General features: G+C 46.9%; 2 pseudogenes; one reads left to right on the forward strand and one right to left on the reverse strand.

The window, feature by feature from the left end:
* The first annotated feature begins 3,075 nt into the window (after positions 1–3,075).
* On the forward strand, positions 3,076–81,193 carry LOC141257320 (uncharacterized; annotated as a pseudogene).
* Positions 81,194–99,491: 18,298 nt separating this feature from the next.
* The window catches only part of LOC141258600 (uncharacterized), a 66,485-nt pseudogene continuing 21,797 nt past the window's right edge, over positions 99,492–144,179 (reverse strand).

The following is a 144,179-nucleotide window of genomic DNA, read 5'->3' on the forward strand; positions in this document are numbered from 1 at the left end:
AAAAAGTAGATCCAACACCATCGGTCCCAAAAAATTATTGGTAGATTAAAAACAACATTTATTGAAAAATCATTTTAAAATCATTCCATATTAAAAAGCGCTACATATCAAGTGTGCACACTGACGCGTTTCGAACACAAGGTTCTTAATCCTAGTATTGCATGGGACTAGCGCCATATGTGTTGTTTAAATATTATCAAGTGAAAGGAGGTATGTGACGTGGGCGCATTATTCAAGTAAATGACAGAATATAATAAAATAATGATTCACCTAGTAGATATATAATAAATCTGTCCTTATAGCCATGCCGTATGGAATGCAGCTATTTAACTTTTAAATCCATGCTGCCTCTCTATATTTCAAATGCTCGCGTCTATCTCCTCCCCTTTTGGGTGAAAAAACCCCACTCTATCCAATTCACTTTGAGAGAGCTGAAATCGCCCTCATGGCAATTAGCAAAGTGGTTTGAAGGATTAAGAACCTTGTGTTCGAAACGCGTCAGTGTGCCCACTTGATACGTAACGCTTTTTAATATGGAATGATTTTAAAATGATTTTTCAATAAATGTTGTTTTTTAATCTACCAATAATTTGTTGGGGCCGATGGTGCTGGATCTACTTTTTTGTTCTCCCACTCCCGTCTCCAGGACTTCTCGTGTGCTGAAACAATTCTCTGGAGTGCACTACCCAAGACAATTTCATTCATTCCCAATACTCACACTTTTAAGTGTGGCCTCAAAAAATGCATTTCTATAGACTGGCCTATTGCCTCACAGCACTATTCCAGTTCTGCCCTTCCAACATTTTCCTCAGAATCCGTCCCTTCTCTCATCTGATCACACCCTCCATGCTTCCTCTGTGTCTGTACTGTACACGCTGGCTGGTGACCGGTCCATGCAGCGTTATGTGAATCCCCTATTTATTATATTATGGCTGGACCGTACAATCCAAGCACTTGTTACCATCCACCTTTCTCCCCTATTTCCTCATAGATTGTAAGCTCTTGTGATCGTGGCCCGCGCTCCTCCTGTATCTGGTGAATTATGTGTTTACTCTGTTATGTCTTTATTGTCTGTACAAGTTCCCCCTGTAAAGTGCTGACGAATATGTTGGTGCTATAGAAATAAAAATTATTATTATTATTATTAATATTATTAAATTTTTCAACAATGAAATTGCAACACCAAGAAGGAAAAGTTGTGAAGTCTGGAAATCCCAGGATGGAGACGTTACTGATCTGCAAATAATGGAAAATGGATTTCTCCAGTCCGGAGTCTGAGCCTTGTGCAGAAATCCCGGCACTTCCGGCCTCGGCTGCTGTCACTGAGGTTATTAATGGTCGTCTGAGGAAGGTTCTGCCACTGAATGCACTTGGACAAATCATCAGGGTCCACTGCTGGCATGTTCTTGTACAATTTCCCCTTCACAAGGGAACTGGTCCTACCCCCATGATTATGGTGTGGGAGGAGAGGGGTGTAATATATACGGTAGCCAGACCCCTCTAATCTTCATTCCTTGTGCACTAACAGCTCAGCGTTACATTGATTTGGTCGTGGAACCAGTGGTGCAGACATTTTTCCAAAGTGTCCCTGGAGATGTTTTTCAACCCAGCAATATCATGCCGCGTGTTACTGGAGCTACTGTGAGCCGCCTGTGTGGCCTGAACCTGCTCCCGTAGCTGCAGCGTTTCCAGACTTGTCTCCATTGAGCACATCGGGACGTTACTGCTCGGTGATTACACAGGAGCTGCCAGCAGTGGATCTTGATAATTTGCCCAAGTGCATTCAGTGGCAGAACCTTTCTCAGACGACCATTATTAACAATCATTATCAGTGATAGCAGCCGAGGCCGGAGGTGCGGGGTTTTCTGCACGGGGCTCAGACTCCAGACTGGAGAAATCCAGAGGTATTAAAATGTTGTTTCCATTTTTTGTCTTTTGGAGATCAGTAACGACTCCATCCTGTGATTTCCAGAATTCCACACGTTTTCCTTCTCGGTGTTATAAATACAGTAGGTAGATTATTTGTTGAGCCTGGAATTCTGTTCAGGGCCCTATTGATGAGAAGTTAGGAGCGAGGAAAATACCTTAATTGTCTGATTTTTTTTTTTCTTTGATCTGGGTTCTGATTTATGGGCTCAATTTTAAAGTTTATTATAGGGACCTGCAGTATCTTGTTACTACTTTTTTAGGTTAAAGGGATTGTGCCACAAACAAAAGTCTATTTTAATCAACAGATCTTGGAATAAAAATAAACTCCACAATTGAATATGTTTTAAAAAAAATGTTCCTGTGCTGAGATAATCTTATAAATGTGCCCCTGCTGTGTACTGTGTAATGGCTGTGTCTGACCGTGCAGGAACATGGTCTGATCATACCACATCTCCTGGACAGGGGAGGAAGTAAAAGAGTATACAGACATTACAGCACGGGATCACAGAGGATTCTTTCTGTGAGGTAAAACATTTCCCTGCCTGTTTTTAAACAATGTTTCACCTCCAATAAAGAATCCTCTGTGATCCCCTGCTGTCCTGTCTGTATAGTCTTTTGCTTCCTCCCCTGCCCAGGAGCTGTGGTATGATCAGACCATGTTCCTGCACGGTCAGACACAGCCATTACACAGCACACAGCAGGGGCACATTTATAAGATTATCTCAGCACAGGAACATTTTTTTTAAACGCATCTAATTGTGGAAATTATTTTTATTCCAAGATCTATTGATTAAAACAGACTTTGGTTCATGGCAAAACTCTTTAAATGTTATTTCAAATGTTATTTTATGCCTATTCCTCTTTGTTTCCTCAGGTTCCTGATGTTCAGGACTCTTTTTTCCTTTATTATACGATGGTCCTTTCCATCAGCGACCCCCCGAGGATGGAGCAGGACAGAGACCACATGGCGGCTCGGATATTAGACCTCACCCTGGAGATAATCTACTGGATCACTGGAGAGGTGAGAGCTTCACATCACATCACTCTGATCTCTAGTAATAAAGCCGGAAATGGCGGGAAAGGTGAAGGATTCTCAGCCTCTGTGTAGTGATCGGCGTCTCCCCATACACAGGATCACACAGTAGTGAAGACGTCGTCTGGGGAGTGTGTGACCCCCCGTGTGTCAGGAGGGCGGAGCAGGACCCCCAGTGACATCACCGAGCCTCCACCTCATTCACTGATACATGAGCAGAAGATCCTTGAACTGACCACCAGGATCACTGAGCTGCTGAGCGGAGAGGTGAGCGCTGCCGGGAATGCTGGGACATTATACAATAACGCCGGGGGAGGGGTCTGCTAATGACGGGTCATTGTGTGTGTCAGGTTCCTATAAGGTGTCAGGACGTCACCGTCTATTTCTCCATGGAGGAGTGGGAGTATCTAGAAGGACACAAGGATCTGTACAAGGACATCATGGTGGAGAATCACCCGTCCATCACATCTCCGGGTAAGAGGAGACCTTCCTGGGTTGTGGAGGAGAGAACAGGTCTGAGAGTCGTCTAGATTCCCCATCATCTGCTCATCACATATAGACAATGTATTCAGACACTGCGGTTATTTCCTATAGATGGATCCAGTCCGAGAAATCCCCCGGAGAGATGTCCCAGTCCTGTATATTCCCAGGATCGGCCACAAAAGGAGGAAAATGTCCCCCGGGATCATCAGGTAGATGAGATGAGATTTCTATAAATCTTCTATAGATTGTTGTGGTGAAGCTTCTACTAATCTCCTCCGGCCGCCATGGAGTATACACCAGGCAGTCCTAACAATATATACACTGATCAGACATAACAATAAAACCACCTGCCTGATATTCTATAGTTTCCCCTCCATGTTACCAAAGCAGCTCTGTCCCATCACTCCCATGGAGTCTACAAAGCATCTGAAGGTTCCTGTGATATCTGACACTAGGATGTTTGCAGTAGATCCTATAAGCAAAGCTCCCAACCGTCCCGTATTCGGCGAGACTGTCCTGATTTGAGGGCTCAGTCCCGCGTCCCATCACGACACAGCTGTTCTCCCGGCAAGTGCCAGTGACCTGAGGAAGTGGAGGGCCCACTCACCATCAGGGACCCCGGCATGCTATGGGCCCGGTGAGTCGGGAGAGCTTGGTACCAGGGCTCGCGATTGTGCCCCCCCCCCTACTTATAAGTAGCCACCTTTTGCTTTGATGACTGCTTTGCACACTCTTGGCATTCTCTTGATGAGCTTCAAGAGGTAGTCACCGGTGGCTACTTTGAAGAACCTAGAATATAAGACATATTTTCAGTTGTTTCACACTTTTTTGTTAAGTATATAATTCCACATGTGTTAATTCATAGTTTTGATCCCTTCACTGTGAATGTACAATTTTCATAGTCATGAAAATACAGAAAAATCTTTAAATGAGAAGGTGTGTCCAAACTTTTGGTCTGTGCTGTATGGTGCCCATATTGTATGGAGCAATATATGAGGCCCATACTGAATGGAGCTATATATGGGGCCCATACTGTATGGAGCAATATATGGGGCCCATACTGAATGGATCTATATATGGGGCCCATACTGAATGGATCTATATATGGGGCCCATACTGTATGGAGCAATATATAGGGTCCATTATACTGTATGGAGAATTATATGGAGTCCATTATACTGTATGGCACATTATATGGGGCTCATTATTCTGTATGGAGCATTATATGGGACCCATTATTCTGTATGCAGCATTATATTGGGCCCATTATTCTGTATGCAGCATTATATGGGACCCATTATTCTGTATGCAGCATTATATGGGCTCATTATTCCGTATGGAGCATTATATGGGGCTCATTATTCTGTATGGGGCTCATTATATGCTCTCCCCATCCTGGAATATGCTTCCCCCACCTGTTCCATGCCCCCTCCCCCATTCTGGTCCATGCTCCCCCTCCCCCATGCTGGTCCATGCTCCCCCTCCCCCATCCTGGTCCATGCTCCCTCTCCCCCATCCTGGTCCATGCTCCCTCTCCCCCATCCTGGTCCATGCTCCCTCTCCCCCATCCTGGTCCATGCTCCCTCTCCCCCATCCTGGTCCATGCTCCCCCTCCATCCTGGTATATGCTCCCCCCATCATGGTATATGCTCCCCAATCCTGGTCCCCCATCCTGGTATATGCTCCCCCCATCCTAGTCCATGCTCCCCCAATCCTGGTATATGCCCCCCCCCCCCATCCTGGTATATGCTCTCCCCTATCCTGGTATATGCGCTCCCCCCCATCCTGGAATATGCCCCCCCATCCTGGAATATGCTCCCCCCATCCTGGTATATGCTCCACAATCCTGGTCCCCCATCCTGGTATATGCTCCCCCCCATCCTGGTATATACCCCCACATCCTGCTATATGCTTCCACCCCCATTCTGGTATATGCTCCCACCTCCATCCTGGTATATGCTCCCCGCCCCGCCTCCATCCTGGTATATGCTCTCCCCTATCCTGGTATATGCTCCCCCCCATCCTGGTATATGCTCCCCCCCATCCTGGAATATGTCCCCCCCCATCCTGGAATATGCTCCCCCCATCCTGGTATATGCTCCACAATCCTGGTCCCCCATCCTGGTATATGCTCCCCCCCATCCTGGTATATGCTCCCCGCCCCGCCTCCATCCTGGTATATGCTCCCCGCCCCGCCTCCATCCTGGTATATGCTCCCCCCCCCATCCTGGTACACGATCTCCCCTATCCTGGTATATGCTCTCCCCCATCCTGGTATATGCTCCCCCCATCCTGGAATATGCCCCCCCATCCTGGAATATGCCCCCCCCCCATTCTGGAATATGCTCCCCCCATCCTGGTATATGCTCCACAATCCTGGTCCCCCATCCTGGTATATGCTCCCCCCCATCCTGGTATATGCTCCCCGCCCCGCCTCCATCCTGGTATATGCCCCCCCCATCCTGGTATACGCTCACTCCCCCATCCTGGTATACGCTCCCTCATCCTAGTATTTGTGGCTCCCCATCCTAATATATGCTCCCCCATGCTGGTATATGCTCCCTCATCCTGGTATATGATCCCCCATCCTGTTATTTGTGGCCCCCATCCATTCATAAATTAAATTAAAAAAAACACTCCTACTCACCTTTCCATCGCTTCCCTGCAGCACGTCACCTGGGTTATTTTACTAAAATGGCGCCAGAATCAGCGCCTGTCCGGCGCCATTTTCTTGAAGACACACTGCAAATGTGTCTTCAGTAGAATGGCACTGGATATCGTGCTATGCGCATGCGCAGAATATGACGCTACGCTCCTCCCCCGGCCTCCAGACCGAACAGAGGCGCCGCAGCCACACTCCTCCCAGGCAGGTATGTGCTTATGGTGCCGGAGATGCATACCGTGATCTCAGGCGCCACACTCCTGATCCCTGTCTGGGATGTGGACTGGATGTGTTGCTTCTGTCTGGGGCCAGACTGCGCAGGCGCGGTCTATAGAGGCTACGGACAGACGGACACACCCCTGGTTATATTATAGATGAAGCATTATATGGAGTCTATTATTCTGTATGGAGCAATATATGGAACTCATTATACTGTATGGAGGACTATACTGTCCGGTCTGCACTGTGCGCTGTGAGGAGTCGCCGGATTCTGAGCTATCGCAGAATTTACTATAGCTATCACTCATGTAATGTAAGAAGTCACTTTGGCATTGTACAATATCTATATTTCTCCTTCCCCATGACAGCACCATGGAGAGAGGGGATCCACCCTTCAAGGACAGGAAACCTACAGATAAAAAGGGTGGTACCTCTCTCCCGCATCAGTTAGCTTCCTGTCCTTGACGGGGAGCCTGCAGTTGGCATTCCTAAAAGAAGAAAAAGGCATACCCGAGGTGCCGGAAGAAAGAAAATGTCGTGGGATTTCAGGCCTAGCCGGACCGATCCAGGCAGCGGGGAAGTCCCTGCTTCGGCTAGCGCAGTGTCCTGAAGTGCCACCGCTGGGGTCAGTGGGCTTCTAGGGTGTGCGGGGAGACGCAGCGACGGAAGAAGATCTAGCGGAGCTGCATCAGGAAACGTTGTAGCGGGGGCGCTGCCTCTCTCTGGAGATTGCAAACGCCTGCTCTGAACTGCTGGGAGGAGTCACACCCGGAACTTCCGGGTTCCATTGCACAGGCGCTGGAACACGCCAGTGGCACACCCTTATGATAGCGCCGCAGTGCATGATTGGGTATCCAGTCGGCTTGTGCGCGCCCCATACACGGCACTGTGCAATATAATAAAGAGCCCGGAAGTAAAAAAGACCGGATGTGATCCTGCAGAAAGAACGGGGGAGGGGGCCGCCGGGGGTTTAAAAAACCATCAAGGAGCACTAGAGAAAGGCTTCAGTTGGTGCTCTGGTGGCCCCCTACAGCTATGAGCGAGTAGGAGTATGTGGAGGTGCAGATTCTGCATCCCCAGCAGCAGCAACAGCAGGGGCAACAACATCAACAACAGAAGAAGCGGCAGACGGGACGACAGGAGGACCCTTCCCATTATCACAGTCGTGGCAGCAATGGGAATGGGCGTTCTGGCAAGTCTTCCCAGCGCAGCAAGGACTCCAGTATGGCGTCGACCTCTAGAGGGAATCCATCTACAGAAATGGTTCCTCCTCCTACCCCGGTACCCGTTTTTCCGTCAGAATGGTAAGTGATCTTCGTGAAAGTTCATGTTGTAATTAGGGTCCCCCTTTTTTCTTCTCTTGTGCAGGGAAGGAAAAGTGCGTGCAAAACCAAGCATAGGACCTTTGCACTTTGCACGAAAGGGTTACCCACTACATGGGAGCAAAGGCTCTGCAGCTCTTGCGTAGAGCAGACAATTTGTTAGGAAACTCCAAAATTTGCCTCAGAGCTTAGGTCCATAATAAAGACAGAGATAGAAAATACCTCTCGATCCCTTTGGAGTAAAAAGAAAAAACACTTAAAAAAAAAAAAAACGTATCCCCTGAATCCGGGTCTAGCAGTCCAGAAGAGGAAGAGGGAGATTCAGATACATCCAATTTATCAGCATCTTCATCGTCATCTGTGGGATAGAGGCAGACGTAGCTGTTTTCCATTAAGGGAGACAGACAGTCTCATTAAAGCCTTAAGGTCCACTATGGGGCTGGTAGACCCTCGCCCAAAAAGATCGGTCCAGGACATAATGTTTGGTGGACTGGAACAGAAAAAAAAGGAGATCTTTTCCTCTTAATGAAAAAATCCAATCTTTAATTTGGAGAGAGTGGAAAAGGCCTGAGAGAAAGGGCCTCTTATCCCCAAAGACGAAGTATCCCTTTGACGACCCCATATGTTTCTTTTGGGAAAAGGTGCCAAAACTAGATGTAGCCATCGCCAAGGCTTCCAAAATATTTTCCCTTCCATTTGAGGACATGGGGGTATTGAAAGATCCCATGGATAAAAAAGCTGATACATTCCTAAAGGGTTCATGGTAGGCCGCCGGGGGGGGACAATTAAAACCTGCGGTAGTGGCCATGTGTACAGCCAGGTCCCTAATGGTTTGGTTAGACCAGTTGGAGACACAGCTTAAAGAGAAAATATCTAGAGATAGGGTGTTAGACTCCATCCCGGTAATGAAGGGAGTGGCTGCCTTTTTGGTTGACGCATCTGCCTACTCTGTCTGGCTGGCAGCCAGATCGGCAGCTTTTTCTAATGCAGCCCGCCGAGTTCTCTGGCTCAAATGTTGGCATGGGGACCTCCAGACAAAGTCCAGGTTGTGCTTCATTCCCTGCGAGGGCGAATTCTTATTTGGGCCTACGTTAGATGACATACTAGACAAAGCCGGTGATAATAAAAAGCGCTTCCCTGTCCTCTCCACTTCCTCATATAGAAAGTCCTTTTGGAGCAGGAAATTCATTCGCAGGAAACCCCCTAGGGACCAAGATAAGTGGGAGGATAGAAGAAGGAAAAACAAGGGGTTTAGGTTCAACAGACCCCCCCAATGATAACAGGAAGCATTCCCAATGTGGGTTTTACCCAGGTAGGGGGAAGGTTATCTTTTTTCTTTTCGCCTGGGAAAAAATATCCAACAGCTCTTGGATACTAGACCTAATAAAGCTAGGTCTGAAATTTCAGTTCCACTCAATACCCAAGACGAATTTCTTAGTGACTCCCCGGCGATCCTCAAGCAAAGAACAACTATCCTTTGAACAGGGAAAAAGGCGAAGAATTCTACTCCCCACTGTTTCTGAGAAGAAAACCGGATGAATGGTTCAGGACAATCATAAACCTAAGACAGCTAAACAAATTGTTGAAGATCCAGACCTTCAAAATGTAAACAATAAAGACATCTGTAAAAATGTTGTTTCATGACTGTTCTGGACCTAAAGGACGCGTATTATCATGTCGCCATCCACAAATACTATCAGAAATTCCTCAGGATAGCAATCTCGATAGAAGGTATAGTCAAACACTATCAGTACACTGCTCTCCCATTCGGTCTGGCCATAGCTCCACGGGTGTCCACCAAGATAACCACAGAAGTAATGGCACTCTTGAGGGAACAAGATATTCTGATTGCCCTGTAACAGGACAATTTCCTGATAATAGGCAGCTCTTTCCAACATTGCAAAAATCATCTAGGGAAGGTCATGAATACCATTGATTGGCTTAGGCTGGCTTTTAGATCTGAAGAAATAAAAAACCAAGCCAAATCAAATACAGGAATATCTGGGTATCATATTAAATTCGAAGAATCAGGAGTGTCGCTTCCCGACGGAGAAAATTCATAAAATTGTAGCTCAAATATACAATTAACAAACAAAGCAGCACACTGCAACGCTAAGTATGCGAACATGAGCACTCCGCCTCTATGCCACAGGCGATTTTAATTACAGCAGAATCCTATTATCCCACACACAAACAGACATAGTCACTTAGAGAGAAGTTCAGATTGATAGGGTCCTGGTATTTTTGAGAAACGCCTTACCGTGGCTACCAGGTACACATGAATTGGCCAATTTATGCGCTAAGATTTCTCATTTATTTCTATTTTTCTACAGCAGTAATTCTATTCAAATTTCATATATTTCTTATTCGCATACTTAGCGTTACAGTGTGCTGCTTTGTTTGTTAATTGTATATGGAGGTAGCTGCTCCTAGTAAGCACCTGTTCACACCTATTTCTTGTTTTGGAAGTGCCAGACAGTTTTTTCTGTAGCTCAAATATCTGGAACAATGGACCAACTCTCTATGACCCTGCGAAAAGCCATGTCCCTCCTGGGTTCCATGACCGCTTGTATTTCGGCGGTTTAATGGGCCCGGATGCACACCAGGGATCTGTAATGGGAAATTTTAAGAGCCGAAATTTCTCTAGAAGGGCATTTAGAAGGTCAGCTAACCTTGTCGCCAAAAACTGTACTTTCTCTAGGCTGGTGGACGAAAGTAGACAATTTGAACTGAGGTATTCCGTGGGTAATTACAATCTCTCAGATACTGACCACGGACGCGAGCCCCAGGGTTTGGGGGGCTCACTTGAACGACAAAATTGCACAGGGGGTATGGTCAGAGGACCTAATATTAGTATCCTCAAATATGAAGTAGCTTATAGCGGTAAAGTTCGTCCTTATAGAATTCCTAGACTCTCTTCAGGGTCACCACGTAAGAGTTTTATCAGACAACCGGGTGGTAGTGCATACTTGAATCACCAGGGAGGTACCAGGTCCCGTCCTCTGATGGAGGTAACCGATCTCATCTTCCAGATAGGCGACGACAATCTGGGGTCTCTATCAGTACTACACATAAAAGGGAAAGAAAACCGCAGAGACAACTTTTTGAGCCGGACCCAGCTGAGACAGGGTGAGTGGGAACTGAAACAGTCCATATTTAGTCAGATTGCAGAGATGTGGGGACATCCTACCATAGATATATTTGCCAATAGTTAGAACAAGAAAGTAGACGCATTCTGTTCAATAGATCCCAAGGGGAACCCGGTAGCGTTAGATGCCTTCATGATTCCATTAAACCACACTCTAGCCTATGCTTTTCCTCCGATTGCCTTGATTCTGGCAGTGCTGAGAAAAATCAGGGAGAACAAGGCAAGAGTAATCCAAATTGCCCCTAATTGCCCCCTTCTGGCCAAAGAGGACGTGGTTTTCTTGGCTGAGGGTGATGTCCATTTCCGTCCCCTGGGTTCTCCCGGAAATTCCGGATCTTCTTTCCCAGGGGCCCTTTTTTCATCCTCAGGTAACAAACCTACACATGACAGCCTGGAATTTGAAAGGGCTCTACTAAGGAATAAAGGGTTTTCCCCGAGTTTGATTTCCACATTGCTACAAAGTAGGAAACCCGTTACCACTAAACTTTATGGTAAAATCTGGAGAAAGTTCCTTTCCTCTTCAGGTTCCGGGTTGGAAGGAGAGGGTCCATTAATGGCTATACTAGAGTTCCTGCAGTGGGGGTTGGAGCAGGGTCTAGCTACGAGCACCTTGAATGTCCAGGTCGCAGCATTAGGGGCTCTATACAATTGCGATTTGGCCAGGAATTGGTGAATATCTAGATTCATCAAAGCTTCAGCTAGATCTAGGCCCAACCCTTTTCAGAATTCGACCCCTTGAGATTTAAACTTGATCCTCGCGGCTTTGACTAAACCTCCTTACGAACCATTAGACGCTATATATTGCTAAAAGTCCTATCCCTCAAGACATCTCTTTTGGTGGCACTCATGTAAGCGTGTATAGTAAGTGACATCCAGGCCTTATCTGAAGGCCTCCCCTTTACTCAGATCTTGGAGGATATAGTCTGTTACAGATACGGGTGGTGGAACCTCTGTGCTGCAGAGGAAGGAGGGACCAGAGGGGCGTAACTAAGTATCTACTTGGCCTAACCAGGGTCACACGGCAACTCAGTCGACTCCGTGAACCAGGGAGGGACCGAGCAGAGGGACCAGGTGCCACTCTGGGACCGACCTTGTATGAGAGCAGGTGACTCCCATGGGTCTGAAGGCAGGAACTGACTGGTACAGCGGAAGAGCACGGCAGACAGGCTGACGGGTGGTCCAGGTAGTCAGGCAGGCTGATTCGGTTGATAGTCAGACAGTTTCCCGGCTTCACCAGACAGGAACGGATCAGATGCTCCTTACTGCCACAGTAGAAGCAGCTCCCCTCGGCTCGGCGTTTCTCTTGGCGAGACTTGACCATCTTGGTCTGGTCAACTTGCATAGGTTCATGCAAGCGTGACCGGGGAATTGCTGGTTGGGTGGCAGGTTTCTGGAATACAGGAGCGAGATGAGGAAATCTTCTCTCCCAGGTGGTCTCCTTAACTCGTTCCAGGAAACGGATGTCAATCCGGGTTGTTAGTGACACCAGGTCGTCCAGGGTGGAAAGGATGTCACGACCGGCTAGTTCATTCTTGATCCGTCCGGAAAGACCCTCCCAGAAGGTGGACACCAGGGCCTCGTTGTTCCAGGCAAGCTCAGATGCGAGGGTACGGAACTGTTTGGCATACTGGCCCACGGTGAGACTCCCTTGGCGGAGACTGAGAAGAGAGGAGGCAGTAGAAGTCTTTCGTCCGGGCTCATCAAAGACCTTCCGGAAGGCAGTGAGGAAAGCCGGAAGATCGGACACCAGGGGATCCCCTCTCTCCCATAGAGGGTTTAGCCATACCAATGCTTCCCCGGTGAGGTGAGACATGATGAACGCCACCTTGGCCCGGTTGGAGGGAAACTGATGTGCCAGGAGTTCAAGGTGCAGCGTGCACTGGTGTAGAAAACCCCGACATAAGACGGGGTCACCACCAAAACGTGGAGGTGCAGAGAGCCGGGGTCCAGTGCTGGATGCCATGGCACTAGTAGGCTGAGGCGCCGCCGGAGCGGGTGCCGCTCGGCTCGAGACGCAGGTAGGTCAGGACAGTTTCCTGTTGGGATCTTTGACGAGAAACCTCCTGGTACAGGTCGGAAAGCGAAGGAGCCTGGGAGGCATCGGGTTCCATGGCCCGTGCAAAACTGTTACGGATCTGGGTGGTGGAACCTCTGTGCTGCAGAGCAAGGAGGGACCAGAGGGGCGTGACTAAGTATCTACTCAGCCTGACCAGGGTCGCACGGCGGCTCAGTCGACTCCGTGAACCAGGGAGGGACCGAGCAGAGGGACCAGGTGCCACTCTGGGACTGACCTTTGTATGAGAGTAGATGACTCCCACGGGTCTGAAGGCAGGAACTGACCGGTACAGCGGAAGAGCACGGCAGACAGGCTGACTGGTGGTCCAGGTAGTCAGGCTGGCTGATTCAGCTGATAGCCAGACGGGTGCTCCGGGTAGGCAAGCTGGCGGGCACAACAGATAACAGGCAGGTGCTTCCAGGTAAGCAGGCAGGTGGGCACGGCAGGTAACAGGCAGGTGCTTCCAGGTAAGCCGGCTGGCAGGCACGACAGGTAACAGGCAGGTGCTTCCAGGTAAGCAGGCTGGCAGGCACGGCAGGTAACAGACAGGTGCTTCCAGGTAAGCAGGCGGGCAGAGCCCATAGACAGACTGGCGGACTGGACTGAAGATCAGATTGGCGGACAAGACTGACTTGCAGAGGACTTGAGGGCTGAAGCAAAGTAAGAATCACAAAGCAACAACCTTGCATGGGCACCTCCATATTGGAGGAGGTGCTTTAAATAGGGAGAGTCCTCCGGCCAGGGACTTTTTAGGACGGCGCGCGCGGCCCCTTTGAGAGGGAGGGAGCGCTTGCGCGCGCGCCCTAAGCACAGTGCCCGGGAAGCTGCGTGCAGCAGCAGGGAGGCCGAAAGACGCCGGAGCAGGAGCGCAGCGGTAAAGGGTACGGCGTCTCTGCCTGGCAGGGGGCAGAGATGGCGATGCTACAGTACCCCCCCCCCCCTTTACGCCCCCACTTTTTTAGGCCTGCAAGAAATTGTTTAAGAAGAAGAGGGGCATGGATGTTCTCCCTGGATTCCCAAGACCTCTCCTCCGGGCCAAACCCCTTCCAATCCACCAGAAAAAAGTTTTTTCCTCTTACCCTTTTGGTGGCCAAAATGTTCTCTACCTCATAGACGTCCTCAGCGGAGACCGGAGCTGGGGTGGTACCTGGATCGTCAGAAATAGAATTAAGAACAACTGGTTTGAGGAGAGATATACGTGGAAGGAGTTGGGAATCCGTAAGGTGGCCGGGAGTTTTAGCTTGTAAGCCACGGGATTGATTTGCTTGAGAACCTCAAACGGGCCGATGAACCGCGGACCCAACTTATACGATGGTATTTTGAGCCGAACATGTTTGGAGGAGAGCCAGACCCTGTCTCCCGAACAGAATTGAGGCGGATCCAGACGTCTCTTATCGGCTTGTTTCTTCATCCGCTCAGAGGACAGAAGAAGTGTGGATCTAGTGTTCTCCCAAATGGTAGAGAATTCGCTGACCAGAGACTCCGCGGCAGGATTGTCCACAGAAGCGGAGACGGGAAATGGAATCCCGGGGTGTCGACCACAAAGAACGGGGATTTGGGAGAAGACTCATTCTCATGGTTGTTATAGGTGAACTCGGCCCAGGGCAGGATCTCAACCCAATCGTTATTGTGAGCATTGACAAAATGCCGGAGAAAGCTGGTGAGGACCTGGTTGATACGTTCCACTTGACCATTGGACTGCAGATGGTAAGCAGAGGAGAAGTCCAGAGTGACATCCAGCAGCTTACACGTAGCTCTCCAGAAGCGCGAAATGAACTGAACCCCGCGATTAGACACAATGTGGAGGGGAAGGCCGTGGAGACGAAAGATATGATGGATGAAGTCCTTAGCCAGCACAGATGCGGATGGGAGAACAGGCTGAGGGATGAAGTGGGCCATTTTAGAAAAGCGGTCAGCGACCACCCAAATGACAATACACCCGGCAGAAACAGAGAGATCCGTAATAAAGTCCATAGCTATGTGTTGCCACGGGGCGGAAGGTACAGGTAGGGGCGGAACGTACAGGTAAGGGCAGGAGACGGCCGGCGGGAAGATGCCTGGGAACTTTGTTACGGGCACAGGAGGAACAAGCCGTGACGAAATCCACAACATCCTTGCATAGAGAGGGCCACCAGTAATGCCGGGCGATGAGCAGGAAGGTCTTCCTCTGGCCAGCATGGCCGGCTAGTTTGGATGAATGACCCCAGAGAAGAACCTTCTTACGATCTGGAACAGCTACAAAAGTCTTACCAGGTGGAAGACGAGACAGGTCAAACGGGGCCACAGTCATTATTCTGGAGGGGTCGATGATATGCAGAGGCTCCTCCTCTTGGTCGGAGGACAGGAATGAGCGGGACAGAGCGTCGGCTTTAACGTTCTTCTCCGTAGGGCGGTAATGAAGAGTAAAGCAGAATCGGGCAAAGAACAGAGACCACCGAGCCTGACGTGGATTGAGTCTCTGGGCGTTTTGTAAATAGGCCAGGTTTTTGTGGTCTGTGTAGATGACTACCGGGTGCAGAGCCCCTTCCAGCAGGTAGCGCCACTCCTCCAGCGCCAATTTGATGGCCAGCAGCTCACGATCTCTTATGGAGTAGTTGCGCTCGGATGAGGAGAAGAGATTGGAGAAGAAGCCGCAGGTTACCATTCTTCCGGACGGGGATTTCTGGGTGAGCACCGCTCCGGCTCTGGAGGAGGAAGCATCAGCCTCCAGGAAGAACTGCTTGTTGCAATCCAGACGGTGCAGCACAAGGGCGGAGGAGAAGGCTTGTTTTAGGGAGACGAAGGCCTCCTCCGCTTCGGAAGTCCACTCCTAGGGATTTGCTCCCTTACGGGTGAGCGCGGAGATGGGAGCGGTCTGGGAAGAGAAATGAGGGATGAAAAGGCGGTAATAATTTGCGAAGCCCAGGAATCGCTGAGTCGCCTTCAACCCCTCTGGTTGGGGCCATTTTAAGACGCCAGAAACCTTCTCGGGATCCATCCGAAGACCAGTCTCGGAGATAATATATCCCAGGAACGGAAGGGAAGTCTGCTCGAAGAGATATTTCTCAAATTTTGCATAGAGACGATTCTGCCGGAGCCTAAGCAGAACCTGACGAACATTCTGGCGGTGTGTGGGCAGATCCGGGGAGAAGACCAGGATATCTTCCAGGTACACCACTACGCATGAATACAAGAGATCTCGGAAGATGTCGTTAACCAGCTCCTGGAAGATGGCTGGAGCATTGCAGAGACCAAAGGGCATCACGCGGTATTCATACTGACCGTCTCGGGTGTTGAATGCTTTCTTCCATTCGTCTCCTTGGCGGATCCGAACCAAATTATACGCCCCACGAATACCGAGCTTGTTGAAGATCTTCGCGCCTTTAAGGCAGTCGAACAGCTCCGAGATGAGAGACAGGGGGTACTTATTCTTGATGGTAATATGGTTTAGGCCCCTGTAGTCGATACACGGCCGTAGTTAGCCGTCTTTCTTTTTAACGAAGAAGAATCCTGCTCCAGCCGGGGAAGTAGATTTCTGAATGAATCCTCTAGCAAGATTCTCCTCAATGTACTCAGACATGGCCCGGGTCTCAGCCAGCGACAAGGGGTAGATTCACCCGCGGGGAGGAGAAGCACCGGGTACCAGGTTGATTGAGCAATCATAGGGCCTATGGGGTGGTAGAGTCTCAGCCTCCTTCTTGTCAAAGACATCCGCATAGGACCAGTAGGGTGCCGGCAGACCAGGTAGATTAGCCGGAGAAGACGGAGGTCGAGCCGGACGAACCGGAACCAGGCTGGTCTCATGGCAATCCTGCCCCCAACGGAGCACCTCACCAGATTGCCAATTCAGGACGAGTTCATGACTCTGTAGCCAGGGTAGACCTATCAATAGGGAGTGAGAGAGTCCGGATAGCACATAAAAGGAGATCTTCTCCGAGTGCAGCATTCCCACCTGCAGGGTCACTGACTCTGTAACGAGCAAGATGGTCTCCGGAAGGAGTCTCCCATCCACGGAAGCAACTGCCAATGGTTCGGCCAGACATTTGGTAGGAATCTGATACCGCTCCACAAGGGCCTGAGAAATGAGATTCCCAGCGACTCCGGAATCCAGGTGGGCGGTCTCAAAGAAGTGGGTCTCACCACTGGAAATAGAAATGGATAGAGTCAAGGACGGAGAGGATTTACGCTTGCCTAGGACGACCTCTTTGAGCGGTCCTAGACACTGGAGTTTCCCGGCTTCACCGGACAGGAACGGATCAGATGCTCCTTACTGCCACAGTAGAAGCAGCTCCCCTCGGCTCGGCGTATCTCTTGGCGAGACTTGACCATCTTGGTCTGGTCAACTTGCATGGTTTCAGCCGAGCGTGACCGGGGAATTTCTGGTTGGCAGGCAGGTTTCTGGAATACAGGAGCGAGACAAGGAAATCTTCTCTCCCGGGTGGTCTCCTTAACTCGTTCCAGGAAAAGGATGTCAATCTGGGTTGCTAGTGACACCAGGTCGTTCAGGGTGGAAGGGATGTCGCGACCGGCTAGCTCATCCTTGATCCGTCCGGAAAGACCCTCCCAGAAGGTGGACACCAGGGCCTCGTTGTTCCAGGCAAGCTCAGATGCTAGGGTACGGAACTGTATGGCAACTGTTCCACGGTGAGACTCCCTTGGCGGAGACTGAGAAGAGAGGAGGCAGTAGAAGTCTTTCGTCCGGGCTCATCAAAGACCTTCCGGAAGGCAGTGAGGAAAGCCGGAAGATCGGACACCAGGGGATCCCCTCTCTCCCATAGAGGGTTTAGCCATACCAAGGCTTCCCCGGTGAGGTGAGACATGATGAACGCCACCTTGGCCCGGTCGGAGGGAAACTGATGTGCCAGGAGTTCAAAGTGCAGCGTGCACTGGTGTAGAAAATCCCGACATAAGACGGGGTCACCACCAAAACGTGGAGGCGCAGAGAGCCGGGGTCCAGAGCTGGATGCCATGGCACTAGTAGGCTGAGGCGCTGCCGGAACGGGTGCCGCTCGGCTCGAGACGGACACAGGTGGGATGGACAGCATGTCCAGGCGGGAGTTGACAGACCGCAGGTAGGTCAGGATAGTTTCCTGTTGGGATCTTTTACGAGAAACCTCCTGGTACAGGTCGGAAAGCGAAGGAGCCTGGGAGGCATCGGTTTCCATGACCCGTGCAAAACTGTTCCGGGTGGTGGAACCTCTGTGCTGCGGAGCAAGGAGGGACCAGAAGGGTGTGACTAAGTATCTACTCGGCCTGACCAGGGTCGCACGGCGGCTCAGTCGACTCCGTGAACCAGGGAGGGACCGAGCAGAGGGACCAGGTGCCACTCTGGGACCGACCTTGTATGAGCGCAGGTGACTCCCACGGGTCTGAAGGCAGGAACTGACTGGTACAGTGGAAGAGCACGGCAGACAAGCTGACGGGTGGTCCAGGTAGTCAGGCAGGCTGATTGAGCTGATAGCCAGACGGGTGCTCCGGGTAGGCAAGCTGGCGGGCACAACAGATAACAGGCAGGTGCTTCCAGGTAAGCAGGCATGTGGGCACGGCAGGCAAGCGGGCACGGCAGGTAACAGGCAGGTGCTTCCAGGTAAGCAGGCTGGCAGGCACTTCAGGTAACAGGCAGGTGCTTCCAGGTAAGCATGCTGGCAGGCACGGCAGGTAACAGACAGGTGCTTCCAGGTAAGCAGGCGGCAGAGCCCATAGACAGACTGGCGGACTGGACTGAAGATCAGACTGGCGGACAAGACTGACTTGCAGAGGACCTGAGGGCTGAAGCAAAGTAAGAATCACAAAGCAACAACCTTGCATGGGCACCTCCATATTGGAGGAGGTGCTTTAAATAGGGAGAGTCCTCTGGCCATTGGCCGGGGGCTTTTTAGGATGGGAGGGAGGGAGCGCGCGTGCCCTAAGCACAGTGCCCGGGAAGCTGCGTGCACCAGCAGCAGCAGGGAGGCCGGAAGACGCCAGAGCAGGAGCGCGGCGGTAAGGGGGACGGCGTCTCTGCTTGGCAAAAGTAGCATCATGATTCCACACCCTTCCGTCCTTTTGCCGTAACCACAAGAATAGGGGGGAAGAGACCTACACACATTAGACGTCAGGAGATGTCTAATCGAATACTTAGCTGCCACACAAGAGTGTAGGAAGGATAGGTCTTTCTTTGTGTGCTTCCAAGGGCCAAGGAAAGAGTTAAAAGCTTCCAAAGGCACGTTGGCAAGATGGATAAGAGACGCCATCTCTCTAGCATACTCGTCAAGTGGGGACACCGCTCCGGAGAGATTGAAAGCTCACTCGACAAGAGCAGTGGCAGCCTCCTGGGCGAAAAAGGCTAGTGTCTCTATAGAACAGATATGTAGAGCTGCGACATGGTCATCCCCCTCTACCTTCTTTAAGCATTATCGGCTAGACCTAGGCTCTTCCTCAGACCTCACTTTTGGTAGAAGGGTTCTGGAAGCCGTGGTCCCCCCCTTAATGATTCATTTTTCTGCAATTCTCTCCGTGGTGCTGTCATGGAGGAAGGAGAAAGACATAGTTACTTACCAGTAACAGGATTTCTCAGAGCCCATGACAGCACCCGTATATTTCCTCCCTTCATGTGTGGGTGTTCACACTTATTTTTGATATTTTGCAAAACATGCAGCCGCAGAAACTCGAACATATTATCCAAGCTCACCTGAAATACTCGGATAACACCCGAGCATGCTGGGATAACACCTTATCTGAGCACGTTCACTCATCACTATTATTAATAGCAAGAATTATGAAAACGAGCCATCCTTCTCTATCTTGGCAGACTGGTTCATGACTACGGATGAGCGGACCCGTGGATGTTCCGGTTCGTCGAGTTTGACTGAACTGTAGTCCAAAGTTCTGTTCGGGTACCAGAACTGTACCCGAACGCTCTCACTCTCTCTGTCACTCTCTCACACTCACTCGCTCTCAAAACTGTAAAACAAACTTCCAGGAGAAGTCTATGTTCGGAGTTCAGCACTGGAGACTTGGTGTCTGGTACGAATGCCAAACGTAACAGTTCTGGTTCGCTCATCTCTATTCATGTGTGACATGCTGAAGTAGTGTTGTTGCTTCAAAAGCATCCAGCAACTATTACAAATAACACAGTCACAGGAGACAGGGAGTGTTTTAGCAGAGCCCCAGGGGGAACTTGTTATTGTAGCCTGGCTGAAGCCGAAGAGAAAGGTAGTGTGTTATCTGTATCTGACAGAAGGCAACTGAACAGGATTCAGATCAGGAGAGAAACTAAACACAGGTCAGATAAACTCCCTGAACTAACAGTGCAGAGTATTATCGGGCAGGAAGATAATGACTGGAAGGAATTGTGTCACAGGGATCATCTTCCTCATCAAACCCTTCCCCCCTCCATCTCCATGCAGGATAAAGAATGCTGTGTACTATTGTGTCCTTGTGAAGGAAAAGCCTGTGGTTGTGTATGCATAGAAGTGTGCTGCTAAGAGATCTAATCTATGCTGAATTATGCTACTGAAGAGACTGTAATACTGTGCCTTGTGAAGAAACTACTGTATTGTTACTGGAGCCGGTTGCTCAAGAAACTCAGACTGTACTGTAATAAATGTTGCTGTAATATCCCTGAATTGCACTGGCCGTGCTTCAGATTAAATTCCACTGTTAAACTGTTGAAAAAGACTCTTTGTCAGATGTGTCTGGTCAGCAATTGAATCTATTGTGTGCCTGAGAGAAGCCGCAGCCTATGGTCTCCCTGAGTAACGGTTCCCCCAGGATTCTAAAGAATTCATGAAACCCGTCTCGCCCTATCTGAACCTAGCGGCGTGCGTGTAACACATGACTTGTAGCGATTTTTCACCTTCGTCTGGATATAAGATAAACTAGGATTTCTTTCTTTTCTTTTTACTCATGCCTATAATGTTGGTTTCTTCAGGAAAGTTCTGGTGGAACAACGATTGGACTCAAAGCGCCCACATCAGCATCAGTGAGCGGTAAGAGCCGCTTCTATATCTTGTTTCACTATAAATGACTTTATTATTGGGATCAGTGATGGGAAGATCAGAAAAAATGTCACCACAAACAAAAATTCATTATCTGTCCATTATGTGTCCACTTCCCATTTCCCGGGGTATTTCTCCCCCTAGGTCTTGAGTATAAGTATACTTGGCCGACTCACAGAGATTTGGTCTTTCCTCTTCCTTTTAGGGCCTGGTCATAATGGCTGCACATTGGCTATTTTCCCTCATTAATGCCAGCCTGCCCTCTATTGGCCACTCCTGAGCTATGATAGCATTAGGGTTCTTTTTGACTCTCAGTAAGGACTTGGTAGGTTTTACTACATAGCAGTTTGAGGGTTTGTTCTTTTCAGAACGAGTTGCAGTTTTAAAGACACTATTCACTTTACCATATAATGTGCTGAAATATTGGGGAAAAAAATTCCAAGTTGGGTGAAATAGTGAAAAGTAACACAATTCCGCCATTGTGTTTTGGAGTTTCGTTTTTACGGCATTCATTGTGAGGATCAAGGAAAAAACGCTAGGAGAACTTCTTTGACAAAAAATATATAAATCCTGTTAACTAAAATAGGAAATATTTGTTCTTTTTCCAGGTGAAGACAAGACGAGAGCTTCCAATGGACATCAGCATTTATCTCCCTATGAAGTAGAAGATAACAATACCACACAAGCTAATTTAGTGATTCCAAATGTATCCGCAGTCCATCACAGTAGAGATCTGTCCCAAAATGATGGTGGTCACAAAAAACCTTCATCTCATCAAAAATCATTGATGGGTGTAACAGGAAGCAAGCAGGGGGAGATATTTCCACATGGAAAACATTTTAAGAAGAAATCTAAACTTTCTTCACCTGAGACAGTTCACAAAGATATAGGGCAGTATTCGTGTTACGAATGTTGGAAATTTTTTTATCACAAATCTAGTTTTGTTAAACATCAGAAAAATCACTCAGGGGAGAAGCCGTATTCATGTCCTGATTGTGCAAAATGCTTTAGTGATAAATCAAATCTTGAGAGACATCTAAGAATTCACACAGGAGAGAAGCCGTTTCCATGTTCAGAATGTGGGAAACATTTTAGACAGAAATCGGTTCTGTTTATGCATCAGAAAATTCACACAGGGGAGAAGCCATTTTCATGTTCTGAATGTGGAAAATATTTTAGTCACAAATCAAACCTTATTGCACATCTAAGAACTCACACAGGGGAGAAGCCATTTTCATGTTCAGAATGTGGGAAATATTTTAGTCAGAAATCATACCTTATTGCACATCTAAGAACTCACACAGGGGAGAAACCATTTTCATGTTCAGAATGTGGGAAATGTTTTGGCCACAGATCACGTCTCTCTGCACATCAGAAGGCCCACAAAGGGGAGGAGGCATTTCCATGTTCTCAATGTGGGAAATATTTCAGAGACAAATATGGTCTTGTTAGACATAACCGTATAACTCACAGAGGGGAGAAGTCCTTTTCATGTCCTGAATGTGGAAAGTGTTTTAATTACAAATCAAATCTTGTGGAACATCTAAGAATTCACACAGGGGAGAAGCCACACTCCTGTCAAGAATGTGGGAAATGTTTTGTCCACAGATCTGGTCTAGCTCAACATCAACAAAGATGTTCTCCTCACACAGGGGAGAAGCCATTTTCATGTCCTCAGTGTGGGAAATTCTTTAGTTCTAAATCACATCTTTTGTCACATCTAAAAATTCACACAATGGAGAAGCCATTTTCATGTTTAGAATGTGGAAAATGTTTTGCTTACACATCAAGTCTTGTTAAACATCAGAGAATTCACACAGGGGAGAAGCCATTTTCATGTTCAGAATGTGGGAAAAGTTTTTCCCACAAATCAAATCTTGTTAGACATCAGAGAACTCACAAACAGGAGAAGCCAATATAGTGTTCAGGTTCTATGAAATATTTCATGTGTGAAGCTTCACTGTGGGATCGGCTGCTTAACTACACCTTCTACCTAGCTACCGTACCTTCCAAAATTCCTTTCTAAAAGGAATGGCACAGGCAAGAGTCTCAAGAGGACCTGTGCTCTTATGACATTTTGATCATGTAGACAATTAGGAGCAGAGCATCATTGATTTGCTCTAACAAAGGAGATGGATGACACCAAATTAAGCAAAATGCCGCATGCAATTCATGAATTTGGTGCAAAGTAAAAAATGGGACTCTTTCAAAAGTCACAAAAATTGGGACAAAAGTTTGGCATGGACGAAAATACATCAAGGGTGGGTAGGGAGTCCCAATTGATGAATTTGCCCACAAAGCAGAAAAAAAAACCATAGGAGCACATCTAAAATAAACTTCAGAAAAAACATAAATAGAATAATGAATTTGGGTGCAAACAAAAAGACACAAAACTAAACAAAAAACAAACGCAAAAGCGATAATAAATGGAGGCCATGGTCTATTCCACCTGATTAAATCAAAGCTACTCTTTGGACAAAAAAGACCCATTAGGCGTGGACAAAAAAAATGCATCCAATAGAGACGCTGTGTATATTCAGTGACTGTCGCGTCAGCCGGGGTCACAACTGCTGGGCTGGAATAAAGTTATTAGCTGGTATTTGATATTTAAACTAAACGATAAAAGAAATAGAACAGCTGCAAATTTTCAGATTTGGGTAGAATAATCTTAATAATATTGTATTTGTTTTCGAAACTGAAATAAGGAACCCTAGTGGAGATGAGCGAGTATATTTGAGTGGAATTGAATTCTACTTGAATTTTTTAAAAAATCTGCATTTGCCAAAATGCTGGCTGCCATTTTTCTCAACCATAAAGGGGCATCAGAATGTTAAAAAAAAATTCTTATCGTCACCTTACCACCCGCCTCTCCGGCTGCTCCACTTCTCTCCAGCACCCGTGCGGACCTAGTCGTATCTTCTCATTGCCACCACGAGCGCTGAAATACCCGGGCCTCTCGCCTCTGATCATGATGTTGTGACCTTACACGCACTTGTGCAGAACCCTCCTGGGCCTCATCAGAACCAGAAGTCCCAGCCCATCGTGAGAGGGGGATTTCAGCACTTAGGGTGGTGAAGATGTAACGAGGACTAGATAAGTGATAGTGAAGAGCCGGAGCGGTGAGTGGTAAGGTGAGTTTAAGGAATTTTTTTTAACATCTTATGTTTATTTTGCTTTGGAGCCTGGCTAAGTTTATGTGACAAATAGAAGCTATACTGATTATTTAAAGTTATCCAGCAACTAGAGGGGTTCAAATGGTTACAGGAGAAAGGGAGTGGTCAGCACAGCCCCAGGGGATAATGGGAAAGTTGTTGTTGGGTCCCGGGATCTGCAAGAAGAAGCAGCGTCAGAGAGGGGGTGCTGAACTATGACAAGCTGCAGAGACCAGCTAGTTCAGAGAAGTTACTGCTGGAAGCAGAGAAGCAGTCAGGACAGCCCCGGAGCAATCTTTGTTGCCACAAGGTATGAGTGAGAGAACCAACATCTCAGGATTCATCTCCCCACTCATGTGTGCGAAGAGAAATTGTCTGTGAGAAGACTTTCATGTATGTTTGTCTAGAAGCATTGTATGAAGAGAAGGAGCTTGATTTAAACCTTATGATCAACCTTTGCCCGGAACAGTGTGTTATGGTAAACATTTATACTTTGCTTTATTATTTAGACAATTCATATATCTTTTATAATTCTGTATTTTAATATTAGCTTTATAAGTGTTATTCAAAAATAACAGGGCATTGTATCTTATATAGAGAGATGTCTTCGTATTAAAGCTTTCCTTTGTTTTTTGAAAGTATAGTAAACTCGATATAGCCAGTCTCCTAAGGAGTTCAGCAGAATACATAATTTACGACCTTGTTATTGCCAACTTAGATATCTTCCTTTTTAGGTAATGAAATGTATTAAGCCTTTCCCACTTTCCTTTTCTTTGTGGTTTGTAATAAAAACGTGTGACTGAGAGCAGACAAGCCTGAGACACAGACAGAATTGGTTGTGTTCTCTTGTCTCCGATCGATTGTCTCCCTCATTTGATTAAAACTGGCAAACGTGTGAAACCTTTTGAATTTCCCCTAAAACTTTCCATATAGGTTTCTCCATCAAGTGTTATATAGCCAAATGTCGCCCTGACATAAATCCCTTCAAGATTCCAAAGAACTTATGTTACTTTGCCTTGCCTCCCTATACTGAGTGGCAGACATACAACATTTACAAATTGTAAATTTTGTGCCAATAGTTCAACAACTCATCTGCAGCAAAATTCATGCTTGTTGCATGCAAATGATGCTGTGGATTTTGTGGCAGAGAATTGACAGGCTGTAGATTTTAACCCCTTCCTGAACTGATGTTTTTCTGTTTTTTTGCACTTTAGTTTTTAACTTTCAAGAGCCAAAATGTTTTCATTTTTCCATTGACCGAGCCGTTTTTTGGTCTGTTTTGTTTGTAGGATGAGTTGTATTTTGAATGTCACCATTTATTTTACCATGTGATGTACTGGAAAAGAGGAATAAAATTCCAAGTGCTGTGAAGTTGTACAAAAAACGCAATAATTGTTTTTCTGGGGGGTTTAATTTTAAGGTGTTCTTTGAGCAGCCAAAATGACCCAACATCATGGTTATCCATTATAAATTCAGTTATGTCGATAGCAAACTTTTTTTTTTTATCATTTAAGTGGGAATTTTCTTTTTTTATAAAAAAAAAAAAAAAAAAAGCGAAAAACATGTGTTTTTCACCCTAGTCATACATCAAACCCAGAAATACAAGCTTGTGAAAATCTTGGACTTCACATAGATGTCATCCTTTGTCTGCGACTGACTGTGTTTACAGTAAAACGTGATGAAACCCTAAAGTTGAAAAATGACACAAGAACTAAACACTAACTGAATCTGCATGTAAAAAAAAATCTTGATTTTGCTGCAGGAAAGTGTCTGAAAAGTGTGCACCAAAAATTGAAAAACTTACAGGTGCTTCTCACAAAATTAGAATATCCTCAAAAATTTAATTTATTTCAGTTCTTCAATACAAAAAGTGAAGCTCCTATATTATATAGAGTCATTACACACAGAGGGATCTATTATATAGAGTCATTACACACAGAGGGATCTATTATATAGAGTCATTACACACAGAGTGATCTATTATATAGAGTCATTACACACAGAGGGATCTATTCTATAGAGTCATTACACACAGGGATCTATTATATAAAGTCATTACACGCAGAGGGATCTATTATATAAAGTCATTACACGCAGAGGGATCTATTATATAAAGTCATTACACACAGAGGGATCTATTATATAGAGTCATTACACACAGAGGGATCTATTATATAGAGTCATTACACACAGAGGGATCTATTATATAGAGTCGTTACACGCAGAGGGATCTATTATATAAAGTCATTACACACAGAGGGATCTATTATATAGAGTCATTACAAACACAGGGATCTATTATATAGAGTCATTACACACAGAGGGATCTATTATATAGAGTCATTACACACAGAGTGATCTATTATATAGAGTCATTACACACAGAGGGATCTATTCTATAGAGTCATTACACACAGAGGGATCTATTATATAAAGTCATTACACACAGAGGGATCTATTATATAGAGTCATTACACACAGAGGGATCTATTATATAGAGTCATTACACACAGAGGGATCTATTATATAGAGTCATTACACACAGAGGGATCTATTATATAGAGTCATTACACACAGAAGGATCTATTTCACCTGTTTATTTCTGTTAATGTTGATGATTATGGCTTACAGTCAATGAAAACACAAAAGTCATTATCTCAGTAAATTAGAAAACTTTATAACAGCTTGAAAAATGTTTTTAAAATCCGAAATGTTGTCCTAGTGAAATGTATGTTCAGTAAATGCCCTCAATACTTGGTTAGGCATCAATTACTGTATCAATGCGGCAATGTGGCATGGAGGTGACCAGCCTGTGGCACTGCTGAGGGGTTATGGAAGCCCAGGTGGCTTTGATAGCAGCCTTCAGCTCGTCTGCATTGTTGGGTCTGGGGTCTCATCTTCCTCTGGACAATAGCCCATAGATTCTCTATAATAGATTCTCTATGGGGTTAAGGTCAGGTGAGTTTGCTGGCCAATCAAGCACAGTGATCCTGTTGTGTGTAAACCAGGTATTGGTACTTTTGGCAGTGTGGACAGGGGCCAAGTCCTGCTGGAGAATGACATTTCCATCTCCAAAAAGCTTGTCGGCAGAGGGAAGCATGAAGTGCTGTAAAATGTCCTGGTAGACGGCGGCGCTGACTTTGGTCTTGATAAAACACAGTGGACCTCCACCAGCAGATGACATGGCCCCCAAACCATCACTGATTGTGGAGACTTCACACTAGACCTCCAGCAGCTTGGATTGTGGCCTCTCCGCTCTTCCTCCAGACTCTGGGACCTTGATTTCCAAATGAAATGCAAAATTTACTTTCATCTGAAAACAACACCTTGGACCACTGAGAACAGTCCAGGTCTTTTTCTCCTTGGCCCAGGTAAGACGTTTCTGGCGTTGTCTATTGGTCATGAGTGGCTTGACACCAGGAATGTGACACTTGTAGCCCATGTCCTGGATACGTCTGTGTGTGGTGGCTCTTGAAGCAATGACTCCAGCAGCAGTCCACTCCTTGTGAATCTCCCCCAAAATTTTTGAATGGCCTTTTCTTAACAATCCTTTCAATGCTGCGGTTATCCCGGTTGCTTGTGCACCTTTTTCTACCACACTTTTTCCTTTCACTCAACTTTCCATTAATATGCTCGGATACAGCACTCTGTGAACAGCCAGCTTCTTTACCAATGACCTTTTGTGGCTTACCCTCCTTGTGGAGTGTGTCAATGACTGCCTTCTGGACATCCGTCAAGTCAGCAGTCTTCCTCATGATTGTGGAGCCTACTGAAACAGACTAAGGGACCTTTTTAAACGCTTATGAAGCCTTTGTAGGTGTTTTTTGTTAATTATTTTAAATTACTGAGATAATGACTGTTGTATTTTCATTGGCTGTACGCCATAATCATTAACAGAAATAAAAACTTGAAATAGATCACTCTGTAATGACTCTATATGAGTTTCACTTTTTGTATTGAAGAACAGAAATAAATTAAATTTTTTATGATATTCTAATTTTGTGAGAAGCACCTGTATCTTTAGGGTTCGTTCACACAAACATATTTACGTAAGAATGCTATTTGTGTTAAACACGGTCATACTAAATACTGATGGGATTTACATTTTTCTTTTGTTCATTCACTTAGTAGTCTATTTTTATTAATTAGCAAAATGCAAACACTTCTATTTTGAAAGAATTCTAACTTTGAACCTACAACACCAAGAAGAAAAGTAATGGAATTCGGGAAATCACAGGATGGAGACGTTACGGAAAACTAGCCGGGTTGATAACAAGAATCAGAATACAGGATAGCATGCACGGGAACAAACGGGTTAGGAACTAAAGTTTGTGCAAGGAATAGTGGGAGGATCTGCCTTAAATCGAAACTGCTTGCATTGGATAGGCTGGCTAACCAGATTTCTGCAGGACACAGCAGGGTAAAATTCCTGCATAGACTGGCCATGCCTCCCTAAGGCCAGATGGAAACACCATGCAGTAGCAGCCATGCAGGAAGAAACCAACTTTAGCCGAATGGCCTTCCACAAGGAGAAACCACACGTTGAGTGGGGGGATGCTGAGGAGCCATGCAAGTTGCCGCCGTGACAACGTCACTTGGGCAAATCGCCAAGTTCCACTGCTGGCAGCTCCTGTGTAATCACCGATCAATGGCATCCCAGATGTGTTTGATGGGAGTCAAGTCAGGAGATGCTGCAGTCATTGGAGTAGGTTTAGGTAATCAAGATTGCTCACAGTAGCACCAGCAGCATGCTGACAGGCATTGTTGAGTTGAAAAACAGCCCCTGTGACACTTTGGAGAAATGGTCGTACCACTAGCTATATTACCAGTATATTAGATATTATGGATCTTTTTCAGGATATAAAATACATTTGACTGAGTATCAATTACTGTAAAATAGAACTTCTTCAAAACTTAAGGCCCTCACTCACATTAGAGTAAATGTTGACCAAACATGCCAATTTGGCCACCAGTCTAATATGTATGAGGCTCCCCAACAGATGATTGTCATGTAGGATAAGGATCTGGCATGTGCGATTTCCAACTGCCGATCCTTTTTTTCTCTAAGAGATACGCCACTTCCAGAGCTGTTTGGCAGCGGCTCTCTCAGAGAACACAGGAACAAAGTGAGCACAACACTGTATGTGAGAGATAGTTGAGACAGGTGAACTGTTGTTCAGCTGACAGATATTTAAAGTGTATGCGGGACTTCTGGCATCAATATTGGTAGTACAGCAATCTCCCTTTTATACTCCACTATATTCTGTTAGAAACAAAAATGGTAAGGGAATTTGAGAGAGAGGCAAATTGAAATTTATCACTTTTGAGAAGAGTCCATATTATCAAAATGATGAGATTTGTAAAAATGCTGTAACACTAATGCCAGCACCCCTGCATAGTTCCTCTGCCTCTTCCATGCAGGGACGCCTATGTGGCACCCCAGGGGTCTGGTTGCCACAGTAATAGAAATATTATGGCTGAGAGCAAGTGGGAGGTTTCTCTGGTCAGGAGCCCTAAGCATGCAACACTGCCCGCCCAGACCTGGGAGGGGAGGAATCTGCCCTTATAAACTGGGTCTGGGGCGGGATTAGGTCAGACAGAGTCTGAGAGTCAGAGCTTGGAGAGGGAAAGATACAGCAGGAGCTCTGTAGGAACAGTAGCTGAAGACCAGGGGCTGGAGCTGAGCAGAGCTCGCCCTGGCTGAGGACATTACAACCGGAGTCCGAGGCTGTGGGGACTGATATACACCCAGCAGCAGAAACCAGCCGGCAGGGGATTCCAGGTCCTCTGGCCATAGAAGCCCGGAGGCTCAGTCACAAGAAAGGGACCAGCGCCGCCATCCAGGAGCGGAGGCTAACAGAAGGCCCCAAGTCACCAGCCATACGGGTGAGCACCACACGGTATACTCAGGGACGTGGGCTACTTGTAACCGCTTACAGCAAGGTAGCCAGGAAAGAGTGCAGATAGACGGGGAGGCCTACAACTCCGCCTGGCCAGGGGAGATCCTGCTTGCTCACAGACTGACCAGGCCTCTACTGCTAACCAGTACTCCCGGGAGGGTCTGCTTTATACCATCAGTAAAGACCCTGAACTGCACCACACGTCTCTGTGTTTCATCGCCGCACCAGCACCATTAGTACTGGGACGCTCACACCATCACTCCCATCATCCACACTAGCTGCCCTGAGGCAATACTTCTCCCGTGGGGAGTTATCCCATACTTGGCTGCGCTTACAACATCAGCCTCAGCGGTCTGCAGCGCAGCGGCGGTCCCCACTGACTGCAATCCACGGGTGGCGTAGTCGGACATTTGTTATTACACTAAGACTGCCACTGGTTTGACCACCCTGAGCCACGGACCGGGTCGCCGCCACACTGAGACTACCACCCCCAGCATCCCACCAGAGGCCCGGTTCCGGGTTCCCCACGCGGCCCAGGGGGCGAGTCAACTTTGGCGTTGTCGGCAGGATTTCGTGCCCGCAACCACTGGGTACTGCGTGCCTGAAAAAGACTTTTGTACTTACCTGGGGCGAGGTTTCCCGCCGTCCGGAGCCGTTTCCCGCCATCGGACGCCATCTTGGGTCGTTTCCCGCCGTCTTCTGCCGTCTTCCCGCCATCCACAGCTGCTTCCCGCCATCGGACGCCATCTTCAGGACGCCGCGCGGGAAGAAGAGGGGCGTGGACGCCGAAAGCGCGCGAGATCCAAAGCTCCGCCCCACGCACCGACGCTGCGCAAGGTCCTGGAAGGGAGGAAGAGCGACGCTGACGACATCGGAGCACGACGCCAGGTCCTCTACCCCGACGATTGACTGCGGAGCCGCGGCCTACGGAAGAAGAGCATCGCAAGGTAGGCCATGGTCCACTAGGGGGGTAGAAGGATGTCGGATACAGAGGGGAGCTCCACCGCCACACCGGCCGCCAGCTCAACCGCTGCAGCGGTCATGCCATTCACCATGCCCTATATCCCGGGGGCAACCTGGCTGCCCCAGTACTCAGGGGAGTCACATACCCTAAGTGACTTTAGGGAAAGATTGGATAGCCTCTTCCAGGTATACCCCCTCACGGAAGAGCAAAAAGTAAGCATCCTGGTGGCCCAGTTAATCGGGGCAGCCCAAAAGGAGGTAAAGTCCTGGTCACCTGGGAAGAAGAGGACTGTCAGAGAAATACTAGCCCGGCTGAAAGACACATTTGATACCCGAACCTCAGCCGAAATAAAGCTCAGATTTTACGGGTGCAAACAGCGGGCACATGAAAGTATAAGAGACTATGCTCTAAACCTAGAAGAGGCCCTGAGAGCCATTAAGCAGGCAGACCCTGACAGCGTGGGGAATGAAGACAAGCTGTTGACCAAACAATTTATTGAGGGTCTACTGTGCAATGCCCACCGAACCCAGTTGCGGGCAATGGCCTTACAGGACCCTGACCTGGACTTTGCACAGTTCAAGGACAGAGCCATCCGGGTGCTCCGAGAACCGGCACCAGGTGGCGCTGTGACCCACAGTCACCCTGCTATCACTTATCAAAAATCAAAGAAACTTCGGCACTCCAATGTAGATGCACAAAAAATTATATTTTATTTTATAGGTAGAAACCCCACAGAGAGTAGATCGGCCAACGTTTCGACCTAAAAGGTCTTTATCAGGGCCTTTTCTAAGCATAAATGAAAAAAATGCATGTTTTAATAAATCAGCAATGAAACCAACATTGTCTGTACACAGATCAGGGGTATATTGTATGTAATATGACACAAGGTCTAATTAATTTACATAATAAAGAAAAAATAAAACAGCAGATAAGAAATAAGATCACCATGCATGATATATAAGGGGTTATCTTCAATAACAATGAAGAAATGGCATAAAACAAGAGACATACTTTAATAAGGGCTGTGCTTCATGGTATACATGGAATAATGTGTAGTCACAAAAGCCCAGTATTATCAAAATCTATTAGTAGGCAAAGGATGTTCCATAGGGGAAAAAGGAGAGAAAGGGAATCTGGAGAGGCAGGCATTCTATAGTGCCTATAGGTAGAAGGCACATTAGTCAAATAGAACAAAATAGGTACATTCTTAATAACAGGAAGGGCGACATAAACACATTCTGTGTGTGACATACCTGGTAGATGGGGGAATGTATGAGACAGGTAAAGCGGTGACATGCCGTGCAGTGTAAGAGAGATGAAGCCCCATCCTTATTATAGCCGGCGAGGCAATTAATGCCATATGGTAGTGCCGGTAATGTGTGCTATCACTTATCACCAGGACGCGGCGCCCTTGTCTGCAGGGCCTGTGGGAGCTGATGCGCAGGCTTTGAACAATAACCCGGCTACAGACCTGCACCATCAGGTCCAAGAGCTGACTAAGAGCGTCGCCGCGCTAACCAGAACTGTGCAGTCTTTGCAGGTCTCTTCTCCAGGAAAGATCCAGCTGGCATCTGGACCGGAGGACATCCCGTGGCGCCGACTGAGGAGGACCCCACCGGCCAGAGGAAGACCCAGCGACCGGTACAACGAGGACGGACGACCCATCTGCCGCCGCTGCAATCAACCCGGACATATGGCAAGGTACTGTCATTTAAACGGGCACAACCTGGGGTAGAGGGCCAACCCCCAGGCCTAAGATCATCAGGCCCATCGAACTGGCGTGACAAGTACGTAGGGGGACGTCCGGTCTTGCCTGTGGTACTGGACGGCATTCCTATGAGTGCCCTACTGGACACCGGGTCACAGGTCACCACCATCCCGTACGTGCTCTTCAAGCGGTACTGGAATGACTCGGACATAACCCGCTACCCAGATGATGACCTGAGCATTATCGCCAGCAATGGTCAGCCCGTGCCACAGATAGGATTTAAAGAGGTGACCATCAAGGTCGGTAAGGTTGAACTGCCAGCACAAGGACTGATCATTGTGGACATTGACCGTCGCGAGAGTCACCCAAAAATAACCCTAGGTACTAACGTAATTGAAAACTGTCTTGCAGAGGTGATTCTTATTTTGCAGCAGGTTGCCAAGAACGCCAGTTCCAGCCAGCAGCGTGTGCTCCAAAAAGAGATCCGGGCACTGATGAAGCGGCAACAAGTGGAACTATCTGGTGGTGAGATAGGTAGCGTGAGAATGTGTGACCCGTTCCCTATTGCCATGCCCCCAAAAAGTGAGATGATGATTTGGTGCCGGGCAGCTATTGGTCTAAGAGGTAGAGACTACCAAGCAATGGTAGAACCCGTCTACTCAGACAGTAGGCCCACCATTTTGACAGCAAGGGGGGTGGTCGATGTACGTCATGGGAGAGTGCCGTCCGCATCATAAATATCGGAGAGAGAGAAGTATACCTGCCCCGGTATGCCACGCTAGCCAAATTGTTCACCATAAACCAGAACTCTGTACAGGCCGTGGAACCCTTGCCTCCATCTCAACCAGAGGAAGGTAACGGCTCTAAGAAACCAATGGAGGACTGGTGTCAGCAACTGCATTTGGGTACTGACTCCACTCCCTCACTCCAAAAACAGGGAGTCTACCGGGTGGTTCAGGAGTACAAGAGAGTGTTTAGCAAACACCCGCTAGACTTTGGGCGAGTAAAGGGGGTAGAACATCACATCCCAACGGGAGACCATCCTCCCATAAAGGAGAGATACCGACCCGTACCCCCTGCACACTATCAGCACGCCAAGGGGATGTTAAAAGACATGAAGGAGGCTGGGGTAATTAGGGACAGCTGTAGCCCCTGGGCAGCTCCACTAGTCCTAGTGAAAAAGAAAGACAACACCATGAGAATGTGTGTAGACTACAGGAAGGTCAACCGTATCAGACACAAAGATGCGTACCCGTTACCAAGGATAGAAGAGTCCTTAGCTGCATTAAAATCTGCTAACTTCTTCTCTACTTTGGATCTCACTAGCGGGTACTGGCAGATTCCTGTAGCAGAGGCGGACCGGGAGAAGACCGCATTCACCACCCCGATGGGTCTCAGCGAATTTAACTGTATGCTGTTCGGGCTCTGCAATGCACCAGGAACCTTCCAACGGTTGATGGAATGCTGTCTGGGACACCGGAATTTCGAGACGGTCCTGTTATACCTGGACGATGTCATCGTTTATTCCAAGACTTACGAGGACCACCTGAAACACCTGGCAGAAGTGTTTGACGCCCTGGCAAGCTACGGCCTAAAGGTGAAACCCTCCAAGTGTCACCTCCTGAAACCAAAGGTGCAATACCTGGGACACGTGGTGAGTGCTGACGGAGTGGCTCCCGACCCCGATAAGATCACCGTGATTAAAGACTGGCCAAGACCCTCCAGCATAAAGGAAGTGCGGCAGTTCCTCGGGTTGGTAGGCTACTACCGAAGATTCATTCCCGGTTTCACCAAAATGGCAGCCCCTATGCAGGACCTCCTGATAGGTCAATCTCGGAAAGCCAAAAACCAGAAGCCGCCCTTCAGGTGGGAAAAGCTGGAAGAGGAGTCCTTCTGCCAGCTGAAGATGGCCCTCACGGGGGATGAAATCCTGGCATATCCTGACTACAGCCAGCCCTTTATCCTCCACACGGACGCAAGCAACATCGGGCTAGGAGCCGTACTGTCCCAGATCCAGCAGGGGAAAGAACGGGTAATCGCTTAAGCCAGCCGAAAACTACGGCCCACGGAGAGGAACCCTGAGAATTATAGCTCATTCAAGCTGGAGTTCCTGGCAGTGGTGTGGGCAGTGACCGAACGTTTCAAGCATTACCTTGCCTCTTCCAAGTTCACCGTGTACACGGATAACAACCCGTTGACACACTTGGACACTGCAAGGCTCGGTGCCCTGGAGCAGAGATGGATGGCCCGCCTGTCCAACTATGAATTCACCATCAAATACCGGGCGGGACGCTCAAATGCCAACGCGGATGCCCTGTCTAGAATGCCAAACTTACCGGACGTAGGGGAAGATCCAGAAGATCTGGAAGAAGTCGATCTCCCTGCGTTCCACCGTCATGGGATTACCCTGTATTCCCACCGTGTGAAGGACAGGCGCTCTGTGACGTTCAATCCCTTGCCCCACTACAGCTGGGCGGAAAAGCAAGACAGTGATCCCGCAGTCCGTCTGGTGAAGGAAATGCTGACACAGGCCGATGCCCGTCTTGACCCAGACGCTCCGGAGGAGACCAAGCAACTGTGGAAGGAGAAAAGTAAGCTGTTCCTCTACAGGGAGAAGCTGTGCCGAAGAATGGTTAACTCTCGAACACATGAGTTGACCTGGCAGGTAGTGGTCCCAAGACGAGACGCGGCTATGGTTCTGGAGGCATACCACAATGGAGCAGGACATTTTGGATGGAAGAAGCTGGAGTACTTGTTGCGTGAACGGTTCTAATGGGTAGGCATGAGAGGAGCCATCGAGAGGTGGTGCAGAGACTGTGGCCCGTGCAGCCTAAGAAGAAAGGACCGTGCCAGCCAGAAGACTCCCCTGCAGCCCATCATCACCAGACAGCCACTGGAACTGGTAGCCCTGGACCATGTGAAACTGGCTCCAAGCAGATCTGGGTATGTCTACGCCCTCACAATCGTAGATCACTACTCCCGGTTCCTGGTGGTGGTTCCCGTCAAGGACTTAACGGCTCAAACAGCAGCTAGAGCCTTCCAGCAGCACTTCTGCCATCCACAAGGGTACCCAGAGCAAGTGTTGACAGACCAAGGACCAGCCTTCGAAGCAGAGGTCTTCCAGGAGTTCTGTAACCTGTATGGCTGCAAGAAGATAAGAACAACGCCCTATCACCCCCAAACCAATGGACTCTGCGAGAAGATGAACCAGGTGGTGATAGATCTGCTAAAAACATTGCCCCTGGAAGAACGCAGCCTGTGGCCTGAGAAACTGCCCGATCTGGTGGACCTGTACAACCACATCCCGGTAGGTTCCACCAACTGTACCCCGGCTTACCTAATGAGAGCAAGACCTGGTAAGCTGCCTATTGACCTGGATATGGGAGTCCTGACACCTGAGGACACCTCGCCAGAGGCAGACTGGGATACAGAACGGCAGCAGCAGTACCGGAAAGTACAGGAGAGCGTCGAGCGAAGTCTCTGTCAATCAAGAGAAAGGCAGGAGAGGACTTATAACCAACATGCTCCCGCTGTTCCCCTGGTACCTGGAGAGCAGGTCTTGAAAAGAAAAAGTCGGCTCCGTAAGTTGGACGTCCAGTGGGAAAAGGACCCGTACACCATACTGCCCTCAAGCCACAATAATCCAAAGGTGTACGTCATCAGCAAGGATGGAGGAGAGACCACAGCCACAGTCTCCAGAGACCACCTGAAAAAGTGCCCCGAGAAGTTGCAAAGCACTGATGAAGATCAGGAAGACCCTCAACCCGTAGAGGAAAAGGAGGAAATGATCAGCACCGTACTCGGAGACTTTCCCCGGTCCTGGACACAAGTGAACAACGCTATCGTGGTGCCCGTCCTCACCTTTCTCCAGCCAGCCCCTCAAGTGCCTACAGAAGATCAGGTAGAGCTGGAAGAGCAGCCGGCCCAGGAGGCAGAAGAGTCCACACCAGCAGCGCAGGAGGATCAACGCTCTGCTAGTAGTGAGCCTGCCGTGCCCCTAGTGAGCCAAAGAGTGCGCAGACAGCTGCCCAGCCTACCCGCAACATGCCCTACACCCTGTAGTGCAGAACCAGTTAGTGAGTTCCGTAGGTCCACTAGAGTCACTAGAGGTCAGATGCCCGCTCGCTGGAAAATATAAAGTAATGCACTGTAAATTTACCTGTTTGTTGAGAAATGTTTATGGTTTATGTTTGTTGCCTGTTATTAATTATGTTTCTCAGTTACCCTGCAGATTTCTATGGACTAACAGGTTATGGACACTGGATAACCGGAACAATTCTTGTAGATAGTTGCACATTGTGCCTCTTGCGAAGATGGCCGCGGAAGAGAAAACCTGTCTGGCGTGGCCTCCTTGCGGCCCAAAGTAGCTAGCTTCAGCCTTGCAGCCACGCCCAAGGCCAACGCAAGGGGTTTGCTTTGGACAGATCCCCTACTTCGCTTAAAACTTCACCTTGGGTGATATGGACACCCGGTTACGGACACGCCGTGACCTTTAAAGAACTAAAGCTTCTTGTAAATATGTTATTGTATTATCGTTTAAACCCTTGTATTTATGTTTCTTTAAAAATGTGTTTAGTCCCGGAGTACTAAAATTTACTAGGGGGGAATGTGGCACCCCAGGGGTCTGGTTGCCACAGTAATAGAAATATTATGCCTGAGAGCAAGTGGGAGGTTTCTCTGGTCAGGAGCCCTAAGCATGCAACACTGCCCGCCCAGATCTGGGAGGGGAGGAATCTGCCCTTATAAACTGGGTCTGGGGTGGGATTAGGTCAGACAGAGTCTGAGAGTCAGAGCTTGGAGAGGGAAAGATACAGCAGGAGCTCTGTAGGAACAGTAGCTGAAGACCAGGGGCTGGAGCTGAGCAGAGCTCGCCCTGGCTGAGGACACTACAACCGGACACCGGAGTCCGAGGCTGTGGGGACTGATATACACCCAGCAGCAGAAACCAGCCGGCAGGGGATTCCAGGTCCTCTGGCCATAGAAGCCCGGAGGCTCAGTCACAAGAAAGGGACCAGCGCCGCCATCCAGGAGCGGAGGCTAACAGAAGGCCCCAAGTCACCAGCCATACGGGTGAGCACCACACGGTATACTCAGGGACGTGGGCTACTTGTAACCGCTTACAGCAAGGTAGCCAGGAAAGAGTGCAGATAGACGGGGAGGCCTACAACTCCGCCTGGCCAGGGGAGATCCTGCTTGCTCACAGACTGACCAGGCCTCTACTGTTAACCAGTACTCCCGGGAGGGTCTGCTTTATACCATCAGTAAAGACCCTGAACTGCACCACACGTCTCTGTGTTTCATCGCCGCACCAGCACCATTAGTACTGGGACGCTCACACCATCACTCCCATCATCCACACTAGCTGCCTTGAGGCAATACTTCTCCCGTGGGGAGTTATCCCATACTTGGCTGCGCTTACAACATCAGCCTCAGCGGTCTGCAGCGCAGCAGCGGTCCCCACTGACCGCAATCCACGGGTGGCGTAGTCGGACATTTGTTATTACACTTAGACTGCCACTGGTTTGACCACCCTGAGCCATGGACCGGGTCGCCGCCACACTGAGACTACCACCCCCAGCATCCCACCAGAGGCCCGGTTCCGGGTTCCCCACGCGGCCCAGGGGGCGAGTCACCTACATACTCACTGCCCCGGCCATGCAGTGAGCTGTCTGTCTCTTGCTTCCTCCCTGCTGCCAGTGCAGGCCGCAAAGGTTTCCTGGCAGCAAAAACCATGCTCATCTGTTCTGAATGGGGCAGCGCGCTCCCTGTGAAAATGCCTTCAGCCGATAGCTGGGAGGTCTCTTGTATAAAAGGAGTAAGTAATATTTAGAAAAAAACGCAGCACTACTGGACCTGGGTGCATGAGTTGGGTCCAAAGCCTTGAAATGTCGCGATAACCTCAGCACACCAAATGGTATAAAAAGATACTTTTATTTGCAGTCCACAGTAAAGACGTTTCGGTCAACAAGACCTTCATCAGTGTACAAGTTACTGGGATGGGAGCAGGAGAAGAGAAGGAGATGGGACCCAATACAGGGATTTCGTTTGTGCCATAAAGTATAGGAGAGGTGCTGCATCGATCGCGGTATCCACCGCTGGATGTGAGCAGCGGTGGACTGCAAATAAAAGTATCTTTTTATACCATTTGGTGTGCTGAGGTTATCGCGACATTTCAAGGTCTTGTATAAAAGGCACCTTCCCCAGTTGGGAGGTGCCTGAGCAACCCCTACAGTTCCTTGAGTTAGTTTGTGTGCAGCTGTATGTTGCCAGGTCACCAGCCAGGTCACCAGTCGAAGTATCTCATGTAGTCTGCCCTGGACCTTGTTTGGCCAGGGCCTGAACCTAAATCTTTTGTCTTTATGTCGCCAAGGCTGCCTGAACCCAAACCTCTGGTCCCTGTGTGAACCTGAGCCACTGGTCCTTATGTTACCAGAGCTTGATCACTGAAGCTGCACCAGTAGTACCTGAATCCTGAAGCCACTCTGGCGGTAACTGAACCCTGAAGCCGCACCGGCAGTACCTGAATCCTAAAGCTGCACCGACTGTACCTGAAGACTCTTCGGTGGTACCTGAATCTGAAACCATTCCGGCAATACTTGAACCAGCACAAGTGGCTGTCCTGGTTAAAGTTCCAGTGTCCGTTTCCAGTCACAGCGTTTCCAGCCCTGTCTGTGACTCTGTGTCAGTATCCGTTCTGCCTGAGGATCCAGAACCTGTGTCGTTTGAACGGAGTCTGAATCCTGTTTTTCCATTGACTTTGACACCAATCTGTGTCACCAAACCTGAACCTTGGGGCTGCCTAGGAATTGTACCTGGCAACCAGCAGTTGAAATCTGACTCCATCAGGAGCTCCAGTGAAAACAAGTTAGCTGCTTAGCTATGCCCCTCCTAGCCTGGTCCCGTGGCACAGTGAGTCCACAAAACACGTGTGTGTGTGACAGTTTGCTCAGGCTATTGACCACGCTGATCCCCAGGCCACTTTACGCTCAGAGCTGTATCAACAGTTGTCTCACCAGCGAGAGCAGCAGGAAAGTTCTATCTAGACCAGGGGTCTCAAACTCGGCTGGGTATATGGGCCGCAAATGGAAAAAATTTGAATTTGGGGGGCCGCATTTTTTGTTCAATGTGACATTTTTAGTGATACCATTTTTTTTTGTATACACCTTTTGAACATTTTTGCCCTGTTTATTTTTTTATAGCTTGGGTCCTTATGGATGTGGCGATAATAAACGTGTACTTTTTTGTGTTTACTTTAGTTTACATATAAAACAGCATTTTTAGTGCCCAATATTTTTTCATGCTTTATTTTGATTTTTTTGATTTTTACAATTTTGTTTCCCCCAATTGGCCACATACAGTAAAATTGTCTTACAATTAGCATCATATAGTAATAATGGCAAACATCTTGTAGTAATGTCCCCATCTTGTACTAATGTGCCCCAACCAGGTCCCCATCCTGTGGCTATGTGCCCCATCCAGGTCCCCATCCTGTGGCTATGTGCCCCATCCAGGTCCCCATCCTGTGGCTATGTGCCACATCCAGGTCCCCATACTGTGGCTATGTGCCCCATCCAGGTCCCCATCTTGTGGGTATGTGCCCATCCAGGTCCCCCTCTTGTGGCTATGTGCCCCATCCAGGTCCACATCTTGTGGGTATGTGCCCATCCAGGTCCCCATCTTGTGGCTATGTGCCACATCCAGGTCCCCATCTTGTGGGTATGTGCCCATCCAGGTCCCCCTCTTGAGGCTATGTGCCCCATCCAGGTCCCCATCTTGTGGCTCTGTGCCCCATCCAGGTCCCCATCTTGTGGGTATGTGCCCATCCAGGTCCCCCTCTTGTGGCTATGTGCCCCATCCAGGTCCCCCTCTTGTGGCTATGTGCCCCATCCAGGTCCACATCTTGTGGGTATGTGCCCATCCAGGTCCACATCTTGTGGGTATGTGCCCATCCAAGTCCCCCTCTTGAGGCTATGTGCCCCATCCAGGTCCCCATCTTGTGGCTCTGTGCCCCATCCAGGTCCCCATCTTGTGGGTATGTGCCCATCCAGGTCCCCATCTTGTGGCTATGTGCCCATCCAGGTCCCCATCTTGTGGCTATGTGCCCCATCCAGGTCCCCATCTTGTGGCTATGTGCCCCATCCAGGTCCCCCTCTTGTGGCTATGTGCCCCATCCAGGTCCACATCTTGTGGGTATGTGCCCATCCAGGTCCCCCTCTTGTGGCTATGTGCCCCATCCAGGTCCCCATCTTGTGGGTATGTGCCCCATCCAGGTCCCCATCTTGTGGGTATGTGCCCCATCCAGGTCCACATCTTGTGGGTATGTGCCCATCCAGGTCCCCCTCTTGAGGCTCTGTGCCCCATCCAGGTCCCCATCTTGTGGGTATGTGCCCATCCAGGTCCCCCTCTTGTGGCTATGTGCCCCATCCAGGTCCCCCTCTTGAGGCTATGTGCCCCATCCAGGTCCCCATCTTGTGGCTATGTGCCCCATCCAGGTCCCCATCTTTTGGCTATGTGCCCCATCCAGGTCCCCCTCTTGAGGCTATGTGCCCCATCCAGGTCCCCATCTTGTGGCTATGTGCCCCATCCAGGTCCCCTCTTGTGACTATGTGCCCCATCCAGGTCCCCTCTTGTGGCTATGTGCCCCATCCAGGTCCACATCTTGAGGCTATGTGCCCCATCCAGGTCCCCTCTTGTGGCTATGTGCCCCATCCAGGTCCCCTCTTGTGGATATGTGCCCCATCCAGGTCCCCTCTTGTGGCTATGTGCCCCCTGTGCTGTTCTTCACACACATAAAAAAAAAAAAGATGATTCTCACCTGTCCTCCGTTCCCTCGGCGGCCTTCCTGCAGATGTGGCCCGCAGGCACCACAGAGTCAGACCCCTTGACGATCCCAACCTGGTCCAGGAGGAGCCGCCGACAGCAGCGCTGCATTGCCGCACACAGACTGTCTCCCAGCACAGCATTTCCAATGCCAGCCGCCGGCCAATCAGAGACCAGCAGCTGACATCAGCGTACGGCAATGACATCATACTCACTGCGCCGACACGCAGATATCAGCTGCTGGCCTCTGATTGGTCAGCAGCTGTCATTGGAAATGCTGTGCTGGGAAACAGTCTCTGTGCGGCAATTCAGCGCTGCTGTCGGCGGCTCCTCCTGGACCAGGTCGGGATTATCAAGGGGTCTGTGCCTGCGGGCCGCATAAAGCAGCCTCAGGGGCCGCATGTGGCCCGCGGGCCGCGTGTTTGAGACCCCTGATCTAGACAAAGGATGCCTGATTGGAAGCCCTGACGTCAGCTGGTCCAGCTCAAGTTGCAGTACCTGCAGCCGTGTCTCTTCAGCCTGAATCTTACGCTCCTGAAATAGGACCCATCCTGTCTGATCCGCCATGTTACAATGGGGATCCGAAGCAGTGCCATGGGTTCCTAGAGCAGTGCATGTAGCACTATAAGTTATTGATCCATCAATTTCCCTCAGATCGGTTTAACCCCTTTACCACCCAAGGTGGTTTGCACGGTAATGACCAGGCCAATTTTTACAATTCCGACCACTGTCACTTTGTGAGGTAATTACTCTGGAACGTTTCAACGGATCCCCCTGATTCTGAGATTGTTTTTGCGTGACATTTCTTCAATATCACTTGTGTTTATTTGTGAAAAAAAACGGAAATTTGGAGAATTTTGCTATTTTCAAACTTTGAATTTCCATGCTCTTAAATCAGAGAGATATGTCACAAAATAGTTAATAAATAACATTTCCCACATGTCTACTTTATATCAGCACAATTTTGGAACCAAAATTTTTTTTTGTTAGGAAGCTATAAGGGTTAAAAGTTTATCAGCGATTTCTCATTTTTCCAACAAAATTTACAAAACCATTTTTTTTAGGGACCACATCACATTTGAAGCGACTTTGAGGGGTCTATATGACAGAAAATACCCCAAAGTGACACAATTCTAAAAACTACACCCCTCAAAGTGCTCAAAACTAAATTTTACTTTAGGCCCCAATTTTTTTATTTTCACAAGGGTAACAGGAAAAAATGGACCCCAAAATTTGTTGTGCAATTCCTCCTGAGCACACCGATATGTGGGGGAAAACCACTGTTTGGGTGCACAGCAGGGTTTGGAAGGGAAGGAGTACCATTTGACTTTTTGAATGTAAAATTTGCTTGAATAATTAGCGTACGCCATGTTGCGTTTGGAGAGCCCCTGATATGCCTAAACAGTGGAAACCTCCCACAAGTTACCCCATTTTGGAAACTAGACCCCTCAGGGAACTTATTTAGATGTGTGGTGAGCACCTTGCACCCCCAGGTGCTTCACAGAAGTTTATAACATGGAGCCGTGAAAATAAAAAAATCAAACTTTTTCCACAAAAATGATGTTTTAGCCCCAAATTTTTTATTTTCACAACAGTAAGAGGAGAAAATTGACCCCAAAAACTGTTGTGCAATTTCCCCTGAGTATGCTGATACCCCATGTGTGGAAAAATACACTGTTTGGGCGCACAGCAGGGTTCAGAAGGGAAAGAGCACGGTGTGACTTTTTGAATTCAAAATTGGCTGAAATTGAGAGCGGGCACGCCTAAATAGTGGAAACCCCCCACAAGTGACCCCATTTTGGAAACTACACCCCTCAAGGATTTTATCAAGGGGTATAGTGAACATTTTGAACCCAGAGGTACGACACAGAATTTGATAACATTAGGTCATCATATTGAATAAGTTGTCGTTAGTCTTGAGCGCAAGTGCTCACTACATGAGTTTGCATCGGGTACTCGGCTATGCACCATGTATCGCGGGTGCTCAAGTGACACGCTCGAGTCTCCACCCTGTATGTTTCATGGTTGTTAGACACCCAAATAAAAACATGCGGGGATTGCTCGACAATGGCAGGCAGTCCCAGCAAGGTTTTTTTGGCCGCGAAGCATATGGGGTGGAGACTCGAGCATGTCACTCGAACACCCGGGATACTCAGTGCATACCCGAGCACCCGATGCTAACTCAAATAGCGAGCACTTGCGCTCAACACTAGTCACCATATCGTCATCATTTCTTTTAATTTTACTTTCGAAAAAAAATCACAACCCCAACCCTAGCACAACCCCAACTCTAACCCTAGCACAATCCCAACCCTAACCCTAGCACAACCCTAACCCTAGCACAACCCTAACACTAGCACAATCCTAACCCTAACACAACCCTAACACAACCCTAACCCTAGAGTTTATTTTTTACGCCGTTCCTCATGCGGTATAAGTGATTTGACGACTTTATTCTTCGGGTCGGTGTGCTTACAGCGATACCAGATTTATAGCGGGTTTTTAATATTGACAGCTGTCACACACTAAAAGATTTTTTTTTTGTTGCAAAGACTAGTTTTTGCATCACCATATTTTGAGAGCTATAATTTTTTCATACTGCTGAATAGCAGGCCCTAGCGTGGCTCAACCCCTAGTGGGAGAGCGCGGATCCTGTGACCTTGGATCTGCAGGCCTTCCTCGTGGCCTTCCGAAAGGCCTTCGATGAGCCGAGCTTTGGGTCTTCTGCTGCATCTTCCCATCCCAGCTTCTAGGAGCAGACTAGCAAGGTGACACGTGAGAGGAAACCATCATGTCATTTGGATTTCTGGATCACGGAATGAATTACCTATACGATGGACTACTTGCTAGAGATGGGGTGCACCTTACGAAGACTGGAAAACATGTATTTGGAAGTCGCCTTGCTACACTCATCAGAAGAGCTTTATACTAGAACAATGTGGGAAGGGAAGCAAAAGGCCAGAAAAAGCCATACAGCTGACAAATACTATTGAGATCTCTGCTACTGGAAGTGGAAAGGAAGAACAAAGACAAAACAATCTAAATAATAAAAATATGGGAGGAAGAGAAACCAATCACAAACTAAAATGTTTTTATACAAATGCACAAAGCATGGGCAACAAACAAGGAGAATTGGAACTACTAATGCAGGAAAAGGAATATGATGTCATTGGAATCACTGAAACTTGGTGGGACGATACACATGATTGGAATAAAAGGCTAAAAGGATACAACTTATTTGCAAGAAACAGACTTGATAAACGAGGAGGAGGTGTCGCATTGTATGTTAGAAAAGCGTATATCTGCACAGAGATTGATGCTTCAGAGACTGGGAGTTCTGTGGAAACTGTTTGGGTAAGAATACAAGGAGAGAACAACGGAAAGGACACCATTGTAGGCATTTACTACAGGCCACCTGGGCAAGCTGAAGATATGGATGAACTCTTTATGTATCAAATGACCAAGTTCTCCAAAAAATATGACGTAGTGGTCATGGGAGATTTCAACTATCCAGACATTTGTTGGGAATCTCTCTCAAGTAAAACTAACAGGTCAAGCAAATTCTTATCCTCTCTTGCTGACAACTTTATCTTCCAAAAGGTAGGGGAGAAAACAAGGGGATCTGCTACTTTGGATCTAATCCTTATAAACAGGGAGGAAATGGTTGAGGAGGTAAAGGTGGCTGGGACGCTAGGAGGCAGCGATCATGCTATTATAGAATTTTGGATAACTAGAGGAGGAAGACATGTGAAGACTCAAACTTCAAGGTTAGATTTTAGAAAGGCAGATTTTAAGAGACTCAGAAAGAGAATAGGAGGGATCCAATGGCTGGATGTCCTTAAGGACAAAAATGTCCAGGAAGGATGGGAAATTTTTAAAAATGAGATTCTCAAAGCACAATCGTTAACAATCCCGAAAAGTAGGAAGAATGGGAAGCATTTAAGGAAACCAGGATGGATGAACACAGAACTTAAACACATGCTAAAAAGAAAGAAAGAAATGTTTATTAAATGGAAAGAGGGAGGCATATCTAAAGAAGATTATAATGCAGTCTGCAGATCCTGCAGGGCACGTATCAGGTTAGCTAAAGCTGACAATGAATTAAGGCTTGCAAGAGATGTCAAAAGCAATAAAAAAGGATTTTGGGGGTATGTCAAAAGTAAAAGAAAAGTCAAAGATGCTATAGGATTTTTACAGGATGAAAATGGAGAAATGGTAAGAGAGGATGTTGAGAAGGCCGAACTTTTTAATTCCTATTTTGCATCTGTTTTCTCTCAGAAAGAAAATGTAACATCAACTGATCTTCACTGTCCTTTTAGAGGAATAGAGGAATCCAAGTTATCTGTAAACAGAAAGATTGTGAGGGAATATTTAGCTAACATAAATGAGTTCAAGTCTCCAGGTCCAGATGAATTACACCCCAGAGTACTGAAGGAAATCATAGAAGAAATTTTAGAACCACTCTCCATAATCTTTGAAAATTCTTGGAGAACAGGAGAAGTCCCAGAAGAATGGAGAAGAGCAAATGTTGTTCCTATCTTCAAAAAGGGGAAGAAGGTGGACCCAGGGAACTATAGGCCGGTGAGTCTGACTTCTATACCAGGAAAGATCTTTGAACAAATTATTAAACAACATGTATGTAAGTACATGGATAAGAATGAAGAGATTAACCAGAGTCAGCATGGGTTTGTAACTAACAAGTCATGTCAGACTAACTTAATTTCCTTCTATGACAGAATCACTGACTGGGTGGATCAGGGAAATGCTGTAGATATAGTATATCTTGACTTCAGCAAAGCATTTGACAAAGTATCTCACACCATCCTTATTGAAAAAATGACCAAGTATGCAATGGACCAGGCAACTGTTAGGTGGATTCATAACTGGCTTAGTGATCGGACTCAAAGGGTGGTTGTAAATGGCTTCACATCCAGCTGGATGAATGTCTCAAGTGGGGTACCACAGGGCTCCGTCCTGGGACCTGTATTGTTCAACATCTTTATCAATGATTTAGATGAAGGAATTGAGGGTAAACTGATTAAATTTGCTGATGACACAAAGCTAGGAGGGATAGCTAATACTAGAGAAGAGAGAGAGAGGATTCAAAAAGACCTAAATAAACTGGAGCAGTGGGCAGCAACCAACAGAATGGTTTTTAACAGGGAAAAATGCAAAGTACTACATCTGGGCAATAAAAATGAAAAAAGCATATACAGAATGGGAGGAATAGAGCTAAGCAACAGTACATGTGAAAAAGACTTAGGTATACTAATAGATCATAGACTGAACATGAGTCAACAGTGTGATGCAGCAGCAAAAAAGGCAAATACAATTCTGGGATGTATTAACAGAAGCATACAGTCTAGATCACGTGAAGTCATTATCGGTCTTTACTCCTCTTTGGTCAGACCTCATCTGGAATACTGTGTACAGTTTTGGGCACCACATTTTAAAAAAGACATAGACAAACTGGAGCAAGTTCAGAGAAGAGCGACCAGAATGGTGACTGGTCTGCAAATCATGTCCTATGAGGAACGGTTGCAGGATTTGGGAATGTTTAGCTTGCAAAAAAGAAGACTGAGAGGAGACTTAATAGCTGTCTACAAATATGTCAAGGGCTGTCACATTGTAGAAGGATCATCTTTATTCTCATTTGCACAAGGAAAGACTAGAAGCAATGGGATGAAACTAAATGGGAGGAGACACAGATTAGATATTAGAAAAAACTTTTTGACAGTTAGGGTGATTAATGAGTGGAACAGGCTGCCACGAGAGGTGGTGAGTTCCCCTTCAATGGACGTCTTCAAACAGAGGCTGGACAGACATCTGTCTGAGATGATTTAGTGAATCCTGCTTTGAGCAGGGGGTTGGACCAGATGACCCAGGAGGTCCCTTCCAACTCTACCATTCTATGATTCTATGATGTCTGGCTCTGTCCTTCCAGAGACCACTTGTTCCCCAGCCTTTCGAAACAGGTGCTTGTACTGAACTCATGCAAGTCGACCATGTTAGACTGACTGATCAGAAGCTGCAACTCAGTCGTGATAAGGGATTGTGTTATCACTGTAGTTGTGTGGAACATCCTATCTGTCTTTGTCCTGAGAAGTTTGAAAGACTCCAAAGCCTTGCGTCTGTGGGAGAAGCTACCCTTGGCGAGAGTATTCCCTCTCCACCTATGACTCTATCCAGTGACGGTGTTATCTGACCATTAATTCCATGCAGACGATCCTACGCCACTATATGATTGAGAAGCTACAATCAACCTGTGTGTCTTTCCTATGCCAAGGAAGGAGTCTGCATATATATCTAATGTCAAATTATGTCTAAATAAACTTGAGAGAGGTTTTGCAGTTGCCTAATATAAGAAGCTATAATTCAGGCACATTAAAGACTGACACCTAGTCACGCCACTACAGGGTAAGTCTGGCCCATGGCACAGTGGGTCCACACCTTCCAGCGCTACATAACGTTAGGGCCATGGACCCCATTGACAAATCGTGACTCATGGATTCCAAGTCAAGTGTACAAGTATTGTATGAGGAGGTCCACTCTCAGCGTGAGCATCAGGACCAGCTCTGATGCAAGCCATCAATGTAGTGGCATCCCAGCTGCAGGGTCTGTCCACAGATATGTCCGCCCTGCCTTCCGCTTCTACAATGTCTGGCCAATCCTATGGTCAGTCAACCTCTCCGAGGGGACCCCCTAATGCACCAGGCTCTGGTGGAACTGCTGACCTCTAAAGTTGTCTAAAGGGAACCTGTCATGTGAAAAAGTGCTGTCAATCTGCAGGTTAATAGCGTTCTGAACCTGCCCAGGGCTGGCACTTAGGACCCTGCTGCGAGTCATAGTGGTGGTAGCGGCACGGTTTCAATCACTGCTCTGTGTATAGTGAGCCAATTTTTTCTCTAAATATATGTTGTGGAATAGATTTATAATTAGGGTCCTACCGGGTGTTCACTAGGACCTCTAATGGTGAGGATAGGCTGAGCTGCCGGTAGACACCAGGTGACACTCCAGGGCAGTCCCCGGTACTGCAGCAGCTGACCGGAGGGTCAAAGGTGTGGGTGCATGGTACAGGAAGGCAAAGACGTGGTCAGACAATCTGAGGTCCGGGCAGGCAGCACAGGTTTGATACATGTAGCCAAGGTCAGGAGCAGAGAGATCAGACAGGATGGGTGAACAAGCCAGGTCGTTAATGGGAAGTAGAATTTGTTGGAATGCATAAACTAGGAAGTAGTATGCTGGGAACTAACATTCGGGCAAGGAGTGATGGGAGGAGTTGCCTAATATAAAGCCTGCTGGCATGAGATAGGCTGGGGGAGCCTAATCTCTGCAGGACACAGCAGGGTTAAATTCCTGCAGAGACTGAAAGAGGCAAAACTCAGCAAGCCGTCCTGATGAGAGGAGAAAAAAAAGCACATAGTCACTATGATGAGTAGGGTGGCGCTGAGGAGACATGCTTGTTACCGCCATGACAAGATGTTTTTATCAGTTTTTCCGATATCTGACCAGTGTTGTTTTATCCGTGTTTTTAGGGAGCATGAGTTGCAACCGACATATTATAATTGACAACTTGTACAATTAGCAAAATAAATGACATATTGTGTATTGCAATTAATGAAACATTTGATCTTTTACTGTTTGCTGGTTACACTTGAAATAAAAAAATGGGAAACCTCTTGTATTGCACACGTCACTCTCCGCAAGGAGAGATATTGCCCCTAGATACCAGTCTGACACCTCTCTTCCAGCCAAACCAGAGCTCACACTTTGCACTGACGGGGGGCAGTACCCCGAAACACAGTGTCTGCAAATTGAGTTTCTGGTCACTTTGAGGGATCTGTATGACAAAAAATACCCAAAAGTGACATCATTCCAAAAACTGCACCCCTCAAGGTGCTCAAAACCACATTCAATAAGTTTATTAACCCTTCACGTGCATCACAGCAATTAATCGAACATGAAAGGAAAAAATGAACATTTAACTTTTTTGAACTAAAATTTTACTTTAGACCCCAATTTTTTTATTTTCACAAAGGTAACAGAAGACATTGGACCCCAAAAGTTGTTGTGAAATTTTTCCTGAGTACGCTGATACCCCATATGTTATGGAAAGCCATTTTTGGGAGCACGGCAAGGCTCGGAACGGAAGGTTTTCAACGCAAGGCTCGCTGGAATTGACAGCGGACGCCATGTCACGTTTGGAGAGCCCCTGATGTGCTTAAAAAGTGGAAACCCCCCACAAGTGACACCATTTTGGAAACTAGACACCTTAAGGAACTTATTTAGATGTGTGGTGAGCACTTTGAACCCCCAAGTGTTTCACAAACGTTTATGACGTAGAGCTGTGAAAAAAAAATCTTTTTTTTCCACAAAAACAATCTTTTAGCTGCAATTTTTTTATTTTCACGAGGGTAACAGGAGAAATTTAGACCCCAAAAGTTGTTGTTCAATTTCTCCTGAGTACGCTGATACCCCATATGTGGGGGAAAGCCATTGTTTGGGCACACGGCAGGGCTCAGAAGGAAAGGAGTGACGCTTTCGAATGCAGACTTTGATGGAATGGGCTGCGGGCGTCATGTCACATTTTCAGAGCCCCTGATGTGCCTAAACAGTGGAAATGCCCATCAAGTGCCCCCTTTTTGGAACTGATTCCTGATATGTGAATTTTATAATGTAGTGTCATACGTCAATTGTGTAGGACAACCTGATGAACACTACACAACTGACGTAGGACAACCTGATGAACACTACGTCAGTTGTGTATTGTTCGTCAGGTTGTCCTACGTTAGAAATTAATTTAGTAGTGCATGGAAGTATGGTACCTTTTTGAAGCAGTCTTTCATGCATAGGCCAGGTTTGTTTGGGCAGGTGTCACATTGATAAATGGTGTCCTTGCATATTCCGCTTTGATAACACACTCGGCACTTCTTTTGTGACTTAATTTTTTTTCTGCTTTGAGGGACCTCCCCTGGGAAATGCTGGCCCAGTACAATTCGAAGTCCTTCAGTTCCGGAAGTACTGGGGCCCGCTCCGTCACCACTGCCAAATATCAGGGCCTTGATCACTACCTCCTGGAAGTGAAGGTACGACGTAGAAGTTTGGCCTGCACATCGTGATAGAAGGAAAGCGTTGTGCATTGCCATCTGTACGATGTGCACGACCAGCTTCTTATACCATACCTTGGCCTTTCTCAAAGCACTGTATGTCTGGAGGACTTGATCAGAGAGATCAACTCCCCCCATGTACTTGTTGTACCCCACTACACAGTTTGGTTTGACGACCTGTGTAGTGGAACCTCGTACAGTTCTGAGGGTGCTGCCATCACCATGTATGGTGGTCAAGAAAAGGATATCCCTTTTGTCCTTGTACTTGATCACCAGCAGGTGGTCGCTACATTGGGCTCTGCTCTCACCCCTTCTGAGCATCTGCCCAATTAGCGTCTTCGGGAGGCCTCTCTGATTTTTGCGGACAGTACCGCAGGCGGCTTCCTCACGCAGAGAGGGACTTGAAGAGAGGGACACTGGTATAAAAGTTATCCACGTACAGGTGATAACCTTTATCCAGCAGTGGGTGCACTAAATCCCACACAATTTTCCCACTCACTCCCAGGACAGGGGGGGCATTCAGGGGGTTCAATCTGGGAGTCCTTCCCTTTGTAAACTCTAGACTTGTGAGTGTACCCTGAGGTACTCTCACACAGTTTATACAGCTTGATTCTGTACCTGGCCCTCTTACTGGGCAGGTACTGCCGGATTCCAAGCCACCCCTTAAAATGGATTAAGGACTCACCCACGCAGATGTCCCTTTGGGGCACGAACACTTCAGCAAACTTGTTGTTGAAGTGCTCGATGACCGGCCGAACTTTGAAAAGATGATCAAAGTTCGGGTTATCGCGTGCATGACACCTTGCATTATCGTTGTAATGCAAGAACTTGTAGATGGCCTCAAAATGTGTCTGGGTCATGACCATTCGGAACACTGGAGTGTTATACAAAACGTCAACACTCCAGTATTGCCGAAGTTCTGGCTTCTTCAGGATCCCCATATGAAGGACCAGGCCCCAAAAATAATTTCTACTGTGTCTACAGGAGACCAGTTAGAAAATGATGAAGAGGGGTTTTGTTCCAAAAATTGATGAGCGTACAAATTAGTTTGGCCCAAACCGAGGTTTACAAAATCCTCAGAGAAAAAGACTTTGAAAAAGTCTATTTCTGTGAGGCCGGTGGTGTCAAACTTGATTCCTGATTCCGTCACAAAACCAGGAATCAGTGGCTCATAATTTTTGGGGGGCGAGGTCCATTTGGGGTCAGTAGCTGGTTCATCTTCTCTCCTGGGAAGACTGCGTGGCGGTTCAGCAGTGCCTGAGGAGGAAGAGGAGGAGGATGACGATGATGAGGAGTTGGAAAAATAAAGAATGGTGGGATCCTCTCCCTCGCTGTCAGTGTCGGAGGCAAGAAAAGCATATGCCTCCTCTGCTGAATTGCGAGTTTTGGATGAGCGGGACATTTTTTTTTATGTATGTGGTGCATGTGTGTCAGTACTTTAGTTAGAGTGTGTGTGGATGTCAGTGTACTTGGTGTAAACTTTTTTTTTTTCTGAAAAAAAAGAGGTGGGTGGAGAGGGGGGATTGAGGTGGATGAGGGGAGATCAGAGATGGACTTACCAAAGTCTTCTCTGTCCTCCTGTCAGCAGCAGCAGGCTCTGAAGCAGGATCCACAGCTTACCGCAGCAGCAGCTGGAGCAGGAGACCCAGGACACTGAAGCAGGACATCCAGGAGACCGGAGCAGGAGCAGCGACAGGAGCTGGTAAGAGAAAGGTCTTCTGGTGTCACAGGTGCTTCTGTGGCACCACAAAGCCCAGCACAGAGAAGATCAGCAGTGTGACCGCTCTGTAGAAATCCTCACCAACTGTGACGAGCTGCAGGGTGGTCACAGGGGGGTGATATGGTAGTGACAGGCAGGTCACAGGCTGGTCAACACCCAGTCACCTCGCGGTCAGGCACTCTGATTGGTGCGACCGATGTCATCATTGATCGCTCCAATCAGAGTTTGCTGGGGCCTGGGCACACATCACTGGGGGTCATGGAGTGGTGACAGGCAGGTCACAAGCCTGTCACCGCCCCGTGACCGCCCGGTCACCTATGGTCAGGCACTCTGATTGGAGCGATCGATGTCATCATCGATCGCTCCAATCTGAGCTGGCTGGGGCCTGGGCATACATCACAGGGGGTCATGGGGAGGGGACAGGCAGGTCACAAGCCGGTCACCACCCCGTGACCGTGCAGTCGCGCTCTGATCGGTGCGATCGATGTAATCGGCGATCACACCGATCAAAGCGGGTTGGGGAGAGGGGTGGCGTTGCTAGGCAACAGCCTAGGATCGGTGCAATCTGATTGCCCGAAACAGTGAGAAATGCTGTCATTGGCTGTTCAGAATTGAACAGCCAATCACAGTGATCGTGGTTGCAGGGGGGCGGCTACAACCCCCGGGATGATGATGACATCTACCCTGAGGTAAGATGGTCCCAGAATTTTAATGCGATCACCGCGACCGAAGTCGCGGTGCCACATTAAAGCTAGGACGTAATAATCCATACCTGGCCCAAAAAGGCCCAGGGCGCAGGTATGGATTATTACGCCCAATATCAGAAAGGGGTTAACAAAGAAAAAAATGCAGTGTTTTCTATTCATTGATGCTGGCTTCTCCTATCTTTGGATTACACTATGGATTGAATTTTGCCGTGCTTTACTTTACTCAGAAACAGGATTATTTGTTGGTAGACAGTACAGAAATTGTATAAACTTCCAGTGAACATTTCCAAGTATATGCCATTATGGTGGATACTTGCTGTAAGGCCGCAGCCCCATTATCAGTATTTGGTCAGTATTCGGTCAGTATTTTTTCTCAGTAGTGGGAGCCAAAACCAGGAGTGGGTGATAAATGCAGAATTGGTGACTTGTTTCTATTACACCTTTGCTCTGATTGTTCCTCACCTGGTTTTGGCTCCCACTCCTGAGAAAAAATACTGACCGAATACTGACCAAATACTGATTGTGTTTCAGTATGCGACATTGAAATTTAATTTTCTCCACAAGGATTTTATTTTCCAATGTACCTTGTAAGGCAGCTACCGGACATATACAGTGGTGGCCAAAAGTATTGGCACCCCTGCAATTCTGTCAGATAATACTCAGTTTCTTCCTGAAAATGATTGCAATCACAAATTCTTTGGTATTATCTTCATTTAATTTGCTTGCAAGGAAAAAACACAAAAGAGAATGAAGCAAAAATCAAATCATTGATCATTTCACACAAAACTCCAAAAATGGGCCAGACAAAAGTATTGGCACCCTCAGCCTAATACTTGGTTGCACAACCTTTAGCCAAAATAACTGCGAACAACCGCTTCCGGTAACCATCAATGAGTTTCTTACAATGCTCTGCTGGAATTGTAGACCATTCTTCTTTGGCAAACTGCTCCAGGTCCCTGACATTTGAAGGGCGCCTTCTCCAAACTGCCATTTTGAGATCTCTCCACAGGTGTTCTATGGGATTCAGGTCTGGACTCATTGCTGGCCACCTTAGAAGTCTCCAGTGCTTTTGACGCGCCCCCTGGGCCAGTGTTGTTTGGGGGATACCCGGAGCCGGATCAGATGGGGGTTGTAGTCTCCGAGTGGCGGTGACCCGGTCCGTGCCCAGGGTGTCAAGCTCAGTGTGTGGCAGTCCTACAGCTGTTACTGGATGTTCTTTAGTGTCGACTACGCCACCCGTTGATTTGCGGTCACTACGGCCGCCGCTGCAGCAGGGTCCGCTGAGGCTGGTGGTGTGTGTGCAGCTCAGGTAGTATAACCCCCAACGGGAGGGGTATAGCCTCAGGGGGTCAGTTGCAGAGGATGGTGGTTGTGGAGGTGCAGTGAGGATGGTAATGAAACTCAGAGTCGGGCTGTGCAGTTCAGGGTTTTTACTTACTGCTTTTGTGTTGGTCACTCCGGCCTTGAGTGACCACCCGAGCCGTGCTGCGTCCACCAGGTCCTGGACTCGGCCAAACCCCAGGTGATTCTGGAGCGTGTTCCTGAGCTCCCTTTCTGACTTGTCCTTCTCTCTGGCCTTCCCCACCAGGGATCCACCTAAGTCCGGCTCCCTCGGGCCTCTTGTTGGTAAAACCCTTGTCTCTGGGTTCCCTGACCCTATTCTTGGTTTGCCTTCCGGGTGGATTTAGTGGGTGGTCGTGGCAGATCCTGCCCACGACCTCCGGTCTCTGGCTAAGGATTAGTGCCCTCCACCAGCTTGGGATCCGGTACCCTTGTGCCAACTCTTCACCCTCTGGTCTAATTTTGGGTTCTTGGAGTTCCCTCTTCTCCCCCTCTGGGTCCTTCTTTTCTCCTCTCTCTCACTCTCTTGGCCTTGGAGCTGGCCGAGCTGCTCTGCTTGTCGGACCAAACCTCTACAAAAGACCCTGTTCTAAGATGGTTCCCACCTTATATACTCCCTCTATGTGTGAGCTCAGGTGACCAGCACCCAATGAGCTCCTAGCATTACCCAGACTGCTCCCCCTATCTGCCCCTACACTACTGGGATGTTCCACCCCCCTCCCACTCCAGCCAGGGACAGACGCTGTCGTACCTGCACATTTCTCTAGTGGGAGTACCATTGGTCTGTCCCCCGGAAATGGGATGTATGTAGTGCATGCAGCCTACTGAGCTCAGTTCCACACTCCATCCTTACCCGGGAGTGGAATACCACACCTCTGGCTTGAGGTGTAATACCCCTGTAGCAGCCGAATCCTCAGGGTGCTACATTCCCCCCTGGTAAATCACAGCACGTCCTCGGGCTGTAAGATATAAAAAACATCCAAAACATACAATTTTTTTTTTTTCATAAACATAAACATATAAAACATCACATATATTATCAGCAATAAAACTTTTCATATAAAACTTTTCATAAATAACATCCTTGTAAACACTCTTGCTCCTCCGGCCACGGTGCAACTTGTGACCGGGAAAAGTGCGACAGTCTCCTTTAGAAACACGGTTTTCCTATAAAACCTGTAGAGGGCGCCTTAGAAAGCGCAACTATATACAGGGGGAATATGGCCGCTCTCAGTCCTCGGCCAGGTAATGGGAATAGGGACACACGGGTTAACAGTTCACTCTTGTCCCAACGGGGACATATTTAAAGCAGCAACAGTTCACTGTACCCCGATGGGTAACTATTTACAGTCTCTTTACCGTACTTTAACGACGGCGTCCTCCTGCTCCTTCTTTGGATTCAGACCCGTCCGGGTCCTCCTGCTCCTCCTCACACCGCAGCTCCTCCTCCGTCAGGCGATGTACATGGAGGGCGTAGGGTCCTTTGGCACACTTGTGCCGGGTGAAGGTGACCTCGTCCCCTACATACAGGTCACGACCTCTGTGTCCCTCCGGCAGATGGCTTTCTACGTCTCTGCGGGTGACAAAGACGTCGCCGGGGGTATGATGGTCTCTTATGAAGCCCCACCCATGCTGCAGGTCGAATTTAATCACAGTCATAGAATCATAGAATCATAGAATGGTAGAGTTGGAAGGGACCTCCTGGGTCATCTGGTCCAACCCCCTGCTCAAAGCAGGATTCACTAGATCATCTCAGACAGATGTCTGTCCAGCCTCTGTTTGAAGACGTCCATTGAAGGGGAACTCACCACCTCTCGTGGCAGCCTGTTCCACTCATTAATCACCCTAACTGTCAAAAAGTTTTTTCTAATATCTAATCTGTGTCTCCTCCCATTTAGTTTCATCCCATTGCTTCTAGTTTTTCCTTGTGCAAATGAGAATAAAGATGATCCTTCTACAATGTGACAGCCCTTGACATATTTGTAGACAGCTATTAAGTCTCCTCTCAGTCTTCTTTTTTGCAAGCTAAACATTCCCAAATCCTGCAACCGTTCCTCATAGGACATGGTTTGCAGACCAGTCACCATTCTGGTCGCTCTTCTCTGAACTTGCTCCAGTTTGTCTATGTCTTTTTTAAAATGTGGTGCCCAAAACTGTACACAGTATTCCAGATGAGGTCTGACCAAAGAGGAGTAAAGACCGATAATGACTTCACGTGATCTAGACTGTATGCTTCTGTTAATACATCCCAGAATTGTATTTGCCTTTTTTGCTGCTGCATCACACTGTTGACTCATGTTCAGTCTATGATCTATTAGTATGCCTAAGTCTTTTTCACATGTACTGTTGCTTAGCTCTATTCCTCCCATTCTGTATATGCTTTTTTCATTTTTATTGCCCAGATGTAGTACTTTGCATTTTTCCCTGTTAAAAACCATTCTGTTGGTTGCTGCCCACTGCTCCAGTTTATTTAGGTCTTTTTGAATCCTCTCTCTCGCTTCTCTAGTATTAGCTATCCCTCCTAGCTTTGTGTCATCAGCAAATTTAATCAGTTTACCCTCAATTCCTTCATCTAAATCATTGATAAAGATGTTGAACAATACAGGTCCCAGGACGGAGCCCTGTGGTACCCCACTTGAGACATTCATCCAGCTGGATGTGAAGCCATTTACAACCACCCTTTGAGTCCGATCACTAAGCCAGTTATGAATCCACCTAACAGTTGCCTGGTCCATTGCATACTTGGTCATTTTTTCAATAAGGATGATGTGAGATACTTTGTCAAATGCTTTGCTGAAGTCAAGATATACTATATCTACAGCATTTCCCTGATCCACCCAGTCAGTGATTCTGTCATAGAAGGAAATTAAGTTAGTCTGACATGACTTGTTAGTTACAAACCCATGCTGACTCTGGTTAATCACTTCATTCTTATCCATGTACTTACATACATGTTGTTTAATAATTTGTTCAAAGATCTTTCCTGGTATAGAAGTCAGACTCACCGGCCTATAGTTCCCTGGGTCCACCTTCTTCCCCTTTTTGAAGATAGGAACAACATTTGCTCTTCTCCAGTCTTCTGGGACTTCTCCTGTTCTCCAAGAATTTTCAAAGATTATGGAGAGTGGTTCTAAAATTTCTTCTACAATCTCCTTCAGTACTCTGGGGTGTAATTCATCTGGACCTGGAGACTTGAACTCATTTATGTTAGCTAAATATTCCCTCACAATCTTTCTGTTTACTGATAACTTGGATTCCTCTATTCCTTTAAATGGACAGTGAAGATCAGTTGATGTTACATTTTCTTTCTGAGAGAAAACAGATGCAAAATAGGAATTAAAAAGTTCGGCCTTCTCAACATCCTCTCTTACCATTTCTCCATTTTCATCCTGTAAAAATCCTATAGCATCTTTGACTTTTCTTTTACTTTTGACATACCCCCAAAATCCTTTTTTATTGCTTTTGACATCTCTTGCAAGCCTTAATTCATTGTCAGCTTTAGCTAACCTGATACGTGCCCTACAGGATCTGCAGACTGCATTATAATCTTCTTTAGATATGCCTCCCTCTTTCCATTTAATAAACATTTCTTTCTTTCTTTTTAGCATGTGTTTAAGTTCTGTGTTCATCCATCCTGGTTTCCTTAAATGCTTCCCATTCTTCCTACTTTTCGGGATTGTTAACGATTGTGCTTTGAGAATCTCATTTTTAAAAATTTCCCATCCTTCCTGGACATTTTTGTCCTTAAGGACATCCAGCCATTGGATCCCTCCTATTCTCTTTCTGAGTCTCTTAAAATCTGCCTTTCTAAAATCTAACCTTGAAGTTTGAGTCTTCACATGTCTTCCTCCTCTAGTTATCCAAAATTCTATAATAGCATGATCGCTGCCTCCTAGGGTCCCAGCCACCTTTACCTCCTCAACCATTTCCTCCCTGTTTATAAGAATTAGATCCAAAGTAGCAGATCCCCTTGTTTTCTCCCCTACCTTTTGGAAGATAAAGTTGTCAGCAAGAGAGGATAAGAATTTGCTTGACCTGTTAGTTTTACTTGAGAGAGATTCCCAACAAATGTCTGGATAGTTGAAATCTCCCATGACCACTACGTCATATTTTTTGGAGAACTTGGTCATTTGATACATAAAGAGTTCATCCATATCTTCAGCTTGCCCAGGTGGCCTGTAGTAAATGCCTACAATGGTGTCCTTTCCGTTGTTCTCTCCTTGTATTCTTACCCAAACAGTTTCCACAGAACTCCCAGTCTCTGAAGCTTCAATCTCTGTGCAGATATACGCTTTTCTAACATACAATACAACACCTCCTCCTCGTTTATCAAGTCTGTTTCTTGCAAATAAGTTGTATCCTTTTAGCCTTTTATTCCAATCATGTGTATCGTCCCACCAAGTTTCAGTGATTCCAATGACATCATATTCCTTTTCCTGCATTAGTAGTTCCAATTCTCCTTGTTTGTTGCCCATGCTTTGTGCATTTGTATAAAAACATTTTAGTTTGTGATTGGTTTCTCTTCCTCCCATATTTTTATTAATATGGTGGTACGGGGACCATGAGCTGCACGGGGATCTCTCCTGGTCCGGCTCTTCTGCTCCGCGCTCCTTATCTGTGCTTGCTGTTCCCGGACCCGCCTCTCTCTCCGCTCCTTCTCGAAGACCTCGAGCTGCTGGCGGCAGCACTCTGCACGCTCCGCTGCGGCCGCCCGAGTCTCCTGAGTGAACCCCATGAGGTCTCCTCCGGTGGGGTCCCGCTCAAACTGTGCCTCCTCTAGCGGGGGCTGGGTCCTCCTGACGGGCTTCGGAGCCGGAATCAGGGGCTCACACAGGGGCCTCGCCCTTTGGAGTTCCAGTTGGTAGTACTCCTGGGGCCATATGAAGGGCTGCCCATCCGGGCACGTATGCTGGGCGAACAGGTCCTCACCCAGGTGCGGTACTTTAGGTGTTATGGGCGCTGTGGTGGTAGCGGCGCCCGGGTTGACCAGGCCTTGCGACCAGGCTTGGGGCACGCTAAAGGAAAAGGGCACCGTAAGAACGGCGGCGCCCGTGGTTACTCGGCCCTGCGACCAGGCTGGTGGCTCCGCGGAGGTAGGGGGCGCTGTTGGAATGGCGGCGCCCGGGTGTACTAGGCCTTGCGACCAGGCCGATGGTATTTCCTGCTTTGCCGCGCTCAGGGTCGAAGCGCGTGACGTCACAGGGGTCGCGGCCGCGGTTTCCGGTTGAGGCCTAGTCTGCGGCGGCGACGATGCAGCGACGGGCACGGCAGGGGGAATTTCGGGCTCTGCGACGGGGAGCTGGGGCAGGCACGCGGTTTCCCGGCTCGGGGTAGAGACGTCCCCTTTACCTGCCTCCATTCGTTCAGCTCCCTTCTCGGCGCCGTCTCCGGCCTTGAGTCCTCCTGCACCATCCTCAGAGGCGGTCTGTCTCCTCGTCTCGGGTGGCGTGCTCCGCTGACGGGTTTCGGTCCGCTGGGCCATCTCTCGGCTCCACTCCGCCAACGTCTCTCGCTGCACCCGGGCCATCCTCCGTGCGAGGCCCTCCAGCGCAGTCTGTGCACACTCCCGGTCTCGGGGGAGCTGTGCCAGGACCTCCACTAGGCCTAGTGGGGTTGTGGCTTGTAGCAGGCTCCTGACCACTGGGTCGGTGCTGCCTGACTCTCCCTCCATCTCCGGGTAGGCTTTCTCTGGACTCCTCTCCAGACTTCTTGTCTCCGGGTGCGCTCTCTCCAGACTGCTCCAGGCGACACCCATCTTTGCTCTCTTGTTCTGTCTCCGCCCACATTGAGGGTGGTCCCGGGGCAACTTTGTGATTGTCAGTTCCAGGGGCAGTTCTCTTACGCTGATGGACACTTCCAGCATCACAGTCTCTGTTGGTGGGGGCGGTTTCCGCTTTTGGCGCCATTCTTCGACCTGGCCCACGATGGGAGGTGACCTCTTGCCACCCTCTGGCACGCCCATAATGGCGTCCGCTCTTCCAAGGCGGGAAATCTTTGGAAATGGCGGGAATCGTCTCCCAGTGGCGGGAAACTCCACGGATGGCGGGAAAAAGCTGCAAATGGCGGACAACCGGCGGGAAACGACCTGTGATGGGGTCCGTTGGCGGGGACCCTCCGGAACCGGCGGGAGACTTCTTTTTAAGGTAACGGTGAACTTTTCTTCAGGCACGCAGTACCCGGTTGTTGCGGGCACGTTATCCTGCCGACTACGCCAAAGTTGACGCGCCCCCTGGGCCAGTGTTGTTTGGGGGATACCCGGAGCCGGATCAGATGGGGGTTGTAGTCTCCGAGTGGCGGTGACCCGGTCCGTGCCCAGGGTGTCAAGCTCAGTGTGTGGCAGTCCTACAGATGTTACTGGATGTTCTTTAGTGTCGACTACGCCACCCGTTGATTTGCGGTCACTACGGCCGCCGCTGCAGCAGGGTCCGCTGAGGCTGGTGGTGTGTGTGCAGCTCAGGTAGTATAACCCCCAACGGGAGGGGTATAGCCTCAGGGGGTCAGTTGCAGAGGATGGTGGTTGTGGAGGTGCAGTGAGGATGGTAATGAAACTCAGAGTCGGGCTGTGCAGTTCAGGGTTTTTACTTACTGCTTTTGTGTTGGTCACTCCGGCCTTGAGTGACCACCCGAGCCGTGCTGCGTCCACCAGGTCCTGGACTCGGCCAAACCCCAGGTGATTCTGGAGCGTGTTCCTGAGCTCCCTTTCTGACTTGTCCTTCTCTCTGGCCTTCCCCACCAGGGATCCACCTAAGTCCGGCTCCCTCGGGCCTCTTGTTGGTAAAACCCTTGTCTCTGGGTTCCCTGACCCTATTCTTGGTTTGCCTTCCGGGTGGATTTAGTGGGTGGTCGTGGCAGATCCTGCCCACGACCTCCGGTCTCTGGCTAAGGATTAGTGCCCTCCACCAGCTTGGGATCCGGTACCCTTGTGCCAACTCTTCACCCTCTGGTCTAATTTTGGGTTCTTGGAGTTCCCTCTTCTCCCCCTCTGGGTCCTTCTTTTCTCCTCTCTCTCACTCTCTTGGCCTTGGAGCTGGCCGAGCTGCTCTGCTTGTCGGACCAAACCTCTACAAAAGACCCTGTTCTAAGATGGTTCCCACCTTATATACTCCCTCTATGTGTGAGCTCAGGTGACCAGCACCCAATGAGCTCCTAGCATTACCCAGACTGCTCCCCCTATCTGCCCCTACACTACTGGGATGTTCCACCCCCCTCCCACTCCAGCCAGGGACAGACGCTGTCGTACCTGCACATTTCTCTAGTGGGAGTACCATTGGTCTGTCCCCCGGAAATGGGATGTATGTAGTGCATGCAGCCTACTGAGCTCAGTTCCACACTCCATCCTTACCCGGGAGTGGAATACCACACCTCTGGCTTGAGGTGTAATACCCCTGTAGCAGCCGAATCCTCAGGGTGCTACACTTTCTCTAAAACCATTTTATAGTGCTTTTGGAAGTGTGTTTTGGGTCATTATCCTGCTGGAAGACCCATGACCTGTGAGGGAGACCCAGCTTTCTCACACCGGGCCCTACATTATGCTGCAAAATTTGTTGGTAGTCTTCAGACTTCATAATGCCATGCACACGGTCAAGCAGTCCAGTGCCAGAGGCAGCAAAGCAAGCCCAAAACATCAGGGAACCTCTGCCATATTTGACTGTAGGGACCGTGTTCTTTTCTTTGAATGCCTCTTTTTTTGTCCTGTACACTCTATGTTGATGCTTTTTCCCAAAAAGCTCTACTTTTGTCTCATCTGACCAGAGAACATTCTTCCAAAACGTTTTAGGCTTTCTCAGGTAAGTTTTGGCAAACTCCAGCCTGGCTTTTTTATGTCTCGGGGTAAGAAGTGGGGTCTTCCTGGGTATCCTACCATACAGTCCCTTTTCATTCAGACGTCGACGGATAGTACAGGTTGACACTGTTGTACCCTCGGACTGCAGAGCAGCTTGAACTTGTTTGGATGTTAGTCGAGGTTCTTTATCCACCATCCGCACAATCTTGCGTTGAAATCTCTCGTCAATTTTTCTTTTCCGTCCACATCTAGGGAGGTTAGCCACAGTGCCATGGGCTTTAAACTTCTTGATGACACTGCACACGGAAGACACAGGAACATTCAGGTCTTTGGAGATGGACTTGTAGCCTTGAGATTGCTCATGCTTCCTCACAATTTGGTTTCTCAAGTCCTCAGACAGTTCTTTGGTCTTCTTTCTTTTCTCCATGCTCAATGTGGTACACACAAGGACACAGGACAGAGGTTGAGTCAACTTTAATCCATGTTAACTGGCTGCAAGTGTGATTTAGTTATTGCCAACACCTGTTAGGTGCCACTGGTAAGTTACAGGTGCTGTTAATTACACGAATTAGAGAAGCATCACATGATTTTTCAAACAGTGCCAATACTTTTGTCCACCCCCTTTGTTAGGTTTGGTGTGGAATTGTATCCAATTTGGCTTTAGGACAATTCTTTTTGTGTTTTTTCATTGAAGACAAATTAAATGAAGATAATAATACCAAAGAATTTGTGATTGCAATCATTTTCAGGAAGAAACTGAGTATTATCTGACAGAATTGCAGGGGTGCCATTACTTTTGGCCACCACTGTATGACTGTGACATTTTTAAATGCTTCCCTCAGAGTTAGGTATGTTGGGTGGACCCAAAATTTTCACTGGTCACCCCAGTTATTGGTACCAGGGCCCTATAGACGAAGGGTGTTGGACATGGCCCATTCACATGTCTTGGGTGGCCATCTGGTAGTGGAAAAAATTCAGGAATGGATCATCCATATGATCTATTGGCCCGGATGTCACCGGGAAATCTTAAAGTATTGCAGGTCCTGCCATACATGCCAGTAAATCGCCCCCACCTTTCATTTTCTAAGTCCCCTCGTGCCATTGCCTATCATTGAAGTGCCGTTTGAGAAAATTGCCATGGACTTGGTCGGTCCAATGGTTAAATTTGCTCTTGGGCATCAATATACAGGTGCTTCTCACAAAATTTAGAATATCTTCAAAAAGTTAATATATTTCAGTTTTTCAATACAAAAAGTGAAACTCACATATTATATAGAGTCATTACAAAAGAGTGATCTATTTCAAGTGTGTATTTCTGTTAATGTTGATGGTTATGGCTTACAGCCAATGAAAACGCAAAAGTCATTATCTCAGTAAATTAGAATAGTTAACAAAGAACACCTGCAAAGGCTTCCTAAGCATTTAGGTCCCTTATTGTGTTTCAGTAGGCTCCACAATCATGGAGAAGACTGCTGACTTGACAGATGTCCAGAAGGCAGTCATTCAGTGAATATGAATAGCGGTACCAGAGCGCCAATAACAGGGCAAAAATATTAAAAGGACTGGTTTATTAATACACACAACGCGTTTCGGTGGACACAGCCACCTTCATCAGGTGTGACAAGCAGCAAACAATTGATCCTTATATACATTTGACTAGGTATACAATTACTTAAAAGGGGCGGGGCCAGATCCAGAGTAATACCTCTATATTAACCCCTTGAGTTCATATATGCTCAATAGAGTAAAAAGGATTGTTATAAATTAATGCCTAATGAAGCATATAGGGTTCTTATAAAAAGGATTCGTTTTCAAGTCATTGACACACTCCACAAGGAGGGTAAGTCACAAAAGGTCATTGCTAAAGAAGCTGGCTGTTCACAGAGTGCTGTATCCAAGCATATTAATGGAAAGTTGAATGGAAGGAAAAAGTGTGGTAGAAAAAGGTGCACAAGCAACCGGGATAATCGCAGCCTTGAAAAGATTGTTAAGAAAAGGCCATTCAAAAATTTGGGGGAGATTCACAAGGAGTGGACTGCTGCTGGAGTCATTGCTTCAAGAGCCCCCACACACAGACGTATCCATGACATGGACTACAAGTGTCGCATTCCTTGTATCAAGCCACTCATGACCAATAGCCAACGCCAGAAGCGTCTTACCTGGGCCAAGGAGAAAAAGACCTGGACTGTTCTCAGTGGTCCAAGGTGGTGTTTTCAGATGAAAGTCAATTTTGCATTTCATTTGGAAATCAAGATCCCAGAGTCTGGAGGAAGAGTGGAGAGGCCACAATCCAAGCTGCTGGAGGTCTAGTGTGAAGTCTCCACAATCAGTGATGGTTTGGGGGGCCATGTCATCTGCTTGTGGAGGTCCACTGTGTTTTATCAAGACCAAAGTCAGCGCAGCCGTCTACCAGGACATTTTACAGCACTTCATGCTTCCCTCTGCCGACAAGCTTTTTGGAGATGGAAATGTCATTCTCCAGCAGGACTTGGCCCCTGTCCACACGGCCAAAAGTACCAATACCTGGTTTACACACAACAGTATCACTGTGCTTGATTGGCAGCAAACTCGCCTGACCTTAACCCCATAGAGAATCTATTATAGAGAATCTATGGGGTATTGTCAAGAGGAAGATGAGAGACACCAGACCCAACAATGCAGACGAGCTGAAGGCTGCTATCAAAGCCACCTGGGCTTCCATAACCCCTCAGCAGAGCCACAGGCTGATGGCCTCCATGTCACGCCGCATTGATGCAGTAATTGATGCAAAAGGAGCCGGACCAAGTATTGAGGGCATTTACTGATCATACATTTCAGTAGGACAACATTTCGGATTTTAAAAATTTTTTTCAAGCTGTTGTTATAAAGTTTTCTAATTTACTGAGATAATGACTTTTGTGTTGTCATTGGCTGTAAGCCATAATCATCAACATTAACAGAAATAAACACTTGAAATAGATCACTCTGTTTGTAATGACTCTATATAATAGATCCCTCTGTGTCTAATGACTCTATATAATATATGAGTTTCACTTTTGTATTGAAGAACTGAAATAAATTAATTTTTTGATATTCTAATTTTGTGAGAAGTACCTCTATATTGGTCATCCTGGACTATGGCACAAGCTATCCTGAAGCGATTCTCCTGAGAAACTCCTCAGCAAAGAGTATAGCTCACAAATTGGTCCATGTTTTTTCCCGGACAGGATTACCAAGGGAGATCCTGACCGACCAAGGAACACCCTTTATGAGAAAGGTGATGAGGGAATTGTGTAAGGCCCTGCAAACCACTCAACTGAAGACATCAGTTTACCATCCTCAGACAGATGGCCTCGTGGAAAGGTTCAATAAAACTCTGAAGAGTATGCTGAGGAAGGCCATAGAAAAGGACGGTAGAGACTGGGACTGTCTCCTACCGTATCTGTTGTTCTCTATCCGAGAGGTTCCACAGGCCTCTACTGGGTTCTTGCTATTCTGTATGGCCGACATCCGCAGGGTCTCCTTGATATAGCAAAGAAAACCTGGGAAGCCGAAGTCACACCCCATAGATGTGTCATCGAGCACGTGGCACAGATGCAGGAGAGGATTGCGAAGGTGATGCCCATCGTAAAAGGACATCTCCTCTATGCACAAGAGGCTCAAGCTAAGGTCTACAACTGGTCAGCCAGAATGAGGCAGTTCAGTCCTGGAGACCGAGTCCTCATACTAATTCCTACTGTGGAAAGTAAATTCTTGGCCAAGTGGCAAGGCCCTTATGAGGTGGTGGAAAAGCTTGGTGAAATAAATTATAAGATTCATGAACCGGGAAGACATTAACCATACCAAATATACCACGTTAATCTCATCAAGCCATGGCAAGACCTAAAGCCTGTTGAAACTCCATGTTTGCTGGTCAAGCCAGAAGCCGAGGTTGGAGGAGTCGCAATAGCAGAGACGCTGTCAAAGGCCCAAAAACAGCAGTGTCGATAACTGCTGTGGAATAACAGGGACCTGTTCTCGGAATTGCCTGGGTGTATAAAGGTCATAGAACACGAGGTTCTGATGGAACCACATGTGCGGGTTAACTTAAAGCCCTATCGAATTCCCGAGGCCCGACGAGAGTTGATCTCCATGGAATTGAGTCGTATGTTGAAACTCGGCGTCATTGAGGAATCTAAGAGTGGATTGTTGAGCCCGATTGTCCTGGTTCCAAAACCCGATGGCGAATGGAGATTCTGCAACGATAATAGGAAGTTGAATGAAGTCTCAAACTTTGACGCATATCCGATGCCGTGTCGATGAGCTGATTGAGAGATTTTTAACAAAGTGATATTGGCAAATTCCCATGTCACAGGGAGCCAAGGAGAAGATTGCTTTTTCTACGCCTGATGGATGCTTTCAATATGTCCAGATGCCATTTGGACTGCAGGGAGCCCCAGCCACCTTCCAGAGGGCCATGGACCGGATCCTAACACCCCATGAGTAGTACGCAGCGGCATACGTGTATAATATTGTAATCTTCAGCCCGGACTGGGGAAGTCATCTGGAAAAGATCCAGGCAGTCTTTGGTGCTCTTAGGAAGGCAGGGTTTTCAATAAATCCAAAAAAATGTGCCATAGAGGAAGAAGAAGCAATACCTGGCTTATGTAGTAGGTAGAGGCGAGAGCAAACCCCAAATCAGTAAAGTGGAGGCAATCCAAAACTGTCCGAGACCACTGTCAAAGAAGCAACTTAGAGCCTTTCTAGGAATCGTGGGATACTATAGGTTCATCCCAAATTTTGCCATAATGGCTGCACCCGTGACTGACCTCCTAAAGGGGACAAAATCCGCAATGGCCAAATGGACTGCAGCGGCGAACACGGCCTTTAAAGAAATGAAAGGTGCTCTGTGTAAGCAACTGGTTCTGGTTGCCCCCGACTTCAAGAGGGAATTTGTACAGATGCCTCAGATATCGGTTTAGTAGCAGTCCTTTCTCAGGAGATACACGGGGAGGAGCACCCTGTTCTCAACCTGAGTAGGAAGCTATCCACATGTGAAAATAATTATTCCGACATAGAAAAGGAATGCTTGTCCATAAAGTTAAAGTGGGCGGTGGACATGTTACGGTACTATCTGTTGGGATGAAAGTTTAAATTGGTATCAGACTATGCCCCACTCAGGTGGATGAGGGAAAAAAAGGGGAAAAATGCTAGGGTCAACCGCTGGTTTATAGCCCTACAGGATTTCAGCTTCCATGTGGAACATAGAGCTGGGAAGCTACATGTTAATGCCGATGTCCTCTCGAGAATCCCCTGTCTAGTAGTAGAAAGTGCCAAGCCCCACGGCTTTAGGCAGAGGGGGGAGGTATGTAAGTCAGCTACCATACAGTTGATGGGAGGTATGTGTCAGAGAGAGAGTTGATATCTGTGATGTAATCCTGGAGTGCTGCTCTAGTGCACATAGCACTAAGAGGATTGTTTGGTGCATCCGGGCCCAGGTTTTATGGGCAGCCTGAGAGACAGGTGGGTCTGGCTGCCCACATACCTCACCTCTGGGTGTGGTTAAGAGGTTAAAATGGAGTCCGTTGTTTGTCACATGGTCTGTGTGTGTGGAGGGAAAAGGCCTCCTGTGTGATATCCAGACTGAGCCAGTGGACTGGATGCTCTCAGCTTGTGTGACCAGAGGACTGACTAACCTGAAACTTTGTCTAAAGAACTGTTTTCTTTGTTTTGCCTGCACTGAAGGCAGTTTATTTTCCCTTTTGCTTGTGGACGGTTTATGGAGCAATAAACCGACTTGGACACTTAAATGGAAACTCTTCCTGTTTTGCCTACCGACGCACCCAAGTGAGTAGCACCCATACAACCTGAAAAGACATGACAGGGAGCCAATAAAGAGATACATCGAAAAGAGGGAGGATGATTTAAATTTTTACTTTTCTGTTTTTTTAATGTACATTTTTTTATAAACCCTCAAGTGACACAAACTATTGCTTGTTCTATATACTGCAATAAAACTATAGAGCACTATATACAGTGCTCAGCACAAATGAGTACACCCTCTTTGAAAAGTAAGATGTTAATATCTTAATCAAGACAAGAAAAATTAAAAAAATTCTGCCAATTCTGAATTTCATAGAACATTTTTTAACCTGTAACACGACATGAGGTTAATAATAGAACTTTCATTACAAAAACTTCAGTTTTACTCAAAACTAGTTGATGCAAAACTGAATAAACATCAACAACTAATACATCTAGTATTTTGCATGACCTCCATGATATGTAAGGACGACTCCAAGTCTTCTAGGCCTGGAATGAACAAGTTGGTGACATATTACAACTCCTGTCTTGCTCCACTCTTCAGAACGAGTTCTTCTAGAGCCGGGATGCCGGATGGAGAGTGATTACTACTGGTCTCTTCAGAATTCCCCATTGTTGTTCGGTTGGGTCAGATCTGGAGACACCTGACCAATGAATCACTGTCGTCCGGTTCTTCTTTAGAAATGCAACAGATGTGTGTTTTGTATCATTGTCATGTTGGAAAAGTGCACGTCTATCAAGGGCCCCAAGTCATGGCAGCACAGTGGCTCAGTGGTTAGCACTATATGGTGGCTCAGTGGTTAGCATTGTTGCTTTGCAGCGCTGAGATCCAGAGTTCAAATCCCACCAAGGACAACATCTGGAGGAAGTTTGTATGTTCTCCCCATGTTTGCGTGGGTTTCCTCCCAATCCTCCCACACTCCAAAGAAATACTGATAAGGAATGTAGATTGTGAGCCCCAATGGGGGCAGAGATGATGATGTCTGTAAAGCTGTGGAATATGATGGCGCTATAGAAGAAAAGCATAATAAATACAATGGCGGCATCTTCTCTGTCACTATAGCGCAGAACATCTATGAATTCATGATGCCATCAATGACATGTAGCCCCCGGCACCAGCAGCTCATGACGCCCCCCATAAGGACACGGCCACCACCAGGTGTCACTGTAGGCACCAGGCATATTTCTAACTTCATGGAGCCTACTGTGAGACCTGGTGCCGGCTGCCTCAGAACCTCTTGGAGACATAAAGACATTACTGTGTAAAATGTCAGATGTGAGTGATGTGTCTGCGACCGATCATCCCGTACAAGCTGCTGCATTAAGGGGTTAAAGGGATCTGTGGGGTCTTTGTTGTATCCTGATCACCACAGGACCTTTGTTGGTGTCTTGGTCATGTGATCATATGAGAGGAGGAGTAAAGCAGTGGGACTTCCTGTCATGTGACCGTGTGATATCACAGGTCCTAGTCTCTAACATTTACTACGTCTCTCCCATGTAACTGATCACATGACTGTGACATCACCGCAGGTCCTGTATACACCAGGAGGAGACATCTGCAGAGCAGCGATCGCTCCGGTACGTGAGACTTGTAGTCGCTGATCTTCTCTCCTTCTTTACTATAGTGCAGTGATTATATACCAGATATAGTGCAGTGATGTACATACTGTATATATATATATATATGTATGTGTGTCTGTATGTATATATATATATATATATATGCCTGTTTCTCTTTGTATATATATATATGTGTGTCTGTATATATATATATATATATGTATGTGTCTGTGTGTATATATATATATATATATATTATATATGTGTGTGTATATATATATATATATATATATATATATATATATAATAATAATAATAATAGTTTTTATTTTTATAGCGCCAACATATTCCGCAGCACTTTACAAATTTTAAGGGGGACTTATACAGACAATACAAAATAAGCACATCTCATATCGAAAGGAGTGAGGGTCCTGCTCGCAAGCTTACAGTCTATGAGGAAATGGGGGCGACACAAAAGGTAGAATGTACATATATTGTATAATGCAGCCTTGATATACTATATAGGATAAATAATACATGGACTGGTCGCCTGCCAGTAAGTGTGCAGTCCTGACAGAGACTATTAAGTACATGGTTGGTATGAACCTGAAATTGAAGAAGATTTTAATATGGGGGAAAACTGGGATGGACAACTGGGATGGACAGGTAGTGTGTGGAGGCGATACGCCAGTCTAAAGAAATTGGTTTTTAGGGTCCGCTTGAAACTGTGGGTATTGGGAATTAATCGAACTGTCCTGGGTAATGCATTCCAAAGAATTGGCGCAGCACGCGAGAAATCTTGGAGACGGGAGTGGGAAGTTCGGATTATGGAGGATTTTAGTTTTATGTCACTGGCAGAACGGAGGGCACATGTAGGGTGGTAGACTGAGACAAGGGAGGAGATGCAGGGGGGTACTGAAGCATGGAGCGCTTTGTGGGTAAGCGTGACAAGTTTAAATTGAATTCTATATTGGATGGGCAACCAGTGCAATGACTGGCACAGGGAAGAGGCATCGGAGTAGCAGTTGGCGAGGAATATGATCCTGGCTGCTGCATTAAGGACGGATTGGCGAGGGGAGAGTTTAGTAAGAGGGAGCCCGATAAGTAGAGAGTTGCAGTAGTCAAGACGAGAATGAATAAGAGCGACAGTAAGAGTTTTTGCCGAGTCAGAGGTGAGAAAAGTCCTGATTCTTGAGATGTTTTTGAGGTGTAGATGACATGAACGAGCGAGTGATTTGATGTGAGAAGTAAAAGAAAGATCTGAGTCAAAAATGACCCCAAGACAGCGGGCTTGTTGCTGGGGAGTAATGGTTGAGCCACAAACGAAAATGGCAATATCGGGCACAGGTAGGTTAGTGGAGGGAGGAAAGACGAGTAGTTCAGTTTTTGACAGATTCAGTTTTAGGCTGAGGGAGGACATGATGACACAGCAGAAAGACAATCACTGGTCTTTTGTAGTAATGCAGGGGTGATGTCCGGAGCAGAGGTGTATAATTGGGTGTCATCAGCATAGAGATGGTACTGGAAACCGAATCTGCTGATTGTTTGTCCAATGGGAGCGGGTGTATAAGGAGAAAAGAAGGGGGCCAAGGACTGATCCTTGAGGAACCCCGACAGTAAGGGGAAGGAGAGAGGAGGAGGAGCCGGCGAAAGACACAGAGAAGGAGCGGTCAGAGAGATAGGAGGAGAACCAGGAGAGAACAGTGTCCTTGAGGCCAATAGTGTGGAGCATAGTGAGGAGGAGCTGGTGATCCACAGTGTCGAATGCTGCAGAGAGATCCAGGAGATCAGCAGGGAGTAGTGACCATTAGATTTAGCTGCTAGTAGATCATTAGAGACTTTAGTGAGGGCAGTTTCAGTAGAATGTAAAGAGCGGAAACCAGATTGTAAAGGGTCAAGAAGAGAGTTGTCTGAAAGATAGCTGATTAGACGGGAATGGACCAGGCGTTCCAGGAATTTAGAGATAAAGGGAAGATTGGAAACAGGTCTGTAGTTGGCCGTGCAGTTCTGGTCAAGGGATGGTTTTTTAAGCAATGGATGTATGCTGGCATGTTTAAAAGAAGAGGGAAAGATACCAGATGAGAGGGAGAGGTTGAAAATTTTAGTTAGGTGAGTGGTGACAGCTGGAGCAAGGGACTGAAGGAGATGTGAGGGAATAGGGTCACTGGTGCAGGTGGTAGGGCGAGAAGATGCAAGGAGCCTGATCACTTCATCTTCCGTGACTGGTTCGAAGTCAGAAAGTGAGCAAGATACAATGTGGCGGGGGAGAGCATGCATAACGTTTGGGGATTGGGAGAAAATTTCCTGTCGTACATGGTCAATTTTTTCTTTGAAATAATTGGCCAGATCGTCAGCGCTGAGGTCGGTGGTCGGGGCCTGTGTTGTTTGATTGAGGAGAGAATGAAACGTATCAAAGAGTCGTTTAGGATTATTGGAAAGTGAGATTATGAGGTTGTTAAAGTAGGTTTGTTTGGAGAGGTGAAGCACAGAGTTATATGTTTTCAGCATAAATTTATAATGGAGGAAATCTTCGGGCAGATTAGATTTTCTCCACAGCCTTTCAGCACACCTGGAACACCGCTGGAGAAGACGTGTTTGAGGTGTATGCCAGGGTTGTCGCCGTCTATGCCGAATTGTTCTTTGTGTAGGAGGTGCGGCTTCATCCAGGGCGCATATATACATATACATATACAGTGCCTACAAGTAGTATTCAACCCCCTGGAGATTTAGCTGGTTGACACATGCGGAATTAACTTGGCATTGTGACATTTGTACTGTAGATCAGCCTGGAAGTGGGAAATGCACTGCAGCAAATTTTTTTTTTTTTTTTTTTTAAACGTTAAAAGTTAATTCAGAGTGTCATTTATTATTCAACCCCTCAAACCACAAGAATTCTGTTTGGTCCCCCTAAAGTATTAAGAAGTAGTTCAGGCACCAAGAATAATGAGCTTCACATGTGTGGATTAAAGATCTCTTTTGCCAGCCTTTTCTGACTATTTAAGACCCTCCCCAAACTTGTGAACAGCACTCAGACATGGTCAACATGGGAAAGACAAAGGAGCATTCCAAGGCCTTCAGAGACAAGATCGTGGAGGGTCACAAGGCTGGCAAGGGGTACAAAACCCTTTCCAAGGAGTTGGGCCTACCTGTCTCCACTGTTGGGAGCATCATCCGTAAGTGGAAGGCTTATGGAACTACTGTTAGCCTTCCACGGCCTGGACAGCCTTTGAAAGTGTCCTCCCGTGCCGAGGCCAGGAGCTCCGGGAAGGAGCTCCGGGAAGATCTCATGGCAGTGGGAACATTGGTTTCAGTCAATACCATAAGTAACGTACTCCACCGCAATGGTCTCCGTTCCAGACGAGCCCGTAAGGTACCTTTACTTTCAAAGCGTCATGTCAAGGCTCGTCTACAGTTTGCTCATGATCACTTGGAGGACTCTGAGACAGACTGGTTCAAGGTTCTATGGTCTGATGAGACCAAGATCGAGATCTTTGGTGCCAACCACACACGTGACGTTTGGAGACTGGATGGCACTGCATACGACCCCAAGAATACCATCCCTACAGTCAAGCATGGTGGTGGCAGCATCATGCTGTGGGGCTGTTTCTCAACCAAGGGGCCTGGCCATCTGGTCCGCATCCATGGGAAGATGGATAGCACGGCCTACCTGGAGATTTTGGCCAAGAACCTCCGCTCCTCCATCAAGGATCTTAAGATGGGTCGTAATTTCATCTTCCAACAAGACAACGACCCAAAGCACACAGCCAAGAAAACCAAGGCCTGGTTCAAGAGGGAAAAAGTAAAGGTGTTGGAGTGGCCTAGTCAGTCTCCTGACCTTAACCCAATTGAAAACTTGTGGAAGGAGCTCAAGAATAAAGTCCACATGAGACACCCAAAGAACCTAGATAACTTGGAGAAGATCTGCATGGAGGAGTGGGCCAAGATAACTCCACAGACCTGTGCCGGCCTGATCAGGTCTTATAAAAGACGATTATTAGCTGTAATTGCAAACAAGGGTTATTGCACAAAATATTAAACATAGGGGTTGTATAATAATTGACCCACACTTTTATGTTTAAAATTTAATGAAATTCAACTGAGCAACATAACTTTTTGGTTTGTAAGATTTATGCTTCTGTTCATAAAACCTACTCTCGTTTGCAGTTTGAAGGCTCTAACTTATTTGCATCTTATCAAACCAGCTAAATCTGCAGGGGGTTGAATACTACTTGTAGGCACTGTATATATATATATTGTGGCAAGACGACTCGCTCGGCTCTCCCGGAGGCAGACTCAGGACACACGTTCTCAGGTTACCTTTCTGCTGGTTTATTATCTGGCATAAACTCATGCAGGGTTCCGCAGGAAAAAATAAACAAGACCCCTCTGGGTTAAATGGGAAAACAAAACAAAGTATAGCTCAGTCCATAGGTGAGCGGGTTCCGCCCGCTCTCAATAGCATAAACTGCACAGGTAACAAGCTCTGCAGCTTCCACAATACTGTCTGGAGACTTCCCACTCCAGACCACACTCCAGAGAAAAAAAAAAAGGACTGAGCTTTTACACATTGCTCAGCCACACCCTGAGGGGAGGTAGGGGGAATGGCGTCCCGCCCTCTTTGCCATTCCCATAAAACTGCACACCCTTTAACAGAGTAAATCTACTAGCATATAACACGCTGGCAGAAAAATAAAGTACCCGTGCTCTCCGTTCTGCTAATGACCTAAGACTGACATACTCTATAATCCAAACCTCCCACTCTCTTCTCCAAGACTTCTCACTAGCTGCGCCAATTTTCTGGAATGCACTATCCAGGACAAGTCAATTAATCCCCAATACTCACACTTTTAAGCGTGCCCTAATAATGCATTTCTTTAGACTGACCTATCACCTCACCTCACTTATCTAACTATTTCAGTTTTGCCCTTCCAACATTTTCCTCAGAATCTGTCCCTTGTATTAAGCATAAAAGAGAAAAGACCGGCACTATTCAAACGGCTGTCAGGTCAACGGAGCTTGCAGCTGGCCGAATCCGTGATGAACAGGTGCTCAACGAGGCTCAGACTCCAGACTGAAGAAATCCAGAGGGTTTAAACATTTTGTTAAAATTTTTTCATCTTTTGGAGATCAGTAACGACTCCATCCTGTGATTTCCAGAATTCCACACTTTTTCCTTCTCGGTGTTACAATTTCAGTGTTGAGGAGTCTAAATGCTTTAATGTCATCTTATAAATACAGTAGGTAGATTATTTTTAGAGCCTGGAATTCTGTGCATCCTATTGATGAGAGAAGTAAGGAGCGAGGAAAATAATGTAAATGTCTGATTTTTTTTTTTTTCATCTGGCTACTGATTTATGGGCTCAGTTTTAAAGTTTGTTATGGGGCCTGCACTATCTAGTTACCACTTTTTATGTTAAATGTTATTTCAAATGTGATTTTCCTCCAATATCTCCTTGTTCCCTCAGGTTCCTGATGTTCAGGACTCTTTTCCCTTAATAGTTGAGGGTCCTTTCCATCAGTGACCCCCCCGAGGATGGAGCAGGACAGAGACCACATGGCGGCTCGGATATTAGACCTCACCCTGGAGATAATCTACTGGATCACTGGAGAGGTGAGAGCTTCACATCACATCACTCTGATCTCTAGTAATAAAGCCGGAAATTACGGGAAAGGTGAAGGATTCTCGGCCTCTGTGTAGTGATCGGCGTCTCCCCATACACAGGATCACACAGTAGTGAAGACGTCGTGTGGGGAGTGTGTGACCCCCCGTGTGTCAGGAGGCCGGAGCAGGACCCCCAGTGACATCACCGAGCCTCCACCTCATTCACTGATACATGAGCAAAAGATCCTAGAACTGACCACCAGGATCACTGAGCTGCTGAGCGGAGAGGTGAGCGCTGCCGGGAATGCTGGGACATTATACAATAACGCCGGGGGAGGGGTCTGCTAATGACGGGTCATTGTGTGTGTCAGGTTCCTATAAGGTGTCAGGACGTCACCGTCTATTTCTCCATGGAGGAGTGGGAGTATCTAGAAGGACACAAGGATCTGTACAAGGACGTCATGATGGAGAATCACCCGTCCATCACATCTCCGGGTAAGAGGAGACCTTCCTGGGTTGTGGAGGAGAAAAAGAGTCTGAGGGATATTGCCTTAAAACTTTTATTTTTTATTATTAAAAATTCTCTGAGTAAAAACAAATAAACAATTACGTGTTTTTATGTGGTAGATCTATAATGTGATCCTGATTACCTTAGATAATCTTCATTTATTGGACCTGGGTGAGGTTCTTTCAATCACCATATGGGGTTTCGGGAGAAAATGTTCATCTTTGTTGTCAGTAAAATTTAAACGTTCAGCAAACTTTACATAACTTAATAGTACCAGTGAATGAAGGAAACTTTCTATATATCTTATCAAAGAAATTTTTCTTCTCTCTCCATTTATGAGCCTCTTCTTCTCCCTTTGCCTCCTGAACTCACTATTTACTCTGAAAACAGCTTAAATCCATCTTGCTCCACCAAAGATGTTGACCATTAGTGGGGTGACAGGTTTCACAATCTATTGAAGTCTATGTAGTGGGGTGGAGGGGAGAAGCAGAGCCGGACAGAAACACAAGGAATGAATGAAATGTTCTGCGCCACGGCCTACGGGTGGGATTTACCTGGCTTGACCTGGGGTCGAGGACAAACCTCGTTGGTCCAAGCATTTTATAAAGGATGGGGCCTTGATGGTAACCTTCCATTCTTATCTCTGTCTGCCCTATCAATTTTACATGTTGCTTTCTGTGGATCTCAAGGTGATCAAACCATGGCTATTGTAAAATCAGGGTTTGACTCCTGGATCGACTTCCCTCTCCCCAGTGAGGTAGCGATAAAAAAATAACACCATCACAACCTTTTTTGTTCCTACTCCTGTGCAGATGCGCAACACGGTGTCGTTACCAGACCTGCCCAAAAGTTGGAGGTGTCATTAGCTCTTTGCCTTTCGCAATGTTTCATCATCGTTGAAGTTCAAAACATTTCATGTCGATCATGTAGTTCACCTATGAAATGCTATACACCGTGCACAAGACCCTACCAGAGCAATTCATGCTAGTCAATGCCCAGAAAATCCTATTTTTAGCTAAAACAAATAATAAAGACGATAAATAATTAATCATGGAAGAAATAGCTGATTTCTTAAACTGTGATAAAACTTATTTTTGGGCATCGCAGCAAAATGAGCCAAAAATTTTCTTAACGACCTCAAGAAAATATTAATGATGTTTATAAATCAAAAAATTGCAAACTGCGCTGTGTGCACTACCAAAAAAAGTGCAATAATATGTGTCCAATCCGCATACGGTATATATATATAAAGGATCCTACCTATGTTAATTTAAAAGAAAATACCATCTATCCTGTTATAGTAGGGGAATAAGATATTTTCTAAAATGCCCCTGCAACAAGTTATACATAGGTCATACGAAACGGGAGTTGTACACTAGATTGAAAGAACATGCAAATAACAAAAATTTACACGCCACCCCCTTTCTAAACCCTATAAAGAGGTCAACATCAACATAAAGGGTACCTCTTTTTGGGGGGATAGAAAAAGTTAAGCAACATTGGAGGTGGACAATTATCAGCATCAAATGTCCAGAGCAGAAAGCCGCTGAATTTCCGAACGAAGTATCCTCCGACCAGCAGGATTGAATAGTGAAGTAGAACTTTTTGCATTCATGAATTGAATTGTGAAAGACTGCGTACGGCACACCACTGGTTCTATAGTCCTCTGGAGCGACATCCATCTATATAAGTTCATTGAATCTATTCCTGACGAAGAAGGAAGATTCCTTTGAAACGTGTAGGATAAGATCCACGGACTGTTTCGTAGCGGGTGATGTCACACCATCTGGGATGGATTGCTCTCCCTAACTGTGGTTAGATGGAGAGCTGCACGGTGCCACAAATGCCGACCATCTGTATATACTGTAGAAAAAGATATAGGAAAATATTACTTCCCCCTCTGCTGACTGTAATATTTGAACGATTGCAAGTTCGCAATATTGGATCCATTGAACATTCATTACAGGACTTGACTTTTATTCAACATAGGTAGGATCATTTATATATACAGTCATGGCCGAAAGTGTTGGCACCCTTGAAATTGTTCCAGAACATGAAGTATTTCTTCCAGAAAAGTATTGCAATTACACATGTTTTGTTATACACATGTTTATTATTTATCTCTGGAAATGGGCTTGTAACCTTAAGATTGTTGATATGGTTCAACAATTTTGGTTCTCAAGTCCTCTTTCTGTTCTCTTCTCCTCTTTCTGTTCTCTATGCTCCACCTAATTTTTGTGATGTTTATAAAACAGTATGAAGCCGCAGGAGTAGAACCACATTAAGGACTGTGAAAAGCAATGGGAGAGTTATGGCCTGGACGGGCAAGTGAATGGGCTCTTGGTGAAAGAGCTCACTCAGAGCAAGGTTTTTATAGATCAATTTGGCCACAAATAAAAGCTATTAAACTCACCCTTGTGTTTATTTGTCTGTGCTAATGTCGGGATTGCTGTTGGAAATGGCCGGTAGAGCAGGAAAAAAGGAGAAGGAGGCAGCAGGGAATAATGAGAGGGACTTCCAACATGGCACTGATGTATGGGAGAATAGGAAAGTTGGGTGCTGCAGGAGCTTTGCTAGAACGCCCATCAAGCAAGCACACTCCATGGAGGATGATTATGTGCTATGTTTGGCTGATGAGCAGCAGAATGGTAATCTGCAGCGTACAGAGGGTGAGGCGTGCAAGAAACAGAGGACTTGGCTCACAATTAGGAACCTGGACTAACAACTGGAGCTATCAACAGCTCAGAGCAGCAGAACACTGAACCTACTCTGAGATGGTTTTCATGGCAGTATCTCGGTGCAACACTGCTCTATATTCACTATCTGCTCAAATGTGCACTCTGAAACAAAAAATATCATTCATGAGGCACAGGCTACAGAAAACTAATGGATGTACAGCGGCCATGGAAGGAAGGGTCAGTGACATCGAAGACAAAATAATCTCTTTACACATGAACTCGCTTGGACACGAGCAAATTATTACCAACCTGCTCTCCAAGACAGATGATTTGGAGAATAGATTCTGGAGAAATAATACATGGTGCATCAGCACACTGCTATTAATAAATACATGAACTCCAATACTGCTATAAATGTTAAAAAGTTAAGGAACTTAGTGCTTTTTGATCAAAGAGCGTAAAAGCCATCCAACCACGGCAAGGTGATCTTTTAATATCGATGGTCCCTAACCACTAAGTGTCCTACTTCTCCATGTGCCAAACCAGCCTCATGTCAATGGGGAGAGAAAAGTGAACCAGGCGAAGCTTGCAATTAAAGCCTGTGTGGGAAAGATGAGTAGACATTTAGTGGTTAGGGACCATCTATATTTTGGTCACCTTGACGTGGTTGGAGGCTTTTGCGCTCTTTGATCAAATATGCTAACTAAGCACCTTACCTTTATAACACTTGCAGCAATATTGGAGTTGATGCATTTATTAATCGCAGTGTGCTGACGCACCGTGTATGTATGTAAGGAATCGTTAATTTTCAAATTTTTTTATGTTGTCTGTTGACATGAAATTTTATTGTATGGTGTGGATATTATAGGATATCTGCAGACAAGGACACTTTGTTGTTTTCCGTGGTCTTTCTTCACATTAATACATGTATTTGCAAGATACTTACTGATATTATTGATTATCCCATTTTTGGGTGCCGATTTGCTTTGTTTGTATCAGTAAAGCTTTTATTGGATAATTAAAAAAAATAATATTTTATTTGAGAAAATAAGAAATTAAGAAATATTGTTTTTTTTTTTTCCAGGTGAAGTAAAGGTGAGAGCCTCCAATGGACATCACCATTTATCTCCCTATTGTGAAGTAGAGAATAACAATACCAGACAAGCTCATGAAGCAATTCCCAATGTCCCAATAGTTCTTGACAGCAGAGATCTGTCCACAGATTCTTCTGGTGATACGAAACCTTCCTTTAATCAAATACTGATTGGCGAACAAAGAACTGGACATGGACAGGGGGAAACATTTCCACGTGAAAATCAAACTGAAAAGAAATCAAATCTTTCTTTGTATGAGCGAATTCACAAAGATGAACGGCCATTTTCATGTTCAGAATGTGGGAAACATTTTGGTAGGAAATCAAATCTATTGGAACATGTAACAATTCACACAGGGAATAAGCCATTTTCATGTTCAGAATGTGGGAAATGTTTTACTCGGAAATCAAATCTTATGAAACATGTAAAAAGTCACACAGGGGAGAAGCCATTTTCATGCTCAGAATGTGGGAAACGTTTTAGCCAGCAATCGATTCTTTTTCTGCATCAGAGAATTCACACAGGGGATAAGCCATTTTCATGTCTTGAATGTGGGAAGTGTTTTAGTCAGAAAACACATCTTGAGGGACATTTAAGAACTCACACAGGGGAGAAGCCATTTGCATGTTCAGTATGTGGAAAATGTTTTAGTGACAAATCAGGTCTTATTGAACATCAGAGGATTCACACAGGGGAGAAGCCATACTCATGTTCAGAATGTGGGAAATCTTTTGTCCAGAGATCAAATCTTGTTAAACATCAGAGAATTCACACAGGGGAGAAGCCATACTCATGTTCAGAATGTGGGAAATATTTTAGCGACAAATCGAGTCAAATTGAACATCAGAGAACTCATACAGGTGAGAAACCATATTCGTGTTTAGAATGTGGGAAAAGTTTCGTCCATAGATCAAATCTTATTAAACATCAGAGAACTCACACAGGGGAGAAGCCGTATTCATGTTCAGAATGTGGGAAATGTTTTAGCCACAGATCTGGTCTCGTGTATCATCATAGTACTCACACGGGGGAAAAGCCATTTTCATGTTCACAATGTGGGAAATGCTTTGTCTACAAATCAGATCTTGTTAAACATCAGATAATTCACACAGGGGAGAAGCCGTTCTCATGTTCACAATGTTGGAAATGTTTTGTCTTCAAATCAGATCTTGTTAAACATGAAAGAACTCACACGCGGGAGAAACCATTTTCCTATTCAGAATGAAGGAGATTGGTGATCGTCATCATTTTATCCCTTTTTACGCCACAACCGGAGCAGATTACTGCTTAGAGGATAGAGGAGTAAGCAGTTATCACTCACACTTCACAATAAGAAAGAGATTGACCAAAATCAGGCTTTGTTAGCTTTCATGTAAGACTTGACCTAATCTGCGTGTAAAGTAAAAGGACCTTTTTGGACTAAAGGAAATGCGGTAAATAGAAGCCTATATTAGGACCTGAGATGCGCTGCCCATGGACTAAACTCTCCAAATGTGTATGTTCATCAAGCTGGGAAGCCAAGATAATTTACAGCATCCTGATGACGCTTCAGAATGTTAAAACAACATGATGTTCCATATGTGTCAAGCAAATAGTGTAACGTATCAGGTGAAGAGCGACATTCTGTGATCATATTTCCATATGTACAAACAGTGATGTGACTCATAATTGTTAAAATACTATCCCAACCCTGATGTTAAATTCTAAGATGTATCACAAGGGCCCGTCGCAGCCTCAACATTATATAAGCGTGAAGGAGAATCAGGATTTGATTGATTCAACCATGAGTCTTTTGTCAGCCATCTTGACGCACAACACTTCTTTGTTAGAAGTGATCTTTGCATGAACCTATGTACATTATAATCCTATAGTAAAGTGATAGCTAATACAAGAGATACCAAGTGTCCTGTCATATAGAGGTGCCTGTTTCCTCGCCACCAATCACCTATGTATTTACATAAAAATTAACATCAGAAAACCTTTTTCCTACGTGTTATCGTTACTAATCTCTTATTTTATATCATACAGTGTTACTGCTAACCACCTAAGGGTGTTTCATATAGTATAAGACAAGTCTGAAGGAGGACCACGAGAAAACAATAGTGCACATGCACCAGGGTCTAAATCTCTAACTTCTGAGAACAGCAACTCTGTAGCCTAATACATGCGATCTCCGATTATATCGATGACAACCAGAGACGCTAGTCCAAGCCAGGAGCAATGGGTTTTATGCAAAACAATGCAGCACGTTGTCAGTGAACGGAGATCAGATTGGAAGCCAATAGAGTATATCGTAGTACTAAAAGAAGGGTCACTTGCCTTGTCATAAAACAGGGAGAGGCATTCACTACTTTACCCAGAAAAACTGCCGTAACTTGGAAAAGAGACGGTCAACCATACTGAAATTTGGACTTTGGTTCATGAGAAGTGAAAGGGCAATGAACCTCAGCGACGAGAAATATCCTTACGCCGACTTGTTGCCGCTTTGGTCGTCTCCACTATGAGATAGACTTTCCTGAACTTCGGGAGTTTATCTATGGTGCTTGCATTTTCCTCGTGCCGAAATCCTTCTTCATTTGTTAACAATATACAGATACAGTTTGGAGGAGCGTGTTTTCAATGTGAAAACTTATTGGAAAACTGAATCCTTTTAAGAGGTGCCAAAGTGAATTTCTAAAAAAAAGTTTGGAGGTCAAAATCTGCTTTCAAACCATGCATCCGGCCATTGGTGAATAAGCTGGAACCTACAGGAACATTACTGGATAGGCGTAACGGAGGATGTCCGAAAATGTCTGAGGAAACAATTCTGGCGTCTTCTGGCATCTCCACGTAAATCGTTGTACAGGCTTTTCCTGTGTCGTATTCCACATGTCAACGAGCGGTCAAGAAAGGTCGTGTTCACCTGTATATAGTCACTGTCTTTCAGGAATTGAAAGAGAATTTGTTATTGTCAGTGGTTCCAGAGCTTCATTGCAGAAAAATAACACATATTGGACTATATGTGGCACACTGAGGAAGCCTGGTTTTATCTATGTAGCTATGTCAATTCACAAAACACCCGTATTTGGGCAGCTGACAACTCGTACATGCTTCACAAGACGTCGCTTCATCCAGAAAAAGTAATCTCAAAGGGACTGTGGCCACCAAGATCGGCTAAATTAATACAGACGGATCGTTTCCTTTCGGGCAATTTGAAAGGTCGGGTGTACAGTAACAAGCCACGAATATTACAGGCACTTTGAGAGAACATACTGTGAGAAATTCAAGTTATGACCCCAGATGGAATACATTCAACAATATGGATTGGTGCGTGAAGGTGTGATTGTTAAACATTTTCAACATCGGCTTTAAAACATTAGTTTCTCATGCACCAAGGTATGTTCAAATTTCAGTACGGCACACCTTCTCTTTTAGAATTGACTGTGATTTTTCCGGGTAGAATAGCGAATGAATCAACCTGTATATTTAGATGTTCCATACCTGATATACAAATTATGTTATATGGTAGACCCTTGATAGGGAATCTTTTAACTTGCTATGGTCCATATTACAAACCAATCGTGGTGTCAGAATACATACTGTGGAATGCAGATGTAAAATTTATTTTACCATTTACCCAAAGATACCTCTAGGTGATATCAAGTGCAACAATTTTACAATTTTAAAAATAAATGTCCCCAAAGTGTCCATATCCTTTAAATCGTTGAACTTACCTCCCACTTCTCATCTAACTCTCTCTTCGACAATCCAGCTTCCTCCCCCACCATTCCACCGAAACTGCCCTTACCAAAATCACCAATGACTTATTTACAGCCAAAGCTAGCAAACAATTCTCTGTACTCCTTCTTCTTGACCTGTCCTCTGCTTTCGATACAATTGACCACTGCCTACTACTACAGATTCTTTCTTCCTTTGGCATCAAAGACCTTGCCCTATCCTGGATCTCCTTATACCTTTCTAACCGCACATTTAGCGTCTCCCACACTACCTCCTCACCCTGCCCCCTCTCTGTTGGAGTCCATCAAGGCTCTGTCCTAGGACCCCTACTCTTCTCAATCTATACCCTTGGCCTCGGACAGCTCATAAAATCCCATGGCTTCCAGTACCATCTGTACGCTGATGACACTCAGATCTACCTCTCTGGCCCAGATGTCACCTCTCTGCTGTCGAGAATCCCAGCATGTCAAGCTCAATGTGGACAAAACTGAACTCATCATCTTTCCCCCATCTCGCATATCTTTCCCACCTGATCTTTCTATCACAATAAACAACATCACTCTTTCCCCTGTACTGACAATCCGCTGCCTCAGAGTAACCCTTCACTCTGCCCTGTCCTTCAAACCCCATACCCAAGCTCTCACCACCTCCTGTCTCCTCCAGCTCAAAAATATTTCCAGAATCCGTCCTTTCCTCAACCCTCAATCTACTAACCTGCTTGTGCATGCCCTCATCATCTCGACTACTGCAAAATCCTCCTCTGTTGCCTAACTGCTAGCACTCTCGCACCCCTCCAGTCCATCCTTAACTCTGCTGGGTGACTCGTTCATCTCTCGCCTCGCTACTCTTCTGCTACCCCCTTTGAAAATCCCTTCACTGGCTCCCAATTGCCCAGCGTATCCAGTTCAAACTACTAACACTGACCTACAAAGCCATCCATAACCTTTCTCCTCCGTATATCTCTGAACTAATCTCCCGATATATTCCCTCACGTAATCTCCGGTCCTCCCAAGGCCTCCTTCTCTCCTCCACACTTATTCGTTCCTCACCCAATCGCCTCCAAGATTCCTCCCGAATATCTCCCATCCTCTGGAATTCTGTGCCTCAACACATCCGATTATCTGTCACACTTGGATCCTTCAGACGGAACCCGAAAACCCATCTCTTCAAACAAGCTTACAGCCGGCCATGACCTTTCTTGCTGCCACCTCAACAACACCGGAGCTACTGCAACCCCTCAACCTACTTTCTCCTTCCCCATTCCTGTAGAATGTAATGTAAGGGCAGGGTCCTCTCCCCTCTGTACCAGTCTATCATTGTTAGTTTGTTTACTGTAAGTGATATCTGTATTTAATATGTAACCCCTTCTTATGTACAGCACCATGGAATCAATGGCGCTATATAAATTAATAATAATAATAAATCTCAGGATCCCCATTGTTCTAGGTCAGTAAGAGGTTTAATATCAGAATCTGTATTGGTTTATGGTAAGTGAAAGGGTTAATTTTAGAATTTAATTTTAAAAGTGAATGGGAAATATTTTATACCTTGAGACCATTGGGGTAATCACCTCCTCAGGTTCCAATCACAGTTGGCCAGGCTGTAGCAGATAACTGAACATTGATGGTTGAAAAATTGACTATAATATACACATGTAGTGTCTGTACATCACTGGTACATATTATATCGTCCACTATAGACTTAATAACAACAATCACAGTCCTTTTTCAATGAAGGCAAAGCAATAACAGGGTCTCTCCCAGACAGCATTTCAGGTCCTGCTTTAAGCTCAGTGTGCTCTCCTTCACTGGTTACTCACCAGCTCCAATACCTCACACTGCTCAACTTCCCTAGCTGACAGAGACTAAAATGAACACATGCCCCTGGTTCTAGTCATAGCTAACCAGGTGTACCTAGTCAGAACCTCTAGTGCTAGGATTTAACCCTGTCCTACCTGCACTCTTAATTTGCTTTCCTGGGTTTTCAACCTGTGTGATTGGATTGATATTTATGTTGCGTATGTTCCTTCTCGCGTTCTTGATTCTGGAGTACCTGTAGGTTACTATATAATTACTAGATGGTGGCCCCATTCTAATGTATCGGGTATTCTAGAACAGGTATGCAGCCGACCGGGCGCAAGCAGCAGAGCGGTGTTTACATTTGGCGCCAAAATCGCTGATTGGTCGAGGCCGGAAACCGCGACCAATCAGCAAAGCGGTGTTAAAATTTGGCGCCTATATCGCAGATTGGTCACGGCCGGCGGTCGCGACTAATCAGCAGAGCGGGCTTTAAATTTGGCGCCAATAATGCTGATTGTTGCTGCCGGCGGTCGCGACCAATCAGCAGAGCGGTATTTAAATTTGGCGCCAATAATGGTGATTGGTCACGGCCGCGACCAATCAGCAGAGCGGTGTTTAAATTTGTCGCCAATAATGCTGGTTATTCGTGACCGGTAACCGCGACCAATGAGCAGAGCGTTGTTTAAATATGGCGCCAATATCGCTGATTGGTCGCGGCCGGCCACCGCGACCAATCAGCGAAGCGGTGTTTAAATTTGCCGCCAATATCGCTGATTGGTCACGGCCGGTGGTTGCGACTAATCAGCAGAGCGAGGTTTAAATTTGGCGCCAACACTGCTGATTGGTCGCGGCCGGCAACTGCGACAAATCAGCAGAGCGTTGTTTAAATTTGTCTCCAATCTCGCTGATTGGTCGCGTCTGCCGTCCGCGACCAATCAGCAGAGCGTTGTTTAAATTTGGCGCCAATCTCGCTGATTGGTCGCGGACGGCAGCCGCGACCAATCAGCAGAGCGTTGTTTCAATTTTGCGGCAATCTCGCTGATTGGTCGTGGTCGGCTGTCATCCGCGACCAATCAGCAGAGCGTTGTTTAAATTTGGCGCCAATCTCGCTGATTGGTCGCGGCTGGCGTCCGCTACCAATCAGCACAGCTGTGTTTAAATGTGGCGGCAAGATCGGTGATTGGTCGCGGCCGCTATTTAAATGTGGCGCCCAAATCGGTGATTGGTCGCGGGCAGCGGCCGCGACCAATCAGCAGAGCGGTGTTTAACTTTAGCGCCAAGATCACTGATTGGTCGCGTGCGGAGAGCGCGACCAATCAGCGAATCGTATTGGTGAGGACCGGGGAGCGGAATCGTATTAGCCGAGAAGCCGGGAGATGAGCGACTGCTTGCAGCAGAAGTATCCCGACCCGCAGCGCCGCTCCCCGGTCCTTCCTTGACACCCTAGCCGCTGATGTCCCCACAGTATCCGCATGGTGTTACAACGGTCCGGACATTTGTGTTAAAAATCGCTGATTGGTCGCTGGCGCTGCCCGCGACCAATCACCGATTTTGGCGCCAAATTTAAATATCGGCCACGACCAATCACCGATCTTGGCTCCACATTTAAACACCGCTGTGCTGATTGGTCGCCGACGCTGGGCGCGACCAATCACCGATTTTGGCGCCACATTTAAATAGCGTCTGCGACCAATCAGTACAGCGGTGTTTAAATGTGGAGCCAAGATCGGTGATTGGTCGCGGCCGATAATTAAATTTGGCGCCCAAATCGGTGATTGGTCGTGGGCAGCGACAGTAGTGTTTAACTTTTGCGGCAAGATCAGTGATTGGTCGCGGGCCAAGACCGCGACCAATCACCGATTTGTGCGGCACATTTAAATAGCGGCCGCGACCAATTGGGTGTCAGCGCCGCTCCCCGGTCCTCCCTTCACACCCTAGCCGCATGGATGTCAGCGGCGCTGCCTGTGCGGATACTTCCGCTGCGAGAACCCGGGACATGAGCGGGCGCTCGCAGCAGAAGTATCCCGACCCGCAGCGCCGCTCCCCGGTCCTCCCTTGACACCCTAGCCGCTGATGTCCCCACAGTATCCGCATGGTGTTACAAAGGTCCGGACATTTGTGTTAAAAATCGCTGATTGGTCGCCGACGCTGTTACCGCTGCATCGCCGCTGAGCTCCGTCCCGCAGATGAGCCGCTAACGGCCGCCATCTTTTTTCAGAAATCCCGCGGCGCTGATTGGCCGCTGCTGGACCAATGAGCGACGCGGGATTTCCAGGACAGACAGAAAGACAGACAGACAAACGGGATAAGACGATTATATATATAGATATGCCCAGGTTGGATTCATCTGATATAATTTTATATATCCTCAATATTGAAATTGCAATATACAGTAGAAAAAGTTGTGGAATGATGGAAATCACAGGCTGGATAGTCATGTTGTTGCAAATGCTGAAAAAATGGTAACTACATTTTCAAAACCTCTGGATTTATTCCGGCTAGAGTATGAGCATCACATGCAGAAACCAAGCAATTCCAGCTGCGGCTGCTATCACTGAGGTTATTAATGGTCATCTAAGGAAGGTTCTGCCGTGCTGAATGTACAAATCATCAAAATCCGCTGCTGGCAGCTCTTATGTAGTCACCAACCAATGATGTCCCTGATGTGCTCGATGGGAGACAAGTGCGGAGACGCTGCAGCCATAGGAGGAGGTTTAGCCACAGAGACTGCTCACAATAGTACCAACATGTGATCTGACTTTGTCATGTTGGAAAACGATTACTGTGACACTTTGGAGAAATGGCCGCACTACTGGTTCTACCACCAAATGAATGTTACTCCGAGTTGTCAGTGCATCTGGAATGAAGGCTGGAGGTGTCCAGCTACGGTACATTACGTCGCCCCCTCCCCATAATCCTGAGAGTACAAAGGGTGGATGATCAAGATCGCAGTAATGTGAATAATATCTACAGTTAGGTCCAGAAATATTTGGACAGTGAGACAAGTTTTGGCATTTTAGCCGTTTACTAAAATATATTTAAAATACAGTTATACATCAATATGGGCTTAAAGTGCCAACTCTTATCTGTAATTTGAGGGTATTCACATCCTAATTGGAGGAAGGGTTTAGGAATCACAGCTCTTTAATGTGTAACTTCTTCTTTTTAAAGAACCAAAAGTAATTGGAAAATTATCTCAAAAGCTATTTAATGGGCTGCATGGGCTATTCCCTCGTTAATCTATCATCAATTAAGCAGGTAAAAGGTCTGGAACGGATTCCAGGAGTGGCATTTGCATTTAAAAGCAGTTGCTGTGAATCCACAACATGCTGGGAAACGAGCTCTCAACGGAAGAGAAACGGACCATCATTAGGCAGAAAAAAAGAAGAAATGAATAAATCCATCAAATGGAAGAAATGTTAGGAGTGGCCAAATCAAAAGTTCGGTAATTCTGCAAAAAAAGAGAGCACTGGTGAGCTTGGGAACTCAATAAGGCCTGGACGTCCACAGAAGACAACAGTGGTGGATGGTTACAGAATAGTTTCCATGGTAAAGAAAAACCCCTTCACGTTATCCAGCCGAGTGAAAACTACTCTCCAGGAATTCAGTGTTTCAGTATCTAAGTCTACTATAAAGAGAAGACATCATGAGAGCAAAAACAAGGGGTTCACCACAAGGTGCAAACCATTAATCAGCCCTAAAAGAAGGAAGGCCAGATTAGACTTTGCCAAAAAACATCTAAAGAAGCCGCCCAGTTCTGGAAAAGCAAAACTAAGATCAAATTGTCCCAGAATGATGGGAAGAAGAAAACATGGAGAAGGCTTGGAATGGCTCATGATCCAAAGCACACCACATCCTGTCAGGATTCCTGTCCTTCTGTGTATTGACCACTAGTGGCTGCTAATGTTCCCCTTGATCATTGTGCTGCATTTCCATTCCTTACCACGGGAGGCTGCTGTTGTGTTCTGCAATCAGCCTTTGCTAAGATGACAGGTTCTGAACCTGTGAAAGTCATCTTGTTTCTTGTTTGGGCTTACTCAAAGCCACATGGAACAGTCACTTATTGCTTGAGTATCCTGTTACAATACTGTTGACACAGGACTGAAACTCAATGGCAGTAGCAGGAAACAGCAGGCAGTAGTAGAAATCCTTGCACATAGCAGTGGGAGTTGTAGCAACAATCTGGAGAGCAGTGGGAACAGTTTGGGTAAGATAGTTCTCAGAACAAGGAGCTGGAGACTGAACTGGACTAAACAGCTAGACACAATACTCAAGCAGTGAGTGAGTGTTAGATGCAGACTTAAGTAAGCCCAAATAGCAAACAAGATGGCTTTCACTGTATCAGAATCTGCCATCTTAGTAAAGGGTGATTGCAGAACACAACAGCAGCCTCTGATGGTAGTGAGTGGATATGCAGCACAATTATCAAGGTGAACAATAGTGGACACATAGTCAATATGCAAAAGTACAACATGAATCCTGACATATCCTCAGTAAAACATGGTGGAGGCAGTGATGGCACGGGCATGCATGGCTGCCAATGACTCTGGGTCACTAGTGGTTATTGATGAGGAGACTGAAGATAGAAACAGCCGGATGAGTCCTGTGTGTACAGGGTGGTACTTTCTGCTCAGATCCATCCAAATGCAGCAAGGCTGATTGGATGACGCTTCACAGGACAGATGGACAATGACCGAAAACATCCTACAAAAACAAAGAAGTGGAATATTCCGCAATGGCCGAGTCATCACAAGATCTCCCCCCACAGAGCCGCATTTCACAGGCTGAAGACAAAACAAGGCAGAAAGACCCACAAACCAGTAACAACTGAAGCCATGTGCATTAAAGGCCAGCAAAGTATCACAAATGTCCATGGCCTCCAGACTTCAGGCCATCACTGTCTGCAAAAGAATCTCTACAAAGTATTAAAAAATGAATATTTCATTTATGTTAACGTTACTTTGTCGCATTACTTTTGAGTCCCTGAAATAAGGAGGCTTTGTAGAAAAATGGATGCAATTCCTGAACTGTTCACAGGATATTTTTGTCCAGCCCTTTAATTAAAAATGAAAAAGTCTCCACTTGCATCTCAGTTGTTTCATTTTAAATCCAAAAAGTGGTATGCAGAGCTGAAATCATGAAGATTCGGGCACTGGCCAAATATTTCTGGAATCGGACCTAACTGTATATTTCAGCGCACCATATAGCTCTGAGTTTCCTAACAAAAAAGACACAGACCACGATTCATCAAAGCGATTACCCCGTATTCTGGCGTGAAACACTTTGAAAAGTCATAAGATCTTTGCACAAGTTTAGCTGTGTTTAAAATTTCGCAAATTTTGCCATTTTCACACCAGTTTCCGGTATCTCCGCCAAGATGGGTGAAGCTGAAACTTGTCAGGTTGACGGGAAGAGGGTGGTCCGGGGGAACATTGCAACACTCGCTCGTCTAATTCATGATGAGCTACAGCATGACTTAGGCCACGAAACTTATTCCAATCCCTGCACGAAGAGGCGCTGGATTCATTAAGAGGCATGTGCAGGTTTTAAACACAGACAGGCACTTGTCCTGTCTCTGCCCCTGCCTATTTTGAGGCTTGGTTGGCACATAGTGAGATGAGATAGTAAGGTTAGGGGCCATCTTGCTTGGGTACATCTTGTCGAAGTAGGATGGCTTTTATGATTTTTTAATAAAAAAAATGTAATTTAAGTAACCTACAGTACAGACCAAAAGTTTGGACACACCTTCTCATTTAAAGATTTTTCTGTATTTTCATGACTATGAAAATTGTACATTCACACTGAAGGCATCAAAACTATGAATTACCACATGTGGAATTATATACTTAACAAAAAAGTGTGAAACAAACTGAAAATATGTCTTATATTCTAGGTTCTTCAAAGTAGCCACCTTTTGCTTTGATGACTGCTTTGCACACTCTTGGCATTCTCTTGATGAGCTTCAAGAGGTAGTCACCGGAAATGGTTTTCATTTCACAGGTGTGCCCTGTCAGGTTTAATAAGTGGGATTTCTTGCCTTATAAATGGGGTTGGGACCATCAGTTGTGTTGTGCAGAAGTCAGATGGATACACAGCTGATAGTCTTACTGAATAGACTGTTAAAATTTGTATTATGGCAAGAAAAAAGCAGCTAAGTAAAGGAAAACGAGTGGCCATCATTGCTTTAAGAAATGAAGGTCAGTCAGTGCAAAAAATTGAGAAAACTTTGAAAGTGTCCCCAAGTGCGTTGCAAAAATCATCAAGCGCTACGAAGAAACTGGCTCACATGAGGACCACCCCAGGAAAGGAAGACCAAGAGTCACCTCTGCTTCTGAGGATAAGTTTTTCTGAGTCACCAGCCTCAGAAATCGCAGGTTAACAGTAGCTCAGATTAGAGACCAGGTCAATGCCACACAGAGTTCTAGCAGCAGACACATCTCTACAACAACTGTTAAGAGGAGACTTTGTGCGGCAGGCCTTCATGGTAAAATAGCTGCTAGGAAACCACTGCTAAGGACAGGGAAAAAGCAGAAGAGACTTGTTTGGGCTAAAGAACACAAGGAATGGACATTAGACCAGTGGAAATCTGTGCTTTGGTCTGATGAGTCCTAATTTGAGATCTTTGGTTCCAACCACCGTGTCTTTGTGCGACGCAGAAAAGGTGAACGGATGGACTCTACATGCCTGGTTCCCACCGTGAAGCATGAAGGAGGAGGTGTGATGGTGTGGGGGGGCTTTGCTGGTGACACTGTTGGGGATTTATTCAAAATTGAAGGCATACTGAACCAGCATGGCTACCACAGCATCTTGCAGCGGCATGCTATTCCATACGGTTTGCGTTTAGTTGGACCATCATTTATTTTTCAACAGGACAATGACCCCAAACACACCTCCAGGCTGTGTAAGGGCTATTTGACCAAGAAGGAGAGTGATGGGGTGCTACGCCAGATGACCTGGCCTCCACAGTCACCAGACCTGAACCCAATCGAGATGGTTTGGGGTGAGCTGGACCGCAGAGTGAAGGCAAAAGGGCCAACAAGTGCTAAGCATCTCTGGGAACTCCTTCAAGATTGTTGGAAGACCATTTCCGGTGACTACCTCTTGAAGCTCATCAAGAGAATGCCAAGAGTGTGCAAAGCAGTCATCACAGCAAAAGGTGGCTACTTTGAAGAACCTAGAATATAAGACATATTTTCAGTTGTTTCACACTTGTTTGTTAAGTATATAATTCCACATGTGTTAATTCATAGTTTTGATGCCTTCAGTGTGAATGTACAATTTTCATAGTCATGAAAATACAGAAAAATCTTTAAATGAGAAGGTGTGTCCAAACTTTTAGTCTGTGCTGTATATTATTTACAGTATATGGGCCGCACATAGAAAAAATGTAAATTAGAAGGGCCGTATTCTTTACAGGATGATATGAAATTTTTAATGATACCATATTGTTTTTTCTATACACATTTTGGATCATTGTTTGAACACTTTTGGCTTTTTTATTTTATTCTTTTAAATCGCATTCATTTCATGGGCTATGGTATAGTTTACACAATTTTTATTTTCTTTTTGTGTCCACTAATTGGCCATATACAGTGATTTTTTCTTACACCATATGGTAATTCTGACCAACTTCTTATAGTAATGTCCCCATCTTATATTAGTTTTCCTATCTTGTAGTAATGTCCCCATCCTTGTCCGCATCCTGTAGTAATGTACCCATCTTGGTCCCCATCTTGTAATAATGTGCCCATCCTGGTACCCATATTGTAAGAATGTGCCCATCCTGGTATCCATCTTGTAGTAATGTGCCCATCCCTGTCCCCATCTTGTAGTAATGTGCCCATCCCTGTCCCCATCTTGTAGTAATGTGCCCATCCCTGTCCCCAGCTTGTAGTAATGTGCCCATCCCGGTCCCCATCTTGTAGTAATGTTGCCCATCCCTGTCCCCATCTTGTAGTAATGTGCCCATCCTGGTATCCATCTTGTAGTAATGTGCCCATCCCTGTCCCCATCTTGTAGTAATGTTGCCCATCCCTGTCCCCATCTTGTAGTAATGTGCCCATCCTGGTATCCATCTTGTAGTAATGTGCCCATCCCTGTCCCCATCTTGTAGTAATGTTGCCCATCCCAGTCCCCATCTTGTAGTAATGTGCCTATCCCGGTCCCCATCTTGTAGTAATGTGCCCATCCCGGTCCCCATCTTGTAGTAATGTGCCCATCCCGGTCGCCATCTTGTAGTAATGTGCCTATCCCGGTCCCCATCTTGTAGTAATGTGCCCATCCCGGTCCCCATCTTGTAGTAATGTGCCCATCCCGGTCGCCATCTTGTAGTAATGTGCCCATCCCTGTCCCCATCTTGTAGTAATGTTGCCCATCCCGGTCCCCATCTTGTAGTAATGTGCCTATCCTGGTCCCCATCTTGTAGTAATGTGCCCATCCCGGTCCCCATCTTGTAGTAATGTGCCTATCCTGGTCCCCATCTTGTAGTAATGTTGCCCATCCCGGTCCCCATCTTGTAGTAATGTGCCCATCCTGGTCCTCATCTTGTAGTAATGTTGCCCATCCCGGTCCCCATCTTGTAGTAATGTGTCTATCCTGGTCCCCATCTTGTAGTAATGTGTCTATCCTGGTCCCCATCTTGTAGTAATGTTGCCCATCCCGGTCCCCATCTTGTAGTAATGTGCCCATCCCGGTCCCCATCTTGTAATAATGTGCCCCATCCTGGTCCCCATCTTGTAGTAATGTGCCTATCCTGGTCCCCATCTTGTAGTAATGTTGCCCATCCCGGTCCCCATCTTGTAGTAATGTGCCTATCCTGGTCCCCATCTTGTAGTAATGTTGCCCATCCCGGTCCCCATCTTGTAGTAATGTGTCTATCCTGGTCCCCATCTTGTAGTAATGTGTCTATCCTGGTCCCCATCTTGTAGTAATGTTGCCCATCCCGGTCCCCATCTTGTAGTAATGTGCCCATCCCGGTCCCCATCTTGTAATAATGTGCCCCATCCTGGTCCCCATCTTGTAGTAATGTGCCTATCCTGGTCCCCATCTTGTAGTAATGTTGCCCATCCCGGTCCCCATCTTGTAGTAATGTGCCTATCCTGGTCCCCATCTTGTAGTAATGTTGCCCATCCCGGTCCCCATCTTGTAATAATGTGCCCCATCCTGGTCCCAATCTTGTAGTAATGTGCCTATCCTGGTCCCCATCTTGTAGTAATGTTGCCCATCCCGGTCCCCATCTTGTAGTAATGTGCCTATCCTGGTCCCCATCTTGTAATAATGTGCCCCATCCTGGTCCCCATCTTGTAGTAATGTGCCTATCCTGGTCCCCATCTTGTAGTAATGTTGCCCATCCCGATCCCCATCTTGTAGTAATGTGCCCATCCCGGTCCCCATCTTGTAATAATGTGCCCCATCCTGGTCCCCATCTTGTAGTAATGTGCCTATCCTAGTCCCCATCTTGTAGTAATGTTGCCCATCCCTGTCCCCATCTTGTAGTAATGTGCCCATCCCGGCCCCATCTTGTAGTAATGTGCCCATCCCGATCCCCATCTTGTAGTAATGTGCCCATCCCGGTCCCCATCTTGTAATAATGTGCCCCATCCTGGTCCCCATCTTGCAGTAATGTGCCTATCCTGGTCCCCATCTTGTAGTAATGTGCCCATCCCGGCCCCATCTTGTAGTAATGTGCCCATCCCGGCCCCATCTTGTAGTAATGTGCCCATCCCGATCCCCATCTTGTAGTAATGTGCCCATCCCGGTCCCCATCTTGTAATAATGTGCCCCATCCTGGTCCCCATCTTGTAGTAATGTGCCTATCCTGGTCCCCATCTTGTAGTAATGTTGCCCATCCCGGTCCCCATCTTGTAATAATGTGCCCCATCCTGGTCCCCATCTTGTAGTAATGTGCCTATCCTGGTCCCCATCTTGTAATAATGTGCCCCATCCTGGTCCCCATCTTGTAGTAATATTGCCCATCCCTGTTCCCATCTTGTAGTAATGTTGCCCATCCCGGTCCCCATCTTGTAGTAATGTGCCTATCCTGGTCCCCCTCTTGTAGTAATGTTGCCCATCCCTGTCCCCATCTTGTAGTAATGTGCCCATCCCGGCCCCATCTTGTAGTAATGTGCCCATCCCGGCCCCATCTTGTAGTAATGTGCCCATCCCGATCCCCATCTTGTAGTAATGTGCCCATCCCGGCCCCATCTTGTAATAATGTGCCCCATCCTGGTTCCCATCTTGTAGTAATGTGCCTATCCTGGTCCCCATCTTGTAGTAATGTGCCCATCCCGGCCCCATCTTGTAGTAATGTGCCCATCCCGGCCCCATCTTGTAGTAATGTGCCCATCCCGATCCCCATCTTGTAGTAATGTGCCCATCCCGGTCCCCATCTTGTAATAATGTGCCCCATCCTGGTCCCCATCTTGTAGTAATGTGCCTATCCTGGTCCCCATCTTGTAATAATGTGCCCCATCCTGGTCCCCATCTTGTAGTAATGTTGCCCATCCCTGTTCCCATCTTGTAGTAATGTTGCCCATCCCGGTCCCCATCTTGTAGTAATGTGCCTATCCTGGTCCCCATCTTGTAGTAATGTTGCCCATCCCTGTCCCCATCTTGTAGTAATGTGCCCATCCCGGCCCCATCTTGTAGTAATGTGCCCATCCCGGCCCCATCTTGTAGTAATGTGCCCATCCCGATCCCCATCTTGTAGTAATGTGCCCATCCCGGTCCCCATCTTGTAATAATGTGCCCCATCCTGGTCCCCATCTTGTAGTAATGTGCCTATCCTGGTCCCCATCTTGTAGTAATGTGCCCATCCCGGCCCCATCTTGTAGTAATGTGCCCATCCCGGCCCCATCTTGTAGTAATGTGCCCATCCCGATCCCCATCTTGTAGTAATGTGCCCATCCCGGCCCCATCTTGTAGTAATGTGCCCATCCCGATCCCCATCTTGTAGTAATGTGCCCATCCCGGTCCCCATCTTGTAATAATGTGCCCCATCCTGGTCCCCATCTTGTAGTAATGTGCCTATCCTGGTCCCCATCTTGTAGTAATGTGCCCATCCCGGCCCCATCTTGTAGTAATGTGCCCATCCCGGCCCCATCTTGTAGTAATGTGCCCATCCCGATCCCCATCTTGTAGTAATGTGCCCATCCCGGTCCCCATCTTGTAATAATGTGCCCCATCCTGGTCCTCATCTTGTAGTAATGTGCCTATCCTGGTCCCCATCTTGTAATAATGTTGCCCATCCCTGTCCCCATCTTGTAGTAATGTGCCCATCCCGGCCCCATCTTGTAGTAATGTGCCCATCCCGGCCCCATCTTGTAGTAATGTGCCCATCCCGATCCCCATCTTGTAGTAATGTGCCCATCCCGGTCCCCATCTTGTAATAATGTGCCCCATCCTGGTCCCCATCTTGTAGTAATGTGCCTATCCTGGTCCCCATCTTGTAGTAATGTGCCCATCCCGGCCCCATCTTGTAGTAATGTGCCCATCCCGGCCCCATCTTGTAGTAATGTGCCCATCCCGATCCCCATCTTGTAGTAATGTGCCCATCCCGGTCCCCATCTTGTAATAATGTGCCCCATCCTGGTCCTCATCTTGTAGTAATGTGCCTATCCTGGTCCCCATCTTGTAATAATGTGCCCCATCCCTGTTCCCATCTTGTAGTAATGTGCCCATCCCGGCCCCATCTTGTAGTAATGTGCCCATCCCGGCCCCATCTTGTAGTAATGTGCCCATCCCGATCCCCATCTTGTAGTAATGTGCCCATCCCGGTCCCCATCTTGTAATAATGTGCCCCATCCTGGTCCCCATCTTGTAGTAATGTGCCTATCCTGGTCCCCATCTTGTAGTAATGTTGCCCATCCCGGTCCCCATCTTGTAATAATGTGCCCCATCCTGGTCCCCATCTTGTAGTAATGTGCCTATCCTGGTCCCCATCTTGTAATAATGTGCCCCATCCTGGTCCCCATCTTGTAGTAATGTTGCCCATCCCTGTTCCCATCTTGTAGTAATGTTGCCCATCCCGGTCCCCATCTTGTAGTAATGTGCCTATCCTGGTCCCCATCTTGTAGTAATGTTGCCCATCCCTGTCCCCATCTTGTAGTAATGTGCCCATCCCGGCCCCATCTTGTAGTAATGTGCCCATCCCGGCCCCATCTTGTAGTAATGTGCCCATCCCGATCCCCATCTTGTAGTAATGTGCCCATCCCGGTCCCCATCTTGTAATAATGTGCCCCATCCTGGTCCCCATCTTGTAGTAATGTGCCTATCCTGGTCCCCATCTTGTAGTAATGTGCCCATCCCGGCCCCATCTTGTAGTAATGTGCCCATCCCGGCCCCATCTTGTAGTAATGTGCCCATCCCGATCCCCATCTTGTAGTAATGTGCCCATCCCGGTCCCCATCTTGTAATAATGTGCCCCATCCTGGTCCTCATCTTGTAGTAATGTGCCTATCCTGGTCCCCATCTTGTAATAATGTTGCCCATCCCTGTCCCCATCTTGTAGTAATGTGCCCATCCCGGCCCCATCTTGTAGTAATGTGCCCATCCCGGCCCCATCTTGTAGTAATGTGCCCATCCCGGTCCCATCTTGTAATAATGTGCCCCATCCTGGTCCCCATCTTGTAGTAATGTGCCTATCCTGGTCCCCATCTTGTAGTAATGTGCCCATCCCGGCCCCATCTTGTAGTAATGTGCCCATCCCGATCCCCATCTTGTAGTAATGTGCCCATCCCGGTCCCCATCTTGTAATAATGTGCCCCATCCTGGTCCTCATCTTGTAGTAATGTGCCTATCCTGGTCCCCATCTTGTAATAATGTGCCCCATCCCTGTTCCCATCTTGTAGTAATGTGCCCATCCCGGCCCCATCTTGTAGTAATGGGTCCCTAACTTGTAGAACATTCAACTGAAAAGAATCACTGACTTCGGCGGCCTTCAGGAGCATGGCGCAATCATTACGGGGGCTCCGGTGTCTGCGGGCCGCATTAAGCAGCCTCAGGGGCCGCATGCTTCCCTCGGGCACGTGTTTGAGACCCCTGATTTACATGTATTACTATCTATTAATTTATTGCAGTATGCCTACACATTATGTTTTTAAGTATTCCGCTGTGTGTGGGGTACATAACACTTACTTGTGGCTCATAGGCCTCCGCTGGCATTAGGCTTCCATCTTCCAGAACCGCAGCACACAATCCAGGGGACACCGAACACTTTATAACAGTCAAACTTTTAACCCCTTTACAGCCTGTGCTGTATTAGTACGCACAGACTGTAATCCCCCGGGTCAGTGAGGGCTCCGATGCTGAGCCCGCACTGAACCGGGCACATGTCAGCTGATTATTACAGCTGACATGTGCCCGCAACAGCTGCGGGTGGAATCGCGATCCACCCGAGGCTGTTAACATGTTAAATGCCGCTGTCAATTTCTGACAGCGGCATTTAGCAGCACCGCACCGGAAGCGCGTCACTTACCCCGCCCATCGACGACCCCGTCACATGATTGCGGGTCACCGATGGGTGGTCATGACAACCCTGGGTCTGCAGCAGACACCAGTGGTTGTCATGAGCTGGTCGCTATGAGCGCCACCTAGTGGTCGGAGCTCATAGCACAGGACCATTTCTGCTACATACAGGTGGTCTGCTGATCATCTGTATGTAGCAGAGGCGATCAGACAGTTGCTGCTTCTAGTCTCCTATGGAGACTATAGAAGCAAGCAAGAAGTGTAAAAAAATGTTTTTAAAAATATAAAAAAAATAAAAAAAATATAAAAGTTTAAATCGCCCCATTCAAAATAAAATAATTAAAAAAAAAGCCCTACATAGACATATTTGGTATCGCCGCGTTCAGAATCGCCCAATCTATTAATATAAAAAAAGAATTAATCCGATCAGTAAACGGCGTAACAAGAAAAAAATTCTAAATGCCAAAATTATGTTTTTTGGTCGCCGGAACATTGCAATAAAATGCAATAACGGCCGATCAAAACATCGGATCTACCCCAAAATGGTATCAATAAAAACTTCAGCTCGGTGTGCAAAAAATAAGCCCTCACCCGGCCCCAGATCCCGAAAAATGGAGACTCTACGAGTCTCGGAAAATGGCGCTATTTTTTTATTTTTTTCTACCAAAGTTTGGAATTTTTTTTCACCACTTAAATAAAAAAGAACCTGTACATTTTTGGTGTCTACGAACTCGTAATGACCTGGAGAATAATAATGGCAGGTCAGTTTTAGCATTCAGTGAACGTGGTAAAAAAAATAAAAAAAAAAACATATGTGGTATTGCACTTTTTTTGCAAGTTCACCGCACTTGGAATTTTTTTCCCATTCTCCCGTACACGATATGGTAAAACTAGTATTGGCGTTGAAAAGTACAACTCATCCCGCAAAAAAATAAGCCCTCACACGGCCATATTGCCCAAAAAATAAAAACGCTATGGCTCTGGGAACAAGGGGAGCAAAAAACGAAAATGCAAAAATGGAAAATCCCAGGGTTGCGAAGGGGTGAGCAAGTTACGGTCATTACAATGAAGCATGTAGGAGGTCACCTCTAGATGTGCAAAGCTGGTAGAGACAGACCCCAAAAGACTTGCAGCAGTAATTGTAGCGAAAGGTGGTCCTACAAAGTATTGACTCAGGGGGCTTAAAATACAAATGCACCTTACAATTTTCAGATTTATATTTTTTAAATATTTAGAAAATCACGTATAATTTCCTTTACACTATACAAATACTCGCTACTTTGTTTTTGTATATCACATAAAATCCCAATAAAATACATTTAAGCTTGTGGATGTAATGTGAAAAAAATTCACGGGGTATGAATACTTTTTCAAGGCACTTTTTCAAGGCACTGTATATATTGTTTTTCCATCTCTTGTAAAGTCATTATTTTCCTTATTTCCATATTGAATTTAGGAGGAGACAAAATTGGGACACCCTTTGCTTTTCCCTGCTGTTTTTTTAAGCAGTGTTAAAATCACGAAGATGTGAAAAAAAAAGATCTGATATGTCATTCATCATATGAATATCACTTTACTAGTGTGAGAGTATGCTAATGACATACAAAATGCAAAAAAAACATTTCCCACACTTTGAACATGATTATGGCTTTTCCCCTGTGTGACTTCTTGATGTTGAACAAAATCTGTTGACTTTTTGTCAATCCGTTGACAAAACATTTCCTACTCTTGATACATGGAATAAGTTTATACCCTGCGCGTATTCTTAGATGTGTCGCAAGTTGTTGTTTATAACCAAGACATTTCCCATATTTACGACATGAAAATGGCTTCTTTCTCCGATGTCCAATAACACCTGATTTTGCTCTAAAACTTTTCCCACGTTTCGGACTTGAAAATGGCATCTCCCTTGTGTGAATTTTCTGACCACATAAGACCAGATTTCTGTCTCAAACATTTTACACATTATGAACATAACAATGGCTCTTCTCTTGTATGAATTTTCTGATGGCATACAAGGCCTGATTTATGGCTAAAACATTTCCCGCATTCTGAACATGAAAATGGCTTCTCTCCTGAGTGAGTTCTCTGATGAGCTAGAACACCCGATTTCTGGCTAAAACACTTCCCACATTCTGAACATGAGAACGGTTTCTCTCCTGTGTGAATTTTTACATGTTGCATAAGAATTGACTTCCGACTAAAAATGTTCCCACATTCTGAACATGAAAATGGCTTCTTATGAGTACTCTGATGACATACAAGAAGCGTTTTCTGACTAAAACATTTCCCACATTCCGAACATGAAAATGGCTTCTTCTTTGTGTGAGTATCCTGATGATATACAAGACCCAATTTATACCTAAAACATTTTCCACATTCTGAACATGAAAAGGGATTCTTCCCTGTGTGAATTCTCTGATGATATACAAGACTCGATTTCTGGATAAAACGTTTCCCACATTCTGAACACGAAAATTTCTTCTCCCCTGTGTGAATACTCTGATGAGATTCAAGACCCCATTTCTGTTTAAAACACTTCCCACATTCTGTACATGAAAATGGTTTCTCTCCTGTGTGACTCCTCTGATGACGTGTAAAATCTGATTTCTGGATAAAACATTTCCCACATTCTGAACATGAGAATGGTTTCTTCCCTGAATGAATTCTCCGATGATGTATAAGACTCGATTTCAGGCCAAAACATTTCCCACATTCTGAACATGAATACAGCTTCTCCCCTGTGTGAATTTTTACATGTTCCATAAGAATTGACTCCCGACTAAACATTTTACCACATTCTGAACATGAAATTGGCATCTTCCTTTTGTGAGTACTCTGATGACGTGCAAGACCAGCGTTATGGCTAAAACATCTACCACATTCTGAACATGAAAATGACTTTTTCTGCGAGTCTTTTGAGTGAGTTTTCAGATGACACAGAAGACCCGATTTCTGTCCAAAACATTTCCCACATTCTGAACATGGGAACGGTTTCTCCCCTGCGTGAACTTTTATGTGTTCCTTAAGAATTGATTTCCGACTAAAAGTTTTTCCACATTCTGAACATGAAAATGGCTTCTCCCCTGTGTGAGTACATTGATGACACATGAGATCCAATTCCTGGCTAAAACATTTCCTACATTCCGAACATGAAAATGGCTTTTCCCATGTGTGAGTGCTCTGATGGTATACAAGACCCAATTTCTGTCGAAAACACTTGCCACATTCTGAGCATGAAAACCGCTTCTCCCCTGTGTGAATTCTCTGATGACGTTTAAGATTTGATTTCTGGTCAAAACATTTCCCACATTCTGAACACGAGAACAGTTTCTTCTCTGTGTGAATATTTACATCTTCTGTTACGACTGACTTCTGACTAAAAATTATCCCACTTTCTGAACTTGAAAATGGCCTTTCATCTTTTTGAATTTTCTCATGAAAATAAAGATTTGATTCCTTTTTATAATGTTTTTCACATATTTGGTCCTGACTATGTCCAGTTCTTTGTTTACCAATCAATGATCGATTAGATGAAGGCTTCTTGTGATCAGCAGTATCAGTGGCCAGATTTTTGCTATGAAGGACTATGGGCATATTAGGAATCTTTGGATTAGTTTGCTTGTAATTGTTGTTTTCTACATCATAATAGGGAGATAAATGTTGTTGTTCATTGAAAACGCTTATCAGGGCCACACCTGGAAAAAAGAAATAAAAAAAACATTTTCTCAAACAAAATATTTGTTTTCATTAACCAAAAAAACGTAGTTTATACAAAATCGTGAAAGCAAGGAAACAAAGTATATATACGACCAGGAGGCACAGGACACTTAGTCCTCTAGTGATAATCCCCTGCAAATAGCAAGACACCGCCTAGTAAGTGACACATCAATGGAATCAGGGTCTCAGCCTCTACATCATGCTGCTCTTCGATTACATAGCAAAACTTGCTAACAGATTCCATTTAAAGTATGTCCCCTTGTAAATGAGATTATCTAGAAGGCTTCTTTATTTTATTTTAATTCTGCCATTTCATAATCTATTGTAATTTCCCACTTTTGAAACTTCTCTAGATTTCCAACATACTTTTTAGAATGTGGAGATCGAAACGGAATTACAACTTCAAAAATGTGGCCTCACGAGGGATTTATAGAGTAATATTCTGATGAAAAAGGGTGAATCTACTGTAGGTGATACTAAAACCCTTTCTCTCCTCTACAACCCAGGAAGGTCTCCTCTTACCCGGAGATGTGATGGACGGGTGATTCTCCATCATGACCTCCTTGTACAGATCCTTGTGTCCTTCTAGATACTCCCACTCCTCCATGGAGAAATAGACGGTGACGTCCTGACACCTTATAGGAACCTGACACACACAATGACCCGTCATTAGCAGACCCCTCCCCCGGCGTTATTGTATAATGTCCCAGCATTCCCGGCAGCGCTCACCTCTCCGCTCAGCAGCTCAGTGATCCTGGTGGTCAGTTCTAGGATCTTCTGCTCATGTATCAGTGAATGAGGTGGAGGCTCGGTGATGGCACTGGGGGTCCTGCTCCGCCCTCCTGACACACGGGGGGTCACACACTCCCCAGACGACGTCTTCACTACTGTATGATCCTGTGTATGGGGAGACGCCGATCACTACACAGAGGCCGAGAATCCTTCACCTTTCCGGCTTTATTACTAGAGATCAGAGTGATGTGATGTGAAGCTCTCACCTCTCCAGTGATCCAGTAGATTATCTCCAGGGTGAGGTCTAATATCCGAGCCGCCATGTGGTCTCTGTCCTGCTCCATCCTCGGGGGGTCACTGATGGAAAGGACCATCGTCTATTAAAGGAAAATGTTACCTGTGAGAGTGAGAGTCCTATATACAAGGGGAACACGTACATTAGACGTACAGTAGAAAATTCATCCGTTTTGCTAATAAACCTGGTTCACAATAACGCAGCATAATTTTGAGTGCGAATGTATAAAACATCACACGATAATGTATAATGTAATATAAACACGGCACAAAATGAGCTCAGTCGATCGTGATGAGGACAGCTCTGCTCATCAATGCCAGTTCTTACATTATGTAAAACTGTTACTAAATTTACAGAAAAGAAGCCCCCCATCATTCCTCCCATCGTTCCTCGCATCGTTCCTCCCATCGTTCCTCCCATCGTTCCTCCCATCATTGCTGGAGATGAACCTTCTTTCGTCCAGTGCTCATCATGTCCTCACCCAAGGATTCTCTTCTCAAGGCGGTCTAGCTCAACTTGTCCAATCCCGCAGAAAGACTAGCTGAAAACTGCTGAAAACGTCACTGCCGGCCATGATAGAACTCTTTTATTATGAATAGAAAAAGCATTATAACAAATGCAAATAATAGGAAAACTCAAAAACCATAAGCAGAACATCAACAACATAAGTCCAGAATTTCCCGTCCATAATCTTTAGTGTTTATCTCACCCATAAAGAAAAGGATAAATGTAGAAATAAGTAAAGCAATACCTGTCCAGCCACTTGCCCATCACATCCTCACCTTCACAAATAACACAATACCCCAAATTATTTTATGATATATTGTGTCTCCCACTCTGTAAACTACAAAATACAACACACATGAACTCATCAGGTCACACCGCAAACCGTGAAAAGGGGATCGGGTGGTTACTGAGACAGAAAAACAATTAATAACTCAAATCTCAATAAAAAAAAACTGTTACACTGCTGGATACAAGAAGAGGAATATATATAAAAAGGCAACAAGATTAAAGCCAAACCGGAGTATAACACAAAACTCCCAAACCAAGGAGTATATACACTTAACATTACAGAACCCTCAGCTTTCCAAAAGTATCTTTTAATATAAATTAGCATAAAACACAACATTTCAACCCATAAAATACCATATATCCGAAAACCAGAACAACCTAAATACAATACAAAACAAAACTTATTCTCACTCAGAAAGGCTCAAGCTCGGTACCTGCCCTATACTACACATTGCCTAACCAATACAAAATCCGCCACTAGGAAAAGAGGTGACTAGACTTGACTAAATGAGAAACCCTTCTAGAATAAAAGAGGTCCTACGTGTGCCCAGTCTCTGATACTCCAGAGAGCGCACCTTCACCAGATCACCAAGTATGGTCCTAATCTCCTCACTCCCTCTTGAAGTTTATGCTGAAACTAAGCACCGTACTCTCCACATGTGGTACTTAACAACTAAACGCACTAAGAATATAGTGTCCCAATCTCGACATTCCAGGTTTTCCAATGTTGAACAGGACTATTAAGAAGGACCAACCAACCTAGACGATCCAATGGAAGCACTCTCCCTGTTGTACACCTCTGTATTAAAGAGACAATGAAGCAGGAGGTCCTCCATGCTTTTCAGCATGTTACTAGACTCCTCTTATTCACAGGTCCAAATCCCAAGGTTTGTATACAAGTTCTTTCTTGCACACGGCTTTCCAGAGAAGCCAAGTCCCCAAAACTTTAAGTAGATTCAAAGGACGTTAACCAATCCCAAGATCCCGACTTGGGCAAACCTTCAGCACCAGAAGCTTTCTGAAAATGGGTCAACAGAACCCTTTTGTCAAGAAGCGACCCTGATCTCCTACATTCCTAAACCCCACCAGGAAATTACCTTCAGAACCAGGATAGTGTCATTTGGAAGATGTCCATGCGGTGTGCGAAAATCCTTCACTTGCCCTCCTCTCTCCCATTCCTGAAAGAAATGGTGAAGCCATATCCTGCAGGTAAATACCCATTGAGGAGCCCTCTCTTTCCAGAAGTTTTAGAGGTTGATCTTAATAAAGGTATTCACTAGGAACACAACAGGGTTAATCATACATAACCCTCCTAGTCTCCTCATATGGTACGTAACCTTCCCCTCGTTCAGATTCAGTCTATTCCGCCATAACAGTCAAAGAAACAAACAGTAGATCCAAGTCCAAAGATAGAGTGGAAGGACATGAACACTGTCCAAACTAGTTAACAAAGGTAGCAAGTAGTCCTTGTTCAAGTTTTTCCTTTCCCTCAAGGACTATCCCTTTTGTTGGTTCATCTTCTGGGTGGCAATCTCGAGCCTGCTTTTCAAAGTTTTCCTTGAGATAATTCCTCTGGCTGAATTTGATGGCAAGAACTTTTGCAGAGACTTGTGGCCCTGAAACGGTGTCCAACAGACCGAAGTCAAGATTTCCTCCCAAGCAAGAGGAATAATTTTCCCAGTTGATTTTGGACCCGAATGCTTCTAAGTGGACACCCCTAGTACTGTGTAAAAGTTTTTATGCTGTTTTGAAGGCAAAAAGTGGTCGCACAAAATATTGTTTATTCACTTTGCATATCATTAATTGATAGAACATAATAATGTTAATGGCGACAGTGAAATGAAAAAAATAACTGTACCAATAGGAAGAGGTTCCAGCTCAGCTCATTAAAATTGTATAATCTTTATTGATAATATAAAAACAGAGATATAAAAAAAAAAACAGGGCAAAAAACTCCCGAAAAAAGGGGGAGAAAATACACTACAACACGTACAGGATAAAAAATAGAATAAACATGATTGTATCCGATATAAATCCCACGATATGGTCAGTTCAAAAATACAAAATCTGGAACAGACTAGAAAGTAATAGACAGTCTGCACCAGAAAATAAATCAATGTATAGAAAGCCAGTGTATCCCTAAAGCCACATTATTGCACGTAATAATATAATTTTGTTAGGCTAATATATGGGATGGACTATGCTGAACTAGATGCATAAAACATGGATTGCCACAGAACAGATCAAATATGAACTAGTAAGAACCCAAATTAATCAGTAAATTCCATCAGTAAGGAAAGTATATTACTAGTAACGATCTGTAGGCAAGCAAGGTAGTGTCCTCCCCACACCCCGACGACGTTTCACCTCTGCTTCTTCTGGGGCAATTTCAAAAGAGCGACCAATCCAACCGTTCACATGCTGGAAACTCTGTTCCTGTGTATAAGGTCTTAAGGCAAACAATAAACCCTCCCGGCAGGCCATACCTCAGAAGGACAAAAACAATAAACCTTCCCGGCAGGCCATACCTCAGAAGGACAAAAACAATAAACCCTCCCGGCAGGCCATACCTCAGAAGGACAAAAACAATAAACCCTCCCGGCAGGCCATACCTCAGAAGGACAAAAACAATAAACCCTCCCGGCAGGCCATACCTCAGAAGGACAAAAACAATAAACCCTCCCAGCAGGCCATACCTCAGAAGGACAAAAACAATAAACCCTCCCGGCAGGCCATACCACAGAAGGACAAAAACACTAAACCCTCCCAGCAGGCCATACCTCAGAAGGACAAAGGTGCTTATGGTTGACCCAATCAAACGTCTTAACCTGATCCAATAACAGCATGTACCCCTTCCAGCGGCCAGCCTTGCTCCGCTGCACTGCCACCTGGACATGGAGCACAGCACTAAACATACTGCTGCCTGGAACATAGCAATGCTGAGTTTCTGAAAGGAGTCGGGATGCAAGCTCCACTAGCTAGTTAAACAGTATCTGTGCCACAACCTTCCTGTTTGTATTAAGAAGTGCTATGGGACCCCAAATCTCTATCCTTATGTTTAACAGAATTATCAAAACAGACGTCTTCAGAATGCCCAAGGAAAGACACTCATTAAACACTTCCGTTTGAAGGGGAAACAAGATGTCCTTAAAGGTCTTATAGAATTCAGATGTTAAGTCATCTGCACATGGCGATTTTTTTTTTTGCCTTATCCCATTAATCACCAGTCTCAATTCCTCTTCTCTGATAACATCTGTCAAAATGACAAGAGAGAGGTCATCCCCAGTAATAGTGCTTCTTAAAGAGAGACGAGCTGTGATGGGATCTCATCCAGAAGCAGGAGACTTCTGGACTTACCAAACTTGGTACCCTTCCCTGACAATCCTATCAACCAAGGCAAAGCCCCAATCCCACCTACCTAAATAAACAAAATACGAAATCAAGATTAGAGTACAAAAGTTGACTTAAACTTCTGGATTGCAGGCTGCAGTCAAAGGAGATACTGACTGTGACAAGGTGACCCCACTCCAGAGATGGAGGCACAGAGCAGCCATCATGAAGCTGATGCTGGGGAACTGAAGGTGAGCAGTGACAGCTGTCTCCCATGTTTCTTTAGCGCTGTTACCTCGTATTTGTATGTGAATGTACTTTTCTCTGATAGGAGGAGCAGCAAAACGCTGACAGCAGCGCAGCACACATACAGTGGGGAAAATAATTATTTGATGCTTCCTGCAGTTCTTGACCAGGTTTGCACACACTGCAGCATGGATTTTGGCCCCCTCCCCCATACAGATCTTCTCCAGATCTTTCAGGTTTCGGGGCCGTCGCTGGGCAACATTGAGTTTCAGCTCCCTCAAAACATTTTCCATTGGGTTCAGGTCTGGAGACTGGCTAGGCCACTCCAGGACCTTGAAATGCTTCTTACGGAGCCACTCCTTGATTGCCCTGGCTATGTGTTTCGGATCATTGTCATGCTGGAAGACCCAGCCACGACCCATCTTCAATGTTCTTAGTGAAGGAAGGAGGTTGTTGGCCAAAATCTCGCAATACATAACACTATCCATCCTCCCTTCAATACAGTGCAGTCGTCCTGTCCTCTTTTCAGAAAAGCACCCCCAAAGTATGATGTTTCCCCCACCATGATTCACAGATGGGACGGTGTTCTTTGGGTTGTACTCATCCTTCTTCTTCCTCCAAACACAGAGTGTGGAGTTGATACCAAAAAGTTATATTTTGGTCTCATCTGACCACATGACCTTCTCCCATGCCTCCCCTGGATCATCCAGATGGTCATTAGTGAACTTAAAACAGGCCTGGACATGTGGTGGCATGAGCAGGGGGATCTTGCATGCCCTGCTGGATTTTAATCCATGACGGCACAGTGTGTTACCAACAGTAATGTTTGAGACTGTGGTCCCAGCTCTCTTCAGGTCATTGACCAGGTCCTCCCATGTAGTTCTGGGATGATTCATTATCTTTCTCAAGATCAATCTCAGAATGGATAATAAAAGTCCTGATACCTGTCGCCACCCCCCGACAACCTTTTGCCCTAGACAATGAACCTCCAGTGCCTAGTGGCAAATACGCCCATGGAAGGAAGACACTAGTGCTGGTCCATGGCATCCAAGTCATTGGGCTGCAAAGACGAGATCAACAAAGACTCTCAGGGAGCAACCAGCTCCTAACCACCAAGGAAAGAGCCAGCAGTGCCAGACCCCTGGGGTTGGTTACCCACTGCTGACACCCAAGCCAAACATCTTCTCCTTGCTACTGCTTCCTTTGCCACCTTAATGTTCCTCTTCCCACTCCTACACTATGGGCCCACTTCAGAGACAAGGCTAGGGAGGTAAAAGGGGCTAACACCCTTAAGTGATTTACAATTGGCCCTATGGGGTGGGTAACATAGACCAGTCTTATCTCCTTTTTTGTTGTTTTCTTTGCCTTTTTATTCCTTTTTCTTCTTTCCAGGAATGTCTTCCGTTAACTTATCCCCAATGGAGTGGTACCCCATCCATACCAGAAACTCGAGCTAACGAATATGAACAATAAGTTCCCAACCCTAATTGTCACGCTCATCATTATTGCTTTCTGAAGAAGAAGGTATCAAAACTTGCTTTAAAGAGAGATCGTCAGAGGCCATCTTCCCTGCTGGTTGTTCACCTCTATTGTCTCCTACATGCTTTGGTCCATAACATTTAGAAGTATTTGTTTGGAGGGTCCCCTCCCCTCTTTGATGCAGTCTCTCATCTGTAATCTTAATCTCCTCTCTGAACCAGAGTTGTGAGGTTTATCTTCTGTTTCTTGAAGGCTAAACCAACCTCTCAAAGCTGCTGCAAGGTCTTTCCCGCATATTCTAAATTATGGAGGTTACCAAGGACCCTGCAGTCAAATGTGATTAACTTCCTGGTGTGCACCTTGCCACAAATCCTACTCCAGCCCCTACTGGAGTAATAAATGTGGCTTTGTGAACGCTGCCACTCGTCATGAACTTAAGGAGTGTCAGTCATCACATTGTTATCCGGTCCTAGCTCTGACTATTTCTGGGAGAAACTTGCATGAAGACGCCAAAAGTTGCAAAATTTAAAAAGGCAATTCCGAGTTGCACCCACATTTTTCGACTTTCCAAAGCTTTTACGCTGATGTGAAACCCTTGATGAATTGGGCCCTTAGATTTTAAGGTGATACGTATGTGTGGGATATTCAGCAAATTCAAGTCTGATTCACTGAGGCTGCACAGAGCACCTTACAGGACTTATAGGATCTGCTGCTAACTTTTTGGTGCCCTATACCACAGGAGCCTTGAGAAGCCTTGTAGTGTCCATACTTCGATGGGTCAGAGCTGCTTTGGCAGCACAAGATAGCACCTACACAATATCAGGCAAGTGTTTTTAATGTTATAGCTGATCAGCGTATACTCCACAGTGGTTGGAGGACTTTAGTAGAAGCGTTATTACATCAATCTATGGAGGATTTGTACCTGATGATCCCGGGGGACATTTTTCTCCTTTTCAGGCCGATCCTGGGAATATAGAGGACTGGGACATCTCTCCGGGGGATTTCTCGGACTGGATCCATCTATAGGAAATAACCGCAGTGTCTGAATACATTGTCTATATGTGATGAGCAGATGATGGGGAATCTAGACGACTCTCAGACCTGTTCTCTCCTCCACAACCCAGGAAGGCCTCCTCTTACCCGGAGATGTGATGGACGGGTGATTCTCCACCATGACGTCCTTGTACAGATCCTTGTGTCCTTCTAGATACTCCCACTCCTCCATGGAGAAATAGACGGTGACGTCCTGACACCTTATAGGAACCTGACACATACAATGACCCGTCATTAGCAGACCCCTCCCCCGGCGTTATTGTATAATGTCCCAGCATTCCCGGCAGCGCTCACCTCTCCGCTCAGCAGCTCAGTGATCCTGGTGGTCAGTTCTAGGATCTTCTGCTCATGTATCAGTGAATGAGGTGGAGGCTCGGTGATGTCACTGGGGGTCCTGCTCCGCCCTCCTGACACACGGGGGGTCACACACTCCCCAGACGACGTCTTCACTACTGTGTGATCCTGTGTATGGGGAGACGCCGATCACTACACAGAGGCCGAGAATCCTTCACCTTTCCCGTCATTTCCGGCTTTATTACTAGAGATCAGAGTGATGTGATGTGAAGCTCTCACCTCTCCAGTGATCCAGTAGATTATCTCCAGGGTGAGGTCTAATATCCGAGCCGCCATGTGGTCTCTGTCCTGCTCCATCCTCGGGGGGTCACTGATGGAAAGGACCATCGTCTATTAAAGGGAAAAGGGTCCCGAACATCAGGAACATCAGGAACCTGAGGAAACAATGTGGAATCAGTGGTTAATCACATCTTAAATAACGTAAACGGTAATAACAAGAAAATGCGGGCTCCTTACTAAACTTTATATATCATAATATTAATATATTACCGCACTATAGTGCTTTTCCCCCTTATACACTATAGGGGGGCAGTCACGCAGCCTCTGGACGGTTTGGACTAGTCACGTTTGGAAGAAGTGGTCATGTGGTTTTGATTCAGATGTTTTGTGACTTAGGATACACACATTGATGTGAGCTGCACCATAGAGATGAGCTGCCGGGCTGAATCTGATGTGGTCGGGTCTATAGGAACCTGGACTATGAGGCCCCTGGCTCCACTGCGCCCCCTATGGTGACATCACTGACTGCAGTGACACTGTGAGAGCAGAGCAGAGACTCTAGGTGAGATGCTGCCCCCTGCTGTATATCAGCTAAAGAACAACTGCATTGTAAGAAACCAAGAAGAGGAAAGTCCCCAAGAAAGAAAGAGCAGAGCACCAACGACGACAAGTCACACGTACCAATCACTTCCTGGTGGATACAGGACCTGCGGTGACGTCACATGGTCACATGACAGGAAGTGCTGCACAGTGAAAACTCTCTTGAAAGGAACGTGACGTACAACAAGGATTGTGTTTTTGGCTCCGTATGAGACACAAAAAAGTGATTTAAATTCTTTTTTTTGCCTCGAAAAAGACACAAGTATTCCCGGAGTGATACCTTTATTGGATAACCAGAAAAATGGTATTTGCAGCTGTCAGAGCACATAGGCTCCTTCTTCAGGGATAAGGAACGACTTGAGACAAGAGCACAACATTTAAGAGATGTTACAGCAGGACGTTTGTGGATGGGATGATGGGATGGGATGATATGATGGGATGGGATGATGGGATGGGGCGCCAACTTGACTTTTTATTTTCTCTGGACGGATTATCAAAAAATCATGGACAAAAAATATTTTTTTTTTTTACGGACACATTGGAAAACCATAACAAATTATTTATGATATAAGTGACTTGTGTCTACTGATATCAGACATCAGCCGGCAGTCACTGTAAACTGTAAAATGATGATAATTACAGTCAAAATAATCTGTAGAAATTTCTTCAGCTTAAAAAAAAAAAAAATCACGGACGCCTAAAATAATTTTATGAAAGGACATAAAACACATAGGCAAAAAAAAAAAAAAGTTGAGCAAAAAAATGGCCAACTACACAATACTAAACAGACCATAGTACCAGGGCAAAAGTGTCGAGCACTGGGTCCGTATTGCCTACTCATATAATTAAATGCAAAAAAAGGAGGTCAAAAGAGTAATATGGCAAAGCAGACATAATTTTATTTCAATACAAAAACTCCCAAAGTGGTAAAAATATTCGAAATCACAAGAGCAGTGAAAAAGGTGCGAAGTGCCAGAAACCGGAGAATCCCTGGGGGAACAGGGCAGTAAAGGATTATAAACTCATGGGCATATAAATAGCAATGGGCAAGTATGAGTACATAAATAGATAAAAAGGATATAGAAATGGGGCAACTGGGGGGATTTTTTCCCCTTATAATGTAATATACAACTCACAGTCCAAAAATAAATAGCTATCATGTACAAATCGCAAGTAGAATATATTAGCAGGAGGTAAAGACCAGAGTTCAATTGAGAGCAAACATATTACTCTGTATACACTGTGTTCCAAATTATTATGCAAATAATATTTTCTCAGATTTTCCCAAATTCCCTATATGAATTGCAGTCATTGTAATTTTCCAGTCAAATAGCTATTAGAGTACAATTGAAAGGTTTTTGTACAAACTGCCTATGATAACAGGATATTTTTTAAAAAATAAAAAACTCAACTGCACTCAAAATGCATGTTCCAAATTATTATGCACAGCAGAGTTTTCAACCTTTTCATTTTAATAAAGAACAAAAAAATGGTCATTTTTGAAATTATAAGCATTAGCAGGTTATTACACACTGAAATCAAACAGTTTTCAAATCAAAACTTTATTCTAGGTGATGTTACATTTGCACATAGGACCGCTTGTTGGAAAGGAGCTTCTGAACTCTCTCGTCCATTGAATTTGTCAGGTTTTGGATGGTTTCTGCTTCAATTGTTTTGCATGAGGACAGAATACCCTCCCAGAGCTGTTGCTTAGATGTCAACTGCCTCCCGCCATCATAGACACTCCTTTTGATGATGCTCCAGAGGTTCTCAATGGGGTTGAGGTCAGGGGAGCATGGGGGCCACACCATAAGTTTGTCCCCTTTTACGCCCACTCCATCCATCTGGACCATCAAACTGTTTTGTTCACGGATGAGTGCCATGCAACGCTCGATGGTCCAGATGGATGGAGTGGAGGATGGCTGGTTGATGGACACCCCATGCAAACAAGGCTACGGTGCCAACAAGGAGGAGGTGGAGTAATGTTTTGGGCTGGAATCATGGGGAGAGAGATTGTCGGCCCCTTTAGGATCCCTGAAGGGGTAAAGATGAACTCCATAATGTATGTTGAGCTTCTCAAACAGCACTTCCTTCCATGGTTCAAGAAGAAGAACCGTGCATTCCGCAGCAAGATCATCTTCATGCATGATAATGCCCCGTCTCATGCTGGACATAACACATCTGCATCTCTGGCTGCTATGGGCATAAAAGGGGACAAACTTATGGTGTGACCCCCATGCTCCCCTGACCTCAACCCCATTGAGAACCTCTGGAGCATCATCAAAAGGAGTGTCTATGATGGCGGGAGGCAGTTCACATCTAAGCAACAGCTCTGGGAGGGTATTCTGTCCTCATGCAAAACAATTGAAGCAGAAACCATCCAAAACCTGACAAATTCAATGGACGAGAGAGTTCAGAAGCTCCTTTCAGACAAGGGGTCCTATGTGCAAATGTAACATCACCTAGAATAAAGTTTTGAGTTGAAAACTGTTTGATTTCAGTTTGTAATAACCTGCTAATGCTTATAATTTCAAAAATGACCATTTTTTTGTTCTTTATTAAAATGAAAAGGTTGAAAACTCTGCTGTGCATAATAATTTGGAACATGCATTTTGAGTGCAGTTTGAGTGTTTTATTTTTTTAAAAATATACTGTTATCATAGGCAGTTTGTACAAAAACCTTTCAATTGTACTCATAGTTATTTGACTGGAAAATTACAATGACTGCAATTCATATAGGTAATTTGGGAAAATCTGAGAAAATATTATTTGCATAATAATTTGGAACACAGTGAAGTTGACGCACCCCCTGGGCCATGTGCAAGGGATACCCGGAGCCGGATCTGGATAGGGGTAGTAGTCCTTGTGGCGGTGACCCGGTCCGTGCCCAGGGTGTCAAACTAAGTGGCAGTCTATGGCAGTAGATGTTAACTTGATTGTCGACTACGCCACCCGTTGAGTGCGGCTTTGACGCCGCCGCTGCAGAGCAGTCCGCTGAGGCCGGTGGTATATGTGCAGCAGTGATGGTATAACCCCCAACGGGAGGGGTATGGCCTCAGGGCAGCAGGTGTGGATGATGGGGGTTGTGATGATGCAGAAAGAAGACTCAGAGTCAGGAGATGCAGTTCAGGGTTTTTACTTACTGGTGTTCTTTTGGTCACTCTGGCCTTGAGTGACCACCCGAGCCGTGCTGCGTCCACCAGGTCCTGGACTCGGCTAACCCCCAGGCGATTCCGGAGCGTGGTCCTGAGCTCCCTTCTGACTCTCTCTCTCTCTCTGGCCGTTCCCACCAGGGATCCACCTGTGTCCGGCTCCCTCGGGTCTCTTGTTGGTTGAACCTTCCCTGGCTTCCCTGACCCTATGCTCGGTGTGCCATTCTGGTGGATTTGGTGAGGGTCATGGCAGATCCTGCCCACGACCTCCGGTTCCTGGCTAAGGTTTGTTTTGGCCTCTGCCAGCTTGGGATCCGGTACCCGTGTCCGCCAACCCTTCACCCTTTTGTCTTTATTCTGGGGTCTTGGGGTTCCCTTCTTGTCTTTCTCTCTGGGTCCTTCTTTTCTCCTCTCTCCTCTGCAGGCTTAGCTCTGGAGCTGGGCCCAGCCGGAGCCACAGCTCCCTGTCAGCCCTCCTGGCTGAGCTCCTCTGCTCTGCTCCTCAGGCTAAAAAGACCCTGTCCTAAGATGGTGCCCACCATATATACTCCCTCTATGTGTGAGCCCAGGTGACTAGCACCCAATGAGCTCCTAGCTTTACCCAGACTACTCCCCCTATCTGCCCCTACACTACTGGGATGTTCCACCCCCCTCCCACTCCAGCCAGGGACAGACGCTGTCGTACCTGCACATATACTGGTGGGAGTACCGTAGTTCTGTCCCCCGGAAATGGGATGTATGTAGTGCATGCAGCCTACTGAGCTCAGTTCCACACTCCATCCTTACCCGGGAGTGGAATACCACACCTCTGGAGTGAGGTGCAATACCCCTGTAGCAGCCGAATCCTCAGGGTGCTACATTCCCCCCTGGTAAATCACAGCACGTCCTCGGGCTGTAAAAGAATAAAATATCCACAAACATACAATTTTTTTCAAAACATCATAAACATATAAAACACTATATATATATCAGCAGCATAATACTCTTCATATAAAACTTTTCATAAAAAACATTTTTGACCTCTGGCCACTTGTGCAAATTGTGACCAGGTAAGTGCCACAGTCTCTGGTAGAAAAAACAGTTTCCTAAAAAACCGGAAGGGGGCGCTTTAGGAAGCGTAACTATTTAAAAGGGAATATGGCCGCTCTCAGTCCTCGGCCAGTGGGGAAAAGGGATGGCTGCTCACAGTCCTCAGCCTGTGGGGAGATGGGACACACTGGAACAGTTCACTGGTCCCAACGGGGACTATAATGGTAACAGTTATTGTACCTTCACGGGTAACTATTTTACAGTTCCATTTACCGTACTTTAGTAGCGGCGTCCTCCTGATGCTTCCTCCCTGTATTCTTCAGACCCGTCCGGGTCCTCTTGCTCCTCCTGACACCTCAGCTCTTTCTCTGTCAGTCGGTATACATGAAGGGCATAGGGTCCTTTGGCACATTGGTGCCGGGTGAAGGTGACCTCATCACCCAGGTAAAGATCACGACCTCTGTGTCCCTCCGGTAGGTGGGACTCGACATCTCTTCTGGTCACGAAGACGTCGCCGGGGGCGTGATGATCTCTGATGAAGCCCCAACCGTGCTGCAGTTGGAATTTGATTACAGTCCCGGTGGCACGGGGACCGTGGGCTGCACGGGGGTTCCTTCGGGTCCGGCTCTTTTGTTCTGCACTCTTTACTTGCAGCCGCTCCTCGCGGACCCGTCTCTCTCTCCGTTCTCGCTCAAAGACTTCCAACTGCTGGCGGCAGCACTCTGCACGCTCCGCTGCAGCCGCCCGGGTCTCTTGAGTGAACCCGATGAGGTCTCCTCCTGCGGGGTCCCACGCAAACTGCGCTTCCTCCAGCGAGAGCGGGGTCATCTTGACGGGCGCCGGAACCGGGATTAGGGGCTCATCCAGGGGTCTTTCTTTCCGGAGTCGGGGATGGTGGTACTCCGGCGGCCACACAAAGGGCTGCCCATCCGGGCAAGTGTGCTGGGCAAACAAGTCCTCACCCAGGTGCGGCACAGTGGAAGTTGAGGGCGCGGTGGTGGCAGCGGCGCCCGGGATCACTAGGCCTTGCGACCAGGCTTGGGGTACCCTGAAGGTAAAGGGCACCGTGAAGACGGCGGCGCCCGGGGGCACTCGGCCTTGCGACCAGGCCGGTGGCGTCTCCTGCTTGGCCGCGCTCAGGGTTGAGGCGCGTAACGTCACAGGGGGCGTGGTCGCGGCTCCTGCTTGGGGCCTAGTCTGGAGCGGTAGCGGTGCGGCAACGGGCACGATCAGTGGGACTTCGGGCTCTGCGACGGGGAGCGGGGGTAGGCTTACGGTGGCTGGGCTTGGGGTAGTAACGTCCCCTTTACTTGCCTCCGTCTCTTCAGCTCCCTCTGCGGCGTCGTCTCCGGCCTCCGTCCCCTCTGCATCTTCTTCAGGGGCAGGCGTGCTCCTCGTTGCGGGTGGTGTGCTCCGCTGGCGGGTTCCAGCCTGCTGGGCCATCTCCCTGCTCCACTCCATCAGCGTTTCTCGCTGCACCTGGGCCATCCTCCGTGCGAGGCCCTCCAGTGCGGTCTGTGCACGCTCCCGGTCTCGGGGGAGCTGTGCCAGGATCTCCACCAGGTCTTGTGGGGTGGTTGCTTGCATCAGGCTCCTGACCACAGGGTCGGTGCTGCCTGCCTCTCCCTCCATCTCCGGGTACGGCTCCTCCAGACTTCTCCAAGCTGCTCCCATCTTCTCTCTTTTGTTCTGTCTCCGCCCCCATTGAGGGCGGTCCTGGGGCAACTTGGTGATTGACAGCTCCAGGGGCAGTTCTCTCACACTGATGGACATCGCTAGCATCGCAGCCTCTGCTGGTGGGGGCGGTGTTCGTTTTTGGCGCCATTCTTGGTCCTGGCCCACGATGGGAGGTCGTCTCTTACCACCCTCTGGCACGCCCATAATGGCGTCCGCTCTGCCAGGGCGGGAAATCTTCTCAGATGGCGGGAACCGCTTCCCAATGGCGGGAAACTCTGTGGATGGCGGGAAAAGACTGCAGATGGCGGGCAAACGGCGGGAAACGATCCGTGATGGCGTCCGATGGCGGGGACCCTCCGGAATTGGCGGGAGACTTCTTTTTGAGGTAAATGTGAACTTTTCTTCAGGCACGCAGTACCCGGTGGTTGCGGGCACGTGATCCTGCCGACTACGCCAAAGTTGACGCACCCCCCTGGGCCATGTGCAAGGGATACCCGGAGCCGGATCTGGATAGGGGTAGTAATCCTTGTGGCGGTGACCCGGTCCGTGCCCAGGGTGTCAAACTAAGTGGCAGTCTATGGCAGTAGATGTTAACTTGATTGTCGACTACGCCACCCGTTGAGTGCGGCTTTGACGCCGCCGCTGCAGAGCAGTCCGCTGAGGCCGGTGGTATATGTGCAGCAGTGATGGTATAACCCCCAACGGGAGGGGTATGGCCTCAGGGCAGCAGGTGTGGATGATGGGGGTTGTGATGATGCAGAAAGAAGACTCAGAGTCAGGAGATGCAGTTCAGGGTTTTTACTTACTGGTGTTCTTTTGGTCACTCTGGCCTTGAGTGACCACCCGAGCCGTGCTGCGTCCACCAGGTCCTGGACTCGGCTAACCCCCAGGCGATTCCGGAGCGTGGTCCTGAGCTCCCTTCTGACTCTCTCTCTCTCTCTGGCCGTTCCCACCAGGGATCCACCTGTGTCCGGCTCCCTCGGGTCTCTTGTTGGTTGAACCTTCCCTGGCTTCCTTGACCCTATGCTCGGTGTGCCATTCTGGTGGATTTGGTGAGGGTCGTGGCAGATCCTGCCCACGACCTCCGGTTCCTGGCTAAGGTTTGTTTTGGCCTCTGCCAGCTTGGGATCCGGTACCCGTGTCCGCCAACCCTTCACCCTTTTGTCTTTATTCTGGGGTCTTGGGGTTCCCTTCTTGTCTTTCTCTCTGGGTCCTTCTTTTCTCCTCTCTCCTCTGCAGGCTTAGCTCTGGAGCTGGGCCCAGCCGGAGCCACAGCTCCCTGTCAGCCCTCCTGGCTGAGCTCCTCTGCTCTGCTCCTCAGGCTAAAAAGACCCTGTCCTAAGATGGTGCCCACCATATATACTCCCTCTATGTGTGAGCCCAGGTGACTAGCACCCAATGAGCTCCTAGCTTTACCCAGACTACTCCCCCTATCTGCCCCTACACTACTGGGATGTTCCACCCCCCTCCCACTCCAGCCAGGGACAGACGCTGTCGTACCTGCACATATACTGGTGGGAGTACCGTAGTTCTGTCCCCCGGAAATGGGATGTATGTAGTGCATGCAGCCTACTGAGCTCAGTTCCACACTCCATCCTTACCCGGGAGTGGAATACCACACCTCTGGAGTGAGGTGCAATACCCCTGTAGCAGCCGAATCCTCAGGGTGCTACATAAACACAAGGGGAAGTATCCACACAGTGTCCCAGAATCTGCCCTAGAAGTAAACTTAGTAACTCACCCAAGAGAGTCAAAGTAGAGGAGAGCCCACGAGTCCCAGGGAAACCCCAGAGAGTGCTGATGGTGAGGAACGCGCCCCGACGCACGTTTCGCCAGTCTTTCTCAAGAGGCGCTACCTAGAGCACCACCAGGACCTGAAGATATACGCCCCCGTCAGGTCATGTGATCAGAAGGACGAGAGAGCTGATTGGGGTAACGCGACGCGTGTGCCCGGAGCCACGCCCCCCCGCCGCACGCATCACGGCCGTCAAGTCCCTGACACGCGCCCGCGGGCGCGCCAAAGCCACACCCCCGGAGGCGTGCCAGGGACCTCGAGACAGCCGGGCACGAGCGCGGGCAGGCAAGGGACTGGAGCACACACGCACCACCCAGGCAGCAGAGAGACCACCATGCGCAGATGGAGGAGGAGAAAAGACAGGCACACATCAATCCCAGCAGTGAGAGGTAATTGTAGAAAACCTATGCCTAACCCTGCAGCCCAATTGGGCAACCAGGGACACTCTCCACGGCGGGATGACATGCATCCCCAAAGTCGTGGGTTAACCCCTTATGCCCCCTATCAAAGATCAATTACATCATAATTATACAAAAAACAGTCATAATATACACTATAGATCAGATCAATTCCAAAGGAGAGGGAGAGATGGCAGGGGTGTTTTTTCTCCAAGAGTTGTCCTTCCTGTTGATTATAAGGTGTCTCAAACATGAAGATGGTCCATACGGATGGTGCATGATGCTCGTTAAAATGGCAACACGAGATATAAAGAATAGGAAGGAAAATCAAACATTTAAAACCCAAAAGATAAAGATAAAAACAAGCTAAACCCCAAAAGCACAGACTGGGGGATCAGAAGAAAAAAAAACTGGGGGAGAGCATCAAAGGACAAGAAGACTATGTCATAAAAAGGATGAGAAGCCCAGATTTTCATTCAGGCCACGCGGGGCCAGGGTATCGAGGATAGTTATCCATCTGGCCTCTTTTTGCGCAAGGCAAAGTTTAGAATTCCCACCCCGAGAGCCCAAATGCACCACATCAATACCACGCACCATCAAGGTGCGTGGATCGCAGTCATGAAAAGCTTTAAAAAGTCGTGGTAGTGTTTTGAGCTCCCGGGGATCCGTCACGAATTTGGCTGCACCAATGTCCCGCACATGCTCCCGCACCCGAACCCTCAACTCTCTCGTGATAAGTAAGTCTACTCATACTTGCCCATTGCTATTTATATGCCCATGAGTTTATAATCCTTTACTGCCCTGTTTCCCCAGGGATTCTCCGGTTTCTGGCACTTCGCACCTTATTCCCTGCTCTTGTGATTTCGAATATTTTTACCACTTTGGAGTTTTTGTATTGAAATAAAATTATGTCTGCTTTGCCATATTACTCTTTTGTCCTCCTTTTTTGCATTTAATTATATGAGTAGGCAATACGGACCCAGTGCTCGACACTTTTGTCCTGGTACTATGGTCCGTTTAGTATTGTGTAGTTGGCCATTTTTTTGCTCATCTGTTATTTTCTGTATTTTTACAGTCTTCGCCTGGCCCATTATGGACTTCCGTGCGCGAGACACGACTTGGCTCGCTCAACTAGATGAGTTATCCAGCAATGGGGGTTTGGCGGTGCCGGATTTGGATCAGACACTGAGGGAGAGCACCATTAGATTTAAGGCTTTAATTAAACGCAGATCTCGCACCTGGTGGAACCACGCCTTCCTAACTAAATATATTGAAAAGGATTTGATTCCCAGGGGTCTGCGGATACAAATTTTTCCATCCTTTAAAATTGAGGATGAGTCATTCAAGGACAAATGGGAGGCCCTAGCCGACATCTGCTCTCTGGGCTTTTTGAATCTTTTAAGGGAACAGAATGAAAAATCCTTTCTTGAGTTGGAATCAGAGATCGACCTCCTACAAGGACAGTTTAAGAAGGATCTATCCAATGATGACATTAAAAAACTTAATGAGGAGGTCGATTCTGATTGTCAAAAACTTGTTAAAGAAATTTAGACTATAAAAACAAAAAAATCCAAATTGACATCCAGGATAAGCTTACTCATAGAGTTTATAGGTGGAGATCACCAGTGGAGAATGTGAGACCAAGGTCTCGTAACAACTCACATCCGCGTTCGAGATCCACCTCGATTGCTTCTGGAACTTCCAGTGAGGACCAGACACCAACCACCAGTATGGATTCCCAGGGGGGCCCCTCCACACAACTAGTCGAACGTATTCAGACTAGACCTAACAACAGGAGAAAACGTATGACTCCATATCAGGTTGGTGATTCCCGGGGGGGGCTCCGCGTTGTGAATTTAACAACTCATGTCTTGACCGAAAAACAGATGGAGGTCCTAGGTATGGGCCTATCATTTGCCCCCACTAATGCCTTTGATTATTTCACGACCCTGAAGGACCTCCATCTGTTTGCTCGGAAATTAATTAAAAAAAAACTCCATTCCAGGTCGGATGGTGATGTTCCCATGACGGCGGTGGAGAGGGAGGCCTTACAAACTTTGGAGGACCTCCTCTTGGAACAAACAACTTCCTCTACAGGTGGGTTACCACAGGTTAGGATTCCCAAATCAACGAGATTCCCTCCCTTGTCTATTTGTCCGGCAGTGGAGATCTTTGTAAACTTGGTTGCGGAGGATTTCAAAAAACTCTCCACACGGAGGAAATTTGATAACCTAACCTCCGCTCAGCGCCAGGCAATACATCAACTCCAATCACTTAAAGACACGGTTATTAAACCGGCAGACAAGGGAGGGAATATCGTCCTGTGGCCCCACCAGAAATACGAGAAGGAGGCCTTACGTCAGCTTAGAGATAAGGACACTTATTCTAGGCTACCGTATAATCCCACGGCCTCTTTCTCCGCTGCCTTAGAGGGAATCCTGGCTCGGGCTTGCGAGCGGGGTATTATAGATAAGAGGACTGTGGAGGCCCTAACTGTACGCTCTCCCAAAACAGCTACTTTCTACCTACTCCCTAAGATCCACAAGGACGCCGCCAACCCTCCGGGACGTCCGATCGTGTCTGGTTTGGGGGGTCTCTGTGGCCCAATTTCTCAATATGTTGATAGCCACCTCAGACCACTTGTTGAGACCCTCCCATCGTATACTAAGTATACGACGGACGTCCTTACCAGGGTTGACGGCGTTTCCTTGGAGCCAGGTACGATCATGGTCACGGCCGATGTAGAGAGTCTGTACACCTGCATCAGTCATGATCTGGGCCTTGCTTCAACTCGTCTTTTCCTTGGGACCTCCGACCTGGACGGCCCTTCACGCTGTAGCATCGGCGTCCCTGCCTCCTGCTAGGCAGGGACGCTGTTCCCCTCACCTCTCCGCTCTGTGCCCGGCGTCTTCCTACCGCTCTGCTGGCAGCGCGCGCAGCTTCCCGGCCACGGTGCTTAGGGCGCGCGCGCGCTCCCCCTCTCTTAAAGGGGCCGCGCGCGCCGTCCTAAGGAGTCCCCGGCCAATGGCCGGAGGACTTCACCATATATAAGGCACCTCCTCCAAAATGGAGGTGCCCGAGCAATGTTGTTGCAAAGCCTTCACTCTGCTTCAGCCCTCAGGTCCCGTTACCAGTTACCTGCCAGTCACCTGCCAGATTCCTGCCTGTTACCTGCCAGTCACCTGCCAGATTCCTGCTTGTTACCTGCCAGTCTCCTGCCAGATTCCTGCCTGTTTCCTGCCAGTCACCTGCCAGATTCCTGCTTGATACCTGCCTGATATCCGTTTACCTGCCTGCAAGCCTGCGGTCCGACGGTCTGCCTTCCGACACCTGTCAGTCTGTCTATGGACCAGCCTGCCCGCTCACCTGGGAGCGCTCATCTGCTACCTGCCTGCTAGCCTACCTGGAGGCTCCGCCGTCACTTGCCGTGACCACCTGCCTGTCCAGAGACTCTTGTCTGCTCACCTGGGAGCGCTCATCTGCTACCTGCCTGCTAGCCTACCTGGAGGCTCCGCCGTCACTTGCCGTGACCACCTGCCTGTCCAGAGACTCTCGCCTGCTCACCTAGGAGTGCTCACCTGCTACCTGCCTGCTAGCCTATCTGGATGCTCTGCCGTCACTTGCCGTGACCACCTGCCTGTCCAGAGACTCTCGCCCGCTCACCTGGGAGCGCTCACCAGTCACCTGCCTGCTGTCCTTCTACCCAGAGACTGTCCCTGTCACTTGCCGTGAGTACCCGTCCTTCTACCCAGAGACTGTCCCTGTCACTTGCCGTGACTACCTGCCCTTCTACCCAGAGACTGTCCCTGTCACTTGCCGTGACTACCTGCCCTGCTACCCAGAGACTGTCCCTGTCACTTGCCGTGACTACCTGCCCGTCTTCCCTGGGAGCCACCCGCTTCCTTACAAGGACCGCCCCCTTGTATAGTTGCTCAGAGGTTCCGCCTCCCAGACCCGTTACAGTTTGCTCGGACCATGGAATCCGGTGGCACCCAAGCTCCCTCGCTCTCGGACCTATGTCATGAACTGTCCCGTCAGAGGTCCCAACAGGAGTCCATCCTGAGTCTCCTGCGGAGTGTCAACTCTCGCCTGGACACTCTGTCTGCTCCACCAGCAACCACCGCTAGTGTCATGACTCGCAACCCGGCAGCGCTGCTGCCCACCAATACCATGGTATCCTGCCTCGGACCCCGGTTTTCTGCACCTCCTCGTTTCGGAGGTGACTCCGCTCAAGCTCGGGGCTTCATAAACCAGTGCACCCTGCACTTTGAACTCTTGTCCCACCAGTTTATCTCCGACCGGTCCAAAGTAGCCTTTATCATGTCCCACCTCTCGGGGGAGGCTCTGGCTTGGCTAAATCCTCTGTGGGAGAGAGGAGATCCCCTGGTGTCCGACCTGCCAGCCTTTCTCACAGCTTTCCGGAAAGTCTTCGACGAACCCGGACGGAAGACCTCATCCGCATCGTCTCTGCTACGCCTCCATCAAGGAGATCTCACCGTGGGCCAATATGCCATACGGTTCCATACACTTGCTTCGGAGCTGCCCTGGGATAACGACGCTCTGGTGTCTGTCTTCTGGGAGGGTCTGTCCGGCCGTATTAAAGATGAACTCGCCGGTCGGGACATTCCTACCACTCTCGACGACTTAATAACACTTGCCACCCGGATTGACATCCGATTCCTGGAGCACGCCAGAGAGGTCACCCGTGAGAGGAGGTTTCCACGTCTAGCCCCCACCTTCCAGAAACCCGTCACTCCCTCCGTTACTCCCCAGGCACACTCACCTGAGCCTATGCAGGTCGACCAGACCAAGATGGTCAAAACCCGTCAAGACTTACGCCGTGCCGAGGGGAGCTGCTTCTACTGTGGCAGTAAGGAGCACCGGATCCGTTCCTGCCCAGAGAGGTCGGGAAACGCCTGTGTCTAGGATCGCTCAGAGAGGTCGCCCTAGACAAAAGTAAACCCTCTCCATCTCTGATGCTGTCAGTCTCTATCACCTGCGGAGAGAACCGCTATTTCGAACTGGCTCAACTTGACTCAGGAGCTGCTGGAAATCTCATTTCTCAGTCTCTGGTAGAGAAATACCGCATTCCCACCAAACCTCTGTCTGTACATTTATCTGTCGCCGCCGTGGATGGGGGTCTCTTACCACATCCCATCCAACTCATCACCGAATCCATAACTCTGCAGGTGGGAATGCTGCATTCTGAGAGCATCTCCTTTCATGTTCTGCCTGGACTCTCTCACGCACTCTTGTTAGGCCTACCTTGGCTCCAAAAACATGCACCCGTGCTTGACTGGCAGACCGGAGAAGTCCTTCGCTGGGGACAGGACTGCCATAGGACTTGTCTAGTTCCCGTTCATCCTGCTCGTCCTTCTCCTACCCCAGTCAATCTACCCGGTCTACCGGTTCCCTATTGGTCTTATGCGGATGTCTTCAATAAAAAAGAAGCAGAGACATTACCCCCTCATAGACCATACGATTGTCCAATCGACCTGATACCCGGCTCTACTCCTCCCCGTGGGCGTATCTACCCTTTGTCCGCAGCGGAGACCCAGTCCATGTCAGAATATATTGAGGAGAATCTGGCCCGGGGATTTATCCGGAAATCTACCTCCCCGGCGGGAGCAGGCTTCTTCTTCGTCAAAAAGAAGGACGGCTCACTCCGTCCATGTATAGATTATAGAGGCCTTAACCAGATTACAGTGAAGAATAAATACCCCCTCCCGCTCATTCCTGAATTATTTGACCGCCTGAGGGGGGCTAGAATCTTCACCAAACTGGATCTCCGTGGGGCGTATAATCTGGTCCGTATCCGTCAGGGGGATGAGTGGAAGACGGCATTCAACACCCGGGACGGCCACTATGAGTACCTTGTAATGCCCTTCGGTCTCTGTAACGCTCCTGCCGTCTTTCAAGAGTTGGTCAATGACATCTTCCGTGACCTTCTCTACTCCTGCGTGGTGGTGTACCTGGACGACATCTTGGTCTTCTCTCAGGACCTTTCTACTCACCGGAGGGATGTTCGTCAGGTCCTGCTCAGGCTCAGGCAGAACCACCTCTACGCTAAATATGAGAAGTGCATTTTTGAGCAGACCTCTCTTCCATTTCTGGGCTACATAATCTCTCAGACCGGCCTACAAATGGATCCTGAGAAACTGTCTGCCATCCAGAAGTGGCCCCGACCAGAGGGGTTGAAGGCTATTCAGCGGTTCCTGGGCTTCGCCAACTATTACCGCCTCTTCATACCGCACTTCTCTTCCCGGACTGCCCCTATCTCTGCGCTCACCCGTAAGGGTACTAATCCCAGAAGATGGCCGCTCGAAGCTGAGGAGGCCTTTCTTTCCTTAAAACAGGCCTTCTCCTCCGCCCCGGTGCTGCATCGTCCGGACGGCAACAAACAATTCTTCCTAGAAGTTGACGCTTCCTCCTCCGGAGCCGGGGCGGTACTTACCCAAAAGTCATCTTCCGGAAGAATGGTAACCTGCGGTTTTTTCTCCAAACTCTTCTCCTCTTCTGAGCGCAACTATTCTATTGGAGACCGAGAATTGTTAGCCATTAAGCTGGCACTGGAGGAGTGGCGTTACCTGCTCGAGGGGGCTCTTCACCCGGTAATAATTTACACGGACCACAAGAACTTGGCTTACCTTCAGAGCGCCCAGAGACTTAACCCGCGCCAAGCCCGGTGGTCCTTGTTTTTTGCCCGCTTTGATTTTGTTCTTCATTTTCGCCCGGCAGACAAAAACATCAAGGCTGACGCCTTGTCCCGATCCTTCCTGGTATCTGATCTAGAGGAGGAACCTAAGCACATCATTGATCCCGCCAGAGTAATGCAAGTGGCTCCCGTGAATCTAAATCGTCTCCCTCCCGGTAAGACGTTCGTAACTGTACCTGATCGGAAGAAGGTCCTACACTGGGGTCACTCGTCTAAGCTAGCTGGCCACGCCGGTCAGAAAAAGACCCTCCAGCTCGTTACCCGGCATTACTGGTGGCCTACCCTGCACAAGGATGTAATAGACTTTGTTTCTGCCTGTGTGTCCTGCGCCCGCAACAAAGTTCCGAGACACCTGCCAGCCGGTCGCCTTCTTCCTCTTCCAGTACCTGCTGCCCCGTGGCAGCATATTGCTATGGACTTTATAACGGATCTTCCTGTCTCTGCCGGTTGTACGGTCATTTGGGTGGTCGCTGATCGCTTCTCCAAGATGGCGCACTTCATTCCCCTGCCGGGTCTCCCGTCTGCACCCGAACTGGCTAAAGACTTTATCCGCCACATCTTCCGTCTCCATGGCCTGCCCCTCCACATCGTGTCAGATCGTGGGGTTCAGTTCACCTCACGCTTCTGGAGAGCCACATGTAAGTTGCTTGACGTCACTCTGGACTTCTCCTCCGCTTACCATCCACAGTCCAATGGTCAAGTGGAGCGGATCAATCAGAACCTGACCACTTACCTCCGGCACTTCGTTAATGCCCACCATTCGGACTGGGTGGATCTCCTACCATGGGCCGAGTTCTCTTATAATAATCACGAGAGCGAATCTTCCTCCAAATTCCCGTTTTTTGTAGTCTTCGGTCAGCATCCTCGGATCCCATTTCCCATCTCCACCTCGGTGGACAATCTGGCTGCTGAATCTCTCGCTAGCGAATTCTCCTCCATTTGGGAGAGTACCCGATCCGCAGTCCTTCAGTCGTCCGAGCGGATGAAAAAACACGCTGACAAGAAACGCCTGGATCCTCCACAATTCCGTCCTGGAGATAAAGTCTGGCTCTCGTCCAAATATGTCCGACTCAAGATTCCTTCCTACAAGTTAGGGCCTCGGTTCATCGGCCCACTGGAGGTTATCAAACAGATCAACCCGGTGGCCTATAAATTAAAACTCCCGGCCAACTTACGGATCCCCAACTCCTTCCATGTATCTCTCCTAAAACCCGTGGTACTTAACTCTTTTTCCAAGTCTACAGGTACGCCTCCTGCTCCGGTTTCCGCTGAGAACGAGTTTGAGGTAGAGAACATTCTGGCCACCAAAAGGGTAAGAGGAAAAACCTTTTTTCTGGTAGATTGGAAGGGGTTTGGTCCTGAGGAGAGAACGTGGGAGCCCCGGGAGAACATCTATGCCCCTCTCATCCTTGATAAATTTCTGTCTGGCCTAAAAAAGGGGGGGCCTAAAGGGGGGGGGTACTGTAGCGTCGGCGTCCCTGCCTCCTGCTAGGCAGGGACGCTGTTCCCCTCACCTCTCCGCTCTGTGCCCGGCGTCTTCCTCCTGCTCTGCTGGCAGCGCGCGCTGCTTCCCGGCCACGGTGCTTAGGGCGCGCGCGCTCCCCCTCTCTTAAAGGGGCCGCGCGCGCCGTCCTAAGGAGTCCCCAGCCAATGGCCGGAGGACTTCACCATATATAAGGCACCTCCTCCAAAATGGAGGTGCCCGAGCAATGTTGTTGTAAAGCCTTCACTCTGCTTCAGCCCTCAGGTCCCGTTACCAGTTACCTACCAGTCACCTGCCAGATTCTGCCTGTTACCTGCCAGTCACCTGCCAGATTCCTGCTTGTTACCTGCCAGTCTCCTGCCAGATTCCTGCCTGTTTTCTGCCAGTCACCTGCCAGATTCCTGCTTGATACCTGCCTGATATCCGTTTACCTGCCTGCAAGCCTGCGGTCCGACGGTCTGCCTTCCGACACCTGTCAGTCTGTCTATGGACCAGCCTGCCCGCTCACCTGGGAGCGCTCATCTGCTACCTGCCTGCTAGCCTACCTGGAGGCTCCGCCGTCACTTGCCGTGACCACCTGCCTGTCCAGAGACTCTTGTCTGCTCACCTGGGAGTGCTCATCTGCTACCTGCCTGCTAGCCTACCTGGAGGCTCCGCCGTCACTTGCCGTGACCACCTGCCTGTCCAGAGACTCTTGCCTGCTCACCTCGGAGCGCTCACCTGCTACCTGCCTGCTAGCCTACCTGGAGGCTCTGCCGTCACTTGCCGTGACCACCTGCCTGTCCAGAGACTCTCGCCCTCTCACCTGGGAGCGCTCACCAGTCACCTGCCTGCTGTCCTTCTACCCAGAGACTGTCCCTGTCACTTGCCGTGAGTACCCGTCCTTCTACCCAGAGACTGTCCCTGTCACTTGCCGTGACTACCTGCCCTTCTACCCAGAGACTGTCCCTGTCACTTGCCGTGACTACCTGCCCTTCTACCCAGAGACTGTCCCTGTCACTTGCCGTGACTACCTGCCCGTCTTCCCTGGGAGCCACCCGCTTCCTTACAAGGACCGCCCCCTTGTATAGTTGCTCAGAGGTTCCGACTCCCAGACCCGTTACACACGCGAATTCATCCTCGAGCTCCTCCACTTTATCCTCTGCCATAATTACTTTTCATTTAAGGATTTGATGTACCTGCAACGACATGGCATAGCCATAGGTGCGGCCTGCGCGCCTTCGTATGCAAACCTCTTCCTTGGTGCGTGGGAGAGGGAAATTTTTGGGGACGATGGCGTGCGGGGCGTCAGCCAGGTCGTGACATGGCTCAGGTACATCGATGACATCTTATTTTTCTAGCGGGGGTCTGTGGAGGAGCTCGATGACTTTATGAGACAACTCAATGCCAATATGTGGGGTATCAAACTCACATATACTTATCATTCAAAACGCATGGACTTCCTGGACGTCACTCTGGAGGTGGACTCACACTCCTTCGTCCAGACTGACATCTACAGGAAGCCCACAGCGGTCAATTCGCTGGTTCATACCGCCTCGGCACATACTCCATCAACAATAAGGGCCGTCCCGGTCGGACAGTTCCTGAGGGTGAAGCGTATTTGTTCCACTGACGCTAAATTCGAGAAGCAGGCGGCAGATCTGACTGAACGGTTCAGACAGAGAGGTTATAGTAACCGATGCATTGGCCGTGGCTATGGTAGGGCACGCAGTACTCCCCGCAGTCTTCTCTTGTACCCTGCTCGGCGACCCCCTTCCGGGATTCCCGAGAGGACAGCCAGACGGGCTAAAAATTTGGGTGATTTGATTACTTCCAGCCATTATGTCCCACCAGAATCTAACCCTTTTGGGTCACGCGGGCCCAGGGTTGGATCCTTTCCATGTGGCCACTGCGTGGCTTGCGCCAATGTCCTTCGCTGCTCATCTTTTACGTCGTTTGATGGCTCCCGCACCTTCCAAATCTCTAAATATATATCTTGTAGTACCACACACGTGGTGTATTACTCCACGTGTGGTTGTAATAAAATTTATGTGGGACTTACCACGAGAGAGTTGAGGGTTCGGGAGCGGGAGCATGTGCGGGACATTGGCGCAGCCAAATTCGTGACGGATCCCCGGGAGCTCAAAACACTACCACGACATTTTTCATGACTGCGATCCACGCACCTTGATGGTGCGTGGTATTGATGTGGTGCATTTGGGCTCTCGGGGTGGGAATTCTAAACTTTGCCTTGCGCAAAAAGAGGCCAGATGGATAACTATCCTCGATACCCTGGCCCCGCGTGGCCTGAATGAAAATCTGGGCTTTTCATCCTTTTTATGACATAGTCTTCTTGTCCTTTGATGCTCTCCCCCATTTTTTTTTCTTCTGATCCCCCAGTCTGAACTTTTGGGGTTTAGCTTGTTTTTATCTTTATCTTTTGGGTTTTAAATGTTTGATTTTCCTTCCTATTCTTTATATCTCGTGTTGCCATTTTAACGAGCATCATGCACCATCCGTATGGACCATCTTCATGTTTGAGACACCTTATAATCAACAGGAAGGACAACTCTTGGAGAAAAAACACCCCTGCCATCTCTCCCTCTCCTTTGGAATTGATCTGATCTATAGTGTATATTATGACTGTTTTTTGTATAATTATGATGTAATTGATCTTTGATAGGGGGCATAAGGGGTTAACCCACGACTTTGGGGGTGCATGTCATCCCGCCGTGGAGAGTGTCCCTGGTTGCCCAATTGGGCTGCAGGGCTAGGCATAGGTTTTCTACAATTACCTCTCACTGCTGGGATTGATGTGTGCCTGTCTTTTCTCCTCCTCCTTCTGCGCATAGTGGTCTCTCTGATGCCTGGGTGGTGCGTGTGTGCTCCGGTCCCTTGCCTGCCCGCGCTCGTGCCCGGCTGTCTCGATGCCCCTGGCACGCCTCCGGGGGTGTGGCTTTGGCGCGCCCGCGGGCGCGTGTCAGGGACTTGACAGCTGTGATGCGTGTGGCGGGGGGGCGTGGCTCCGGGAACACGTGCCGCGTTACCCCAATCAGCTCTCTCATCCTTCTGATCACATGACCTGATGGGGGCGTATATCTTCAGGTCCTGGTGGTGCTCAAGGTAGCGTCTCTTGAGAAAGACCGGTGAAACGCGCGTCGGGGCGCGTTCCTCACCATCAGCACTCTCTGGGGTTTCCCTGGGACTCGTGGGCTCTCTTCTACTTTGACTCTCTTGGGTGAGTTACTAAGTTTACTTCTAGGGCAGATTCTGGGACACTGTGTGGATACTTCCCCTTGTGTTTATATGGAGTAATATGTTTGCTCTCAATTGAACTCTGGTCTTTACCTCCTGCTAATATATTCTACTTGCGATTTCTACATGATAGCTATTTATTTTTGGACTGTGAGTTGTATATTACATTATAAGGGGAAAAAATCCCCCCAGTTGCCCCATTTCTATATCCTTTTTATCTATTTATGTACTCATACTTGCCCATTGCTATTTATATACCCATGAGTTTATAATCCTTTACTGCCCTGTTCCCCCAGGGATTCTCCGGTTTCTGGCACTTCGCACCTTATTCAATGCTCTTGTGATTTCGAATATTTTTACCACTTTGGAGTTTTTGTATTGAAATAAAATTATGTCTGCTTTGTCATATTACTCTTTTGTCCTCCTTTTTTTGCAAAAAAAAAAAAAGTGCTGTATTTTTACAGACTCTCCTGGAATTTGTGCATGGTTGGCAACCCTGGCTGAAGCCTCCCAAAGATAAACAAAGGTTATGGAATTAAGGTTTTTGTTACAAATGGAGAGATGGTGGGAGTGATCTAGAGTCAGTCTAGGGGAAGTGCCCATGTAGTGAGTCATAAATCCAGGTGTTAGATGAACTGGAGGTTTGAAGTGTCCATGTAATGAGTCATAAATCCAGGTGTTAGATGAAGGGGAGGTTTGAAGTGTCCATGTAGTGAGTCATAAATCTAGGTGTTAGATTAAGTCCTATCGTCAAAGACCTGAACATCCTTATGAGCTTAAATTCCCCGATTTTTCGCTCTCTGTCGTCCTTAAAATGATCTTTCAGTATGACACCTCTTAAATAAACCATAATGTGTCCAAGTCCAGGGAAATGTTTTCCCACAGGCGTCCAGCTCATTCCTTGTTGTGTGTCTTTATAGAGAAATCATCTTTTGTAGTTTTTGATTAGTTTCCCCAATATCGGTTCCTCCAGGGCACCTTGTACACTGTATCAAATGCACCACATTGGAGGAATGTACATGAGAAGACACCAAGTATTATATAGACAGAAAAACTGATCAGCACATCCAAACTAGTGTGTAAGGGTGCCAGCTAAGACAATAATTCTAAGGCCACGGCCGCACTATCAGTATTTGGCCAATATACAGTGGGTATGGAAAGTATTCAGACCCCTTTAAATTTTTCACTCTTTACTTCATTGAAACAATTTAGTAAATTCTAAAAAGTTAATTTTTTTCTCATTAAGGTACACTCTGCACCCCATCTTGACTGAAAAAAACCCAGAAATGTAGAAATTTTTGCAAATTTATTAAAAAAGAAAAACTGAAATATCACATGGTCATTACACAGTGCATGGAGTAGATCAGAAATAAGTGTGATTACTAACATCTCTGCTCCACTCCGGGTACTTAATAGTCACACACATCTCTGCAGTGAGAGCAGACTGTCTGTCATTACATGTCTCACCTGCAGACTCACCCCATATCTGCAGCTTAATAGTGTTTTTTACATGACAGGTCCCTTTAAATGGGTTATCCGGTACTTTATAGTGATAGCCTTTCCTTAAAAATATTTATAAAAATAATTTTATTCATATAGCACTAACATATTTTGTGCCACTTTACAATTAACCCCTTATTGACCCCCAAAACGCATTAAAACAATAGTCATTTAGGGAATATCATATATTATTATTATTTTTTTATTTATATAGAGTCATTGATTCCATGATGTAAATAAAATATAACTTTTAATAATATTGCATTGAAAATACCTGAGATACATGAGCCAATTAACAACCACAACAATAAAGTGCATGTGCTGAAAAACCAGTGCTCAAGATAAAAAAATTGGTTTGATCTCACCACTTGTAGTTCTTTTTCTAGGAAGCAGCAGAGCAAATGATTAGGAGCCAGATGCAATTACATATACAATGGGGGATAAGCGGAAAAATGTAAATCCTGGACTTCCCTGAGGTGCCCTTGCGTTGCTCCCGCCCTAACAAGGGCAGTCCCCAAGTTTGAGACTATTTACAGAATAACCCACCATGAGGACATAGTAAGACCCATGTAAAAGTATAATCCCTAGGCATTTCCTCACCCCATATGGAGGATTCTTCAGGGGATAAAGTAGAAAACAAATATTGATCCCTGCAGTGGCAGGTAACCAAATGGTAGATGTGACTAGTGTGGTCACTGCTAATTTATGTGGCCTGTCTTGGACCCTGCCTCCTATTATAGGGGAGGAGGGTAGTGGTGCACAGGTCAGCATCTGATGTCATTTCTGGTCAGGCCGCCCGGATATAAGAAGACTACATCCCCTCTCCCTCCTTCCTATCTGAGCCTCGGATTGCATGCTAATATTCGCTATCTGTGCACTGGGCGGCTTCCAGTGGCCACTTGGCCGCGTCAATTCCGGTTTGGTATATGACGCAGCTTCCGGTTCCTGGTCGGCACTGGGGAACGCACCAACGTGTCACTTCCAATCCCTGTGCCACATTGTGATGTGCACCATTGTGTCACTTCCGGACCGGGAATAAGTATACATCCCCTACCAGTCTGGGGACGCAAAGGAGGCTCCCTATCAAGGAGTAAAATCACACTATCCCAGCCTTTAGTATATAGGAAAGGGGCTAGAACGCTTTACATTAGTCCTATATACCCCATCTGTTAAAGGAATACGGAAAAGTGAACAAAAAGAGGCAGGTTAGGCTCTAACACTATCAGTCCCCTGCAATTGTAATCGCAGATGCCGATAGTTGTCATCGCACCCTGACCTAAGGGTACAGTGACCTGTTAGACCCAGCTATAAGCAGGGTTTAACAGGCAGAGTCAGTGATACACGAGTACTGCAGTGCATGAGACCAACGATCAAAGTAAAAATATTCATGTACACACAGTGGGACTAAGTGAAAGAGTAAGAAAAGGTTAAATAAAATATGTAAAATAGTAAAAAACACAAAAAAGTGCACACAATCTGCAGGCTAATAGCATTAGGAAGGTGCCCTGCCCAGTACTGAAAGTGTGAAACCCATGAAATAGGCCTGGACAGAAATGATGGTACCCCTGAAAATAATGCGACAAAAGGGACATGTTAAATCAAGTTGTGTCTACTAATTAGCATCACAGGTGTCTACAATCTTGTAATCAGTCAGTGGGCCTGTATATAGGGCTACAGATACTCACTGTGCTGTTTGGTGACATGGTGTGTACCACACTCAACATGGACCAGAGGAAGCAAAGGAAAGAGTTGTCTCAGGAGATTACAAAGAAAATTATAGAGAAGCATGTTAAAGGTAAAGGTTATAAGACCATCTCCAAGCAGCTTGATGTTCCTGTGACTACAGTTACACATATTATTCAGAAATTTATGATCCATGGGACTGTAGCCAACCTCCCTGGACGTGGCTGCAGGAGGAAAATTGATGACAAATCAAAGAGACGGATAATACGAATGGTAACAAAAGAGCCCAGGATAACTTCTAAAGAGATTAAAAGTGAACTTCAAGTTCAAGGAACATCAGTGTCAGATCGCACCATCCGTCTCTGTTTAATCCAAAGTGGACTTCATGGGAGACGACCAAGGAGAACACCATTGTTGAAAAAAAATCATAAAAAAGCCAGACTGGAATTTGCCAAACTACATGTTGACAAGCCACAAAGCTTCTGGGAGAATGTCCTATGGACAGATGAGACAAAAATGGAAGTTTTTAGCAAGGCACATCAGCTCTATGTTCAGAGACGGAAAAATGAAGCATATCAAGAAAAGAACAAAAGAACACTGTCCCTACTGTGAAACATGGAGGAGGCTCTGTTATGTTCTGGGGCTGCTTTGCTGCATTTGGCACAGGGTGTCTTGAATCTGAGCAGGGTACAATGAAATCTCAAGACTATCAAGGGATTCTAGAGAGAAATGTGCTGCCCAGTGTCAGAAAGCTTGGTCTCAGTCGCAGGTCATGGGTCTTGCAACAGGATAATGACCCAAAACACACAGCTAAAAACACCCAAGAATGGCTAAGAGGAAAACATTGGACTATTCTGAAGTGGCTTCTATGAGCCCTGACCTAAATCCTATTGAGCATCTTTGGAAAGAGCTGAAACAGTCTGGAAAAGGCAACCTTCACACACGAGACAACTGGAGCAGTTTGCTCATGAGGAATCGGCCAAAATACCTGTCGAGAGGCGCAGAAGTCTCATTGACAGTTACAGGAATCGTCTGATTGCAGTGATCGCCTCAAAAGGTCGTTCAATACAATATTAAGTTAAGAAGAAGAACCATCATTTCTGTCCGGGCCGATTTCATGAGGTTAATTTTTTTTCAATTCAGTGGAAGCAGAAAAGCAATGTCTGACTTTCATTTCTTCATTTTCATAGATTTTTAATTTATTATTACTTTTGTCAGATTCAAGTTATTTCTGTGACCATTGTGGGTTTTTCTTTCATTAAACGAGGGGTACCAACAATTTTGACCACGTGTGTATATAGGTGAAATGCCTAACTTAGAAAAGGGGGTCTCACCTCCATTTGTACAAAGTACAAGCAGTTACAGCAAAACCAAAGAAATGAGCCGGAGTGTAAGTTGGTGTACATACAATACACAGGAGCATGTTCACACTGTGGTCATGCTCACAAGTCATGTTACATGCAAATAGTAAGATAGAAGATAAAAGTGTACCTGTAGTATCTGCGTACACTCCCAGTCACATGTGTTCGTAGATCATGTAAAAACCCGCCTGAGCTGGATGTGACTAGTAAAGAAGGGAAGGAAACACTACGACGTTGTGCGATACCAGAGATAATCACATAACCCGATGTAATAATCATACCATCCACAAGATGGCAGCGTAGTGCCAAAATATAGATATTCAATAATATGCTGGAAAAAGTGGAAGTAATACCAACTTTAGGTCACATGATGTCGCCAACACACACTAATCAAAGCAACGGGACAGTAATAATAATAATAATAATAATAATAATAATAATAAAAAATAGGCATCCCGAAGGTCTATGGTGGCAAGATAGTCTTCTTTGTGCATGACTGAGATGACCGAGTGGATGTACTCCATTTTGAAATTCTTTATCTCCAAAAAATAAATTGTTCAGGTAGGTGAGATCTATAGATGTTGCTTCCCTTCTGGCTTTGGTACGGGAAATATTCTGGAGTAGACACCTTTCCCTTTGGCATGTATGGCAACTGGTTTTAATGCCCCTTTGTCAACGAATTCTTGGACCAGGCGACGAACGACTGGGATTTCTCTGAATTTAGAAGAAAGTGATCTGGTGGAAAGTCCTTCAATTCCTCTTTTTATGATAGATGTTACCCAAATATTTGAAGCTGTGGAAGACCATATTTGAGAAAAGAAGGACAATCTTCCTTCTACAGGTGGACTCCTTATGATCTGTGGCCGGGAGGCTTCCCTTAGAAGTGGAAGGACTAGGTTTAAGACCAAACTGCCTTCTCATGTTAAACCTTCTCCTAAACTTTGAAGATCTCTTTGCATGCGAAAATTGACGAAAACACCTTTTGGACTGTGGAAAGGATGTACTTTTACCCTAACTGAAGGATGTCCTCTTGTAAAGAACCGAAGAGAGATGATAGTTGGAAGGGTAAAGTACATGAACAGATTATTGTTAGATCAAGAGGGACCTTCCGGTAGCACTGGAGACAGCCAAAGATGTAGAAGAAAATTTAAAGATGTCAACTGGAGCATCACAGCGGAGGTCCGCAGCAGATTTCATTACAGGTAAATTCTGGAGAATTTCTTCCATCTTGGAGATCAGAGCTAACTTAGCCAAAAAGCTTTAGCGATGGAGACAGAAGAGGGAGCAATCTTGGGAGGTGATGACCGCTGCAGCATAGTCCTTTTTCAAAAGGGCCTCAGCTTTTTCCGTTAATTTGATCTTTTAACAATGGTGTTTCTTCCAACGGAAATAAAGCTTGTTGGGACAATTTTCTATCACTAAATCCATCTTCGGTTGATTTACCTTCTCTGAGATCCTTTGTAGATAGCTTTAAAACTGCAACCAAAATCCACCTTTTTGATGGGTTTAGACTATTCCTTTGGCACACAGTCCATAATCGGGGGGTGCATTGGAAACACTTTCTCCCTAGTGGTGGTGGTGGTGGGGGGGGGGGGAGTAATACAGACGCACTCTCTTGGATTTTTTTCTCTATATTTTTGTCTGATCCTACTGTACATGACGGCTTTGAGTAGAGAGGAGTATTGATCACTTGAAAGAAGAAGTAAATCTTCAGAGGAAAACGGTTCAGAATTGTCAGATGAAGACCCACCACCGGACTCGTCAGAGGAGGCTGAAGAATAAACAACCAGCTGAGGGGAAAGATTCTTTACACCAATACCACAGGATTGTAGCGTGTAGCCAAATTGCAGATCTCCTTTAGAGATCAGTTTGTGTCTGGGATTCACAAGAGGACTATAATGGCAGTTACGGAGCCTTCTGCAAGTCTCTGGATGTCATGATAACGCATTGGTTTACCGTGATTGAGTCAGCAATGGGAGCCGGTGGTCGGACAAGCACAGGCAACGGCAGCATTTATACAGTTGACCTACTGCGATTGGAGATTAGCTTAGGACAAGAATTTGTTGCTAAGGTGAAAGAAAGAAAAGTAAGGATTCACCTAAACCCTTTTTAGTTGTAACTTTGGTGAAATCAGAAACCTCTATTTTTTACTATAATTACTTCTCCCAGACATATCAGATGAGAAATTTTATGGGATACTGACTGATTAGTCTAATAAGTAGAACCCTGGGGAAGATATTACCACCCAGTAATGGTAGTCGTTCAAGTCACAAAAATACATGATTATCTCAAAAGGGTTTTAAAGGCTTACCTGGTGAGGTTTATCCATTATAAGTTTATACTTAAAACATACAACTCCGCCCTTCACCTCTTCAAACAAACCTATTTCAATACCATCATCATCTCACTGTCCAAAAATCCTAAACGCCTCTTTGACACTTTTCATTCTCTCCTCAATTCAAGAGTGAAAACCCTGACTACTGACCTCAGCACTGACGATCTGGCTAATTATTTCAAAGAAAAAATTTACCATATCAAACAGGAAAATTTCTACCAATCCCCTAATACCATGCACGGTCCTCCCTCTCCCATTGCATCTAGCTCACACTCTGTCTTTGAATCAGTCACGGAAGAAGATCAGGCTCCTTGCATCTTCTCGCCCTACTACCTGCACCAGTGACCCTATTTCCTCACATCTCCTTCAGTCCCTTTCTCTGGCTGTCACCACTCACCAAACTAAAATATTTAATATTTCTCTCTCTCATCTCATCTGGTATTTTTCCCTCCTCATTTAAAAACTCCAGCATACGTCCATTACTTAAAAAAACATCCCTTGACCAAAACTGTGCTGCTAACTACAGACCTGTGTCTAATCTTCCCTTCATCTCTAAACTCCTGGAATGCTTGGTCTACTCCCGTCTAATCCACTATCTCTCAGATAACGCTCTTCTTGACCCTCTACAATCTGGTTTCCGCTCTTTACACTCCACTGAATCTGCCCTCCCTAAAGTCTCTAATGATCTACTACCAACAAAATCTAATGGTCACTATTCCCTGCTGATTCTCCTGGATCTCTCTGCAGCATTCGACACTGTGGATCACCAGCTACTCCTCACGATGCTCCGCTCTATCGGGCTCAAGGACACTGTTCTCTCCTGGTTCTCCTCCTACCTCTCTGACCGCTCTTTCACTGTATCTTTTGCTGGCTCCCCTTCCTCCCCTTTTCCGCTTACTGTCGGGGTTCCTCAAGGATCAGTCCTAGGCCCCCTCCTCTTCTCCTTATACACCACCCTGATGGGACAAACAATCAGTAGATTTGGTTTTCAGTTTCAGTACCATCTCAATGCTGATGACACCCAATTATATACATAGTCTCCCCTGACCTCACCCTTGAATTATTACAAAACACCAGTGATTGTCTTTCTGCCGTCTCTAACATTATGTCCTCCCTCTAACTGAAACTGAACCCGTCAAAAACTGAACTTCTTGTGTTTCCTCCCTCCACTAACCTACCTGTGCCCGATATTGCCATTGCATGTGTGTGGCTCCACCATTACTCCCCAACAACAAGCCTGCTGTCTTGGGGTTATACTTGACTAAGATCTTTCCTTCTCTCCCCACATCCAATCACTCACCCGCTCATTTCATCTACACCTCAAAAACATTTCTATAATCCGACCTTTTCTTACCTTTGACTCTGCAGACTCTTACTATCGCTCTTATTCATTCTCGTCTGGACTATTACAACTCTCTACTAATCTGTCTCCCTCTTACTAAACTCTCCCCTCTCCAATCTGTCCTAAATGCACCAGCCAGGATCATATTCCTCGCCAACCACTACACCGATGCCTCCACCATGTGCCAGTCGTTGCACTGGTTACCCATCCGCTACAGAGTTCAATATAAACTCATCACTCTTACCCACAAAGCGCTTCACGCTTTAGCACCGCCCTTCATCTCCTCCCTTGTCTCAGTCTAGCACCCTACCCGTGCCCTGCGTTCTGCTAATGACCTAAGATTAACATCCTCAATAATCTGAACGTCCCACTCCCGTCTCTAAAACTTCTCACGTGCTGCCCCAATTCTTTGGAACGCACTACTCAGGACTCTTCAATTAATCCCCAATACCCACAGTTTTAAGCGTGCCTTAAAAACGCATTTATTTAGACTGGCCTATCGCCTCACCTCACTTATTTAACTATCCCCTTTTTTTTTCCATACAAAATTTCCTTCCAAATCAGGACCTTTGTATCAGCTGTTCACACACCCCCATGTACTTAATAGACTTCTGTGTCTGTACTTGTTTTCATACTGGTTGGTGACTGGTTCATTTAGCATTATGTGATTACCCTTTTTATTACATGGATGGTTGACCGTACAATACAAGCAATTGTTACCATCCACCTTTCGTGTGTCTCCCCTATTTCCTCATAGATTGTAAGCTTGCGAGCAGAGCCCTCTCTCCTCTTGGTATCTGTTGATTTAAGTGATTATTGTTATTCTGTAATGTCTTTTATTGTCTGTACAAGTCCCCTCTAAAATGTAAAGTGCTGCAGAATATGTTGGCGCTATAGAAATAAAAAGCATTATTATTATTATTATTATTAGTGGATTCTCAAAGCCCTAGGTCTTGGTGAAAAGCATGGACTGGAACAATTGGCGCAACCTAGCACCGAGGCCTTGACACACAATACGTGGATCAGCAAAGACCAGGGCAGCAATGTATACAGGATAGCAAAAAACAAGTGGAGCAGGTAGCACCAGATGTAGCTGATCCAGGTGTGCAGTGACACACGGGAACAGTAGCTTTATAGGAAACTGGTATAATCCAGCAGGGATGCATGTAATTACAGGAATGACAGAGGTGCAGTCTGCTTTCTTCCAGCAGGGAAATGGTTAATAGCAGCAATGCATGCAGACTGGCACTTGTAGCAAAGAAATGGTTAACCACAGGATAGCAGTGAAGTTTAGGCAAACTGGATATTTTCTTGAAGAGATGCATTTTTTTGATTGCAGAAGCTAGGTGTGACAAGCACCAAGAACAATTGCTAAAGGTTAGTAACTTGCTTGCTGAAAGGTAAAAGGTGGACAACACCTAGTAAGCTGGACAGAGCATGTAAATAACTCTAATTATAGCTTGGAAGCCTGGAGAAGCAGAGGAGTTGCTAGATACATGGCTGGATCTGAGCCAAGTGAAGTAGACGTAAACTCCTAACAAACTTGAGCTAACTGTGGACAATCCTACTTAATCCCCAAGCACCTTGTCATTGCCTAAGTCAGCCTTGAAAAGCCTAGGTTTATGATATGATAGGAGTTTACTGGGTTACCTGAGGAACCCAGTGTGGACTACTGCAAAAGGAGAAGGGAGAAAGCCCCAGCACTGGAGTCGGGGCAGGTAACTGTTTTTTTTATTCTTTTAGGACACGGGTAGGGAACCTCCGGCCCATGAGCCGTTTGCAACCTGTGATGACCTTTTCTCTGGTCCCCGGGCAGGTTCCTGGGGACCGCAGTGCTTGGGCCAGAAGTCAGCCTCAAGCTCTTTAATTCCTTCTTTCACTGCAAGTATGTGCATGCAGGGTTCACTACTGAACGCGGTGGCACGTGCAGTGAAGGATTAAGTCCTGACACTGGTCAGTGCCAGCAACTGGAGGTACTCTGTACACCCGGCCACAGCCCATCACTCAACAAGGAACGCAGCACTAAGTCACACCCGGCTGTAGCCGGAACTTGACATGACATCAGCGGATGCCAGAGCCAGCTGGAGCCGGGGGTCACGTGATACCTGTGAGAGGCCAGCGATGGCGACGATCACAGGCAAGAAGCACAACACAAGGTATTTACAAAACAACTTATTTACACCATTTAAATACATTGGGGGCATTATCTATAGTAGTGGACAACCCCTTTAAGTTTTGCCTTAAGCCTGTAAAATGTGGCTCGATGTGGTTGATTTGGTGATTGACTCAGCCATTGCAGAATATTCCACTTTTGTGCCTTACAAAACTTCTGGGTTGCTTTCACAGTATGTTTTGGGTCATTGTCCATCTGTACGGTGAAGCACAATCCAATTAACCTTTCTGCATTTGGTTGAATCTGAAAGTCTCACCCTGTACACACAGGATTCATGCGGCTGCTTCTGTCTTCAGTCACATCATCAATAAACGCTAGTGGCCCAGTGGCATTGGAAGCCATGCATGCCCAAGCCATCACACCGCCTCCACCATGTGTTACAGAGGACATGCTGTGCTTTAGATCATGATCCTTTCAAAGCTTTCTCCATACTTTCTTCTTCCCATCATCCTCCTACAGGCTGATCTTAGTTTCATCTCTACAAAGAATGCTTTTCACAGTAGATATTTCTCCTAATCCAGGCCCTTTTTGTAATAATAAAACTAACTCCTTCCCTGCTATACTCAGAAACCCTGCTAATCTCATTAATACTCCCTGCAAGCCATCAGTGTCTTTTAATTGTGCCCTTTGAAATGCTTGGTCAATATGTAACAAACTCTCCTACATCCATGACTTTTTCCTTTCAAATTCCCTTAACCTTCTGGCTCTCACTAAAACCTGGATCCAGCAGTCAGATACCACCGCCGCTGCTGCTCTCTCATATGGTAGCCTACACTTTTCTCATACCCCAAGACCTGACAACAGATCAGGTGGAGGTGTCTGCCTGCTCCTTTCAACAAAATTTACTTTTGAGGTCATCTGCCAGAACCCTACTTCCCTTCTTTTGAGATCCACACTGTCAGACTCTACTGAGCCCTCTCTGTGTGAATAGTGGTTGTGTATCGTCCTCCGGGCCGCTCCCGTCGGTTCCTGGATCATTTTGCCACTCGGCTTCTAAACTTTCTATCCTGTGACAACTCCACCCTCATCATTTTGCCACTCGGCTTCTAAACTTTCTATCCTGTGACAACTCCACCCTCATCATGGGGGACTTTAACATACCTACATTAACACTAAATTTCCCTGACGGCAGTATTGGTGAACATTGTGAAGGCTGGGGCCCGAGTCCCACCTTGGCACGACCCATGTGCTCTCGATACCGAGGATTGCTGGCCCTACTTCTAGTTCCTGCACCCCCTTCTGCTACTCCTTATCCTCTATATCCGATGTGCTATCTCATATCGTCCACATCAGCCGGAAGCTCTGCAGCACTACCTATGCGAAGCGGCAACAGGCTCTGCTGAAGCTAATTTATACAACAGACAAACCGCACACCGCGGCAGTTAATGAAAAGAATAACAGACCAGACAGATCTGTGGTTTTTGCTGCTGAACCTCCAACCAGACATGGTCATATGTGATAATCAGCGCAACCTGGTGGCGGCTGTGAAGCTTGGCAAGCTCACACATGGACCATGCTTGGCACGTGTTCAACTTGGTAGTTTAGCGTTTTCTGAAAACCTACCCAGATTTGCCAGAGCTTAAGGTCAAGGTACGTCGCGTCAGCATCCGTTTACACAAGTCAGCTAGAGCTCCCTCCTCTTTGGCAGTGCTGCAGCAGCGCATGCAAGTGCCAGCTCACCGACTGGTGTGAGACGTGGCCACGAGCTGGAACTCCACACTGCACATGTGAGCAGAAGAGGTTGTGGAATACCAGCCCCAACACGCCCTTCGGTATTCTGGCCAGCCTCCGCACATAACAACTGAAGAATGGGCATGGATGTCTGACACTTGTGCGGTTTTCCAAGACATTGCCGACTCCACAAAGATGATGAGCCATCATAAGCACAATAATACCACTTCTATGCCTATTTAAACAGCTGCTGGTGACAATTAAACATGAAGCTTTGCATGTGGACCAGGTGGAGCCGGAGAAAGACACGATGTAGCGTCGGCGTCCCTGCCTCCTGCTAGGCAGGGACGCTGTTCCCCTCACCTCTCCACTCCGTGCCTGGCGTCCTCCTCCCGCTCTGTTTGGCAGCGCGCGCTGCTTCCCGGCCACTGTGCTTAGGGCACCGTCCTAAGGAGTCCCCGGCCAATGGCCGGAGGACCTCACCATATATAAGGCACCTCCTCCAAAATGGAGGTGCCCGAGCAATGTTGTTGCAAAGCCTTCACTCTGCTTCAGCCCTCAGGTCCCGTTACCAGTTACCTGCCAGTCACCTGCCAGATTCCTGCCTGTTACCTGCCAGTCACCTGCCAGATTCCTGCTTGATACCTGCCTGATATCCGTTTACCTGCTTGCAAGCCTGCGGTCCGACGGTCTGCCTTCCGACACCTGTCAGTCTGTCTATGAACCAGCCTGCCCGCTCACCTGGGAGCGCTCATCTGCTTCCTGCCTGCTAGCCTACCTGGAGGCTCCGCCGTCACTTGCCGTGACCACCTGCCTGTCCGGAGACTCTTGCCTGCTCACCTGGGAGCGCTCACCTGCTACCTGTCTGCTAGCCTACCTGGAGGCTCTGTCGTCACTTGCCGTGACCCCCTGCCTGTCCAGAGACTCTTGCCCGCTCACCTGGGAGCGCTCACCTGCTACCTGCCTGCTAGCCTACCTGGAGGCTCTGCCGTCACCTGCCATGACCACCTGCCTGTCCAGAGACTCTTTCCTGCTCACCAGGGAGCGCTCACCTGCTACCTGTCTGATAGCCTACCTGGAGGCTCTGCCGTCACTTGCCGTGACCACCTGCCCGTCCAGAGACTCTTGCCCGCTCACCTGGGAGCGCTCACCTGCTACCTGCCTGCTAGCCTACCTGGAGGCTCTGCCGTCACTTGCCGTGACCACCTGCCTGTCCAAGGACTCTCGCCCGCTCACCTGGGAGCGCTCACCAGCCTCCTGCCTGCTGTCCTTCTACCCAGAGACTGTCCCTGTCACTTGCCGTGAGTACCCGTCCTTCTACTCAGAGACTGTCCCTGTCACTTGCCGTGACTACCGGCCCTTCTACCCAGAGACTGTCCCTGTCACTTGCCGTGACTACCTGCCCTTCTACCCAAAGACTGTCCCTGTCACTTGCCGTGACTACCTGCCCGTCTTCCCTGGGAGCCACCCGCTTCCTTACAAGGACCGCCCCCTTGTATAGTTGCTCAGAGGTTCCGCCTCCCAGACCCGTTACACACGAGACAGGGAGATAGTATCCAACTCAGCCTCATCTCATCTACTCAGCACGGATTG

Source organism: Phyllobates terribilis, unplaced genomic scaffold (assembly GCF_046119375.1).
Source record: "Phyllobates terribilis strain yellow unplaced genomic scaffold, ASM4611937v1 Scaffold_3__8_contigs__length_932513732, whole genome shotgun sequence".
NCBI classification, from domain to species: domain Eukaryota; kingdom Metazoa; phylum Chordata; class Amphibia; order Anura; family Dendrobatidae; genus Phyllobates; species Phyllobates terribilis.